General features: G+C 37.0%; 3 protein-coding genes and 1 long non-coding RNA gene across 9 annotated transcripts; 3 read left to right on the top strand and 1 right to left on the bottom strand.

Annotated features, from left to right (window-relative positions):
- The first annotated feature begins 17,517 nt into the window (after positions 1-17,517).
- Positions 17,518-71,265, top strand: TASOR (transcription activation suppressor). Of its 4 annotated transcripts, none has more exons than XM_012765614.3 (24): positions 17,518-18,089; positions 26,752-26,897; positions 28,303-28,395; positions 29,030-29,102; positions 29,870-29,961; positions 30,772-30,933; positions 32,892-33,016; positions 36,103-36,134; positions 37,190-37,295; positions 38,088-38,191; positions 38,274-38,377; positions 49,320-49,392; positions 49,480-49,551; positions 50,842-51,543; positions 55,061-55,449; positions 56,666-56,810; positions 58,086-58,145; positions 61,634-62,445; positions 65,068-65,190; positions 66,620-66,779; positions 67,227-67,335; positions 68,637-68,815; positions 69,017-69,181; positions 70,079-71,265. In XM_012765614.3, exons 1-24 carry the CDS (start codon positions 17,759-17,761, stop codon positions 70,609-70,611), a joined length of 4,890 nt encoding a protein of 1,629 aa, XP_012621068.1. In that variant the 5' UTR covers positions 17,518-17,758; the 3' UTR covers positions 70,612-71,265. The 4 variants fall into 4 exon arrangements, with proteins under 4 accessions (XP_012621068.1, XP_012621066.1, XP_075864856.1 ...); XM_012765612.3 differs by having other exon boundaries at positions 61,511-62,445; XM_076008741.1 differs by having other exon boundaries at positions 69,802-70,192.
- A 135-nt stretch (positions 71,266-71,400) lies between these two features.
- Positions 71,401-114,039, bottom strand: CCDC66 (coiled-coil domain containing 66). Its single transcript, XM_012765618.3, has 19 exons — positions 113,950-114,039; positions 112,198-112,262; positions 111,497-111,522; positions 102,717-103,164; positions 101,228-101,390; positions 100,944-101,047; positions 90,599-90,720; positions 90,030-90,131; positions 82,717-82,848; positions 82,069-82,319; positions 81,784-81,868; positions 80,290-80,451; positions 78,819-78,963; positions 77,902-78,042; positions 75,425-75,918; positions 74,806-74,846; positions 73,751-74,010; positions 73,360-73,487; positions 71,401-72,075 (listed from the first exon to the last, which is right to left on the bottom strand). Exons 1-19 carry the CDS (start codon positions 113,958-113,960, stop codon positions 71,989-71,991), a joined length of 2,967 nt encoding a protein of 988 aa, XP_012621072.2. The 5' UTR covers positions 113,961-114,039; the 3' UTR covers positions 71,401-71,988.
- On the top strand, positions 94,950-98,660 carry LOC105871962 (R3H domain-containing protein 1-like). 3 transcript variants are annotated; one of them, XM_076008770.1, is made up of 2 exons: positions 94,950-95,178; positions 95,376-98,660. In XM_076008770.1, the coding sequence occupies exons 1-2, from the start codon at positions 95,044-95,046 to the stop codon at positions 98,379-98,381; spliced, it is 3,141 nt and encodes a 1,046-aa protein (XP_075864885.1). In that variant the 5' UTR covers positions 94,950-95,043; the 3' UTR covers positions 98,382-98,660. The 3 variants fall into 3 exon arrangements, with proteins under 3 accessions (XP_075864885.1, XP_075864882.1, XP_075864873.1); XM_076008767.1 differs by having other exon boundaries at positions 95,059-96,291; positions 96,547-98,660; XM_076008758.1 differs by having other exon boundaries at positions 95,059-98,660.
- LOC105871955 (uncharacterized) lies at positions 113,584-114,294 on the top strand. Its single transcript, XR_001154393.3, has 2 exons — positions 113,584-113,764; positions 113,987-114,294. It is a non-coding gene; the product is annotated as an uncharacterized LOC105871955 (long non-coding RNA).
- The last annotated feature ends 24,648 nt before the right edge of the window (positions 114,295-138,942 follow it).

Here is a 138,942-nt window from a genome sequence, read left to right as displayed (position 1 = left end):
ATTTGTCCATTCACCTGTTGTTGCACTTATAACTAAAATTGCTATGAACGTTCATGTACAAGTCTTAGTGGAGACCTATATTTTCATTTCTCTTGGGTAAATACTCAGGGGTGCAATTGATGGGTTATATATTAAGTATACATTTAACTTTGTAAGAAACAACTTATTTTCCATATGGTTGTATTATTTTACATTCCCAAAAGGAAGTCTCAGTTACTCCACATCCCTGCAAACACTAGGTATTGTTCCTCTCACTTTCTCTCTTCGATTCACTATTCTGGTGGGCATGTAACCATATCCCACAGTGGTTTCAACTGTTTCCCTGACTACTAATGATGTTGAAGATTTTATTGCCCATCCTCATATCTGTTTTTGCCAGTGGCTCACGCCTGTAATCCTAGCACTCTGGGAGGCCGAGGCGGGTGGATTGCTCAAGGTCAAGAGTTCGAAACCAACCTGAGCAAGAGCAAGACCCCGTCTCTACTATAAATCGAAATAAATTAATTGGCCAACTAATATATATAGAAAAAATTAGCCGGGCATGGTGGCGCATGCCTGTAGTCCCAGCTACTCGGGAGGCTGAGGCAGGAGGATCACTTGAGCCCAGGAGTTTGAGGTTGCTGTGAGCCAGGCTGACGCCACGGCACTCACTCTAGCCTGGGCAACAAAGCGAGACTCTGTCTCAAAAAAAAATAAAAATAAAAAAATAAAAAATTTAAAAAAAGATCTGTTTTTGCCCATTTTGGTAGGGTTGTCTTATTGAATTTTGAGAGTTCTCTATAAATTCTGAATGCAATCCATTATCCAGTTTTTGCTTTGCAAATATTTTCTGCCATTCTGTGGCTTGTCTTTTCATTGTCTTAAGAACTTTCAAATAGAAGTTCTTTAAAAGTCCAGTCTAATTCATAATTTTATTTTCTTTTTATGCTTCATGATTTTTGTGTCTTGTGTAAGAAGTCTTTGCCTACTCCACGATGTTTGTGTATGGTATGTGGTAAAGGTCAAGGTCCATTTTTTTCCACATGGATGTGCATGGATATGCAGTTTCCAGAATCAGTTTCCAGAACCCACCTTCCTCGATAAACCACCATGAAAACCGAATGATCATATACGTGTGGATCTGTTTCTGGACTCTCTATTTTGTTTTGTTGCTCTACATATCCGTGCTTACCACAGTACTACACTGTCTTGGTTACTGTAGGTTTACAGCACTTCTTGAAACTAGGTTACGTTTTTCTGGTTTTTCATAATTGTTTTGGCTATTCTAAGTCCTCAGCTTTTTCCAAATAAATTTTAGAATAAGCTCATCAGTTTTTACAAAAATAGCCTACTGAAATTTTGACTGGTATTGCATTGATTGTATAGATCAATTTGGTGAGAACTGACATCTTAATGACATTATGTCTTTCAATCCATGGATATGCTATTTTTCTTTATCCATTTAAGTCTTTGTAGATGTCCTTTATCAGACTAAGTTCTCCCTCTGCTCCTAATTTGCTGAGGGTTTTTTTCCCTTTTTTAAAGTCATGAATGGATATTGAATTTTGTCAATTTTTAAAAATTAATTGAGATGATCCTGAGTTTTTTTATTTTGTTACTGTAATATGATGAATTATATTAACTTTCTAATGTTAAACCAACTTCGTTTGCATTCCTACTATATACCTATTTGGTGTTAGAGTATTCTTTTTAATAATTTTCAATATATTGAAACTTGTTTTATGTGCCATCATGTGAACTATCTTGGTGAATATTTCATGTACATTTGAAATGTATGTGTACTCTGCTGTTGTTTAGTAGGTTGTCAGTTAGGTGATGTTGGCTAATCGTGCTGTTTCAGTCTTTTATTATATCCCTATTGCTTTTCTGTCTACCTTTTATATCAGAGAAGCATTAAAATTTCCAGCAATAATTTTAGATTTGTCTATTGCTCCTTTCAATTCTATCAGTTTTTATGTATGTATTTTGAAAGTCTGTTATTGAGTGCAAACCCATTTAGGATTGTTATATCTTCTTGATGAATTTATCCCTTTACCATTATGAAATGTCCTTTCCTTGCCTCTGGTAATATTCCTCATTATAAAGTCTCTTTCTGATATTAACATAACCACTTCAGCTTTCTTTTGATTAGTAGTATATATGATATATCTTTTGTCATCTTATATCTTTTAATCTATCTTTGTCTTATATTTAGATAGGTTTCTTGCCCACAGTGTGTGTGCGTGTGTGTGTGTGTGTGTGTGTATATATGGGTCTTGCTTTTTTTAAAAATGTAGTCTGATAGTCTCTTTTAATTGAAAGTTGTATACTCTTTGTATTGAATATAATTAACAATATAATTTATTGTAAGTCTCCTATCTTATCATTTGTTTTCTGTCTTATTTGTTCTAAGTTCCTTTTTTCCTCTTTTCCCACCTTCGTTTAGACTAGGTATTTTTAATATTTTCTTTTCTTTTCCCTATTCTCTTTGGATTTTTTTGTTTAGTATTATTTAATTCATCACCACCTACCTTCAAATAATATTATACTAATTCGTGAATAATGTAGAATCTTATACCAATATACTTCCATTTCTTTTTCCCCCTTCTTTGTGGTATTGCTATTACACATTTGCCTCCTCATGTTATAAACCCCTCCATCCATGGCTATTATTTTTGCTTAACAGAGATGCTTATCTTTTAAAGAAATAAAGCAATGAGAAAATTTTGTTTGTGCACATATTTACTATTTCCAGTGCTCTTGCTTACTTATACAAAATATGGCCTATGTATAGAACTAAATTTGGTATCCATTTGGTATCTTTTTGTTTCAGCCTGAAGAACTTCCTTTCAATGTTTTTTTGTATTTGAGGTCTACTAGCAACAAATTCTCTTAGATTCATTCGAAAAATCTTTATTTTGTCTTAATTTTTTGAAGAATATTTTCACTGAATGTAGAATTCTAGTCTACAATATTTTTTTCTTTCAGTGCTTAAAAAATGTCATTGGATTGTCTTCTGGTTTGCATAGTTTCTAATGAGAAGCCTGTAGTAATTTTTATCTTTGCTCTTATGTATGTAATGTGTGTCTGGGGTTGAGAGTGTCTACCTTTAAGATTGTATCTTAATCATTGGTTTCCAGTGATTTGATTATAACATGCCTTGGTGTGGTTTGTGTGCATGGGTATGTTTATCTTATTTGGTGTTCAATTAATTTCTTAGATTACTGAGTTCATAATTTTCATAAAATTAGGAAAACTATAGGCCACTATTTCTTCAAATACTTTTTTGTACTACCTTTCCTTACAAGACTCCAGTTAAACATGTTAGACCACTCCATATTTTCCCACAGGTCACTGAGGCTCTCTTCATTTTTTTTTTCAATATTTTTAACATTTGTGCTCAGTTTTTTTATAGATTCTATTGCTAGGTCCTCAAGTTTAGTGATTTATATTTTAGCAGTATCTAAACTTATTAATGGTTCCAGAGAAACTATCATTTTCATTCTGATACTATATTTTTCATCTCTGGATATTCCACATGGTCCTCTTTTGTATTTTCATTTCTTTCCTCATTATGTTCATATTTTTGCTTGTGCATTTACATTGTTATAATAGCTATTTTAATATTCATATCTGCCATTTCTAGCATCCCTATTATTTCTATATCTGTTTTCATTGATTGATTTTTCTCTTGATTATAGGCCATTTTCTTTCTTCTTGGCCTGTCTAGAATATATTTTATAGGATCCTGGACATTGTGAATGTCTGAATTTTGTTGTTTTCCTTTAAAGAATATTAGGCTTTGTTCTGGCAGGCAGGCAAGTTAATTATAGATCAGTTTGACACTTTCAAGGCCTATGTTAATTTTTGCTATGGCAGGTGTAGATCAGCCTTTGGATTATTTAGGTTCACTGCTGAGCCATGATGCCCCTGAATATCTGTTGTGTGGTTCAGGTGATTACTGAGGACTTTGACTAATTGAAGTTCTCACTTCTCACCCAGAGTGAGCACTGAGTACTCTTCATTTTACAATTCCCAGTCTTTATTTGCCCAGCCTCATGAAGGTTTACCAAACACATGCATGGTCAAGGGGATCTCCTGTGCAGACTTCTGAATCTCTTTCCCTGCACAGCTCTCAATGATCGAGAACTTTACCTGGCAACTGCCAGCTGCCTTGGACTCCTCACGTCTCAACTCAGAGATATGACCAGGCTTCCCTTGTCTTCCACTCCCTGCACCCACAGCCTGGAAAATGCCTTCAGACAAAAATCTGGTGTGGTCCTGGGGCTTACCTTTTTGTTTCCTTTTTTCAGGGGTTACAATCCACATTTCCTGTTGTCTAATGTCCAAATACAGTTGTTTTATGTATTCTTGCTAGTTTTCTAGTTGTTTATAGGGGGAAGATGAATCTGATCTCTGTTATTCTGGTATGACTGGAAGCAGGAGCCTCAAAGTCATTTTTTTAAATTCCTGTTTTAAAACATAAGAACTATACATACAAACAATGGAATATTATTCAACCTTAAAAAGACAATAAGTCCTGACACATGCTACAACATGGACGAACGTTGAGGACATTATGCTAAGTGAAATAGGACAGTCATAAAAAGACAAACACTAAAGATGATTCCATTTATATGAAGTACTTAGAGTAGTCAAATTCATAGAAACAGAAAGTAGAGTGATGGTTGCCAGGTGCTGGTGGGAGAAAGAAATGGGAAGTTATTCTTAAATGAGTTTAGAGTTTTAGTTTTATAATAAGAAAAGAGGATTGGAGATTGGGTGTCCCGCAGTGTGAATATACTTAACACTACTAAATGTTTACTTAATAATGGTTGAGATGGTATAGTTTTTGTTATGTATATTTTAACCACAACTTTTCTTTAAAAAACTGCTAACACTTAGTGTTCCAGTTACTTTACATTACATTTAATCTGTACATAGTTACAAAACATTTTAAAAAAGAATCCTATTGTGCCTTAAACCACAATCCTTTGTCAGAGTTGGCAAACCCCCAGGGAGGCGACCCCAGTAAGATGTCCTGGCTCATCTTGGTTCTCTCTTGCCATTGTCCCAGGTCCTTTCTATCCAAGGGCCTTCACCAGCTTCAGAGCTCTGGGAAGAATTCTGTTCTGCCTAAATGTTAAGTACTGTGATTCCACAATTACTATAAGATTAATGTATGTGTTTATATGTATATAAGCACATATATGTTCACATCACTTTGCTGAAATATTTAAAAAAATATTGTTAGGCAATATAGAAATGTAGTTTTTTAAAAACTGCTTAGTGAAGTTTTGCTGCCCTCTGCTGAAATGTTTGTGTATCCCCCAAAGTTCTGGTTTTCAGCAAAAAACGTATGGTAAAGTGTTCAGTATGCACTCGCCCAGTGCTGGGTTCTGCTCTCGGGACCTGGTGTTTCAGAACATCTCCCTTTGAAGATACAGAGTGAACTTTACTGAGCTAGAACCATGCAAAGGAATGAAATGTCTGTTAGTGATGATGTGCACCTTCTCGGGATGGGCGGAGACCATCCCCACCCGAACTGAATCGGCAAGGGAAGTAGTGAAGGGGCTTCTAAGAGAAAGTGTTCCCTGCTACAAGCTGCCACTCTCAATAAGCAGTGACTGTGGGCCGAGCTTTACGGCAGACACCACACAGACTTTAACAAAGGCATTGGGGAGTAAGTGGAAGCGCCATCCGGCATGTAAACCCCAGAGTTCAGGGAGAGTAGAGCGCATGAAACAGACCCTTAAAACACCCTTGCAAAAATGTGCCAGGAAACTAGACTACCCTGGGTGGACTCACTCATCCTGGCTCTACTCAGAGTCAGATGTACCCCGGGGCCATCAGGATAGTCACCCTTTAAAATTCTCTACGGAAGGCCCCCACCCATAATTAGACTACTTAAGGGAAATACTAACCCAAATAGAAGAGGACACTCTACCAGCTCAACTTATTTCCTTATCCAAGGTTCTAAACAGAATTCATCACAAAGTTATAGAAAGAACACCCATAGCAATGGGGTACCCTGTCCACCCCTATCACCCAGGAGATTCTGTATGGGTTAAAGACTAAAAAAAGACGCAGCTTGAGCCCACCTGGACAAGCCCCTACACTATGGTTTTAACCACACCCACTGCTGTTAAGGTTGCAAGAATAACTCCACCACATCCGAATAAAGAGAGTATCATCTGAAGAGGACAGAGAAACCTGGATGGCAGAGCAGTATCCAAAAGACTCAATAAAAATCTGCCTCCAATGCAGTGACCTGATGACTACACCCGAGTCTGAATGACCAGACTGATTTCCTACATTCCTTTGGGCTTACCAGGACTGTTGGGCCTAATATTGGGCATTGGACTTTACTCTGTAGCCCACCAAGACTGGGGGGATGGGAAAAATTGTGTTTTGTGATATTGTACTAGACCATAGCAGGGCTCCTATTTCTAATTTGGATATTGCTATAAACAATCAACTTAATATGGGATACAGATTATTGATACAAGACGAGACTAAAATTTTAACATTGGTTTCCTTACTCACACACATAAACACTCAAAACCCATGTCCCCCTTCATGTAACAAATATGTGATGAGGATTGGTGACCTGGGAACAGGGCTGACCCCTGAGTTCCAGGCTCTAACCACAGTTCTTATGCCAGAATGTGCCAGTAGACTACAAAAATGTATCCATGAAAGAAAAAGATATTGAGTAGGGCTCTTAATAGAAAAAAATTGTGGGGGAAGACAAGGAGGCATGGCTTGTTGGATTTACGGAGCTGGGCTCCCGATAAAACAAGATACAAATCAAAACTTGGACACCCCAAAGGCCAATTTCCCCACCTTCCAAGACCCAGCCAAGTCCTGCCAAGAAATAGCCCAGATTTTTTTTTTTTTTTTAGACAGAGTCTCCCTCTGTTCCCCGGGCTAGAGTGCCATGGCATCAGCCTAGCTCATAGCAACCTCAAACTCCTGGGCTCAAGCAATCCTTCTGCCTCAGCCTCCCAAGTAGCTGGGACTATGCACCACCATGCCCAGCTAATTTTTTTTCTATATATTTTTAGTTGGCCAATTAATTTCTCTCTATTTTTAGTAGAGACAGGGTCTTGCTCTTGCTCAGGCTGGTTTCAAACTCCTGACCTTGAGCGAGTACTAGGATTACAGGTGTGAGTCACCCCGCCCAGCCTATCCCAGATTGTTAATAGCACACTTAAGGCATTACCTAATCAAACCCATTGTTGGATTTGCCTACCCCTTAAAAGGCAACTATACCTAGGGATTCCAATACTCACAGTTTAGAGAGCCCCAGTGCCAGAACCCAATAAAACTGTCCTAATTGGACCAGTAACAACCGGCATACGTCTGGTTAGATCATTTAATACCACTTTCCTGGTCAGCAAAATAGGGAGCAAGCCTGTAGGGGTCTCCCAGGTAATCTATGCAATAAAAACCGCACCCACAGCTCCAATATTCTCTGTCCTGGAGATGGCATGTTCTTCCTATGTGGTAAAACTTTGTATCTTTGTCTTCTGGACAGTTGGACCCAAATATTCCTGGTCCCAGATGTTTCAGTCTACAATAATGCCCAAATCGAATTGGTCTTACACCCTCCCCTAAATGTCCGGAAAAAATGCGCAGTCACTCTGCTCACCCCGCTCCTCACAGGAGCAGGCATTTTGGCGGGCATGGGAGCCGGATTTGGGGGATTAGGGACCTCGCTACACATTTACCAAAAACTATCCTGGGAACTGGCAGATGACATAGAAGGAATAGCAGACTCCATGGCTACCCTCCAGGGTCAACTAAACTCCTTAGCAGCAGTGACCCTTCAAACCGAAGAACTCTAGATCTCCTGGCCGCTGAAAAAGGGGGAGCCTGCAGTATTCCTGGGGGAGGAGTGCTGTTATTATGTCAGCCACTCAGGGATAGTAACAGAAAAAAGAACAAAGAGAAAGAGTCCAACACAAAAAACAAGAAAGCCAAAACTGGGGGTTAGGTCTCAGCTTGGGACAATGGTCTTCCTGGTTACTCCCTCTCGCTGGTCCCTCATAACCATTCTCCTTGTAAAATAGGGCCCTGTGTTACCAGCCAGATCATTAAGTCTATAGAAACAACAGTCACTCAAAGGGCCACAGCCCGCATCGTGGCCCTCCAAGAATACCATCCACTAAACAATTTAGGTGATGCCCGCTAATGCAGTGGCGATAGCACAGGGCATTTAGGGGCATCGAGAGGCAGTATGGAAGGGAGAACTTGTCCACTCCCCTCCTAATAATAGCACAACTGCAAAATAGCATGTTTAAGAAACTATAGAGCAACATTTGACTAACCTCAATCTTATGCAAACTTTATAACCTCAAACTTTGGAACCCCAATCTTAATGCAAGCTTCATAACCAACTGCTTCTGTAACCACCAGCTTCCTCCTAAAAAGCATATAAAAATCAGTATATTTTGACCCCAATTTGCTCAGAATTTGGTGGCGAGTCCCCTCTGAGCCCGCCAGCACAATAAAAGCCTGTTTTGCAGCACTCTCATGTGACTTCCGGTTTGTTTTCTGGTCCTGTTTGCTGTAACAGTTCAATAACTAATTGCTAACTAATTGAATGAGTTTAATAAACGGGTACCAGTAACATCAGTATAGTCAGCTCCAAATTATCTCAGAATGAGTGTGTGAGGCATTCTACTCATGAATTTCTTTGGTTATTGTAGACAGGCTGTGATCATAGCTGCTTGAGGCATTGAAACAGAATTTTATGTTATGTGTTCTTTGAAAAAAACATAAAACCGGCAATTGACTCCCCTTAGACACCTTTAGGTAAGAAATAGATATCTTAGTCTGTTCAGGCTGCTGTAATAGAATACCATAGCCTAAGACTTATAAACAATAAAAATTTATTTCTCACAGTTCTGGAAGCCAGGAAGTCCAAGACCAAATCCCTGGCAGATTCAGTGTCTGGTGAGGGCCTACCTCCTGGTTCATAGACAGCCGTCTTCTGGCTGTGTCCTCACATGACTGAAGAGGTGACAGAGCTCTCTTGGCTTGCTTTCATAAGGTCACTAGTCCCATTCATGAAGCTCTACCCTCATGACCCAATTACCTCCCAAAGGTTTTACTTCTTTACCTTCTTTTCTTTTTTAAATTTTTTTTTAACTCCTTCACTTTCTAATACCCATCATATTGGTGATTAATTTTTCACATATGAATTTGGGGTAGAACACAAAAATTCAGTCAATAGCAATAGAGAAGTGGAATTTTGCTTGAATAATTTCTGAAGCTTAAATATTTAAAATAAGCCAGGTGCGGTAGCTCATGCCTGTGATCCTAGCACTCTGGGAGGCCGAGACAGGTGGATTGTTTAAGCTCAGGAGTTCAAGACCAGCCTGAGCAAGAGTGAGACCCCATCTCTACTAAAATAAATAGGAAGAAATTAGCTGGACAACTAAAAATATATAGAAAAAATTAGCCAGGCATGGTGGCGCATGCCTGTAGTCCCAGCTACTCGGGAGGCTGAGGCAGAAGGATCCCCTGAGCCTAGGAGTTTGAGGTTGCTGTGAGCTAGGCTGACACCATTTATTTAAAATAAATTTATCTTGTGTGTAATTCTGTAAGAATCTAAGATCTAACACACTTATAGAAATAGTATCTTTGTACTTATCTAGTACCAAAAATTATAGAATAAATTTGACAGTATTAAATGTCTTACATTGCTCATCATATTTATAGGAAACTAAACAAAGGGCCACAGGACCTAGGGTAGCATATTTATTAGGAAAGCGAACGGCTCTTTAGCACTTAGGGAAGGAGGGCATCATGGTGAGTGTAACTAAAGTCTTTCACCGGAATGTGGGTAAGCATCTTCTAAAGGAATTATGGATTCATATTATTTTAATAATATTTTAATCAAAGAAATGTATATGAAATTTTATAATTAATATGTATTTTGAGGGGTTTTTTTTTGATAAGTAAAGCAAAACTGATTTTTTTGGAGCATTATTACCATATATTTTGCCTCCAGAGAAACTCAGATTCTCAAGAGAATGGACTAACCACCAGATGACACAAACCACAAGTAGAATTCCTCTGGATAAGGAACTGAATACCACATTTTCTTCAATTAGATAAATGTCTGGTGTTATGTTTCTATAATTTATGTAAATTGAAACCATAGACCTACCAATTACCCTATTTAAACTTGGCTGGTTCCCTAAAGACTTCTTAGAAGAAAACTTAAAATAATTAGTTGTCTATCTTTTCAGAGCCAGTGGAAAATACTAAAACTTGAGGTCATATTTTTTGTAAAGCCCTATTTTTGCAAATCTCTTTTAACCAGGAATATTTTAGATTAAATGAAAAATAACTGGGAAAAATGTTTTTTCATTTGGGAATATTATGGGGAAGGACATTTAAAATAAGGTATGTAAAGCCAAACAATAATCTAACCATCTACAAATCTGTAGAAGCCATTAGAAAAAAGTAAAAATGAAGAAACTCGTGTTTTTAAGGGAGTTGGTGGGAATTGTCCTATTCATTTGGAAAAATGAAAGGACAAAAGAGAGAAATGATACATGAGGAAATGACTTAAATGCATAGTGGTGTAACTTCACAATTTTTACTGCTTTCCCTTGAGAGTCTTTTTAAAAATTTTTTTTAAATTTATTTATTTGTTTTTTATTTTTTTTTGAGACAGAGTCTCACTCTGTTGCCTGGGCTACAGTGCCATGATGTCAGCCTAGCTCACAACAACCTCAAACTCCTGGGCTTAGGCAATCCTTCTGCCTCAGCCTCCCAAGTAGCTGGGACTACAGGCATGTGCCACCATGCCCGGCTAATTTTTTTCTATATATATTTTTAATTGTCCAGCTAATTTCTTTCTTTGCATTTTTAGTAGAGATGGGGGTCTCGCTCTTGCTCAGGCTGGTCTCAAACTCCTGAGCTAAAACAATCCTCCCACCTTGGCTTCCCAGAGTGCTAGGATTACAGGTGTGAGCCACCGTGCCTGGCCCCCCTTGAGAGTCTTGCTTAATAAATTAGACATCCCAGAGGCCTACAAGAAAATAGATAAAATTTGCTATAGTTGTAAGCACGTGTAATTGGAGTTAGGAGATGCAAATTTAAGTCTTGCTCCATTTCTCATTGGTGGTGTTTTCTTGAGCAAGGCAGTTAAGTCACCATTTCTTACTCTGTCAAATGTCAATGTTTCTTTGGAGGCTACTGTGAAGATTAAATGAAGCAATGCATATGAAAGCACCAAACAATAAACGCAGGGTCAGGATGGATCTGTTTCTTTACAGTTGTATCCTCAGAAGCCCAGCTTAGGTCCTGGTAGCAGGTAGGGACCCAGGAAATATTTGTTGAGTAAAGAAGTGAAGCATTTGGTAACTTATAAGGTGTTATTCAAATGTTCTTGCTGTATGTATTATTATTAATACTCCTTTTCCTCCAACTTATTCACTGTCTTTCAAATTAAGTGGTGAGATGGGCTATCCTCCTGAAAACAGGACATCCCAGACAACTTTCTTGTGCTATATTTTATTACATAAACACAAAATCAAAGAACATAAAATCATAAACATAAAATCATAAAATTTTTTTAATTTGAAAAAAATTTTTCATGCATTTACCAAGGTTTGCACTTTTGCCGTGTACCACTTCTTCTTGAGCATTTTTTTCTCTTTGTAAAACTTGGGTCCTTGGCACCAGTTTCCTTCCTACTTAGAGAACTCCACCAACCACAATGCAAAGTTAGTACAAACCTGGGTCATTCTTCAGGTGGAGATGGCAGTGATGCAAATGCTTTATAACTAGCTCTAGTGGGAGAGACAAATTTAGTTAAATAATCCCACAAATAAGGGAGCAATTACAGATTGATGAAAATGGGAGGAAAATGGTCTGAGTACAAGAAACAAAATTCTATGAGAGCACCAAAGAGGGGAGCCTAACCTGGAATAGTGAGGGGATCATCAGGGACATTCACATAAGGAAGTGAGGCTTAAGCCAAGGGAAGTGCAGGAGCTAACTGGACCTGAATAAGAGATGGCATAGGGAAGAAGAACACATCACACTGGTGAAACAGCACATGCTAAGGTTGATCATGTGGCCAGGGAGCTTTGCATGTGTGCCAGACAGAAGAAGCACCCAGGAGGAGCTTCGGGAAGATAAGTGGAGGATGGAAAGCAAGGCCAGGGCCACAATCAGCAGGGCTCTATGGACCACATGAAGAATTCTTATCTTTATCCCTTGAATAATGAGAACCCACAGAAAAAGTTTGGTTTTGTTTTTTGTTTAATTGAAGAATAACACCATACAATAGAAGGCATTACTCTTAAGCACACAGTTTAATAAATATTTATATATATGCACTGTCTTTGTAACTACCACCCAGATCAAGATACAGAACATTTCCATCACTCCAGAAAGTTCCTTCGTGTCCCCTTTGAGTCAATTACCACCAGCCCACCCCCCCCCACACAAGGGAGCCACTAATTCTGATTTTTATTACCATAGATTATTTTTGTCTGTCCTAGAATTGAATGTAAACAGAATCATACAGTACTTCTTATCTGTATCATGTCTGTGAGATTCAGCCATGGTATTTTATGTAATAAAATCTTAGAAGGGTTTGACTCAGAAATGATCAAAACTTAAACCTTAGAAACAGCTCTTGACTTCTGAGTGTGGTTGAGGTTTGTGATTCCAGAGTTGGTTGTGTAGTTGAAGGGATACTTGCAACTTGTTCACCCCTAACTACATTCTTATTTTCCACTGAGGCTCTCTTTTGTTGCTTCTCCTCATTGCATGGAAGTCTTTCTTCCAGACACCAACCAAGATTCAACTTCAACAAAGTTTCTTGCCAAACTAAAGGGTCTTTCTTATGCTTCCCTAGGACACATCCAAGAAATATTTGCTCAGTGAGTAACTGGACAAGCTCTTTGGGGAAAGAAGAATGACTCCAAGGAAGTAGAATTATTGTTTTAGCTCAAGTGCAATGGAAGGAACGACAATTTCACATTTTTTAATGCACCTGAATGGGCAAGGGAGTTTTAACTTTGTACTATTTTCTTCATCCATAAAATGAATTGAACTAATTAATCTCTAAGATCCTTAAAGTTCTATGAATTGAATCTGTTAGTGGTGGTTTGTTAACTGGTCTTTATTATTTTTCTCTACTGTTGCCTTTCAGTGGAAATGTTATAAAGAAAAAAAAAGCCTCCTAGCTGTGTGACCTTCAAGGCTCAAAGTACGTGTGAGCATTGAAAATAACATCTTTTACTTGAAAATATACGTGAGAAGTATAAAAGGATACAGAGTGAAAAAGCTCTCACTCCTCTGTCATCTGGTCCCTGTTCCCTTTCTACAGGCAAGTAATTCCACAGGCTAATTACATATGTGCCTTCCACAAAAGTTTTATGCAAATAGATGTATATATTAATATTTAACTGTATTTCCCTTTTTTTGGTACAAATTCTAACACACTCTTCATTCTCTTCATTCTATACCTTGCTTTGTCATTGTTATAACTCCTAGCACCTAATGAGCTTCTTTATCAGAAAAATGGGAATAATATGAGTACCTGCCTCATAAGGTTGTTGTGAAAATTCAATGAGTTAAAATATACAAAGCACTTAGAAAATGCCAGTAATATTATAACTTCTGTATTAGTTTTCTATTGCTGCATAACAAATTATCACAAACTTAGTGGCTTAAAACAATACAGTATCATCTCACAGTTTCTGTGGGTCAGAAGTTTGGGTATGACTTAGCTGGGGTCTGTCCTCAGTCTCACAATTTGAAGTCAGTGGTGTCAGCTGAGCTGCATTCTCACCTGGAGATTCTAGTAGGAAAGGATTTGCTTTCACACTCTCTCAAGCTGTTGGTAGCTATAGAATTCATGGCAGCTTGTTTGTTCAAAGCCAGCAACAGGAGAGAGATAGTCTCTGCTATTTGGAGTCTCTGACCTTAAGGAATGGGGGGAATGCCTAGCCCCCACCTTCAGATATAATGTACATATTATAAAACCCACTGTTTTAAAGTGTATAATTCAATGGTTTTTAGTATATTCAAAGAGTTGTACAATCATCATCACTAATTCCAGAACATTTTCATCACTCCAAAAAGAAACCCTGTACTTATTAGCAGCCAGTCCCCATTTTCCCCTTTCCTCTGCCCCTAGTAACCACCAATCTTCTTTCTATTTCCATGGAATTGCTTATTCTGGACTTTCATATGAACAGAATCATACACTATGTAGTCTTTGTGTCTAGCTTCTTTCACTTAGCATAATGTTTTCAAGGTTCGTTTGTGCTATAGCATGTATCAGTACTTCATTGCTTTTTATGGCTGACTAGTATTCCATTGTATGGATATACCCCATTGATACCTATTTAGGTTGTTTCCAATCCTTTGCCATTACAAATAACACTATACTGGATATCCTTGCATAAACATTTAGAATGTGGATGAGTACCTCTGTATTACAAATTTGTAGAAGTAGAATTGCTAGGTCAAAGGCTTATGCATCAGCAATATTTGATAGTTATTGCTGGATTATACATTCATATCCTGTTTTTTAAAGTAATGTTTGAGAAAGGGAGGTAAAAGGGCTTAGTGGAAGACTCACTGAGTTTTGAACTTGTTTTGCCACTAACAAGAGAGGTTAATGCGTCATGGTTATTAAAGACATGGGGCTTTGGAGGCAAACTGCCTGGATTAGAATCTTGGTTCTGCCACTCACACTCTAAATGACACTTAAAAAGTTAATTAACCATTCTGCCTCAGTTTCTTCATCTGTAAAACAGGGATAACATTAGTATCTTCGGTGGGGATAAATAAGACTATATATGTAACACTCTTAGAACAATGCTTGACACATAGAAAGTGCTCAGTAAATGTTAACTCTTCTTGCTAGCTTGCTATGTGATCTTGGGTCATTGTCTTTTCCTATCTTTAAAATGATGTATTGAAATTGATTAATTTTGTTTCCATGTTTTAAAAGGCAATTGTGGTCCCTAGATATTTAATTATATACTTTCATACTGATGACTAACATTCCTTGTTCTGCTGCTTTGCCCATTACTAGAGGTAGGAGACAAATAGGTCTTCTACTTTTAACCTTTGATAGCCCTTGCTTCAAAACCCATGTGCATCTGGGATAGCCCCACCCCCACATATATACTGGGTATCTATAAACATACACATATATAAACATACATGACTATCCTTTGTATCTGTCAGTTTTCTGAACTAATGGGATTTAACAAATTTATATGCCTTTTCTGTCCTTCATGTTGCTGACTCCCTGCCTAACCTTTAGATCTAAGCTTAGCTATCACCATGGATCCTAGTTTTAGATGTGTTACCCCACTGAATTGTAAATTTGCAGGAGATAACCATGTCCATTCGCTTGAGAATTACATCCTTAGCATGTAGCAGTGCCTTGCCCCCAATAAACAACTAAATAATATTTCTAATATTGAATGTTGGTAATGTTATCCAGCTGAACTTAAATTTTTTCTATCTGTAATAATTGAATATATATTTTAAACTATATTTTAGAGCTTCCCAATTTTTTTACACCTCATAAAACACAATAATGAATTCACATGAAAAAATATTTTTAAAAGTAAATATTGATTTGGAATGGAAAACAATTTTATCTTTACAATATTTAAGACTCAACCTCTATGGAGGACTAACGGTTCTCTCAGAGATTAGTTTTAGGTACTCTTCATCTAACCAACCCACAGTTGCCTTATACATAACCTAGGACTTTCCAAGTAAAGTTAGCTTTTGCTGAGTGGATGAGGAAACTCTTGTTAAGTGGTGGCACCAGCATGTAACTCGCTCCTACTTATGTTTTAATTTGATAAAAATGGACTTTTAGGGATGCCTTTAATGAACTAACAAAAAAGAAAGTTACCATTTGGGGACTGCAATATCTGAGTTTCTGATCTTCTGTAGCCCATTTTCTATCAAGTAAAGCCCCCTGTCCAATTTTAAAAGGTTACTTTTTTCTTAAAATAATGTATTTCCCTCTCAACCTAGCCCTCACTTTTTTATCATTTAAAAATATTTTACAATGTGTTTTTACCCCAACTACTTAGTAATAATTGATTTACACTCATTTGCCTGTAATTTACTGAGCTGACTCTAGTAAGTTGATCTATCCATGATTATCTTTTCCATGTCAACTGTTAAAACAAGGATAATGTTTATCACAGGGCATAGGAATCCAACTTTCCTCTTGTCTTTGGGAATGCTCTTTTAAGTAGCAGCCACCTGACAAAGCCTGAGGTTTTATTATAATTGTCCTTTGGTCAGTCAACTTCTTGGGACACAGCTAGAGTTTGGGAAAGGAGATCTGGGTCCCAGTCCCAATCCTGCTGCTTGGAGACCCTAAGCAAGACGTCAGCCCTCAGTTGCTTCGTCTATAAAATGAATAAAGTGCAGGACTGCAGTGAAGACTAGGTCTTCGAGAAGCAGTTAGTGCAGTGTGCTCAAGTACTTTCTGTGGGAGTTAAATATACCTGCCCTCAAATCTTGGTTTTAATTTGTCCACTATCTTGCAACAGTTATTTTAAATTGTGCAAAATATTATCTCCCTGTTTTCTGTTGTTGTGAGGATTAAATGCAGATAATGTATGTAAATCTTTGTCCAGTCCCTAGCATATGTAAAGCACCTCATAAATATTGACTGTGTTCACAATAACCCGTGATAATTTACAGAGTAGATTGAAACTACTACTGAAAAGGCCCTCCACTTAACTATCAAGTTGTTTTAGGGAGAGTGACCACATGCTGTGTATTTTAAAATGTGACTGGAAAAGTTTATTTTTTCTTTAATATACATTTGCTATAGGAAAACTGAAAAACAAAAACAGTACAAAAAGCCAACAACCTCCTCCCCTCAAATTCCCCAGAACCAAATCCTGTTGACAAAGGATCCCAGGTATTGAGTACTCTACTCGTTGGAGCCCTGCCACAGAGGTCAAATCCTTTAAAAGAGGGGGGCAGGTGGGAGTAATCTACTGTAAAAATACAAGATCCGGTGAGAATGACTGGCTGGTCCAAGGCTTTTGGCTCTTATCGCTCTTACTTCCTCATCTCCTCCCCAGGTCTTTGTAACTCGCAAACATTTGGCAAAACCGAGTCCCTCCCTAATCCACAGCTCCGAAGCCTGTGTTGGCTCAGACGAGATAACTCGCGCCCGCAGGGGGAGGGTCTTGCCCCGAAATGGGCGATGCCTGCGTTCCGGGAAGAGGCTAAACCCGACTTCTTCGCCTGCAGCTCTGGCCAAGTGCGGCCCAGAAACTTGCGGAACGACGCGGAGCCCGCACATTCCGCGGGCTGCGGCGTCGGCGTCGAGGTACTAGCCAGGCGTTGCGGTCGCCCCTTTTGGCGGGCTCGGACGCCCAGAGGCTCCGCCCCCCGGCGCGCTATATCCGCACCCGCGGAGGCGGGGGCCGCGCTCCTATTGGTGGAGTGGCTCGCGTTGGCCCCGCCCCCTCTCGGGCCCGACGCGAGCACGTTGAGTGGCGGGGTCAGGCTGAAGAACTGCCCGAGAGCGGAGCGGCTCCAGGGGCCGGGCGGCACGGTTGGGGCGCCCGCTACGGGGCCCCCAGGTGGCTGCTGGGTCGGGAGCGCTGCCCGCGGCCACGGGGGGAAGGGGGTGGGTGGGCAGAGAGCAGCTCGGCGGCAAGGCCGGCCTGCCGCCCCTTCCCCCCACGCCTGTCGACCTTGTGGGCAGAAGTTTCCCGGAGCTCCTCACGCCGGCGCGATGGCAACTGCTGCGGAGACTGAGGCCTCCCCGCCGACGGACGCGAGCTGGGAGAGTGGCGGCGTAGGAGACGACGCGGTGAAGCAGACGCTTCCGGAGCTTGAGTCTTCCCCACAAAATGGCGGCGGCGGCGTCCTCAGCATCGCGGAGCCCGCTGGCGGCGCCGGGCCTGAGGAGACCGCGGGGGCCGAGGCTGTCCAGAGCCTCAGCCACGAGCAGCCCCAGGACTCCTCTGAGGCGGGCGCGGCCGCTCTGCCCAGAGGCCCCGAAGAGCCCGAAAGGCCTGTTAGGAGGAGTTTTCAGATCCCCAGGAAGAGCAGAGAAAAGAAAGGTGGTGCCTCCCCTTTCCCGACCCCTCTTTCTCTCTCCCTCCATCTTTCATTAGACTCTCTCTGTCTCCTCTTCCCACACCCATCCGAGACACGTAAACACGCATGCAGCGCCAGCCGCCTCTCCCCTCACTGCCTCGGCCGCCCAGCTGCTGCGCTCGGTGCGAGAGGAAAGCGGTGGAACCACGCTCCCCTGCTCCCCTCTCCCCGTGGAAGTTGGAAGTAGCTCAGGTTTGAAGCTTGTCCGTAAGGCTGCAGCTCCCAGAGAGGAAAGATGGTGCTCGGCGCCCCTCCCTCCCAACCCCTGAAGGCAGAGAAGCTGATGTGTCCTCCTAAGGATGCTTCTGAGAAGTCTCACTGTGGAAATGGCCCGTGGCCATGGATTCTGGGGCTTTCTCCAAGGCCATTACGTTCTGAGGACCACAAGTGCTTCTCCCTGTGGAAATTCTTCGCTATATGTGTCTACTTGAAATTTGCTTGATGTCAGCGTCTTCCCTTATTTAGAAATCTCCATTAGTAGATGTGATCCATGCACACTGCTATTTTCCATCACACTTCATTTTCATGTAGATTTTTCCCTTGTTTTTGAAGTGTTAGATTAAATAGGTGTGTTTATCAAACCAAACTTAGGTGGTTTTTCTTGTATTTGAAAAGAATGGGAAGGTAGGTTCTTGGTGCAGTAATTTCCGTATGGAAAAAAATGAGAAGTTAGCTTATGCCCAGGAGTCATCAACTTGATCTTGGCAGATGGTAGAACTTCAGATTTTATTTAAAAAAAAAAAAGTCCAGCCTTAGATTTTGGAACCAATATGGGAACAACACTAATTACATTTACTTGTTTCAATCTTAATGCCATATTGTTACCAATATGGAGTCTGAATTTCTGATAGAGATCAAAATATCGTTGAGTTATTAGATTATTTTTTACTATCCAGTAAAAATATTCTGGATTCAAACAACTTAAAGTCAGTCTTTTTTACCCTACTGCATGGTTTAGTTTTTTATTATTTGCCTTGGAAAATAATAGGAATTTTTTTATTTGCAGAAAGTTTTTTTGTTGTAATGTGAATCTTAGTAAAGACTTAGAATCTTGGCTGAAGCTTTGTGTTTCCTCTTTCCATATGTATAACCAGCACCATTTGCACAAGTGGAATTGTTAGGGCCTTTGTATCAGTATGATACAAATAAAATTTGTTTCTATTTGGATGACAAAGCCAAGGAAGTAAATACTTGGTGTGAGAAGCCATGTTGACAAAGATGAAGTTAACCTTTGTCCAGTAACACGAATGCTTCTGAAAGTATCTTCTAAATGGGTTAATGTAATATTTTAGAGTTCAAAGAGACTTTTCAAAGGTTGTCAGTTCTTCTGGTGTATTTAGTTAAGATGTATGGCTGTAGTCTAGATGAGAAAAATTAGATGCCCCACCTTAATTGGTAGAAAATAACTTGGAAGTACATTCAGATGGGCTCTGGTTATGAGGTAGGAGGTTGAACATTTTTTCTTAACTTTTTTTCTTGATAAAAGATTTTTGAAGTCTATTTTGTTTTAGGTTTTAAGTGCCTAGGAGTAATGGACAGACCGCAGTATACCTTTACTTTTGTTAGGACAGAAAATTGGCCTAGAAACCCTTACACTTTGTTGGTAGTGTGGAAAGGCAGTGGGAATTGTGGGAAGGCATTGTGTTGCTGTGTTTTTTTAAATTGGTTAAACCAAATCCAGAGGATGCTGAAAATATACTTCAGTTGAACACACTAAAAGTGAAAATAATTGAGGAATTAGGAAATATAAACCCTAGCTGTTTTCCCCAGTCTGGTACTCCTTGGGGAAAATTTATTTTTTCCATTTTCACTGAGAGACAAAAGGTTGTGGGCAAGGGAAATACATCAGTGGACTTCTTTCATGTTAAGTGAAAATGAATAATTTTTAACTTGTCTAAGTATTTATGCACTGAGCAGACACTGTCTAATAGTGAAGTAGAAGTTTAAATAGAATGTATAAAAATTAAATAAGCAACTATTTTTACTACCATGAACTTTATCCTGTCCAAGCTGAGATAAGGTAGTGCTTGGCGGTAGAATTTAATAGAGAAATTCAGCTTTTTAAATTATTAAAAAAATTCTCATCTCAAACAGTGCAGGTGCTGCTAGTTTCACACTTCATCCCAACATCATCATCTCTTAGAAGCCTTGAAAGGTAAAGGTATCCATTTATAGGATTTGGCTAGGTATTATTAATTATGATCACCTGAGTATCAGATGATTTTCAGTGGTCTGCTTGAACTTTTCGGTATCAAAATTTCTATTTATTCATATGTTATTATGGCAGACCTTTGCTTGTGACTGTGCTTTTCGAGTCAAATTTAAGATTAGGATTTGAGTATTTTTTTTAATACCTCAAAAGTAAATACTATGTGACTATAACTTGTTGACTCAAAGTTCTTTTCTTAGTCTTGACAATAGTATGGCACCCAAAATACTGCCATTGTAATTGAATAGTAATGTTGGCAGACACATAACAGTGCTTAATAAGTTCTGGGCATTGTTCTTAGCACTTTACACATAGTGATTAAATCTCAACAATTTGATGTATTAGGTACTATGCTCATTTTATAGATGCAGAAACTGAACAATTGAGAAGTTGGGTAACTTGCTCGAGATCGCACAGCTAGTAAATGGTGGAGTTGGAATTTAAACCTAGATGTAGAGTATTTGTTACCACTGCTCAAACTCTAGAGCAAGGGTTTTTTTAAAAATTAATTTGGGAATTTAAGTTAATTGCTTTTGGTGTGTTGGTCTGACCCATTTGTGGGGGAAAAAACAAGAATAGCTTAAATATAGAAATTTAGAATAAATACAGAATTTAGTATGTCTATATCCTTGGTAATTTTGAGATTCAGAAGTTATGTTCACTATAAACATTAATCAGTCCTGACAGATTAAATAATTGACTAGAAGGATATACATTTTATCATTCATGATGTATATTGTATTATTGGTGGAGTTATTTTCTACAATATAAAGAGGCACTTTGGTTAAATTTAACCAAATTTTAGAATTGCATTTTGTTGGTAGATGTTTTACTTCTGCCTTGTTTTACTGTAAATCTAATAAGTCATCAAAAGTAATTAAAATTGGTAATTTGATATAATTTTCCCCTCAAATTCTTGAGAAATTGATTTCTAGAAAATGTTTTCTGAGTCCCCATTCTGCTCCAGTGGTGGTGTCATCATAGCTCACTGCAACTTCAAACTCCTGGTCTCAGGTGATCCTCTCACCTCAGCCTCCCAAGTAGGTGGTACTGTAGGTGCACACCACCATGCCCCAGCTAGTTTTTAATTTTTTTGTAGAGATGGGTGTGTCTCTATTGCTCAGGCTGGTTTCAAAACTGTACTTAAGTGATTATCCCACCTCAGCCTTCCAGAGTGCTAGCTTGAGCCCCCAGGCCCTGCCTGCCTATTGGTTATTATCTATAAGGCACAAGAGAGTCTCCAAAATTACTCTCCTCCACCAGTTTACATACTGGTTTAGTCCAGGAGAATTAATGGCTAATTCTGCCCTTCAGCCCCCATCTTTCCCCACAAAATTTGCAGTTGTCTTTTTGAAGCCGTTGGGGCCAAGTCTGATCTTTTTTTTTTTGAGACAGAGTCTCACTTTGTTGCCCAGGCTAGAGTGAGTGCCATGGTGTCAGCCTAGCTCACAGCAACCTCAAACTCCTGGACTCAAGCAATCCTGCTGCCTCAGCTTCCCGAGTAGCTGGGACTACAGGCATGCACCACCATGTCCGGCTAATTTTTTCTATATATATATTAGTTGGCCAATTAATTTCTTTCTATTTATGGTAGAGACAGGGTCTCGCTCTTGCTCAGGCTGGTTTCGAACTCCTGACCTTGAGCAATCTGCCCGCCTTGGCCTCCCAGAAAGCTAGGATTACAGGCGTGAGCCACCAAGCCAGCCCAAGTCTGATCTTAAAAGGAAATTTCCATGGTGTTTCATTAGTTGTAGATGGATGATTGGGTTCTAAGGACAGGTGGTCTCTGTACATAGAAGTACGCTTGATTTAGGTTTCACAGAGTGATGTTAAAAGATAAAAAAAAAAAAACTGGGAAGAACCCAGTCATCAACAAAAAACGTTAGGTAGGTGTGTATAAATTCTTGGTAATGAAGGTCACAATCTTTGATAGGTCACAATCTTTGACCTATCTTCCATCCAAAAAACATTAAGTTTCATATCTGTGCTGCTCTCTCAATCTCTGCCAGTATATTCATTCCTAATTCTACACTGTGTTCAACCTTGTTGATACAGAGACGAAACACCCATTCCCAAAGCGTTATTTTTGACTGAATAAAATTGGTTTTTAAAAAATAATTGTGAAGAACAAGTGGAGAGTTGTTGTATTATAGTCAATACCAGTAGACATCAGCTGTGAATTCATAGAGAATTGCAGATCCCCAGCCTATTCTTGCTAATAGTTATCTCTTCTTCCATGAATTGGTTACTTTAAATCAGACAAATTGTTTATTAATACTTCTTATCCGTTTGTTTTGATAACAGTGGTCCATTTTTTAAAAAGTTCAGCTCATTTATATATGCATATATAATTTTTTATATAGATACACTAAGAGGAAAATCTACATTAACACTAAATCGGTAAAACTAATTGAGGAAAATGTTTGATTAAGGAACGAAGCTGCTACTAGGTGCATTAAATCTATGCCAGCTGCTTGAATATAACCTTCACTTCTTGAATAAGTTTTCTATGCTATGAGTAATAAAAATATTTGATGATAGTATGGCTGGGGGTCAGGAGATTGCTAGTTCTAATTCTATGATACAATTAGTTTTGTTATCTGAATTACAAATCTCCAGTTGCCAAATCTCTGAATCTCTGTTCTTTAATCCCATAAATACACCTATAATCAGTTTTTCAATAAGGAAACCTTGTATGATCAGTAATCAACTCATTTTTCTGGCATACATTTGCTGGAAATCCATTAAATAAGCAAAATTATAACTTAACATATGAAAGAACTTTACTGCTGTTAACCTCTGTAAACCAAAAGATAATAGTTATGACTTTTGGCCCTGTTATTTCTGTAGGAAAATCAAAATTAGAAAAAATTAAGAAAAGTTCAGCTCATTTACATATGAGAGATTTGAGAGAAGACTCAAAAGGGTAGAAAGAGCAAAGTCATAGAAATCACATTCTTTGTTCTTACATAGCTAATTTCCTATGTATAAGTGTTCTGTATGATTTCCTGATCTGTAAAATGAGGAAATGTGTTTTTCCCACTCTTGGCATATTGGCGATTCTACCTCTAATACCCATAAACACATCTTTTGTTTTGCTTACAGTTCAGGACACAAGATACAGAATCAGGTTGAATTTTTTTCTGTAAATTAAAACAAAGTTTTTCATTATGAGTATATAATGTATATAGGAGTACATATGATATTTTGATACAGGTATACAATGTATAATGATTAAATCAGGTTCATTGGGTATCACCTTAAGTATCATTTCTTTGTATTAGGAACATTTCAATTCCTAATATTTTTTTTTATTTTGAAATATGCAGTAATTATGAACTATACTCACCCTATTGTGCTACTGAATACTAGGTCTTATTCTATCTAATTTTATTTTTGTACCCATTAAATATCCCCACTTTATCCCCCTTGCCCCACAACCCTTCCCAGCATCTGGTAACCATCATTCTACTCTATGCATGTAAAGCTTTTAGTACAGTATCTGAAAAGTAGTAATCACCCATTAATGGTTAGACTCAATAACTAGAATCCAGAGAACAGTATATACTGACTTCCCTGAGTGAAATAGATGATTCATATGTAAAGTGTTTTCTTTATATGGGTAGCCACATGGTTATTATTAATTGCCTCAAATAGTGACCCAGGATTGAGATTATGATTTATGTTTTCTTCAAAAGAAATGACAAGATAGCAATCGATTTGTATGCAATATTAAGAGACCTTTTATTAAGGGAATGTACATTTAGAACATGTACTTAATAAATTTTTAAACTGTCATTACCAGCATGTTGACTTGAAATGCTTAAAAATAGTTACAGGATTTTATTTTCATAGACATGAACATTAGGAAAAATCAGAAATAACTCTGGCTTAACTTGTGAAGCCACTGAGGTATTTGAAATACAAAATACCTAGAACACAAATATTTGTTGTTAGACCTAAAATCTCCCGATCTTTATTTTTATTTGCAAGAACTTTTTTCCTATTGGCTGTTTTCTTAAGTGCATTTGACATGACTCTAGGACATTGCTTTGGAATGAAATGGAAATGTTAAGTACTTTTTTGAGAATAATTTGAATAATTTTTATGCAGATTTGTGTGATTTGACTAATATTTTTACTTGTGATTAGATTAATGGAAGAAATAGTGTTAGGGCAGCTTAACTAAGGAAAATAATTTCTGGGCATGGTGATTAATGCCTGTAATATAACACTGTGGAAGGCCAAGGCAGGAGGATCGGAGAATCACTCTACCCAGGAATTTGAGACTTAAGTGAGCTATGATCATGCTCCTACACTCCAGCTTGAAAAAAAAAAACTTTAATGTAGGCTTGTAAAATTTTATGGATATTTGAAGCCATGTGATACTTTTTTTGGATATGTTTGTTTAGAAACAAAAAAATAATGTGTAAAAATCCAACTTTAAAAATCATACTTGTCCCACTGGGATATGAAAGTCTGTAAGACTTCCACATGCTGCTTTCCTTGCCAGATTTTTCACAACTTAATTGGAGACAATCATCACAAAGATAAAATGTTTTTATCCTACTACATTCTCTAAAAGATCTGAATCGAGACAACATAATTCCCTTACCCTCTTAGCTTTCATTTTGTTTTGTGTATTACTGAATTGTTGGACTTGTGGTTGGGTCTCAGTTTAAAATGAATCATGGTTTGGTAGTTTTAGAATTATTTATTTGTATTAATACTTAAAAAATATTGGACAAAGTTTCTCATTTTCTTATTCAACCTACTTGAGGCCAGCACTCACAGTTCTAGCTACTGAGATATGAGAAAGATGAGTAATGAACATGGCAGATATAGACCCTACTCTCATGGAGCTTACAATTAGTAGTTTATTGAGCATATTCAACTGCTACAAACTTGATTATAGGATACTTTTGTGTTTAGTAGTCTTCTATTTGAGTACTTTTTTTTTTTGAGCTTACTCCTACTCAGTATCTTTTTTATTGCATTACTGTAACCTTATTGACTTTATTTTTTAGTTTGCAATCCCAAAGTAGTGGTAAACATTTGTTTTATATACATTTTGTCATTGAAAACTACATGTTTACAGGCACTTCTGTAATATATACATGGTTGGATAAATGAATGGATGTATCATTTGGTATTTCCTTTAAAGCCTTATGCTCATGTATAAAAATGCAGTAAAAACCAGCTTATAAGTTTGCTGCCATCTATTTAAGAGTATGTACAGGTGGAACACAATTTAAATATTTTATGCATAAAGTAGAAATTTGAGGTTATGAGACCAGGTAATTCCAAAGAAGAAATTGGATATTTGACTTAAATCTTTTAAAAAGTGGCTCACGCCTGTAATCCTAGCATTCTGGGAGGCCGAGGCGGGAGGATCCTTTGAGCTCAGGAGTTCGAAACCAACCTGAGCAAGAGCAAGACCCCCATCTCTACTAAAAATAGAAATTAATTGGCCAACTAAAAATATATAGAAAAAATTAGCCAGGCATGGTGTTGCATGCCTGTAGTCCCAGCTACTCAGGAGGCTGAGGCAGGAGGATCGCTTGAGCCCAGGAGTTTGAGGTTGCTGTAAGCGAGGCTGATGCCACGGCACTCTAGCCCCGACAACAGAGTGAGATTCTGTCTCAAAAAAAAAAAAAAAATTAAGTGGTATGTAGAGTGGTTGAGAATGTGAGCTGCTTCCATGTATTGCCTCATATGTGGCATATAGGATACCTGGCGTTCTCCATTGATAGGTGAGGGAATAGAGCTACTTTTTGGTTAAGTAATTTATTGACCCAACATCTTCCACAAACCCAATAAATGCTAGGTCTGGTGTTTGTGCCCAGGTTTGACTCCAAAGCCCTGCATCTTTCCATGTTACTAAGTTGTCATAGTTTTTTACTTTTTATTGATTATACAAGAAGACATTTGGGTATAGCATATTCTATTACTTCCAACTTTAGTACTAAAAACATGATCTTTTTTTATGGATACTTAAGTGTCTTAAATGTTCTTATTCTTTCGTTTATGATGTAAGCATTTAGTTTGTGGAAATGCACAGTCCTAGACATAATACTTAGTTTAACATAGGAGTTCAGACAAGCCCAAGTTCTTAGGAGAGTCTGTAAGCAATTTAGGTTGCCTAATGTAGCATCCCTAATGTTTACAAAATTGCAGCCTCCTCCTCTGCCTGTGTAATTCCAGATCCTCATTGCTGAAGGAACTGGTAAATGTAGACAGCTGGTTTTAATTTTTTGTCAGAGAATTAATAAGTATCTATTTTGCATGTCACAAAATAGGATATCCTTGATGCCTTTTTTCACTTTATTTAAAGTTAGGTTAACAAACCCACAAAAATATAAGAAGCTACATTTAAGATGGAATAATCTTGAAATTAAAAAATGTTTTTTATTTTAGCACTTTTCCAGCCATTAACTCCAGGCTCTCGAGAATTTGAAGATGTTTTAAATATTCTCCATTCATCTTACCTTGAACCAACCTCAGTATCAAATTTTAACTACAAACGTGCTTGCTTGATACATAATGAGCTTTTGGAAAAGGAGGTATGTTTTCAATTTTACTTACTGTAAGATTGTTTTAAGAACCAGTTAACAGCCTTAGGGGGAAATCTTTTTCTTTAGAAATACAAAAGTTTTTAGGAAAACCAAATGATGAAGGGGAAAAAAAGTTTTAAATGACATCTTTTTTCCCCCAAAACATTGTTACTATGGCACTATGTTTATCTGCTATGTTAAATTCTTATTAAAGTGCAATTATGTAAAAAACTTCTTTTTCTGAAAATGCGAAACACAGGGATAGCTCACTATGAATAGTTTAATTGTAAATTCATAATAAGGCCTTTTGGTCTTGTAGTACTGTACATGTTAATTAAATGCTGAAATTGGAAGATAATTAGTGGGGTTAAATGTGTATTTCTTTAGGATATGCTTAATTTTTAAACAGTTATTGCTTGGTGGCTAGATTGTGTTAATATAATTAGTAAAGATTCTTATTTAAAAAGTGTGAATAAAGGGGGCAAGACAGTTGAGAATGTTAGTGAACTTAAGTTTCATGTACAAATTAGAATATTGTTTGAATTTTCATTTAGGAAAAGATAATACAAATGAGATGTTTAGAAATATTTGATGTGTATTGCTTTCTGTTGGACATGAAATACTATTAATTTCATATTTTTACAAGTTGGTTAACTGAGTGCTACCAAAATTTTTTAACTTCGAAAGGATTCCTAAGGGCATTAATGTTACTGGCTCCCAGGAAAAATTAAAAGTTTGATAGTTTGATGTGGTTTCAGGTATGATAGGGATTATTTGTTAATTTTATATGAAAATTTAGTCTGAAGATTGATTAATTATAATATTAATGAGCAGTAATGGCTTGAATACTGAATATAAAATGTTAGATATTTCATATTTTGAATGTATATCTATTTGTATCTAAATGTGACAGCCAGCAGTTTAGAGTACTTACAGTTTAGAGTACTTGTGTTACTTGTTTATCCTCTAAATATGTATGGAGTATATCTTACGTGCTTGGCATACAGAATATAGTTAAAAAGAAATGAAACATTTTTCTTTTTCCTAATTGAGTTTATTATCTAGAAGCTGGTCATTCAACAGATTTATTAAACCACCTACTAGATGCAGTATACCATATTAAGTAAAATGGGAGATGCAGAGACAACTAAAACATGAACTTATAATCTTTGGGAGAGTTGAAGTGTGGTAACATTTTAATAGAAATTTGTGTTCTAGTGTTCATCAATTTTAACACTAACTGCTTGTGTGCCTGTATTGTATGGGTAAAGAGCCAGTTAAAATGAGGGAAAAATTGAAGGACAGAAAGTACAGGGAGAGAAAAGATAGTTTCTACATTGGTAGGTTTGGGATTTCTTGAAAAAGATAATCACATGCTAAGCTAAGGAGTTGTTATAGATTTCATTTTATCTAGTTTACAGAAAAGCGAAGAGAACTGAAGTCTGATGGTCGTTTAGATAAGGAACTTTCAGAATCCTATGCATTTCTGATGGTTGATCGATATCAGGTAAGTTAACCTGTTTTATAAAAAACAATTTGAGGATATTCCATTGTAAGTTCCTGATTTTATAATTCAGTAATATAGTTGATAATTGTAAACATTTTTGTTGATATATAAATAGAAGAAATGATTCAGCAGGGCAAAGCATTTTATTGTTTTATAATTTTTTTTCAAATGTACTCATTTTTTTCTCTGACCAATCCTATTTTCTTCTCTTAGAACATGCTTGATAATTAATACTTTTCCTTTTATTAAAAAACTATCTTTTATATTGTTGATTACATGTACTTGGAATCATTTTTCCCCCTTTTAATTGAAGATGTTTAGGTAGAGTTATATTCTCTTTAAATATTATGCTGTTTCTAATTCTCCCCAAAAGAGAATGGTTCTACATGTCAGTGGCAGGAATTCAGAGTATCTGTCACACCTAGCATAAAGAAAAATGCATTCTGGATATGGTTATTTTGAGAATAAGTTGGTTTCATATCAATATTTAGTTATAAACTGGAATATATATGAAATTTCTATAATGTAGAATATATTATAGTTTATAAGCCTTCATTTAAAACAAGTTTGCAAATTGTCTTTCCATGTTTTTGATGTTATCATTGCAAGATGAAACAATGTTTTGTATATTTAGGTTCAAAGCATATGTGAAAAAGGATTACACGTGGGCCAGTCCAAAATAACAATTCTTGGCAGTCCTTCCATGGGTAATCTTTTTTCTTTTATATTAATATTTACCTACTATTAAGTTGCCATTTAAAAACATATTATCTCGTGTAATTTTGCTGTATCCTTATAATTAAATTCATGTGTGCTTGATCATATTCCCAGAAAAGGAGACTACTTTCAGGTTCTTAAATATCAGTTTTTTCTTTTGTTTCTGATTTTGCGTACTTCAAATTGATCAAAGATCACCTTTTTATAAGGTAGCCTATTCTAGTCTTAGTGATTTTGAGAAATGTAATTAGTTTCATGTTTTTTCTGATTTTATTTTTGCTTTGGTTAAAAATCAGCTTTCCTGGCCAGTTGCAGTCTCTCATGCCTGTAATCCTAGCACTCTGAGAGGCCAAGGTGGGAGGATCACTTGAGCCTCAGGAGTTTGAGACCAGCATGAGCAAGAGCGAGAGACCCCATCTTTATTAAAAATAGAAAAAAAAATAGCCAGTCAACTAAAAATAGAAACAAAAAATTAGCCGGGTGTGATGGCTCACACCTGTAGTCCCAGCCACTCAGGAGGTTGAGGCAAGAGGATCGCTTAAGTCCAGGAATTTGAGGTTGCTGTGAGCTAGGCTGACGCCAGGGCACTCATTCTAGCCTGGGCAACAAAGCTAGTATCTGTCTCAAAGAAAAAAAAAATCAGTTGTCTTTACATTTCTTTAAAAAGGTGTCTTTTATCTGTAGGTTAAATATTTCGATTTTTTTCTATTCGTGTCCTACTTATTCAAATTAAAACCCTTTAATTTTTTTAATTTAGGTATCTATCTTTCTAAGTATGCTGATTTATTACAAGCTAATCCTTTGGAAGCAGGAACAATGGGTGATGTTGTTATTTTTAAGATAATGAAGGTAATTTAAACTTTTATATTTCACATATCAAAGACAAAGTTTGATTTTAATTTTAGATGATACCAAGTCTTTATCTGTGCTTGCTCATGTTTGGTATATAAAGATACTTTTAAGAGTGGTTTATTTCCCAAGTTTGATTTAAGCTAACTGTATTTAAGAGTTTGTTTTTTCCCCCAAAGAATAGAGAGGGTAATATGTTGGTAATGTGATTTTTGTTAGTGAAGAGTATGGAGTAGAATTTCTATTTACTTGTTATTAAACAAATTCAAATGACTTTTTAAAAATAGTTTTTCTGGCCGGGCGCGGTGGCTCACGCCTGTAATCCTAGCTCTTGGGAGGCCGAGGCGGGCAGATTGCTCAAGGTCAGGAGTTCAAAACCAGCCTGAGCAAGAGCGAGACCCCGTCTCTACTATAAATAGAAAGAAATTAATTGGCCAACTGATATATATATAAAAAATTAGCCGGGCATGGTAGCGCATGCCTGTAGTCCCAGCTACTCGGGAGGCTGAGGCAGAAGGATCGCTCGAGCCCAGGAGTTTGAGGTTGCTGTGAGCTAGGCTGACGCCACAGCACTCACTCTAGCCTGGACAACAAAGCGAGACTCTGTCTCAAAAAAAAAAAAAAAAAAAGTTTTTCTTACTGCTTCAATGTTGGTAAAAAGTGTTGGGTGCTAACTTTATTACCAGATATTAAAGGGAAAAAAATGATTGGTATAGGTAATCTATATTCAGAAAAGTATTCTATAATATTAATGTCATATAGTCAATATTTAGGTTTAGATAGACACTTAAAAGGTTTTCTTTATTTTAGGGTAAAATAAAGAGTATATATGACCCCATGGGTGTAAAAAGTTTGGAATCCATGTCAAATAAAAGTGCTTTGGACCCCACGCCAAAGCATGAATGTCATGTGTCGAAGAATGTCAATAGAATTACATCACTTTTGGCTTATAGAGCCTATGAACTTACTCAGGTACGTGCCTAGATCCATTTTAATGTTATGACCTCATATCTATTTGTTATCAAATCCTTTAAAATATCCCCCTTTCACCTCCCTCTGCCACTACACCAGTCTAGACTCTGGTTTCTATTTACCACTTCCAGACTCCATGTCTATCACTGTTGTTTGTTCTGTGTTTCTGAGACGGCTCAGAAACACACAGTAACTCCTCAAGCCCACAGAGTAATAGTCAGACTCCTTAGCTCTTCCCGCCTGTAGACTGTAACTTCCAGCCTGATTATTGTATGATCACTGCTCTCAACACACCTCCTTCCTACCCAATAAAGTACTACTCATCTTTCAAGGTAAAGTTGAAGCTCCTTGAAATATCTTAATTCATTAACATTTTGTATTATTGATTTGATATTTTCTATTTTTATTAACATTTTTTAAGATGTAAACTTTTAATTTTTTAAAGCTTTATTCAGGTATAATTGATATATAGTAAATTACACATATTTATAAGCATAATATTTAAATTTTAGTGTTATTTTTTATATGAAGTTTGAATATAAAATAATGTTACTCTTTTTAATAAATAAAAATGCAGATCCAAATGGATTGTATATGAAAAGTAGTGATGTTAATCTCTGTGGAAATGTTCTTTCTTTAATTTTTATTTTATGTCAAATAAAATCGATTCTTGCTCCTTTCTTCTTGAAGAGTCAGTGGGGAAGGCCTGTTGTGGATTTTTAGCAAAAGTTGTATTCGCCAAAGTCGTCTGGAACTGACTGATTTGCTCACTTTCTGGACAGTAGTAGTACTGGTAGATGTGAGGTCTATTGGTTTATCCAGAAAGACTTATAAACTGGCTTTATGTTTCAAAAAAATTCCTAGGCATTTTTAGGGCAGCAGCAACATTATTGAAATCAGTGGAATGGACTTTGAAGGGTAATCTGCTTTATTTAGAAACTTAGGTACTCTTTTTATTTTATTTTTATTTTTAAAATAAAATAAAAAGAGGACTTTTTATTCCCAGGGGAATGGACTTTGAAGGGTAATCTGCTTTATTTAGAAACTTAGGTACTCTTTTTATTTTATTTTTATTTTTATTTTTTTGAGTTAGAGTCTCACTCTTTTACCTAGGCCAGAGCATAGTGGTATCATCATTGCTCACTGCAACCTCAAACTCTGGGGCTTGAGCAGTCCTCCTACCTCAGCCTCTCAAATAACTGGGACAGCAGGTGCATGCTACCATTGCCTGGCTAGTTCTTATATTTTTTGTAGAGATTGGGTCTTGTTGTGTTGCCCAGACTGGTCTCACACTCCTGGCCTCAAGCAATCCTGCCTGAGCCTTGCAAAGTGCTGGGATTTTAGGTGTGAGCCACTGTGCCCTCACTCTCTTAAAATGAAAATCACTAGTCTGCAAGTCACAAAACCCTAGCATAATGAATGAGGTGAAGAGGAAAACGGGGAAAGGCTGATGAATAATAGGAAGAAGATCAGTTGCCTTTGTCACCTATGTTTGTATTCTTTTCCTTTGCTGCTTTGTTTGTAGTTGGAGCTGGATGTGTTATTCATTTGAAATAAGCACAATGGTAGTTAGGTTTAGGTGAGATTGTGTTCTTACTATTTTACTTTTTGTATTAGTTGGCTATCCTGGGCTGACCTAGGCGCTTAAGCTCCATTTGTAATATTTTTATCAGGAAATCTGTTGGACGTTGCCAGTGGTCAACTCTTCAGAAGTAAACTTTTGGAATACCTAGTAGAACACTGGGATCTGCTACACATAGAAGCAGAATGTTTTATATCACAAAATGAATAGAAAGTGCAAATTATTTTAGTTAAATTGACAAGTGGAGTTTAAAGATGTTTTTGTCACAGGTGCTTAAATGACTTTATATTTCTCAGAAATCAGGCAGATAAATAAGGTTCTACTCTGTACTTCTTGCCTTCTTAAAGAAGTTAATTTTGCATTTTCTTATTTTTAGTATTATTTTTATGAGTATGGCTTTGATGAGTTAAGGCGAAGACCAAGACACGTTTGTCCGTATGCAGTTGTGTCTTTTATTTACAAAGATGATATACAAACTCTGAAGTTTGTAACTTCCTCGAGGTAAGACTCTTAAGAGTTTCAGACATCAACCAGAGTGATAGTGTATTACAGTCCTGTGCTGCTGAGTTAGGATGAACACTTTGTTTCCTTCCCATTTTTGTAAACTTCTCTTGAAATGAATTGGCTACTTAAAATGTTTATGATGATTTTTAAAAGGTCAATGTGAAGAACAGTTTACTATGTGGAAATATAAACTAAAATTTACTTAAACATCATCTAGTTAACCTCTTTTTCCTGGTATTGAAGGTTTATGTAGTTGACTAAATGGCAGTTTTTTAAAGTGAAATTTTGTGTATTATTAGGACATTAAATTTGAAATGTCCAATTTCAAATCAAAAGTTTATTATATCTCAAGCAGTATAAATAATCAAAGTATGCACCTAAACTATCGACACTAATTTGCCATCTTACTGGTAGCTTGCTTAAGCCAGCAGTGAAGAAGGCTGAAGAGCGAATGGCAATGAAATCATGAAAGACATTTTCCACAGCTTGTTGAGAATTGAATATTTTTCCTTGCAAGAAGTAGTCCAAAGCCTGGAAGAAGTGGTAGTCAGTTGGTGCAAGGTCTGGTGAACACAGTGAATGACAGAGAGTTTACAAGTCCAGCTTCTATAGTTTGAGCAGCGTTGTTTTTTGCAATATGTGGTCTTGTGAGAGGATTGGTCTGTCTCTATTAACCAATCTTGGCTGCTTAATCACAAGCATCCTCATCATTTCATCCAATTGTTTGCAGTAGACATCCGCTGTAATCAGTTGACCAGGTTTCATGAAACTATAGTGGATAATACCAGTGCCAGACCACCAAACAGACACCATTAGCTTGTTTTAAAGAATATTTGGTTTTGGACTGTGTTTTGGCACTTCATCTTTATCCAACCATTGTGTAAAACACTTGTGGTTGTCAAAAAGAATCCATTTTTCATCACACGTAACATGCTGTAAAAATTGTTCACCTTTATGTTGTTTTAACATGTATATTGTTTTAACATGCTGTAAAAATTGTTCACCTTTATGTTGTGACAGCAAAGAAAGGCAAGCTTCGAGATGATTTCTCTTCTGCTGCTTGATGCTCATTTAATTCATGCGGCACCCATCTATGCAGCGTCTTTACCTTGCCCATTTGTTTCAAATGGTCCAATATTATTGGAATAGTAATTTCAAACCTTGCTGCCGATTCATATATAGGTTGAGATGAATTTGCTTCCACTACAGCTTGGAGCTCATTATTATCCACCTTAGTCTCAGGTCACCCACGTGGCTTATTTTTAAGATTAAAATCACCAGAATGGACCTTCTCAAACCATTGATGTACTGTGCATTCATTAGCCACATCCTTCCCAAACACTTTGTTTATATTTCGAGCTGTCTGCTCCGCATTGGTTATACAATGGAACTCATTTGAAAATAATACAAAGTTTTGACTTTATTCATGGTTTCACAAAAATCGCTCTAAAAAAACAATTTGAAAGATACTCACAAGCCAAAATGTGCATTTGAAAGAATGAGGATGTGCCTTCACAATAAAAAAAACCAAGAAGTGTCAAAGTGAAATGTCAGAGATACCAACTGTCTGTCAAACCTAGTACTTAAGGAAGTTGGACATTCCATACTTAACCTAATAGCTCTCCTGGAAATGGAGAGCTTCTATAAAGGATGCCTCTGCCCCATCTCAGACCATTTAAATGAGATATTTAGTGGGCATCCTAGGCATTGGTAGTTTTTTAAAGCTTCCAGATGATTGAGTTTTAGCTAGTGTTCAGTACCCTGATGATTTCTTACAAGTGCCAATGTAAAATGACCAAATACAAAGCAATCCCTTGTGATTCCAGAAAATGTTTTAGTCAAATGGAGTAAATAAATTTATAGGGATGTATGTGAAATGGTCAAATGTCTACTAATATTTGAGTACCTGTACATATTTAAAGTCATCTATGATATGTATTAATTTAGAAATACTATTATAAAAAGCCACATAACACGAAATATTTATATACATTTTTAAGGTTGACCTCTCTATCAGTTTCCGAAATCAAATTGTCTTCTATTTAAGTTGTTTGAGATATCACACTTTTTTTTCTTTTTTATATTTTGCATGAAAGGAGAGATGATGTACTTTTTTGATGTCAGTGAATAGCCTGGAAACCATCTACAGCCATGTGTACCAAATTCACATAATATTAAGCCACATTATTTTCATATTTTTGTGGCTCTAAATTTATGATCCCCATGATGTATGTACATTTACTATCATGTTTTTCATAAGTGATCTTTAAAAGACATCTAGCACTTGTAATTATGCGGTCATATCCCCAGGAATAATGACTGTTAATTTTCTATGCCGCTTCTTTGGTTCCATCTGTTGACGTCCATATCATTTCAGATGAGGATTATTGAACATCCATCCTTGTACCTTGAATATACCATGATTGCCTTGTTTCATGGCTTCTACATTTGCTTTTCTCTCTCTTTCCCCAATTATCAGCATAATTTATTCCTGTACTTCCTGAAAGGTGATCTTATCACTGAGGCTCCCCTGATTTTTCTTTTTAACCCCTGTCTTTCTCTGTAGCACTTAAAACCAGGGTTACCTCTTAAACTATATACTTACTTTTTGATTATTCTGTCTTCTTCATTAGATTATAAATTCCATGAAGGCAGGGACTATGTTCTGTTTATCCCTGTAATCCTAGAATTGTACCTGATAAATAATAGGAGCTTAGTAAATATTTATTGAATGATAAATGAATATATTTAAATATATATTGAGGTATCTTCTATTCTTAGCACCAAAATAAAGTAATTGATAGAGACTTTAATGAACACTATTTCCTCTTGATTGATATTTTTGGAAGAAACAGCTCCCTTAAATTTGGACAAAGTAAGTACTTCAATTTTTCTCTAAGTGGACTTGGATTTATGAGACTTTATAATGAGTAATTCATTTGTTCTTTCTACTTTTAGGAAGGATTTAATTCTCTTGTGTAGTATGCCATTAAAAATAGCACTTACCAAGATCTTAAATGTTAATTTCCATGTTGTTACCAATTAGTAATGTTTTTCTTTTCCTTTTAAAAATTTATTTGTAGATCTAACAGCTTTAATGCAGATAGAAACATAGGTAAGATTCTTATATTTCTTTAGTTTTATACATTGAAAGAATAAGTACATATAGTAAAGGATTAATAAGTGTTTTATTTTTATAATGAATGAAAATCTGCAAAGTATGAAAAAGAATGAGGCCGTGTTATAATGTAGCATCAACATTTGATTTCCGAGCATTAAGATCTCCTTTAAGAAGCTGCTGCTAAGACCAAAGGGTTTTAGCACTTTAATTGGAAAAGGTATTAATAAAACATAAAACAAGTTTTATAACATAGCCTTTTAAAAATATTACATTCATCAGAGGTGTATAGTATTTAAAAGAGAATTAGAGGCCAGGTGCAGTGGCACATGCCTGTAATCCTAGCACTCAGGGAGGCCAAGGTGGGAGGATCATTTGAGCTCAGGAGTTTAAAACCAGCCTGAGCAAGAGCGAGACCCCGTCTCTACTAAAAATAGAAAGAAAGTAATTGGCCAACTGAAAATACATACAGAAAAAATTAGCCGGGCACGGTGGCACATGCCTATAGTCCCAGCTATTTGGGAGGCTGAGGCAGAAGGATTGCTTGAGCCCAGGAGTTTGAGGTTGCTGTGAGCTATGCTGAGGCCACGGCACTCTAGCCCAGGCAACAGAGTGAGACTCTGTCTCAAAAAAAAATTTTTTTTAATTAAAAAAAATATATTCACATTAATTATCTTTAAGATTCTCCATAATGAGAAGACAATGAATAGAAGATATGAGACATTGTAGACATTCATATAGCCAACTAGATCTCTGGGAGTTAGGGGGGAATAAAAGAGCAGTAATTATATTCTCTTTGTTCCTCAGTTTTCTGATAATGATGTTTAGACAGATAAATTTGTTACTCTTTGCAGCTAGAATGATTTTGTAGGGGAAAAGATATCTGAAACCAAAATCTTAGTATTTCATCTTCTATAAATGGAAATGTCAGTTTTGTTTGCTTTCTACTTAAACCTTGTTGCTAGATATTTTCCCTCTCATTTCCAGTAAATGTATATTTACTTCTGTAGGCTGCTGAGAGACTTAGCTGTGTTGTTATTCTTTTTATTTAGATAAATATAACTATACCTTGTGGAAAGGACAGCTTTTAAATAAAGGAAAGCTTCTGTGTTACATTTCTCTGAGGTCAGCCACTCGTGCATTTTTGCCTATCAAGCTGTAAGTATGTTAAAAGAGCAATTTGTGCTTGTTAATTCTGTCAGTTTTTTTAGCTTTTTACCCCTTTATTTCTTTTTCATATTTAAATTTGATATTGGTTCATAAGAACTTAAATATAAATTTTGATTTGTTTTTAAAAGGTTGATTTGATAACTTTAGAATTGGCGTTATGAATTAATTTGCAGTGTGAACACTATACTACTTTGTCTTAATTTGAGGATAGGTTAGTTATATACATTTATGCTATAAAATTTTTTCATAGTGATTTTAAATCTGAAAAATAATTTTTGAAAGTTTTGTCCTAATTAGATATATTTTTCATTCAGCAATTCAAATATGGTAAACTTAAAAATTACCAGTTCTTTGTTGGAAAGAGTTTTGATGTGGTAAGTTAACACATGCAGGCTGTTTTCAGTCCTATACAACGTGTGTTGGGATTGAAAGGTCTAAAATGACGCTTTGCTACCAACACAGTAAATATAGGCCTTTGTAAATATTTGAGGATGAACAGTTTATTCTTGAATTGTCTTTAATAAAATGACAGCCTTTTAACTTCTGGGTTAAGATGGAAGGTTGGTAATATTGCCAGGCTATCTACCTATTATACATCTGGACTTCCCATGTCAAATCCTCTTTAGAATAAGGTGAGATATTAATACACATATGCCCTTCTGTTTTCCATCAAGCACTCTTTTTGTGTGGATGATAACTAGAGTTATCTAGTTAACTAGAGATGATTGCTAGAGTTAAAAATACAGGTAAGGCAAATATAATTTTTCAATTTTCTTTCAGTCCTGAGAAATTAGATGTTGAAATAGTCATGAGTATTGATCATCTGAAACAGAAAATCCCTCCAGCACTGTTTTATAAGGAAACATACTTGGGTCCAAATGAAGGTAAAGTAATTTAATTTTACTAAAATATATAAGAAGCAAAAGCAGACTTCATTTAGATATTTACTATATTTTTTTTTGTCAGTTTTGAAGAATGGAATGTATTGCAGCCTTTATGAAGTTGTAGAAAAGGCAAGAATTGGAAATAACATGGAGAATTTACTGCAAAAACTAGAAAAAGAAAAACTTGTGAGTGAAAGGTTTTAAAGTGTTCCTCATTCTTCCTTATACATGTGCATATTAATATGTGATCATATTTCAATTCATTTTATTTTTGCCTCTGAACGAAACAGAAGGTATAACTTTTAGTTTAACAGTGTTTACTATGGCCTCTGGTACTTTTTTTTTGTTATCAGACCTTCAACAGACCAGTCGTCCCCATAAGTATCTTTATTGCACTTTCTGATTATGAGTGTGGTAGTCACCAAATATTTTTTGAGTATCATTTTCTTATGCAGGGTATATAGTTTAGTAAAGAATGAAAAGACTCTTGGCCAGGCATGGTGGCTTACTCCTGTAATGCTAGCACTCTGGGAGGCTGAGGCGGGAGAATCATTTGAGCTCAGGAGTTCGAGGTCATCCTGAGCAAGAATGAGACCCTGTCTCTAATGAAGAAAAAAAAAAAAAAAAAAAACAGAAAGAAATTAGCTGGACAACTAAAAATATGTATATAAAAAATTAGCCGGGCATGGTGGCGCATGCCTGTAGTCCCAGCTACTTGGGAGGCTGAGGCAGGAGGACTGCTTGAGCCCAGGAGTTTGAGGTTGCTGTGAGCTAGGCTGACGCCATGGCACTCACTCTAGCCTGGGCAACAGAGTGAGACTCTGTCTCAAAAAAAAAAAAAAAAAAAAAAGACTCTTGTTTTCCTGTATTATACAGACTGATGAATAGAGCTCTTCAGATAGATGTGGTTTGTTCCAGTAGAGACAGTGGCATATTTGAAGATCCAAAAAGAACAAGGAACTTGGTGAGGTTGAAGAGATAAAAGAACACTAGAGTAGTTGTGGGACAGTAGTAGGGATCTATGTCTTACAGTTTCATTCAGGCAGTGTTCAAATGTTTGGGAGTTTGGATTTGATTCTAAGAGCAGTAGGTTTTGAAGGATTTTAAAGGAAGTGGGATGGGGCTTTGAATGTATATGCAACAGAAGGTCTGTGTTTGAAAGTTTACCATGGTTACTCAATAGAGAATACATTGAAGGGAGGAGATAAGATAGGAAATTATTACATTAGTGGATGTTCGTGGATTGGATAAGAAAGGTAAGAATAATGATGTAAGAAGAGACTGATTAAGGAATATTAACAGGGTGGTATCCAGTTTAATAGATATTGAGTGTATCTAGTTTGGGTAGAGGGATTGGGTCAGAGATCAGATTGTGATGGGTTGAGGAGTGAATGGAAAATGAATATGTAATATCAGTATGCATGGTTTAGCTGAAGGATGGGAGGAGGTTGCAGAAGCTGTTCCAGGGTTACTTTTCTTTAAGCATGAGATAGATGAGATCATGTTTAAATGTTTGTGGGAATTCCAGTAGAGAGGGAAAGAACTTTTTGGCACCAGTGTTTTTCAGCAAATACAAGTTTTTCAGCAGTTGACTTTGTACTTCTCACTTTGTTGAGCCTCAATTTCCAGGTAGTCAAATGGAGATTTAATCAGTAGTTTTCAAAACTTGTGATTTCATTTTTAATGGTTACATAGAATTTCATTGTTTGTGCATATATGTGCTTAATCAGTCTCTTATTTGTAAATTGGACAGTTAGATTATGTACAGAACCTATAAGCAGAGTTATAAAACATGTAAGAATTTTTTATTTATAGGCTAGAATCCTTTGGGCAAGGTGTTTTGGAACTGTCTCTCTCACTATATATGAACATAATTTTTTATGACATTTTTATGACATTTTTTATGACATTTACATTTCTTGTGTTCTTCTGAAAGCCTTGACTATAATACAAGTATTCCTCATGATCAAAATATGTTTACTTTCTAAGTTCAGAAAGTGAACGTTTAGATAGTAGATTTGGATATGAAGAGATCCTGAGTTATTCAAACTGTTTGGTTGTTCTTGTGTTTCAGAGAGTATTTAGAGTTTGGACAATAAAGGGTTTATCGGAAAATCACAATTATCTGTTCAGTTCCTAAATAGAATAGCAACGATAGTGGCATTTTATTTTTACCTGACCAAGTATTATATTATGTTCATGAGGGACTGGGTCTTCCTATAATCAAGAAGTAAAGTAAAATCCTAGATCTTAAAGGGCATTGGCATCCAGAAGGATATACTACCTAAATCTAATGTACCTAATTATTTTGTGTGGCTACCTCTTTTCCAGCAAACCTCACTGGGAATTATCCTAATGATAGCTACTTTCTTCCAAGTTCTCATGATAGTGGGAGGTGCACTGGGGAACCTTGGGTTTTTAATAATTTTATCCGGAATATGCACACAAGGTGTTCTGGATCAGAAACAGATTGTGTTACTACTTCACAGTAAGTAATAAATGTATTGGCCCTAATTTACCCTAATCCTTACTCCCTACGGCAGTGTAACAAGAGTCAGGTTACTTGTCCTATGAGTAGCTGCATACTCCATAGGTAAAAGATAAAGACAAATGGTTTCTCTTTGCTTATACAGGGGAAGGAGGCAGCTGTTTCCTTTCCTTCCTGAAAGATGTCTCCTTGAAATGTAATGAATATTAATTCCAACCCTTTCGTATATAAATAAAATCTCTCTAGGAGCCAGTTAGCTCTCTTGGACCAAGAAACGTCTCCAAATTCCTGAGAACTCATTCCACTTTGAAATATAAATACCTAGGGAGATAGCTTTTTAGTCGTCTTAGCATCTCAGGACTTAACCTAAGAACTTATCTTTTACCTCTTGGCCTTCTTGCTCTACCCACTTGATGCTCTCAGGGTTATAAGAGAAGTTTTATTGTCCTTGTGGATCAGAGCAATTAACTAGAGAAATGGTTACAGATCTAATTCTTAAGTTATGTGAAGAGTAAAATATTTTGGGGGGGGGGATGAAAGCAAACGTTCTCTTTATTTCATACATTTCTGCATATTTAGAGGCTCAAGCTTTTTGCAGGAGCACTGAGAAATCCAGGGAAGTTTTATTTTCCTACAGGGAGATCATAAACTAAGTAAACGTATATTGATCTCATCTTTTTGCTTGTGGGAGGTTAATTCTTAAAGCTAACTTTAATATAAAAAAGCAGGAGAGAGAGAGACATATCCCTAAGTCTAAATATTGTCTCTACTGTGAACATTCTTCTATATATCTCCTGATGTACATGCATAAGATTTTCTCTAAATATATCTCTAGAAGTAGAATTTTTTTTTTTTGAGACGGGTTCTCACTCTGTTGCTTGGGCTAGAGTGCCATGGTGTCAGCCTAGCACAGCCTAGCAGCAACCTCAAACTCCTGGGCTCAAGCGATACTCCTACCTCAGCCTCCCAAATAGCTGGGACTACAGGCATGCGCCACCATGCCTGGCTAACTTTTTCTATACACATTTGGTTGTTCCTCTAATTTCTTTCTATTTTTAGTAGAGACGGGTCTTGCTCTTTCTCAGGCTGGTCTTGAACTCCTGACCTCAAGCAATCCTCCCGCCTCGGCCTCCCAGAGTGCTAGGATTACAGGCGTGAGCCACTGCGCCCGGCCTAGATGTAGAATTATTGAATCAATATATTCACATGACTGGCTTTACAAGAATATTGCCCTGTTGTTTTAAGTAGTTGCACCAATTTATACCCCGCAATAGCAATGAGTTCCTATTTATTCACATATTCACAAGTAATTGGTATTGTCAGACATAGGCAAAAATTGGCCACATCTGCTAGGTGTAAAATAGTATTGTGATTTTAGCTTGTATTTTCCTGAAATGTAAATTAAAAGTAAATTTATTTCTTGTAATGTTAGTGCTTGTTCATGTCTTTTGCCTATTTTTCCTTGGAGCATTGTGTTTTCTTACTATTAATAATTTGAGGGATTATATATATATATTCTGGATATTAATAGTTATGTGTGTTACGCATCTTTTTTATAATTTTTTGCTTCCCTTTTTACTTTATTCACTGTTTCTTGAAGAATACGTTTTCTTAACTTTAATTGTTGAATTTATCTGCTTGAATGGCATATACTGTTTGTGTCTTCTTTAGGAAATCTTTCCTTACCCCTAGGTTATGTAGATAATGGCCTAAATTTTCTTCTGAATATATTAATGATTTTGCCTTTGACACTCAAGTCTTTTTTATATGCAGTAAGTCCTTAAATAACATTGTTTCATTCAATGTCATATAACATTGATGAGAAAAAAAAATCAATTCCTAGCCAAGGCTATTCCTCATGTGGTGTTTGTTTGTTCTCCCCATGTATGTTAAAATTGGTTTCATTATACATTGTTTTGCTTAATCTGCAGTTTCCAGGAACCTATAGACAATGTTAAGTGAGGACTTATTAAATATAGTTTTGTTTTTTTGTTTTTGTGTGGTGTAATGTAGGGATCCGCCCTAATTTTTTTCCTGCAACATGTATAACAAATTGATTCCTTATTCAGAGTCATTTACTGAATAGTCCTTTCTTGACAATATCAATAAATAATATCAATATCAATAAACCTTGATATCAAGTAAGGCAAATTGCTGTTCTTTTTCTTGCATTTTTAGGAGTGTTTTGCTATTTGGGATTTAGCTTTTTTTAAAAAAAATTTTTTAAATCAGTTTGTCAGGTACCCTTCTCCTTCCTCCCCCAAGGAAAACCCCTATTAGGATTTTTTTTTTTAAGTGGAATGGCATTAAGTCAATCTACAGATCAAATCTGGGAGAATTAACCTATAATATTGTCTTATCCATGAACAAGATTATTTCTTTAGGGTATTTTTTTAATAGAGTTTTAGAGTTTTCTGGATACAAGTCTTGCTCATTTTTTGGTAGATTCATCTCCAGGAGTCTTGTATTTTCTGATGCTGTTGTAAATGATATTTTCCATTTCAGTACATTTTCTATATGTTGGATATATAGAAATGTAATTGATGTTTATATATTGATTTTATGTGAGATCAGTTGGAGATTTGAATAGTGCCCCCCCATTTTTATTTTATTTTATTTTATTTTTTTTACATTTTTGGGGGTTTCTGTGTAGAATTCATTATCTGGGAGGAACATTGATTTTGTTTGTTCCCTCTAGTCTTTACAGTAGTCCCCATTATCCTTGGTTTTGCTGTCTATAGTTTGTGTTACCTGTGGTCAACCTTGGTCTGAAAATGCTAAGTGGAAAATTCTAGAAATAATCCATAAGTTTTAAATTAGATTTTAGTAGTAGCCTCATGTTACATACAATGCCTACTTCATTCACTTCACTTCTTCTCATCACTTAGGCATTTTATCATGTGACATTATCACAAGCATGAATATAGTACAATATGATAGTTTGAAAGAGAGAGAAACCACATTTATATAACTTATTACAGTATATTATAGTTCTATATCTTACAGTATATTATAGTTCTATTTATTATTGTTAATCTCTTACTGTGCCTAATTTATAAGTTAAACTTTATTATAGGTATGTGTATATAGGACAAAAAAACCATAGCATATATAGGGTTTGGTACTATCTGCAGTTTGAGGCATCCACTGGGAGTACTGGAATGTATCCTCTGCACATAAGGGGGGATATAAGTTAAGTATATAAGTACCTGTATACTATTTCTTTTTCTGTTAAGATCTCTAGTACAATGTTGAGTAAAAGTGATGATTGTAGGCATTCTTGTCTTACTGATTTTAAAAAGGACACTTCTAACATTTCGCCATTAAGTAGGAAATCTGCAGTAGTTTTTTCATAGATACTTTTATGAGTTTTAATTTTTTTTTGTTTTTGGGGAAAGACTTTATCAAGATTATCACATGGTATATTAGTTAGTCAGGATTCTTAACAGAACCAGTGGGGGGAGTAGGGGTAAAAAGATATTTATTATAAGGAATTGGCTCACACAGTTTATGGAGGCTGAGGCCCTAAGATCTGCAGCCAGCAATCTGGAGACCCAGGAGAGCCAATGGTATAGTTTTTGTTTGAAGGCAGGAGACTCATGTTTCAGTTCAAGTGTGAAGGCAGGCAGGAGAAAGTCCCTGTTTTTAGGAGTAGAGTCTGCCATTTGTTGTAGGCAGGCCTTCAATTGATTGGATGAAGCCTACCTGCATTAGGGAGGATGGTCTGCTTTACTCAGTCTGTGAATTTAAATGTTAAATTCATCTAAAAATACCCCCACAGAAACCCCCAGAATAATGTTTGACCAAATATCTGGGCACCCCTTGGCCAAGTCAAGTTGACAGATAAAATTAACCATCACAAATGATATTTATCCTATACATTTAATAAAGTGAGTTGTATTTATAGTTTTTCAGTATTAAACTATCCCTGCATTGCTGTAGAACACCCCCTCCCCTTAAGCAAATTATTGAATTGGGCCTGTGAATGTTTTGTTTAGGAATTTTGTATCTGATGATAAGTGAGATCAGCCTGCAATTTTGCTTTCTCATATTATCTCTGTCTAGTATTTGTATGAAGGTTATACTAGCTTCTCAGTATGAGGTAGGTAGTGCTTCGTCTTTTCGCCAGAGATGGATATATAAATGATTATAATAACCTATTTGCATGTTGAGTAGGATTTAACTGCAAAACTGTTTTCTTTTGTAGATAGATGATTTTAAAGTATTGATTCCATTTTTTTAATAGTTAAAAAACATTTCGGGTTTTCTGTTTTATTCTTGGGTCACTTTCTGTATGTTATGCTTTTATTTATTTGTCTTTCAGGAATTTATTCTAAGCGTTCAGAATTTTGGGGATAGAATTATTTATACAGTCTCTTTTTAGTATCTACTGTTAGTACTTTTACATGTTATTTTCATTATGCTTTACTTTATTCGTCACTTTCATCAGAAGTTTGTCTATTTTATTAGTCTTAAAAAACAAATTTAAAAAAAAAACACCAAATTTTATTTTTGGCACTTTCTGTTGTATTTTTGTTTTACTATTTTATTTCTGCTGTTAGTTTTAACTTATACTTTTTTGAGATATATTTTGTTACTTCTAACTTAAGTCAGAAAAATGGCCAATGAATGCTCACTTCCAAGTACTGTTTTACTACTTAGTACAGTTCCAAGTACTGTTTTAGCACTGCACTACTTTGTGCAGTGGCGTCATGATAGCTCACTACAACCCCAAACTTCTGAGCTCAAGCAATCCTCTTGCCTCAGCCACCTGAGTAGGTGGGACTACAGGTGTGCGTACCACGCCCAGCTGATTTCTTCTATTTTAAGTAGAGATGGATCTCACTCTTGATCAGGCTGGTCTCGAACACCTGACCTCAAGTGACCTCCTGCCTTGGCCTCCTAGAATGCTGGGATTACAGGCATGAGCCACCACACCTTGCCCATTTTAGCCATTTAAAAGTGTACAATTCAATCGTTTTTCTTAGTAGATTCACACTGTTGTGCAACCATCACCACTGATTCCAAAACATTTTCATTACCCCAAAAAGAAACCATCCCCTTAAGCATTCATTCTGCATTCCTTCCTCCTCCCAGTCCCTGATAACCACTAATCAACTTCTGTCTCTCTGGATTTGTCTATTCTGGATATTTTATATAACTGGAATCATGTAATATGTGGCCTTTTGTGTCTGGCTTTCTTTTCACTGAGCATGATACTTTCAAGGTTCATCCATGTTGTAGCATGTGTCCCAACTTCATTCCTTTTTATGACTCAGTATTATTTTATTGTTTCAATAATACCACATTTTGTTCATTTATCAGTTGTTTTCACTTTTTGACCATTATAAATAATGCTGCTGTGAACATTTGTTTATAAGTTTTTATGCAAACATGTTTTCACATCTGCCAATTATTTTATTCCTTTAAACATTTCTTTTTTTTATGTATACCAATCTTTATTTCAAGTAACACATACTATCCACCTGGCTGGCATTTAAAATGAGAGAAATGTAGTTGCACATAAGTTGTACTAAATGATTTACTTTTAGGTAATATTAAAATTTTATAAAGTTTGTATTATAATTTAAATTGTATATGTATATGTGTATAGTAACAATTACGGAAATAATACATGAGGAAAACCATTGGCAAAATATATTAAATACATGTAACAATATATGTATTGTCTAAAGTTATATTCTTATAAGATTGGGGGAGTATTTTTATGACAAAAAAGAGAAAGTTAAGAAATTAAGCATTCAATTTAAGACATTATAAAGGAATAAATTATGGTATAAAATAATTAGTTAAAAGGACTAAATGTGAATGGAAAAAGGTGAAAGTAATAACTAATCCTTTAATAAGCTCTCAATATAGACCAACCTCTGGGAAATATAACCAAATGGAAAGTAAAATTTAGAAATCATATGTATTAATAGATTTAAAATATTTTAAAAATTACAGTAGAATATTCTATAAGGAATTTTAAATCTCGATTAAATTGGTATTTGAGGGGAAAAATTACAAGATGTAAACAAAGAAGCAATAATTGAGGAAGAAATTGAAAATTATTAAAAAATTACACTCCTACCTACATCCTAAACATTATAGGATTTCATTACTTTTTTCCCAGTTGTTTTTTTTAAAAAAGCAAAATAAGAATGGTTTTGTTTATCTAAACATTTCATAAGTATTTTATACTTTGCATCTGACAATTCCAGTTTGAAGCCTTTGGGTGTTTGAATCTGTTTTTTCTGCTGAATCTCACTACATCTTATTTTCTTCCAAACTTATTGATTTAAAAGGTTGTGAGCTCATTGTATGCTTTTTAATATATTTTTATACCATATTTCCTGTAATGATCTCTGAAAAGTCAATAGAATAATATAACAAAAATCCATAGGTTGGATTAATATTTTCTGAAGGGGAACAAAAGAGATATAATAGAGGCAGCAAGAGCACAGAGTTCCCAGGTTCTTTTCCTTTTTTCCTGAAGAATATGTTTCTTTGGGCTGAAGCCATACACATAACTGTCAGAGTCTACTTCAGTGATATTTCTGGGTGTAGATTGCCTGTACTCCAGGGGTTTCTGGAAACATTCAGGCTCCTTTAAAGTACAAGAGTCTTTAGGCTACTAAGTAGTGGGATTTATAAAACCTAGTATTTGGAGTGGGTGATAGATTAAAGGCATCTAATTGGTTTTCCTCAGTGAACACAAAGCATGAAAATCTTATTTGTGCTTCCCAACTTTTTGTTTTAACAAGCAGGAGTTGGGCAAAATATTAAAAGGGATATGATATATAAAATATTTTGGATAAAAAGTATTTGTATCTGAAACAAAAATTTTGCAGATATATTGTCCACTTGCAGACTACAAAGAGACATGCTGTGGCTATAAGTGGTAGCCATAAGGCCCACTTAAGTGTCATGCAGGGCCAATATTATGCATCACCTATCAGTATGATGTAACCCAGCCTGCAGATCAACCTTGGCCCAGGGATTTCCAGGAGACAGGGCCACCTCAGCACAGATGTAACTTTTAGAAACCATAAAACAAAGCTTACCTTTACAAGAACAGCTTAAACTCATATTAGGAAATAAGCACCCAGACTGAATACAGGCATAAGACAAAAGGAAGGTTCCCCAGACTTGAGAGTGGTCTTCAGATGGAGACCCTCCTGGTCAGTTGGTCATCTGACCTCCTGACTGTACCTCGCCCATGCCACCAGCCTGCTTCTGCTATCTGTCTCGTAAGAGCACTGCCAGAGTAAATTGCTTGAGCATCCGATTATATCAGACTCACTTTTGGCACAGATTAAAAGGAAGAAGTTGTCCCTGGGGGCTGGTCAACTAGGACCACCTGAAACCTCCAAACATACCACCATTTTACTTCTGAGTGTTCCAACATTTTTATTAAATGTGAATTAGTACAGAGTTACTTTTTGCCCTTTAAATTATTAGTTTTTACACAGACTTCGTTTACTGGAATTGTTTTAGGAATTGAGGTAGGACAAGTTTTCTTTCAGAGTTCAGTTATTTTGTGTTCAGTTGCTGTGCACAGTTTCTCAGTTACTCAAAAACATTGTGAACTATTGCAATAGCCCCTGAAATAAAGTTTGTTGCATTATATTGCTTTTTTCCAACTCCTGCACAGTGCTGTCAAGTCTCTGTTGTTGTTTTAAGGAAACAGTCCAGCTCAAAAGGGTACAGGACATTCTGACTAACCTGGCATTCTTGTCTTTTACAATCTTCCCTATGATCTTTCTTTCTAGACTTGTCCTATACGTTTATCCTAGTCTGTCCTCACTCCTTTGCCAGGCATAAGTACTGTGATGCTTGTAAACTATCATATCATAACCTGCCTGTTCATGATGTTGCCTCTACTGAAAAGTCCTTCCCACAATCTTAGGCTCTTGTCTGTATACCTATTCTTCAAAATCCACCTTCGATACACTTTCAGTGAACCTTTGTTGACCATCTTTAACTACCATAAACAAACTATCTTTTTTGCATTCCTGTTGCTTTGTAAATCTCTTAGGGAACTTTTTTGTCTTTTGTAATTATTGGAATTTCTTGTGTTACTCTGTACCCAGTTTATCAACTTTTCGTGATCAAGGACCTTGTGTTGCTTGTCTTTGAAGTTATCTCTGGCAGGACAAATTGCCTTACATATGAAAAATGTTCATTAAATATATGTGGAATTAGATTATGGTAACATATTTCATTTGAGATTAGCCTGAACTCTTCAAAGCATGTTTTATATCCAGCAATCCAGCACATTGCTTTGGTAATTTAATAACATGTCTTTGAATTGATGAGGAAAATATTTGAAGTCTTTAGTTTGGTCCTTGTATTTTAGTGTCAGGGAAAAATTAAGTTGGTTTCACAGTTAATTAGAGGAATTCTTTCAGTAACATTTTTTCATTAAAGTTAGGGAAACTAAGGAATTTTCATTTGATTAGAATCCCATTAATCAGTAATGAATTGGAGTTTTTAACTAATTCAGTAGCAATATTTTTCCTAAAAAGATGATTAATAACTTTTTTTTCTTTACAATTAGTAGAAAGTGCTGTGTGTCTGCCTTATCGTAAGTAATAGTAAAGCAGATACAACTTCTTCCTTCCCCCCAAAATGCAGGTTCTTGTTAAACCTTTGGGAGACCGAGGATTCCTTTTTCTTCTCTCTCCTTATCAGATGGTTTCTCCATATGGTAGGTGGTCTCTGTTTAATTTTTATAATTGTTTTTTAACTTTTTAGTTAAAACACATTGCTAATGAATTTGGCTTCTGTTTTTTAGAACATCAGACTGCCAAGTCTCGGGTCCTGCATGCTTTGTTTCTATTTCAAGAACCTAGATGCATAGTTACTTGTAAGTTCTTTGAATATCTAAATCTAGTTACTTATAGATACTATATTTATTGAAATTTTCCAGATAACTCACTAAACATTTTGGCTTTCTTACGTCATGTTTTGGGAAATACTGGGGGTATTAAGAGGTATTAGCAATATAAAACACAAGTTATATGACTTGATTTTTTTTTTTTTAACTATGAAAAATTATTTGGGTCTCACCAGTGCTTTCACTAATAAAGTTTGATTATAATTATTACCGTAGTATAGCTTAGTTTATGAGGGTTTTATATGATTTTTTTTAGCTTAGTTATTTTTACATTCAAATTTTAGTGATCACCAAGTTAAATGTTAGGCCATTCAAAATTAATAAGAATTTTTGGCACTAATGTAAGAGAAAATTTGTTATTCATTTTTTCTAAGAATGAACTTTTATATTAAGGTAAAGTTCCTACAAATGGGTTTCACCGTTGGATTAAGGATGAGTTTCTTTTTTTTTTTTTTTTTTTTTTTTTTTTTGAGACAGAGTCTCGCTTTGTTGCCCAGGCTAGAGTGAGTGCCGTGGCGTCAGCCTAGCTCACAGCAACCTCAAACTCCGGGGCTCAGCAATCCTACTGCCTCAGCCTCCCGAGTAGCTGGGACTACAGGCATGCGCCACCATGCCCGGCTAATTTTTATATATATATCAGTTGGCCAATTAATTTCTTTCTATTTATAGTAGAGACGGGGTCTCGCTCTTGCTCAGGCTGGTTTTGAACTCCTGACCTTGAGCAATCCGCCCGCCTCGGCCTCCCAAGAGCTAGGATTACAGGCGTGAGCCACAGCGCCCGGCCGAAGGATGAGTTTCTTAATTGTGGCTACTCAGTATCTGTGTGTTTGTTCATGTGAAGTTAAAGTTCCTACTTTAAAAGAGGAAGGAGTGACATTACTGTTATTTGTAGGACTGTTTTGCTTGGAGCCTCAGATCTTGCCCTCCCTCTTTATATCTCCTTACATTTTTCTTGCCATCATTTAAATTGCCTAGCAGCAATAGAAAATGATGATCTTCAATTGAGTGGGTATTTTTTCCTTTAAAAATATGTTCTGTTCTTTGATTTGTTTTAGTTTCTTATTGGCCCATTTTAGGCTCCTGGATTTGCAAGCATGCTATTCATATATTTGCAATGTTACATATATGTATTAGGGTACATACTCATTTGGTTCAACATTAATGTATAAATGTTGTTACACTTCTTTGGCAATACTTAGATCTATATTTGGTTAGTTTCTTGGATTGCTAACATGGTTTGCTTTTTTTGTTTATTTACAGCCCAAAAAGGTTCAACCAATGCAGCACCACAGGAGAGGCATGAGAGCATGCCAGATGTATTAAAAATAGCTCAGTTTTTACAATTTGCTTTGATTCAGTGTCGAAAGGAATTCAAAAATATAAACACTATAAATTTCCATTCTGTTGTTGAAAAGTATGTAAGTGAATTTTTTAAGCGAGGTTTTGGTTCAGGTAAACGAGAGTTTATTATGTTTCCATATGATTCACGATTAGATGATAGAAAATTCTTATACTCAGCTCCAAAAAATAAATCCCATATTGATAATTGTTTGCATACTTATATTTTTCGGCCTGAAATGTATCAGTTACCTATTTGTAAATTAAAAGAGCTATTTGAAGAAAATAGAAAACTTCAACAGTTTAGTCCACTTTCAGATTATGAAGGCCAAGAAGAAGAAATGAATGGTACAAAAATGAAATTTGGAAAACGAAATAACTCAAGGGGTGAAAGCATTATGTCTGGAAAGCAAAGGTCATCTCATTCTTTGGACTATGATAAGGATAGAGTTAAAGAATTGATTAATTTAATTCAGTGTAGGAAAAAGAATGTGGGTGGGGAGTCAGACACAGAAGATATGAGAAGCAAAACTGTCTTGAAGAGGAAGCTTGAAGATCTACCTGAAAATATGAGAAAGCTCGCCAAAACCAGTAATTTATCTGAAAATTGCCATCTGTATGAAGGTAAAATATCAGATTACTCTTATAATAACATCCAAAAATATATTAAAGTAGGTCTGTTCTTTCTTAGAGTACAGGGGCTTGCACATTGAAGTCTGATGGCTAAATCCAGCCTGTCCCCTGTTTTTATAAAGAAAGTTGTATTGGAATACAGCTATGCCCATTCATTTATGTGTATATAGCTGCTTTTATGCTAGTGGCAAAGTTGAGACAGAGACTGTATGGCCCACGAAGCCTAAAATATTTACTCTCTGGTCCTGTACAGGAAGCACTTGCCAACTCCTACCCTGGTACATCAGATTTTTGAATTGTTTGATTTAGGCTAATATGACAAAATAAAGTATGCTTGGCTAATATCTTATTAATTGGAGCTCTTGTCCTTTTATATTCCTTTATTTTTATAATTGGAGAAGTACTAATTAGAATATTGGGATCTTTTAGGATGGTGCTAAATGAAAGGAACCTTGTGAATTTGAAAATAAGATTTCTTAGATGCATATACATATTCTTTTTTACCCTAGGAATCCAAGAATATCTTTGGGCTTTTTTTTTTTCTTTGTTTTGTTTTAGTTGACAGAAAAAGTCAGAAATGCTTGTCTTAAGTGTGTTTGATTCAATATTGCAAGTAAGCTAAAGCATTTTTATCTAGATTTTTTTTTTTTTTTTGAGACAGATTCTTGCTCTGTTGCCCTGGCTAGAGTGCAGTGGCATCATCATAGCTCACTGCAACCTCAAACCCCTAGGCTCAAGTGATCCTCCTGCCTCAGCTTCCCAAGCAGCTGGGACTACAGGCACATGCCACCATGCCCAGCTAATTTTTCTATTTTTAGTAGAGATAGTGTCTCACACTTGCTCAGGCTGGTCTAGAACTCCCCACCTGAAGCAGTCTTCCTGCCTAGCCTTCCCAGAGTGCTAGGATTACTGGTATAAGCCAACATATGCCCAGTTTATCATCTAGATTTTTAAGGTCTTTTCATTGCTGGTCCATAAGCATGAAATAGGTTCTTTTGCATTCAGGTAACTTAGATGTAAAATCTGCATTTTATGCTGCTGCAGTTATTGATGATGGTAGATTTGAGTATTCCTACATTTCTTACTGAGCAATATTACTTGGCTCTTTTCAAATTCAGTGTGTCTCTGTCAGATCAATGTCTTTATTACATTTTGGTCTCTTAGTAATCTACATTTGTATCCACACTCTCCATTTATCTACTTTCCTTTACTACTTTTATTCTTGTGCTGTTCAGCACACTAGCCGTGTGTTAATTAAAATGAAAAGTACATTTCAATAGTGACATAACTGTATTAGACAGTATAGATAAAGAACATTTCCATCATTGCAGAAAGTTCTGTTTGACAGTGCTGTTCTCTGCAGTAACTGTCATGGTTTTTTCTTTACCTGACCTCTTTTTCTTTCCAGTGTTATCTTTGTCTATAATCTTATCTCCTTGGTAGCCTTCCTGGCTTATTACTTTCTTACACTCATTTTAGTATCATGTTCTTCTGAATATTGCTTTGCTGATATGCTTCCAGTCTCATCTTTTGTTCTTGCCTTTCAAGGCTTTGTTACAGACTGGCCACGTCCAGCCATGTTTCCCACTCTTCTCTGACATGCTCATCTCTCTCCCCCTACCTAGGTATGTCATGGTCAGTCCTTTTTTTGTCTTTTCCTGAAGCATCTTCCATTTCTATCAAGCCTTATATCTTTGCAGTTCAGGATTCTCCTCAGCTTTCTCTGGCCCTTCTGCTCCTTGATGGTCTTTTTCTCTTTTAGCTTATGCTGAAGTTGTGACCTGTGCTAAACCTGTTAGCACTTAACTTATACATACTATCTTACATTGTTGACCTGGGTCTTCAGAGTTTAAGTGCTCACTACGTGTGTTAGGTGCTTTAGATATATGAACTCATTTAGTTCTCAAGTGTTAGGCATTATTATCATTATTTTGCAGATGAGTAAATCATCTCAGATAAGTTAAATAACTTTACCTAAATATATAGTAAGTGGCAGAATCCGTGTTTGAACTCAGTTTTGACCAACTCCAAGGCATTGTTCCTAAATTGCTGGACTTCCTAGCATGGAGCACATAATAGGCAGCCAATAAATAAGATAATTAATTTTTGGTACTGTTTTAGTTGGTAATTCTATGTATGTGAAAAAATAATTTTGGATGAAAATCAGGCTTCATCTATAATTAAAATGGTGGGAAAGCCATGCTAATTGTCACAGACAAAAGGAGAAATGGGGCAGGGAAAAAAAGGGTATATAGATTAACTAGAACTGGTGAATGTCAGACTTGCATTTCTAGATATTTCTCACTTATTTCTTTTTAGTCGTTTTGCAAACTTTGTTTCTGAAAGTAGAGATTTGAAGGTTGGATTCTAGTTTATAAAATACCCTGATCTATAAAATACCCTGACCTTGATTTTTGGTGAACCCACTTGTTTTATAAGTGGTCAACTACCTAACCCCCACCCCACACATTTAACTTTAGCGTTAACTTTTTTGAGGGTTAGTTTATAAACAATGTATCAATTTTAAGTAGCACAGTTTGATGAGTTCTGACAGCTGTGTAACCACTACTCCAATATATAGAACATTTTTATCCCCAGAAGTTCCCTTGTGTTCCTTTGTAGTTAACTGACCCATTACTGACCTGCTTTTTGTTTTGCTCTATAATTTTATATAATTAGAATCATGTAGTATGTATTCCATTGTTTCTTTTATTTTGCTGTGGTACATTATCCCTTCCTCAATTAGAAATCCTAGGGTCTACTCAGGCTTCACCCAATCCCCACCCCTACCCTATCCAGTATTAAAGCACATGACTTTCTGAATGTCACTCCCTTTGAAAGTTTTTAAATATATTGGTTGTATACATTATCTAGATTTATACCTGATTGGAACCATGTCATAATGTTCTCTCTCATAGTGCTTTTTGTTCTTAGTGTAAGTTTTGCAGCGATTTCTTCAGGATGATTCTATGTCTCTAATATCCTAGCTTTATGATGAATTTAAGTAATCTAGTCATTCAAGATACCGCTTAGATTTTAAGAATGTCAGCCAGTGCCTTAAAGACAAAACATAATAGATATGGAGAAGATAGAAATCAAATTAAGTCTTTTTTTTTTTTTTTAAGTAGATTTAAGTGTAATTTGCATAGCCTCCCAAGAATTGGCAAAATAGCAAGTGCAAATGTTTCATCTGTTGTGAAGCATCTGGTTCACTTTGGGATTTTGGTAGTAGAGTTTAAGGTAACTGTAGTATGGTTATTAACATATTTCCTACATTTACAACCTGATACATGAGCTCATTTTTCTATTAATAGAATGCTTAAATGAAAAATAACTTTTAGAATTAATTATGTTTATAAAGTAAGGGATGGATATATTTGTAAAATCTAAGTCAGTTTGGTTGACTGTGCTGGGATAATGAATTTTTTAGGTAAATTTGACTTAAAAAATTTTTATGCTGGCTTTCAAAGTTAACTTCGAAAAATGACTTTTCTGTCTTTTTTCTTAGAGTCTCCACAACCTGTTGCTGACTTGAGGCGGCAGCAGCAGGATACCTGTGGCTCCGGCGTTGCTGACATCCATAGGCTCTTTAATTGGCTATCAGAAACACTAGCAAATGCACGCCATTCTGATGCATCCCTGACAGACACAGTCAACAAAGCCTTAGGATTGAGCACTGGTGATGCCTATGAAATGCTGAGGCAAAAATATGAGTATGAGTTGAACTCTACTCTAGAAAAGAAAGAATTTGAGCAGCCTACTTGTGTAAAAATTGAAAATGCACATTTTAAGGGTATTCAGAGCCCATTGCTAGAAGTTGATACAGCATCTTTAAAGTATCCTGTTGCTATTTCTACCAGTGACATGGGCACTGACCATAAGCTACATTTGAAAGAAGTAAGCATATCTTTTTTAGTTATCTTTGCTTTGGTGAGTGTATGTGTGAAAGAGATGATGTGCGCATGCTTCAGGGAGTGGTTTTTCCTTTCAAAAAATAAAATATACTTTTGAGTAAAGGTATCTTACTAGGATGGTACCTCTAAGTTATTCCTTGTTACAAAGAGATAAATGCCAAAGCAGTTGTTTTCCTTCCTGCTTATAGGCTTGATATATTGTCTAAAGTTTACCTGTTGTGATAAAGCTGAGGCTTGGGCAATCTATTTGTCAGAAAAAGCTTATTGGGAGTTATATCCATATTATTTCATTAAAAATTGAATCCTCACAGCATCAGCTCTCTGCTGGCAGTAACAGAGAACCCAAAAAGTAAGGCACATGAGACCAAATGCAGTTTACCAGTATAACGAACAAGGTTAGGTACTTAGGATTTCTCATGCAAATAGGAGTGGAAGATGAGTGGCTGTAAGGATTATCTCTGAAGTGAATCTCAGCCTGGCTTATTAGGACATCCAGTTTATGATATGTGCTTAGAATAGAGAACTGATTTCTAGTTGAGAAGTAGCCTTATGTCCCCCAAGAAGTGGTTGCATCACTGGGAACAATACTAGGGATGGTACCATATTCCTAAGGGCTTATTTTTAATTTATACTTTCCTTCATTTTGTTTTCTCTGCGATTGAATAAAAGTCATATGCATGTCTCCAGCCTTTCTTCTCCATATGGTTTTGGGGTATTTTAGGGGGAACATGATGATAGGAGTATTACATGGCAGGTATATACGGTAGGCACTGAGGAGCTGACTCGTATTGTTAATATTTCCTAATGTATTTAGTATTCTAATCTAGTCAATAGTGTGCACCAAACTTCGCACGCTAACTATTTTTGTAACTCAGGTTGTATTGGAACACAGGTATGCTTATTCATTTAGGTATTGCCTGTGGCTGCTTTTGTACTCTGGGGATAGAGTTGAATATCTGGCCTACAGAACCAAAAATATTTATTATTTGGCACTTTACCATTAAAATTTACCAAATCCTGCTCTAAATCAACATCAAATTATATTTTCATTTTGAGACTACAGTATTATGACATTACCCGTGTTGATTTTACTCATTTGTAATGTTTAGATTGAAGCATGTGAATTTTCTGTGAAAAAACATTTATTCTTGATGTTAAAATTGAAAAGAAAGCTATTAAATGTGTACTCTAATTTTTAGGATCCAAATTTAATTAGCATGAATAATTTTGAAGATTGCAGTTTGTGTCCCACTGTTCCCATTGAACATGGATTTCATAGACAACAGTCTAAGTCAAATAATGTTGAAGAGACTGAAATACATTGGAAACTGATTCCAATTACAGGTAAGAACAAATATACTAGGACTTAGGTTTGCTTCATTTTACTTAGAGACCAGTTTCCTGAAGAGTTTTTGTCTTTCCTAGATTCCACACTTGAGTCACTAGGTGCTTCATCTTACTTGGCTCTGATGTCTTCAGCATCTTATTTTGAGCAATATAATGCTCATCACTGAGTGTTGCTGTTCTTGGGTAGCATCAGCAAGTATCTGCAAAGCGGCCTATTAAAAACAGAGATTTAAGACAGACATACTCTCCCTGTGGAGTTTAGCATGCAGACTTCCAACTGAAAATTGTTAGCAGGAACTGAGTTTCTAGTAATATGAGGTAGCTACAGGGAGGAAATGATGATCTTTGGGCAACCAATTAAATGCTGTCTTCTCATCTTATTACAGTAAACTTCATCATGACAAGCTATCATCTAATAAGTAATCCTGTTAAGGTTCATTTATTAGAAAGAACTTTGATTTCTTAATGTTGGATTATCTTAAAGAAATTGGATCATTTTAGAGAATGGTGTGAAATTATCAAATGCAAATATCCTAAGAAAACTTAATGAACCATGAGGCAAGAATATAGCAAATGTTGTAAGATTATCATTTTTTGTAGTATTCTAATTTCTCTGCAAAGATATACATATATACACACATGAATACATACTCTTAATAATATTCCAAGTTCTTATTTATCTTTGTTAGCTAAATATTTTTGAAAATATTTCCAGGACACGTCTTTTCCATTTCCTATACCTTTATTTAACCTTTTGAAGGGAAAAAAACAACATTTTGCTAAAAAGTAGACTGGCTTAAGACTTAGAACTTGCTGAGACCTCCAAGGACTCTGAGAATAATTTCTAAAACTTTGTGTGTTTCTATGGGCTCCAGCACAATCCTCTACTTAGTTCCTACTAGAGAGGGCAAGGGGCCTGGAGGTGAAAGAGAGGGAACTGGGACTCCTTCATGAGCTGGAGACATTGAGTGGGAGGAACAAAATAGGGAAGTAGTTGATAACGGGATGATTATCCTAACCATTCTTAATTTAGACACCTTCATACTTGGTATTGAAGGCCACTTGAAAGCATAGCATCTAGGTGTTGATATTCCATCATTGCCTAAATAGAAAGGGAAGCAACTTCCCATTTCTGAATGACCCTTGAGGGTTATTTTAGGCAAAGGAAGGAATACTTGCATTTGTTACTATTTGGGGTTGTCTGAAAGGTACATAACAGGTATCACTGATATCTGAAGAGCGTCTACAAATCTAATGGATGCTTTCCCTCAGGAGGGAATGCAAGAAGCCCAGAAGACCAGCTGGGAAAACATGGTGAGAAACAAACACCAGGTGAGAAGGCTCGCTTTGCTTTTCCTCCCAATGTGCCCTTCTTCAGAATTGGTACTTGCATTTCTACTTCTCCATCAAGAAGGCATTAATTTAAATTCTGTTAATTTTAGAAAATTTGAATAATGCCATATTTATATTTAAATCATTAAAAAATGTGTTCAGAGAAGTCACTGAATATTCATGTAGATTGTTTTCTTAACCTATAGTGGATTATATCTGATAGGATGATTTGGAAGACCAGAATATTTTCTGAATCCATTTTTGTAGGCTATCCTATGAGAAGTTTCTTTTAAATTTAAAAAGTACCAGGAGGCTAAACCATTTATATTTTATGTACAATATTCCTAATCTTGAGTTTTTTAACCCATTTCTTCAAAATTGTAAAGCTAATTTCTGCAGATAGTTTATTTTTTTTTTTATTTTTGTTACTTATCAGTAAAATCTTCCAAGAATGCAGATAGTTTAAATAACAAACTTTTGGATTCCAGAAACATTTACAGATATTACTAGTTGTGGTAGGTGCCTAGTAGATGATCTCCTTTGTCTGAGCTTAGTCAATTCAGCTTCCTGCAGATAGTCCTAGGCATTGTTTTCTTGCCTAGAGTTTGGTGGTGGTCTTTTTTTATTGTTCCCATTTTGTTATAGCTTACTCTTTTAGAAATGTTAAGTGGGTTTTTTTTTTTTTTATTTGTGAGGAATCCTACCATTCTTAGTAGATCTTTATAGTGATTCCTTTGAGAATGAAAAATTTTCTTCAAGGAAATCTTTTCTCCTAGGAAAAGATGATTAAAAAAAAAGGAACAGATACAGGAAAGTGCACAAGTTTTTAGTGTCCAACTTGATGAAATTTTATATATATGTACACTTATGTGACTACTACCTAAATTAAGATGTAGAACATTTCTAGCACTCCAGAATATTTTTCTTCTGCATCCTGCCGGTTATTACTCTCCCTGTTCCCAACAAGTAACCACTAATCTGACTTCTTTTACCATGGATTGGTTTTGCCTGTTCTTCCACTTAAAATAAATGGAACCTACATATGTCATCTTTTATGTTTGGCTCTTTCACTCAACATTATGTGTCAGGGATTCATCCATGTTTTGTATCTAACGATAATTCTTTCTCATTAGGAATAGCACGTATTTTATATTTCAAAATGCTCTATCAACATCTTTATTCCTCTTATTTGAGATACCATCTTCATATTTTGTAAACAAAAATGTAGATATCTGAAGAATGCTGTCTTTAGAGAACTCATACTCCCCTTCACTTAAAAGTCAAAATACTGCAATGCTTTAATGACAGTAAAAAAAAAAAAATATTTATTTATTTATTTTTTTTTTGAGACAGAGTCTCATTTTGTTGCCCTGGCTAGAGTGAGTGCCATGGCGTCAGCCTAGCTCACAGCAACCTCAAATTCCTGGGCTCAAGCAATCCTTCTGCCTCAGCCTCCCAAGTAGCTGGGACTACAAGCATGTGCCACCACGCCTGGCTAATTTTTTCTATATCTATATTAGTTCGCCAATTAATTTCTTTCTATTTATAGTAGAGATGGGGTCTCGCTCTTGCTCAGGCTGGTTTCAAACTCCTGACCTTGAGCAATCCGCCCACCTCAGCCTCCCAGAGTGCTAGGATTACAGGCATGAGGCACCGTGCCCGGCCAAAAATGTTTTTTAAGACATTATTGGGGATATTGACATGTATGTATCTTTTAAATCATTTATTGATGAAGATTTTTCAAAATAATGAAGTCTAAAGTCATATAGGGAAATTTGTGCAAAAGAATTAGGTGGTGATTGTTTATATTTTTAAAAGGATTTGTTTGGTTTACGGTTTTTAATATGGAAAATTCTCCATGTGAATTTAAATTATATTTCAGCTTAATATGTCCGTTAGCTATTTTGGTCTGATGTTTAACTATAAATTTTGGGAGCAAGTATTTAAAATAATAAATAGCCAGATATAGTGGCACATTCCTACTATCCCAGCTACTTGGGAGGCTCAGGGAGGAGAATTGCTTGAGCCCAGGAGTTTGAGGCCAGCCTGGTCAACATAGACCTTGTCTCTAAAAATAAATAAATAAATAAATAAATAGTTTTAAAATTACAGGTAGTTCTCTCCCCAACCCATTTGTTTTATAAAATAACAATTCAAAAAAATTTTTTAATTTGAATATATCAGATATTTGACATGGTATATAAATCAAGAAGTATAAAAATACTTCAGAAAGTAAGTGTAGCCCCAGGCACTTAATTTTCCCCCCATACATCAGCCACGCCACGGTTACCAATTTTTTATGTACCCTGCTAGACTTTTTATATGTGTACTAAGCCCCATTTTAATGTTGTAGATTTAAGAAAGATATTTATTACATTAAGTATTCCTGACTTACCTTATGGAACTTGGATTTTCTAGTTTATTAGTTTCATACAGTTGTAACTCTTATCCTGGCACGTTGGATATTTTGCTCCCTTCTGACTTCCACCTACAGACCTGCTGTTGGTCTTTTTACTGTGTTGACAAGTAGCCTTTGCAGTAATTAATGAGTGCAGTAGTTAATGGAAATCACTGGGATTGGTAGAGAATGTTACAAGCTGACTCTACTGAGGCTGTTTTGAAAGGTTTGATGAGTGTAAGTAAAATCTTTAAAAATAAGTTTGAAAATTTTAGTAATTTTTTAAAAAGTAAAATTGTAAAATATGGTCTTCTAGGCAAAGATCATGATTTTTTTTCTTTTCCCCTTGTTTCTTAAAATGGAATTAGGGTACCTGTTTTGAAATGTAGTCTTAAAACAGTAAGTTTGAATTTAGGATTTGTGAGAAAAAAATGTGTGATTTCGTGGATTGAGCTAGTTGTCAAGAGTGAAAGGTCTCATTAAACTAACTAAACGACCTCTTTATTTCAAATGGGGTGTAGTTATCCTGATTTCTTTTGGAATTATTTCCCAACAAAAGGAAAATACTGGCTGGGCGTGGTAGTGCATAACTGTAGTCCCAGCTCCTCAGGAGGCTGAAGTGGAAAGATTACTTGAGCCTAGGAGTTTGAGGCTGCAGTGAGCTATGATTGTGCCATTACACTCCAGCTTGGGTGACAGAACAAGAGACCCTCTCTCTTAAAAACAAAACAAAACAACAAAAAAAAAACAAAGTTGTTACTCTGACTACTGAAATCCAAAGACCAGCCCATAAGCAGGACACATAGGAATTAGAGTTCAAACTAGAATTTGAGGTTTTTATTTTACCTTCCAATGCACAATTAGTTCTAAATATATATTGACCTTTTTCCCCCCTGATTTAATAGTTTGTATTTTCAGATATTATCTTTTTGGATTGCTCTTATAATAATGAACTCTTCCTGTATAGGTATGAAATCACCAGAAGAACAACTGGTGTGCCTGCCACCACAGGAGGCCTTTCCTAACGACCCCCGGGTAATAAGTAGACAGAGAAGTTCTGATTACCAGTTTCCATCCTCTCCATTTACAGACACATTAAAGGGCACCACTGAGGATGACGTGTTGACAGGTCAGGTGGTGAAAGTGGAAGAGCAGTGTGTGCCAGCAGCAGAGCCGCCTGCAGTGAGTGAAACTACAGAAAGGACAGTGTTAGGAGAGTACAATCTCTTTTCTAGGAAGATAGAAGAGATTCTGAAGCAAAAGAATGTTTCATATGTCAGTAGAATTTCCACACCTGTCTTTTCAACACAAGAGAAGATGAAACGGCTTTCTGAATTCATATATTCTAAGACTTCCAAAGCTGGTGTGCAGGAGTTTGTAGATGGCTTGCATGAGAAACTAAATACTATTATTATTAAAGCATCAGCCAAGGGTGGGAATTTGCCACCAGTCAGTCCTAATGATTCTGGTACTAAGATAGCATTGAATCCTCTGGAAAAGCATGTCATACCAGATTCCTCAAGTGATCTCAACAATAAACACCTCCTTGAGCCACTTTGTAGTGATGCTTTGAAAGACACCAATACTAATGAGCAGCATTCCTCTTCAACTTTGAGTTTAACTGCAGTAGAAATGAACCAGCCACATCATGCCACAGAGTTAATGGTGACTTCTGATCATACTGTACCTGGTGATATTGCCCGGGAACCAGTAGAAAAAGAAACAACAAAATCGCCCAGTGATGTAAACATTTCTGCCCAACCAGCTCTTTCAAATTTTATAAGCCAGTTAGAACCTGAAGTATTTAATAGTTTAGTTAAAATCATGAAAGATGTCCAGAAAAATACTGTGAAATTTTATATTCATGAAGAAGAAGAGAGTGTGCTCTGTAAAGAAATAAAGGTAACTAAACAAGAAGGTAATAGCAATGCTGTATAAACTTGTCTTGTTGGTCTGACCTCTATAAAATAGACATTTTTGTTTTTAGATGTTGACATATAGTTTCATAACTTTTTTTATATATATATATATATATTTTTTATTTCGGCATATTATGGGGGTACAGATTTTAAGGTTTCAATAAATGCCCATTTCCCCCCCTAGTTTCATAACTTAACTCAGAGTAAAATAAAAGACTAGTTAAGTTCAACTAAATTCAGAATCAGTGACCTAAATATCTTAGGATTTAGCATCTTATTTTATATTGTCATTTTAGAGTATTTGTATACATACTACAAATACTTTTAAATTGTAAATGTTTCTTAGTTGGGTTTTTAATGAAGGAAAGGGAAAAATACAGAGAGGTAAAGTAAGTTGCCTGTGTTTATCTCATATGGGGTTTTATCAATCAAACAGAAAAACAGAACTGTCCAAGGATGGCCTAATGATACACTTTTTCTTGATACCCTGGCCATGTCACAGCTCCCTACAACCCTTATTGATCAAAAAGCTTGATGATCCTGAAGAATTCCTTAATCATGAAAGATTCCTCATTATGAGGTATATTTTTTCTACCACAGGTATAGGTATTTGGCTTTAAAAAAAAAAAGGCACACATACATCTTTGAGTGCTTGTATAGATATATACCTGTTAAATATCTATGTCTATAAGTGGTAACATACTAGAACAGGTATTTCACAGGTATAATATTACTTAATCAGTACCTACTAAACTAGGATTTTTAATTCCTTAAGGGAATGCCTAGAGTTTTGAAATAAATACCTGCTCCCATTTATGGAATTTACTTACTATGACTAGAGTTTTTTCCTGTTTTGTTTGAGGAGGCAGAGAGAGACACTAAGTAAGTGGCTTATAGCCCAGAGTAGCTCAGAAACTCAGCACTACTAAGCCCTTTGTCAGTTTGAGGATCTCTGATGTCAGCACATTTTGTGGGTGTATCCAGTGAAGACCTGAAGAACATGGAAATGAAAGAGGAATCAGAGTATTCAGTTGTGCTTTCCTTGCTGATTCCTTGTGGTTTCTTGGGAAGATGAAATCAGACTTACTAGAAATTTCTTGGTTGTGTTTTTGCCTTGTATGATTGGATGTAGAGCTTCTCAACTTTTTCCAACTCCCAGCAGCATGATACCAAACACAGTATTCTATGGGGACATAGCTGCATGTTAGTGTGGGGCTAGATGAGAAAAGGTTAGGGACAGTTCCCAGTGGGCTTAGCGTAAGTTCACCTCCCTCCATGCCCCTCTACCTTCTTTTTGTTAATGAATTATACCTTACCTATGTGACATTTAAATAAGGGAATAGGAAAATCATTTCCTTATGAAGGATGCTTTTAATTCTTTCTGGCATAGAACAAATCATATTTCTGTCATCATATAGGAAAAAGACTTCTCTTTTATAAATCTGATAGGAAATCAGATTGTAACTTTAATTTTTAATCAATCTCCATTGGAAATTTTCCGACAGAAATATTAGAGTAAAAGACTATGAGTAGTGAAACTGATACAGTATTGTGTGACTTCAACTGTTTTACTTAAATTGAAACTTGCATTTAAAGCTTCTTAATGTGAAATTGTAAATGGACTAAAAATTGCCAACAGGCGTGTCAGACAGTAATTTACCTTTTGGTAAAGTATAAGCTGATCTGAGATCTACTCAGAAGCTTCAAAGCTTAGAGCAAAATCAGTGCAGAAGATGCTGCATTAGTTTAGGGATACACAAAAACATCCTCTGTAGGTATGACACTTTAGACAGCTCTTAAGAGCAGTAGACTCATCAGATAAGCTGGATTTTGATTATGGCTATCTGACCGGCTGTGATTAAGAATATTAATCTCCTGTATCTGTAAAATGAGGAATGTAACCTCCAGGATCCTGCAGTTTGCTTCAGGGTTCAGTATTCCACCAGCAAGCAAAGAGTGAAAGGAACTCTGCCTGGACTACTACTGTGTCCTGTGAAAGGTAGTGCCATGTCACCAGTGTGGGTGGAGGTGTTAGTTGGGAGAGTCTACTTTGCTTGAAGGGCAAAGCTGAACAGAAATGGCTAATTAGTTTGTGAATACCACTGTATGCACTGAAGCTCTATACAAATGCTTTTTGAGCTGTTTTGAGTTAAAGGAGCTACAGCGGTCTTAAAAGTGCTTTGTAACTCTGCAGGAGTGTCCTTCAGATGCCCCTTTCTAAGCAGACCCTTAGTTATTTGTGGCAGTACTATTGGAAAGGAAAGGAAAATTAGGGGCTAGGGTGGTTAAATGACTGAGCTCTGCGTGGCCCATAATAACTAAGGAAGCTGGGTTAAAAACTTGAGCTAATCTATTGTTCTTATGGTTCTTTCTGTTAGCCTACACTGGCATTTAGTTGGCTTTGATAGCACTGTAACATTTTGACTGTGAAGCTGACCTTTAGAAGAGCAAATTTGATGATGTGTGAGGTCTCCCAGAGTATAAGTTCATGGATAATAGTGTCCTAGTAGCAGTTAAGCTTATCAGTGTATCTTGCATTTTTGGTATTAAATTGGTGTTTACAAAAAAGCTTTTTAATGTTGATTTAGTTGTTTTTCTTTCACAGGAATATCTTACCAAATTAGGCAATACAGAATGCCATCCAGAACAGTTTTTGGAAAGAAGATCAAAATTAGATAAATTATTGATTATTATTCAAAATGAAGACATTGCAGGTTTCATTCACAAGGTAGACTTTTAAGTCAAATACTACTTACTTGGTTTTTAAAAACTCCCTTATTTTTAAATCTTAATGTGAGACTAAAGTTTTTAAAATAAGCTTTAAAGGAGATAAAATTTCAAGGACCCTTCCATGAATCAGCTTGTGAGATTCAAGTTTGTACCTCCACAAAATTTTAAATTGCTGCACATCACAGATCTTCACTACTACTCAAATAGTTAAGACTAATAAAAGTACTGAATCCTTGAATGCCAACAAGTCTGCTGACTTTTATATTGTTCTCCTCTTCATTTGTATGTCCCAGGCAACACTTTTTTGTGCCAAAGTAGTCCCCTTTTCTTTTAGATTTGGAGGTACTTGGCTCAGTCTTAATGAACCTTTCTCACAAGGTCCCATTGGTCTTTGAAGCCTTTGTTGATTCTGACTGTTGCAGTATAGGCTCTTGCCCTCATCTGATTTGACTGTACCTACAGATTACAGACAAGTTAGGATATTTGTCCATTTTGTGTTTTCTGATCTATTATAAGCTCCTTTTCCTTAGCGTTCTGTTCATGGTAGGTCCCAGTATATAAATATTGGTTTACATATTGAGAAATAATGTTGGGAATATTATTTTTAAGTGTGGCTTTCCAGAGGCAATGCATAGGTGAGTCATAATGCATTTTGTTAGACTTTTCCTATAGGTTACTTCACACTTTTTTTTTTTTTTTTTTGAGACAGAGTCTCACTTTGTTGCCCAGGCTAGAGTGAGTGCCGTGGCGGCGTCAGCCTAGCTCACAGCAACCTCAAACTCCTGGGCTCAAGCGATCCTGCTGCCTCAGCCTCCCGAGTAGCTGGGACTACAGGCATGCACCACCATGCCCGGCTAATTTTTTGTATATATATTAGTTGGCCAATTAATTTCTTTCTCTTTATAGTAGAGACGGGGTCTCGCCCTTGCTCAGGTTGGTTTCGAACTCCTGAACTCAAACAATCCGCCCGCCTCGGCCTCCCAGAGAGCTAGGATTACAGGCGTGAGCCACCGCGCCCGGCCTTTTTTTTTTTTTTTTGAGACAGAGTCTCACTTTGTTGCCCAGGCTAGAGTGAGTGCCATGGCGTCAGCCTGGCTCACAGCAACCTCAATCTCCGGGGCTCAGCGATCCTACCGCCTCAGCCTCCCGAGTAGCTGGGACTACAGGCATGCGCCACCATGCCCGGCTAATTTTTTCTATATATATTTTTAGTTGGTCAATTAATTTATTTCTATTTTTGGTAGAGACGGGGCCTCGCTCAGGCTGGTTTCGAACTCCTGACCTTGAGCAATCCGCCCGCCTCGGCCTCCCAAAGTGCTAGGATTACAGGCGTGAGCCACCACGCCCGGCGGTTACTTCACACTTAAGTCTATCATTTCATTCCTTTATCCTTCCTTATTTCTATTTTTATTTTGGTATTTACACAGGTACCTGGCTTGGTGACTTTAAAGAAGCTCCCCTGTGTTAGTTTTGCTGGTGTTGATAGCCTGGATGATGTTAAAAATCATACATATAATGAATTATTTGTATCTGGTGGTTTTATCGTGTCTGATGAATCAATTCTAAATCCAGAGGTTGTCACAATTGGTAAGATGATGCGTTCTTTTGAGCATGAAACTTCTCTCCTGACTCTTATACTTTTTAATGTATTGTCCACGTATTCTGCCATTCCCAGATAACTAGTACAGTTCAATCTTTTCCTGAGCATTTATTACCTCAGATTTCTTTCTGATTTTCTTAGTCTTTACAAATCATTTCCTCTAAATCTGGTGTTAAGTCTCTCTGCACCTGCTGCAGTTGGATCACCTCTGGTTTGTTATTGTCATCAACATTTTTTTTTAATGTGTAGAGGTTATGTTTGAGCTTTAGGAATATGTAGTTCTTATTCCCTTAGAAGAGAAAGAAATCAAAATAATACATAGGTGTATGTACGTAGGTGTTTCTACATAATATGAACAAGCACTTCTTCCATAATTCACTTGTGGAGTGACTGTTACTTATTGAATTAAAAATGAACTTCATTATCTCTAACAGAGAACCTTAAAAATTTTTTGACATTCCTTGAAGAACTTAGTACTCCAGAAGGAAAATGGCAATGGAAAGTCCACTGCAAATTTCAGAAAAAACTAAAGGAACTAGGCAGGTAAGATTTGGAAAATTAACAACATAATGGTTATTGATTTTTAACATTGTGCTCAATGGTAAAATGTTGTGATTTCTTTCTTTTCCCATATTTGTAGATTATGGAGATATCCTCAGTTTTCACAGATGTCTGTAGCCAGCCATAAGGGAGTATAGACACTGAATTATTCTAGCCTTTGTAAGAAGAAACAGTGTTCATGTTCAATTAGTTTTTTGAATTTTCTAGTTATATGTCTAGGTAAAATTGGTTTAATCTTTGCCACCTGCAGGTTTAGAATAGTCATCCTATGTAATGACTGGCTTTTTTTTTCTCTCTAAACTGAACTGTATATGCCAATTAGGTCAGGTCCTCTCCCAATTGAGGACTACTTTAAGTAGCTAATAAAGTTGCATTTTTGGACAAGGGTTAATCTTGACCTTATAAGGATTTATCATTAGGATATTCATTCATATAATTTCTACATACCTAGAAGTTACTTCTCAAAGTGACGTCCTTGGAGCACTAATAATCACTTGAGAGATTCCACAAATGACTAAACGTAATCAGATGAGTTTAGGACTCTACTAGTAGAGTCCATAAAATGTATTTACACATTAAAGGATCTGAGAAACTCTAGGTAAGAATTTTGTTTTACACTGTATCAATCAACATTTCCTAAATGTAGACTGTAAAACTTTTATTTCTTGAAATACCTATTAATATTCCATGGTATACTCTTCAGAAAATTCACTCTTAATTTTAAACTGTTAAGCCTTTTGTAGCAATTCACTTTTTTAAACTTGTTCATCTTGAAAGCCTGTAAAGTAAGCTTAGTCTTATTCAGAGAACAAACACTGAGACCCACAGGTATGACTTGTCCAAAGTTTTAGTAACCTTATCATCCTGACAACCACCATTGATTTCTTCAATTGTTGCCCTGCCTTGCAGTGTAGAAATAGCTCAGAGCCATGTATACTTTTTAAAGGAAAAATGTATACTTTTTTTGGTCCTGAGTCCTTCCTTCAAGTTACAAAGTTAGTAAAGTTAAAAGTAACTATAATTTATTATTTTGTAAGTATAATGATTGAGCATTTAGCCTAAGCTAAATAGCCGGCCCTCAGGCCTTGCACCAAGAAACCACTGGACTTAATGTGGTCACACAATGTTTGCTCATCCTCTCTCCTAAAAATCACCCCTGCATCAGGCAGCGGTTTAAAGCAGTGCAGTTGTCATTTGTAGCCTCAATTGAGAATTCCTAACAAAAATTTCCATACTAAATTTTACAAGTACAGACCCAGATACTGAACTGCTTAACTTCACAGATTGAATGCTAAAGCTCTAAGTCTGTTGACGCTTCTGAATGTCTATCAGAAGAAACATCTGGTTGAAATTTTGTCATACCACCACTGTGATTCACAAACTCGAAATGCTCCAGAATTGGATTGCCTTATCAGACTTCAGGCTCAGAACATACAGCAACGACACATAGTCTTTTTAACAGGTAAAGAGAGCACTCTTAAGCTTTCCACTATGAATATAGGAATGTGGATGAAAGGATTTTTGTGGGGCTGTGGTGGGTGTTGACTGTTAAGCTATGTTTCTGAAAATGTAGAAAAAGGATTTATGAGGGCTGGGGGGCAGGCATTGTCATTTACCCATGCATATTTTCAGTGCTTTATACATGAAAATTTTTCTTTTTAAGAGAAGAACATCAAGATGCTTTCCAGTTATACAGAGAATGGAATAGTGGTTGCAACTGCTGAAGACTTTATGCAAAACTTTAAAAGTCTTGTGGGCTATCACAACTCAATCACAGAAGAAAACGTTCCACTGCTTGGTGCTAATGAGACTCTTGAGTCGCAGTCAGGTAACTTTTCAGTAGTTTTCATTTTCTTTAGGGCCTAGAGAAAAAGAGGAACGGTTTTGCTGTTATGAAATAATGAAATGGCCTATTTTGAAGCCACTCACCTCAGTTTAAATAGCCTTAGGGAAAGTGTTTCAAGAGATTTATTGTTCTTAATACTTAACAAGCACAAGAGTTCCTCATTTATTATATAGTTTATAGTCAATACAAGTTTGTTAGTTACTATAGATTATGCATTTCTGTCTGTACTATAGACAGTACAGACTATGAAGCATGCATTCCCTCTTTGAGAGTATGAAAGCATTATTGGCTGCTGTTGTCAACAAAGGGGTCATTAAGAAAAAAGTAGAAAATCAGATATGGAGATTGGGCAACTAAATCTCCCCAAATATATAAGGCAATTTAATTACAAGATAGGGCTATCATAGCTTTAGTCTTTTCTGAGATGGCCTCTGCTGATTCTAGGTTTTATGTAAAATGAAAAATGTACTTTTGTTTTTGATGAAAAGCAGAGATGATCAAACATTTGATAGAGCTAGCCAGTTTAGTAATCCAGTGAAACTAGATGTCAAATTTTATTTCATATTTGTCTTGTCAAATACTGAATTACCGTATAACTTTAGATGCTGTTTTGACATTAACCCCTTTGGAGCTGGGAGTTGGGATTTCCCAACATTAAACGTGAACACATTTCGCAGAAGCTTTTAGCATCGGATTATCTGGACATTCACACCTAGTGTGAGTGTTGTGACTAAGTGAACTTGTGGCAGAAGACCAAGCTTTAAGGGATTGTGGACTTGCAGACCCTGACGCGTTATATTGTGTGAGTAGTGTATAATTTTCAAACTTAAACAAATTGTGTATTTCAATAGAGGAGGACTTTTTGTTTTTTAAATGTAGCTCTTTTAGAAAACGATGAAAAGGATGAAGAGGATATGTCTCTGGATTCAGGGGATGAAATCTCACAAATAGAAGTATACAGCAATTTTCATTCAGAAATATTGGCGAAAGAGACCAAAGGATCACGTGGAACAGATCAAAAAATGAATATTCAAATTGATTTACAATCGTCTCTTGACATGCAAAACAGTTTATTAGAAGATAAGACTTATCAAATTGATTCTGAAGAGAGAGCTCCTATTGATATAGTATGCTCTGAAGGAGAGAACAGCAATTCAACAGAACAAGATTCATATAGCAACTTTCAGGTTTATCACAGTCAATTAAATATGTCCCATCAGTTTAGTCATTTTAATGTTCTCACTCACCAGACATTTTTGGGGACACCATATGCCCTTTCATCAAGTCAGTCTCAAGAAAATGAAAATTACTTTTTATCTGCTTATACTCAAAGCTTGGATAGAGATAAGTCTCCATCTCCATTAAGTTGGGGAAAAAGTGATTCTTCCAGGCCATATTCAAAAGAGAAATAATTACAGTGACTTTTTTTAATAGGTTGTTGTGGACTTTTTCTGTTTCTTAAAAGTGAATTAACAATTTGTATTTCATTCTCTAAAAAAGGTTTCTTGTCCTTTCCCAAATGTTTTTTTTTCTCTTATTTAAATCATGATGGCCTGTAACAGTTGAAGCATCTAAAAATTGAAATAAATATATATATATTTTTAACATATATTGTACTTGAATTATCTCATGTTGGCACTTTTAAGTTTTACATTTGTATGTCACCTGTACTTGAGCTTCAAATTGAAGCCTGTTTTATATGTAAAACCATATGTTTGCAGAAGGATGGTAAAGAGCAATGGCTTTTTCTTCCTCTAATGTCAGATGGTACAGAACTACTTTTGCTGAAATGAATTGTTAACTATTGCATTTATTTTGATTTAAGCTTTTATATAGTGTTTTTACACAGGTATAAGCCAATGATATTAATAAATATTTACAGGATTTTGGCTCAATACCTCAAGATTTATCTAACAAAGCAGTTTCACTTAGATAATATAAACTATGTACATAGGACTTACTATCAAACAGCATTATTTTTTATCTTTAGGCTTAGCCATGTAAAAACTGCCTGTCACTAAAATTCTGGTAACTTTTTGAGAGTATTTGATAATTTTGAGTGCTTGTATGATCTCTGATTTAACCAAATTTATGTTCATAATTCAAAAGATAGGTTTCTGTTTATCAAAGGCAATGAACAAACTTAGATTTTAAATTGGTTGTCTTAGAAAAATAGAAGCATATTTCTGAGATGGTCGCAGTAGTAGTAATTAGCATTTTATTAAGCACGTTAGTGCTATACTTGAAATTATCCGGTGGAAATCTAACAACTGTCTCTCCTTACTAACCTGTTAATGCTTTTGAAAATTGCAGTTTCTATAATGTCATAAAAACAGGATTTAGAGAAAAAAATATTTCCACCAGAGCCTAAGATGAATTTTAGCAAAAAATTAGTTAGTCTACATATGTTGGTAAGTCAGACAGACCTCTGGTACCTCAAAAGTACTTCTGGTAGAACAAAATGCCTGAGTGGTATACTTCAATTAGTAAGTTCCATAAAAAGTATGGAAGAACATTAATAGGTCAGGAACTCCAGACTATAATAAGGTAAGTAGAAAGTGTTATTATAGGGCTTAAATACTCAGATTGTGACACAGGAGAAAAAAATTTTTTTTACTAAGCTTTTACAAAACATTATTTATTTTAGAAGTACAGCACTTTAATGTAGAAGTTTTTTAATGAGCATTTAAAAAATAAATCTAGGCTATTTAAAAAATACAGTCGAGCCATGAGCACATTTTATAATTTGGAAGACACAAATCAAATGTTAAGGATTTGGTTTTCTACATTTAAAACGAAGAACTAAAATTCTCTTCTTGATTTGCAGCTAAAGGCATGAAATTAGTTTCCAACTCCTTTTGCTTCTGGAGAAGGCCCTGAAATCACATTGATACGTTAGTAAGCTGTGCAAGCCAATTTGCAAAATGATTCCTATCTTACATTCCTGTCCTGTTCATCTAGAATTATATTTACTTGGAAAATATTACAGGATAAAATATCATATTCAATTTTTACTAAAAAAATTTTTCAGTAATTCTTACACTAGACATTTGGATACTGTGTAACTATTACATATTTGTAAGATTATATTTTTAGCATAAAAACCCATAGGGATGACTTCATAACTATGGTGATAAGATAAAATCCTCCCTTATCCCCATCCCCACATGCTCTTAAAATGGTTATCTTGATGGCACTTAGTGTCTAATAAAGGACCCTGCTGAAATAAGACTGGGTACTATATCGGTGGGGAAATGAACACACCACTTTTCCCTTCGCTTTTCTTTCCATTAAGCTAGAAATAAATTTATGTCAAATCTTTACTGTGTAAGTTAGTTACTGAAGTCTGAATTATTGTAAAAAACTAAGGATACTTTTTATTACTTTCTTAATAGCCCTGTTAATAGTTTGTCTTCACATGAGTAAATAGGCCAAAGTGGAATGATTTTCTAGCTCTATTATAGAGGGAAAGAATGTGTAAGCAATATCTGAACCAACATTGTGAAACACGAAAGGTGTTGGTAAATGACTGGATGTGGGAAAGAGTACTCTTATAACAGCACAACTTATTTTTCCCAAATACAGAGTATACAACAAATCAAAACTGCCTGTAGAATCAATTTTGCAAGAATTAAAGTCCAGGAGATGGGTTATAGCTTTGGAGCAAAGTTATAATGTTTACCTGTTGTCATATGAGACCAAGATAAATAAGAAGTCACAATTGGTCTGGGAGACAAAGTAGTCTGGTATGGTTATACATATAATTTCACACTGACTTATATTATTCTTTGGGACAGACGTCAATGTTCTGTTCTAAACACTGGCAACACATTTTTTAAAAAGCATGGGCTGCACTGCTGAGAATTTAAAGCAGAATTGTGAATTTTTGTCTTTGGTTTTAGGGCCTTATTGATCATGTTTTACCATTCAAATGTACGCATTTTTTACTCAATAAAATTGTCTTAATATTAGAACTGTCTCATGATGTCATACTGGAAAATATTATTCTCAAAGATGATAATGGGAAAGCAAACACAAGGAAAGTCCCATTTTTTTCCTTAAAAACTGGGCTGCAGTGAAGCCACATAAAATACTTAGCCATTCAATTCTCCCCTACAAAAAGAACAGTCACATATACACTTGGTGAAAAGGTTCCTTACCTGTCTCAGTTCTGAAAGTCCCTTAAGGATTGCTTGCTGTCGATCCCTGTTTCTCACCAAGTTAGGATTAAGAAGTGGATCCCTGACATGATCACAGTCAAATAACTGCTGCTGTTCTTGGTCACAGTCTGAAGCCAGATGAAAGTGACAACAGTCATTTACTAATGATATAGCCATATATTATAGTACTCTAAGGGTTTATTAATAAATTCATAACCCAGGAGAGTACTAAGCAAGATTTCAGAAATTATTTCCACCTCTCCAGGGGCAACCCTTAGTAAGGCTTTCCAGAACAAAGGGCAGAAATGGCTAATTTGGAAGTTAAATTTAGGGGTTGGGGGTTCACAGTGTTCTTTGATTTTTTACAGTAACAATACTTATATACACTTACCTTGTGAATTTTGGTACTGAGGATCCTGTGTTGAAGGCCTAGACAATGGTGCATCTGGATCAAGGTAATAGATCTCATTTGTTCGGACATAGGGAATAAAATGGGATGATTCAGAAATTCCCAGTGATAATTCTGTTTGATTATCTCCTAAGATTGGATTTTCTCTTTCAAAGCTACTGTTTTTTAGTGGTAAGTGTAAAGTATTAGTCTGAGTTTGTTGGGTTCTGTTTTTCCCTGCTGGAACTGGTGATGACTGAGATCTATTACAAAACAAAACAATTACAGACTGAGAAGATTTAATTCAAAAATACCTCCTTAATCACATTTTAATTTATTCTAAATATACCTATAACACCTCAAGGAAGTTCTACAATAACTCCATAAAATAGGGATTAATTTGTGTTTTCACTAGCACTAGCTAAGATATATGTACTCTAGTACAAAGAGGAATTAAATAACTAGATCCTGAGGATCAATGCTTGGCTGGGTTAATTTGAGCCTAATGCTTCTCCTTAGATAGTTCACCATAACATCATCTGAACTACACTTGCTTTTTAGAGCCCCATTCTGAGACAACTCTAAACCAGGTGGTTCATGCACAAAAGAATAAAAATTCTAATGATTCTACATCTTCCATTATTAACTCCTCACTGTCCTGTCAGTCATTTCTTCCCTCCCCACTCAATCCAAGCAAAATGCCTATTCACTATTGACATACCTGGAAAATCAAAACGGCTTAGCTAAGTCTGGAGATACTGGAAACTGTTGCCCACATTCCTGCCCAGGCTCAGTCTAACTTGGGACCAGTGAAAGTGCCACCCTATCTGTTAAACCTCTACCCCTCACCTAGAAGCCATTTCCTTTCCTATTGTTGTCTTCATATACATATGTGCCTAATATCACTTAGATTTTGAGCGTTGAAAAATTTTTTTTCAAGAGACAGGGTTCTTGTTGCCCATGCTGGAGTACAGTGGTGTGGTCATATCGAGGAGATGTTTCTGTCCCACACAGAAAATGGCAACTGGCTATGGAAATTAATCTGTTAAATAACATACCTTTCCTTGCTGCATGAATTAATTTTCAGAGGCTCTTCTTCCTAAAACATGGATAAATAAATGCAGAAAAGAATCAATAGCATTTCCACATGTCCCCACAAATATTTTTAGTGGTTACTTGTAAAAAAAAATCCGAGGGTAATATTTGAATAACAGTGCCCAACGGAACAGAGATTTATTATTTTTCCAGATAGACTAATCCAGTAATTACCAATCTCTCAAATTTCTTCTGAACTGTGTTTTAAATGGATATTTGAATAAAGAGTAGCATTCATACTACAGAAGTTGTTCAAGTGTAAACTTTTTCTGTACTACATAGTAAATATTCTAAGCTTTCTGAGCAATACAGTCTCTACTACCCAATTCTGTTGTAGCATGAAGCCAGCCATAGACAATGAGTGTGGCTGTGTTCCTGCTAAACTTTATTTACAAAAGCAGACAGCAGAGTGGATTTGCCCATAGCCTGTAATTTACTGACCCCTAATACAAACTAAAGCAAATTCCTGTTAATTCTTATGTAAACAGCCTTATCAAAACATATATGTGGGGAACACTGTTTTGAATCTGGAAACATCAATACCTACACTTAAACATATCTTTTAAGACAGAAGAGCTTTACCTTTTTGACTAGATGCCACCTGAACTTTGACTCAGTTTCTTGCTGAGATGAATGAAAATCTTCCGGTGACATGCCTCTATTTTGAGAGAGGTGCCCAGGATTATTTCTTTCTACCAACTGAAGCAGTTCCATCTGCCTTCTTACTTTTTTTTCTTCTCTCTGCTTTTGAAGCTGTTTAGGGTACTTTTCTGATGCTGGAATATACCTTTTGAGTGGCTTATTTATATTCCAGTCAGGCCTTTTATGGCATTTCTTCATGTGTTTTGTTTGTTTCTCTGTTCTTATGAACTGATTACACTGGTCATTATACCAACTGTTTTCTTTTTCTAAGTTAGCTCCTTTATCCTGACTTAGTTCTTGCTTGTTTTTCTTAGAGCTAAACTCTCCATTAAATTCTGCTGAAATCCCAGGAGATGAACAATTTATAATTTCCTTCCCTGTTAATGATCCATAGTGTGATTCTGCATTGGTGAATATTCCTGTATTTAAGTCATCTAAAAAAAAAAGTTTCAAATGATTCACTTAAAAGAATTGTACAACATAACAAGGCTTACCATTTTAACCAATAATTTTATTAGTTATTGCCTTCTAAGACTGCTTTGCTTTTCTTTAGTTTTCAAAACTAAAACTCTATGCCCATTAAAGAACAATTCCCCATTCCCCCTTCCCAGCTGCGAGCAACCACCACTCTATCTTCTGTTTCTATGAATTTTCTATTCTAGATACCTCACATAAATGGAGTCACATTTATCTTTTTGTGATTGGCTTACCTAGCATAATGTCCTCGAGGTTCATCCATGTTAAGGCATGTGTCAGAATTCCCTTCCTTTTTAAAGGCTGAACAGTATTTCATTGTGTATATATTTATATATACCACATTTTATTTATCCATTCATCTGACCATGAACACTGGTGGCCTCCACATTTTGGCTATTATAAACAAATGTTTCTGTGCATAACAGAGGTGTCCAAATATCTAGTTGAGGCCTTCCTTTCATTTTTTGAGACATATACCCAGAAGTAGAATTGGTAGATCATATGGTAATTCTATTTTTAATCTTTTGAGGACCTGCCATATTGTCTTTTATAGCAGCTGCATCAATTTACATTTCCACAAGCAGTGCACAAAGATTCCAATTTCACAAAAACCTCCATCTTAACCATTTTTAAGCATAAATTTCAGTGGCACCAAGCATACCCATAATGCCGCACAATCACTAACACCATCCAACATCATACCATGCAGCTAATTTGGCATTGTATTAGAGTCTAAAATTAATTGGCAGAATACAGTGCTGTTAGGAAAAGGATTTCCTTAAAACATTTTGGGTTTGACGCTACCCAACTCCAGAGTGGTTTAAGACAATATTATCTCCTAACTTATGGCCAACCAAATTGTTTTTTGTCTCTTTAAGTTTCCATGGAATGCCCAAGGACTAATACTGACAGGACAGTCCAATTGCAACTAGTTTAAAGAGTAAAAAGATTTCCTAGAAGTTATTTTAAAAAAAAAGATTTCCAAGACAGGTGGAGGGCTGAAAGGCTGAAGGGCCTCATGATCATAGAGACCTATGCTAATACCCAACATGGGTATTAATACTACTTATTTAAAAATTTAAAACCAACACATGAAAAGATGCTCAACATCATCAGTCACTGGGGAAATTCAAATCAAAACCACATCATAAGATACTTCACAACTACTAGAATATCAAGTATGGCGAGGATACCGAGAAATCAGAATCCTCATACACTGCTGGTAGGAATATAAAATGGTACAACTGCTTTGGAGAACTGTTTGGTAGTTCCTCAAAATGCTAACCATATTTATCATATGAATTAGCAATTCTACTCCTCTCTCTAGAGTACTAAAAACATACATGTCCATGCAAAAACTTGTGCGTGAACATAGCATATTCGTAATGGCCAAAAGGTAGAAATAACCCAAATGCCCATCAACTCATCAATGAATAAGCAAATGTGGTATATCCATACAATGGAATGTTCAGTGATTAAAAAGGTATGAAGTACTGATACATGCTACAACATATGAACCTTAAAACATTATGCTAAGTAACAGAAGCCAGGCACAAAAGATCACAAACAGTATGATTCCAACTACATGAAATGTCCAGAACAAGGAAATATTCAAAGACAGAAAGTGAACTGGAGATAGGGGAAATATATATAACATGACTGCTAAAAGGTTTCTTTTTAAAGTGATAAAAATGTTCTAAAATTGTGGTGATGGTTACATAACTCTGAACATACTAAAAAATACTGACCTGTACTTTTTTAAAGGACAAATTTATGGTATGTAACATCTCAAAAAAGCTGTTATCCCTTTATTTTCTAATTCACTCTTACTGAAAACCTCACATTTCTTTAATTTTTAAACTTTAAGTTGAACTTAATTTTAATTGCTTTATTTGTGACTTAATAAAGTAAATTTTAAATCACAATTTCTATACAAATACCTGTTTGTACACCAGTGTCCTTCTTAGGAGAAACTGCAGAATTGATACATATATTCAATTCACCACTGACTTCATCAGATGCATATCTTGAATTTGAAATGTTGTTAGTGGATGCATTATATTCCACAAGTATTGTATCAACTGACAATGAGAAATAAATTATCTGATAAAAATGACATTAAGGAATATTAATAGAAATTCTATATAGCAGCAACTGAAATAGTCACAAGACTTAATCAGAATCAACATGGTAATAAAAATTTAGAAGAGCTAACCTAAATTTTCTTACAAGAGGTTACCAACATTCTTATCCTTTCCTGAATTTAGGGAGATCACTTACAATTTTTTGCTTTATAAAAATGGGCACAAAAGTATACATTTTACCTATGTCACAAGGTAACTGTGAGCAACACATAAGATGTGAAAAGATATCAAAAAGTATAACCTTATTTCTACTTTTAAAGCAACTTTCCAAATAAACATTTCTAAAGTTATATTAAAGTCTAAAAAATTCCTTTAAAAATATTTAGTTAATACATGTATTAAACAAATAAAATAGATAATTATTGGCCTGGCGTGGTGGCTCACACCTGTAATCCTAGCACTGTGGGAGGTGGAGGCAGGAGGATTCCTTGAGCTCAGGAGTTTGAGACCAGCCCAAGAAAAAGGGAGACCCCATCTCTCCTAAAAACAGAAAAATTAGCCAGACATCATGGCGTGTGCCTGTAGTCCCAGCTACTAGGGAGGCTGAGGCAGGAGGATTGCTTGAGCCCAGGAGTTTGAGATTGCAGTGAGCTATGACGATGGCACTGCACTGTAGCCCGGGTGACAGAACAAGGCTATCTCCAAAAAAAAAGACAATTTAAAAAAATCATCTTCAAAAACTACTATCAATAAAATTTTGGTTAAGCACTTACCGCCAAGATTTTTAATCAATCTAGAAGTGTCATGTCCCTTTTGAGCCAATTCTCGGATTCTCTGTTCTTGTTTTTGTCTCTGTGCCAGTTCCTGTGCTCGCTGCATTGTCTGGAAAATCTCATTTGTCTTGAGAGTCATAATTTCCTATCAATAACATGTACATAGTTATTAAATACAATTAGTGAACACAGACTTCACTATTCTCTTAGCAAATATTTTCTAAGCTTCTCCTGTGTGTCAGGCACTAGGGGTAGAACAGTCAACAGGACAAAGTTCCTGCCCTTTTGAAGCTTACATTTTAACATCTTGTTCTACAGCTACATTAAATCACAAATATGAGAAATCTTTTTGTCCATTTCAAATTTATACTAATAAAGTTTTCAAAGTTTTAAAAACTGATGGTCAATTCTATCATAATTCTATTGAGTTTAAAAATAAATGTTTAAGGCAAAACACAAGGTTTACAGCCACTTCTTACAGTTCAAGCAAATGACAATACTCTGATTTCCTCATGTATATGGTTGCCACATGGGGTAACTGGCTCAGTCTATTCAACTCAAGGAAATTGGAACCCAGACCAGGTGTCCCTTTATCAACCAATTTTGTCCTTTTTTTTTTTTAAATAGAAATAGCCCATTTCTTTCTATTTTTTTTTTTTTCTTTAGTAGAGATGGGGTCTTGCTCTTGCTCAGGCTGGTCTTGAACTTCTGAACTCAAATGATCCTCCCACCTTGAACTCCCAGAGTGCTAGGATTACAGGTGTGAGCCACCATGCCCCGCCTATCAGCCAATTTTAGACTAAAGGCTACCAACTGAGAAAAGGCAAGAAAATGCAGAATCTGTGCTCTACTCTTTAAACTTTTAAATCTTTAGCAACGGAATGTCTTTGTCAGGTCAGCTCAAACATGGCACCTGACATCACTATACCAACTTGTCTGCACCACTTCATGTAGGGGTTCTCCAAGCCAACCAGATATCTACTCTTTGATTAAAGCCCATTTATCACACAGGAAACATCTAACACGACCACAAATCGTATCATGATTCCTCGCCAGTCACTCTGCAAATATATGCGCCTGTTCGCAAAGTGAAAGGCCAATCCTTTCTCTTAACTAGAAAAATTACGCTAATAATTGTTTAGAAATGAAGCATAGATAACCCCTAGTATCTAGGAGTAGATAAAAATCAAGCACAGGGGTAGCTTTTGCTTTGTGTTGTAATAATTCATCTTAACCTCATCCTTTAGCAGAAAGAAAAAGCCAAAGCAGTATAGCATTTGTGAGCTATATAACGTGAAATAAAACCTCAAGCTTCTCTCTTACTTTCCTTTCTTCACACAGAGGTTTAACGTTTCCACATATAGCTTCATAATTTCAAAATACATAGAAATGTTCAGCTTCTGGCTATTTTTCCTTTAAAAACATATACATTTTTATTCTAAAATGTTAAAGTTAGAATATAAATACCTACTTCCTTTTGCTTTTGCTTAAGTATGTCTTCTTCATACTGTTTCTGCATCTCTTCTCGTTCTCGTGCTAAGCGATGCTCCTCTTCTTGTTCTTCCTTCTTTCTTTGCTCTTCTTCCTGTTGCTTCTTTCTGCGTTTCTCTTCTACCTGAGCAGTGATAGCTTTCTAGTCATAAACAATCACATAAATCATTGTTAGAAATAAAAATCCATGAAGCATTTGTTTGGTGACTCTAGAATAAAGTAAGTTTTATCGGGCTCAGCACAGTGGCTCATGTCTGTAATCCCAGCACTTTCGGAGGCTAAAGGCCAGAGGATCACTTGAGGCCAGGAGTTTTAGACCAGCCCAGGCAACATAGTGAGACCCTGTCTCTAAAAAAAAAAAAAATTGAAATTAAAAAATAAAAATTTTTATCATGTCCGGGCACTGCAGCTCACACCTGTAATCCTAGCACCCTGCAAGGCAGGAAGATCACTTGAGGTCAGGAGTTCTAGACCAGCCTGAGCAAATAGAAAAATAAGTCAGGCACCATGGCACATGCCTGTAGTCCCAGCTACTCAGGAGGCTGAGGCAGAAGAATTGCTTCAGCCCAGCAGTGTGAGGTTGCAGTGAGAGCTATGATGACACCACTGCACTCTATCCCAGGCAACAAAGCAAGATCCTGTCTCAAAAAAAAAAAAAAAAAAAAAAAGAAAGTTATCAGTATACAGAAAGTGTTATATATATGAGTGAAGTGAAATGTCAAATATCTTATATATTTCTCCCATCTCCCACTTGTCCTGTATCAAGTTCTACATGCTTTTTCTTTCTCTCTCTTTTTTAACTTCCTATTTGAAACTTTAAATACATGCTTTTTCTTCAATCTCAGGAGGGCTGTTAGGAGAAATGATAAGAAAACAACTGAAGAAATAAGTTCAGTGCTTAGCATAGTGGCTGGTAAGTAACAACTGCTGTATGTCTGCTCACTGAACTGAGTAAGTGTAACATTGTGCCAAATTCATCAAATAACAAAGGTTTTAAAGAATTATTCAGATATTTAAGTCCCTTTAGTATTAGATTAAAACTAGAGTTTTAATCTTAGCCTTACTTTTATTAATCTGCTAGATTTCTTAATCATAATTCTACTTCAACCCCCTATAGCTTCCTTTCAAAGAACTATTAATAATTCTCATCCTGAACAGAACTCAGAAAAAAGAAGTTGATAAAAAAATATCCAACACTAACCTGAGACAGTACAAATTCATACAACTTATATATTAAAGACTTTCTCTATTAGAAGGCAGGTGGCTACAGCATGTGACATTGCCTAGTTCTCAGCACAAGCATAATTCTAATAGCACAATACAGATGGGGTAGGGATTAGATTCATGACAGTTATGACAGGACTGGATAGGACCTGTGCCGTAAGTTTACACCAGAATTTTCCATTCACTTAGGTATATGTTGGCCATAAGTATTACTTATTAAGGCAAATAACAATGTTTTACAATGCAATACCTGATGTTCTAACTGTTTTTGTCGACGTCTGTCTCGTTCCTCAATCTGAGCTGGGTCCAAGAGAGCAGTCATAGAACGGAGAAAGCTGGCAAGATACATACATTAGCTATTCAAAAACCCCAAAATGGTGGGTTCAACAAGCTAAATCATTTTTGCTTTGGATAAATCTACTAACCATTTCTATTTCAAAGAAAAATGCCATACCTGAAACCAATTAGACATAACAGTTCTATCAAAGCACAAAAACTTTCTTAAAAATCAGTAAATACGTAAGAATGAACTTACCTTGTTCTCTGATTGTTTGCCATAACCACATCCCTAACAGGTTTTGCTACATGTTCCTCCTCTGAAGGTTCAACCTGTCTTCCAGTTGTAGGTGTAAAAACACTGTTGGTATCAGCCAGCTCCTGAGTGTCAGAAGAGACGCAGAAGTACTCTGGTTGTTTGTGTGTTGATAGAGAGGACAGTTGAGACTGAGAACCAGTATAACCCTTTAATGAATCAAAATGCACTGCCCATCTGTCATGTTCCTCACCCTAATTAAGACAAATAAGAATTGCTAAGAATTTTTCCAGTTAGTCTCACATAAAATCCTAAATAACAAACATAATTTCTAAAAATCACTCAAAAGCAGAACAAGAATCATAAAAATTAACAAAATTATATTGTTTTGATTCCTTATGCATTTAGATAACTAGCTTGGGAAAAATGAGAAATTCAAAGAATCAGGAAATTTCTAAAAAGTTAGTTAAAAGAAGCAATGCAAAATCACATTAAATGCATTCAACAAAAACAGGTTCCCATGGGCAAATATGGAATAATTTGAATACTTTGGTCTTGTCAAGCTGTTTCAGAATACCTCTAGGTTAATATGGTTAAAGACTTTGAAATTATTATTTTTTTCTTTTATAAACATTAAACCTCATAAGTTACCTTTGAATATATAACTTTTTCCTCTATTTTTCTTTGCCGGTCATCTTCTATTTGCTTATTCAACTCTTCAATCCATTTTCTCTGCTGTTCTTGTTTCACAGTACTGAAAGGGTGCTTCAGCAGCACTGTTTCCTAAACAACAGTCATCAAAACCATCTAAAGTTCAGTTCTCTTTTTTTAACCACCTTAGATTTGTAAATCTTGCCAAAGTAATTTATACAGATTTAATCAAGTAAATGCGTTTATCTCTAAAAGGAGCAAAAATTTCAAACTAAGAATTAAGTAGGTACATTCTGATTCTCAGAATCATATTTTAAACAAATACTAACAGAGGGATATAAGAAGATATCTAAGTGTAAGGAAAGGAAATTTTCTAATGAAAATTAGAAATTCTCTAAAACATAAGATTTTAAAAATTACATTTAGATGTTAAAATTTTCAAAATTACATTTAGATGTTAAAAGAGTTACTGACAATTTAAAAATAGATGAATACTGTTTTACATTTGGCCTTGGAATATAACAAATATTGCCCTTGGAACAAGAATCAGGAAGCTATAGGAAGATGTGTGAGGGCCAAAAGCTTTCCCACTCAAATCATGTCTCTCTCTAGGATACCCTTCTTTTCTGATTCTGCTGCCACAGCTCTATCACAACTTATAGTGTTCCAATAAGAAAAATATACTGTGTCCAGAGTTAAGTCCTTGAATAAAAATAAAAACAGTAGCATAAAAGTTTGTCACTCTAATTTTTGAGCATTTAAATATGCTCGTAAAAAAGGGAAAGAATAAATTCTATTCAAATTGTCCTGAAATGCCAACAGCCAAGCAACAAACATTTCATTACATGAAATAACTGCAGGACATAATTAAAGAAAAATGGCTTAACGGAATACTACAGTGATAGTATACCTCGTAATGTTACTTTCTGCCCTTGCTTTTACCAGAAACCCTGGCAACACTCATAGTTTACAACCCATTGCTTTGATCAAAGGAAGTATTAAATATTTATACAAAAAGGAAAGATCCTAATGTCTCAGGTCCTCTTACATATTCTAAACAGATTAAAAACTATCATATTTAAGCCTAAAAAAACCACCTTAAAAAGAGCATAAGCATTATCTGGAGGTAAATGATTTTTCTACCTCTAGAAATTTATTTTAGAGGTCAAAATGGGAAAAGAAAAACAAGCATATGTAAACAGACCTTTTGAACTCTCTAGAAGAAATTCTCAACAAGGCACTCAATCGTTTTAGAATGCTGTAAATCTATTGAAGTCTGATGTAACCAGATCTGGTTCCACATTTTGGTGTAGTGGCATTGTAAATTATTCAGGGATTCAGGGATGCAAGACACACTGTAACAATGTTGTTTGACCATCTTCTAGCACTCTCTCCCATTAATTCCTCCATACAGTTTAGGAAAGAAGCCTTTTCCTAGGCTCACTGAGTTTTTCAACTTATCTCCTTATTATTGATCTGAGACTTCCCTTTCCCTACACAAAAACTACTTTTCTAAATACCCATTTTGAAAGCCTATTCTCAAGTTACAGCCTTAGGTGAAGGGTCTTTCAAAGGAACCCACTACCTTTTAACAATCTTCAAATTATTCTGTTAGATAGTGTTAGTCTCACTTCTCTCACTTCCAATGCAAATGCTATATGAATGACAGCTTGTAATTCAGAACTGAAAATTTTCAAATGGTCTACTATAGATGCTTCCATTTCATTTAGTTTTCCCCTCAAAGCAGTCTATAAAAATACCGCTCTAAGAAAGAACTCTCAGTGGTGACCACAGGCCAGAGCAGCCCTCTTGCCAGCTCATAATTCCCCAGTTGCGATACCATCTGCCTGCTCACCTTCTCCACCAGCCAGGCAGAAAAGGCACTCATGTAGATGGTGGGAAACCCAGGACACTGGGCTACAAAAAAGAACAGGATCTCCCAAGAGCAAGACCAGCAAACCAAAGAGCTGGAATCACTTTAAAAAGAAAATTCCTTTGAACCTAAAAGTTACTTTAAAAAGCCCCATAGAACCAGACAGCCCATATAGGTTTAGCACATGGTTCAAAATTCCAGTATTTAACATACTTATTTGCCTGCCCCATATACTTTTTGGAGTCACATCTATTAAAGCCTTTTGTCAATTTTAACATATTGGGTTGTTTTCTAATTACTTTTTTTTTTTTGAGACAGAGTCTCACTTTGTTGCCCAGGATAGAGTGAGTGCCGTGGCGTCACCCTAGCTCACAGCAACCTCAAACTCCTAAACTCAAGCAATCCTGCTGCCTCAGCCTTCCGAGTAGCTGGGACTACAGGCATGCACCACCATGCCCAGCTAATTTTTTCTATATATATTAGTTGGCCAATTAATTCTTTCTATTTGTAGTAGAGATGGGTCTCGCTCTGGCTCAGGCTGGTTTCGAACTCCTGACCTGGAGCAATCCTTCCGCCTAGGCCTCCCAGAGAGCTAGGATTACAAGTGTGAGCCATCCACCCAGCCTCCTCTAATTACTGAACGTTGAGAATTTTAAAAAATATATTCTGAACTTAAGTCCTTCATCAGATAGGTACTTAGTAAATTTTTCTCCCTCTGTTTTATAATCTTAACAGTAATCTTTAAAAAGTAGAACTTTTGACTAGGGTCATTCATCAATTGTTTTTTCTTTTATGAGTCATCCTTTCAGTGTTACACTAATAACGGAAAGGGGTAGCCTTGCTAAAATAACAGGAAAATATCTAAGGAGGGATACAAAGGTTACCCAGCTACTGCCATAAATCATCTCCATTTTTATAATTCCTAAATAAAAAGCCTGAATATCTGATTCTCTCTGCCAACACTTTTCCCCTTACTCCTTTTCATCGTGTTGGCCTTTTGCCCACCTCAGGAAAAGTAAAAAGTAAAATAAATGTCTTCTATCTAACCTTCGGAGAAATTTTTCTTAAACCCACATACACCAGCACTCCACTTGCAACAGAGATGGCCTGAAAAAATGGAAAAAATATTTTCTGGCCAGGCGCAGTGGCTCATGCCTGTAATCCTAGCACTCTGGGAGGCCAAGGCAGGAGAATCATTTGAGGTCAGGAGTTCGAGACCAGCCTGAGCAACAGAGAGACCCTGTCTCTACTATGAAAAAAAAAAAAAAAACAGAAACTAATTGGCCAAAAATATATAGAAAAAATTAGCTGGGCCACATGGTGGCTGGCGCATCCTTGTAGTCCCAGCTACTCAGGAGGCCCGAGGTATGAGGATTGCTTGAGCCCAGGAATTTGAGGTTGCTGTGAGCTAGGCTGATGCCATGGCACTCTAGCCTTTAAATCTGAGGTTAAGTCTTTTCATTCTGGAAAACTGATCTCAATTACTTTTTCAAATATTTTCTTCTTCGTTTTTTTCACTCTTCTTTGAGCTATTATCTATCTGAACGTTTCATTTTTTTATTCTCACATTGCCTTAAAATGTTTTTCCCTATTTATCGGGGACAGACTCCCTTTTCAAGACTTCTTCTAAATCTGGTCCTCCAAGTATTTATTCATTCCCTAAGTTATTGTGTTTCTAAATTCCACTATTTTATGTTTCACACCTAAACTTTTTTTTTTTTGAGACAGAGTCTCGCTTTGTTGCCCAGGGTAGAGTGAGTGCCGTGGCAACAGCCCAGCTCACAGCAACCTCAAACTCCTAAACTCAAGCAATCCTGCTGCCTCAACCTCCCGAGTAGCTGGGACTACAGGCATGCACCACCATGCCCGGCTAATTTTTCCACATATATATTAGCCAGCCAATTAATTTCTATTTATAGTAGAGACGGGGTCTCGCTCTTGCTCAGACTAGTTTCAAACTCCTGACCTTGAGCAATCCGCCCACCTGGGCCTCCCAAAGTGCTAGGATTACAGGCGCTCGTGAGCCAGCACGCCTAAACTTTCTGCTTAGTTTTCTTAATGCCATCTTGTTATTATTGGTAATACCTACCTATATTTCTTTTATTAAATTTATTAAGCTAAAATTATTAACTCATTTGTCCTAATATTTTTGTTTCTGATATCCTCTGTTATTTTTCCTTTGAAATAGTTGTGTTCGACCAATATTTTGTTATTTGAGTGAGTTTACTTTTCTGGCATTATCAGCCTTACTTGTCTAGCAATGAGCAGCATTCCTGAGTGGGTAGGGATGGTGGAAAGCAGACTAGCTCAAAGGTGGAAAGTTCCAGGCATTAGGTTAAACCATAATTACTCCCCACCCTTCAAAACAACTCCTTAGGTCAGAGCTTCACTCTTTGGGAACACTCCTTAGGTTGTTAGGTTGTAATGGTATTTCCACAGCCCTGCCACTTTGAGGCAGGAAGAGTGGGGTAGTTCCTACCTGATTTTTCCAGCTCTTCGCAAGAAGATTTAAGCAAGCACTGCCTAAGATTTTATTCTGGAGAACAGCTAGAACAATGATTTGAATAATAGCAAATGTAGGGTGAGGCATTATTTGTTTTAAGTCAATGGTACACATGGAGGAGGGAAAGCAGTTTAGCAAGAGTAGAACTCCATCAGTTTATTCCTATTTTATTCCTCAACAGATGCTGGGTTTGGGTTAACTTCTACTCCAGGCTACCTACTAACCTAAACGATGAAAAAAATCCCCCCTCAGTTTTTTCAGTAGCTTAGGGAGTAATATCAGCAGTTTACACTAGAACTTAAGTGTCTTGAGTTCATGGGATATTAGTATTTGACTCTGTAAAGCTTATTTGTTGTCAATATTTTCTGCTTGACTTTTATTTTTGGTTATGTTTTTCTTACAACATTATAGCAAATTCTGTGATGGAGCAAATGTTCCATTGACATTTGAGAATCTGAACTATATGTTTACATTAAATAAAATTACTGACACATTATATTGTCGAAATCCTCTGATAACACTATAACAAAACTATGCTATTTCTCCTAGTTCTGTTTGATTCATGAATCAATTCATAAATTTCACTGTTTTTACATCTTTATTACTGATTCTGCTTCTTTTTTTTTTTTTTTTTTTTTTTTTTTTTTTTTTTTTTGAGACAGAGTCTCGCTTTTGTTGCCCAGGCTAGAGTGAGTGCCGTGGCATCAGCCTAGCTCACAGCAACCTCAATCTCCTGGGCTCAAGCAATCCTCCTGCCTCAGCCTCCCGAGTAGCTGGGACTACAGGCATGCACCACCATGCCCGGCTAATTTTTTCTATATATATATTAGTTGGCCAATTAATTTCTTTCTATTTATAGTAGAGACGGGGGTCTCGCTCAGGCTCAGGCTGGTTTCAAACTCCTGACCTCGAGCAATCCGCCCGTCTCGGCCTCCCAGAGTGCTAGGATTACAGGCGTGAGCCACCGCGCCCGGCCTGATTCTGCTTCTTATAAAAATAAATTATTCTGTGACAACAGCTTTCTTTCCAGAAGTAATGTTTCCAAAATTACTATCACCAATTTTGCTTTTTATTTATTTAGATTTTGACCAGCTTACATTATCTATTTTTCTATTTAATTTACTACTATTTTTTTTAGAGAGAGGGGTCTCATTATGTTGCCCAGGCTGGCCTTGAACTTATGGGCGCAACCAAGCGATCCTCTCACCTTAGCCTCCTGAGTAGCTGAGACAACAGGCACATGCCACCACGACCAGCTACATAATCTATTTTTAATAATGTGTAATTTTACTGCAGATGTGTCTTCTTTTAAGCAAGTCTTTGGGGATTCTCATACCTCTGCGTTTTTGTTTTGTTTTGAGACAGACTCTCACTCTGTTGCCCCAGTTAGAGTGCCAGTGCCGTGGTGTCAGCCTAGCTCACAGCAACCACAAACTCCTGGGCTCAAGCGATCCTCCTGCCCAAGCCTCCTGAGTAGCTGGGACTACAGGCATGCACCACCATGCCCAGCTAATTTTTTCTATTTTTGGTAGAGACAGGGTCTTGCTCTTGCTCAGACTGGAAAACTGTATTTAAATAGTAAAAGAATGAGCAAATGATCATACTCTTGGTTTGTCTATCCCTAAATTTAGTGTGTTTCCCTTTCTAATCCTTCTCCCATCACCAACTTCCCACTTCTGACTCCCAAATTAGGATAACTTTATTGGTTTTTTTTTTTTTTTTTTTTTTTTGAGACAGAGTCTCGCTTTGTTGCCCAGGCTAGAGTGAGTGCCATGGCGTCAGCCTAGCTCACAGCAACCTCAAACTCCTGGGCTCAAGCAATCCTTCTGCCTCAGCCTCCCGGGTAGCTGGGACTACAGGCATGCGCCACCATGCCCGGCTAAGTTTTTTTATATATATATCAGTTGGCCAATTAATTTCTTTCTATTTATAGTAGAGACGGGGTCTCGCTCTTGCTCAGGCTGGTTTCGAACTCCTGACCTTGAGCAATCCGCCCGCCTCGGCCTCCCAAGAGCTAGGATTACAGGCGTGAGCCACAGCGCCCGGCCTGGTTTTTTGATTATAAAAAAATACATGCTATCATAAAAAGATATATACAAAATACTTTAAAATCTAAAAGTTGTCTCAAATGATTAATTCTTCATTTGTATTAATAATCATAGTATGGACTACCCCCAGGTAATAAATGACCTAAAAGAACGCACACATTGAGAAATAATCAATGATACACTAACATTTCAACCTAAAATTTGATAACTGGAAATAGTTAACATCTTTAGCATTAAGGATTTCTCAATCCTGACGTTGAAAAATAAATAAGCCAACAACTGATACTCACCAACTTCATGAAAAGTTATTTTTAGATGTGCTTTAAGTGGTGTCAGCATACATCAACTTCTAAACTTTACATACTTAAAATTATCACCCATATTCTAGATTTTTCCAAAATAACTTCTATCAAGATTAATTTATCATCTTTTCAGGCAAAGTGTTCTGGGGGTTACAAATACAATTCAGTTTTCATTTCTTTTATTGATGTAAAATTATCAACAGATAAAAGTGTCTGATGTAGATGAGTCAGCCCCAGGTGGAGCAAAACAGCCAGCCAAACAATCCAACTTGAAGGGGTTCTATAAGAAATCCACCTAAGTCAGCCACAGTGCTGAAAATTTCTACCATCAGAATCATCCCTTTAGGATACTGCATTCTTTTTAGAATACATTTGTTAAAATATCAATGTGCACAATGAAGAAGAGATAGTACATGTAAAAAAAATAGTAACTTTTTTAAATTTAAGGAGCATAATATACTCAGTAAAAATTAACTGGTAATTAAAAATAAAGAGGACTTAGATCCACCCCTTCAAGGGAAAGAGGTTATATAGAGGTCAAATATTAAAGAGATTAAACATTCAAAGCACTGACAATTAGGACTTACCTTTAAAATCTGACTAGCTCTAAGTAGTGACTGCCCATCAGCCTGGACCACCATAACCTGATGAGGAGATTGTGACCGAATGCTTGAAGAGCTAGCAGAAGTCTAAAAACAAACAAAACCAAGTGCATTTTATCTAAAATTAAACACAGATAAAATTTAATATCACAAACATACTACCAGGACACCAGGTATGTACTTATGTTTGATAAGCAAACACTTATATTTGACCAGATAACCTTGTGGTGGATACAATATACAACTCTACCACATGGTTAGTGGTAGAGTTTTATATTCATTTCAAAAATCACACAGTTCCTTTATGAGAGCTTAAAGGAAGTACTTGGGGCCTCTACAATCACCTAACACCACAGCAAGACAACTTATAGAATGCAAACAGAGACTAGTTGACATAATTAAATTCAAAATAACATTGTTTTCCATATAAAAAGGGCTTTATTAAAAAAAACAAGCTTTAAAAATAAGTTTTATTATATGAACATCGCTTCACATTTTTAAAATTGCAATTAAGATGTCTTATGTTCCATAAATACTGTTTTTGATACTCTTACCCTAGATTGGTCAAGAATTTGAAGTTTTTCCCATGTTATTTTATCACTTTCAGATTTTTTCCAAGGATCATTCCATTTTTCAGAAGCTTCTTTTTCTTTCTTCTTCAAAGCAACCTGTTCATCTGTAAATAATGTCCTTTTTAAAAAATTGTACAAAAACTGTAAAAAAGAGAATTATGTAAACAAATCATAACCTTCTTAATAAATGCAGATTCCAACACAGATCTAATCAAAACTGGTTTTTAGGGAGGAGATTAACTCACAAGGCAGAGAGAAATTTTTAGGGAAATAAAAGAAAAAATATAATCAGAACCAAACTTAGGAACAGCACAATGAATGTAAAAATGCTTATTTTATTACAATCATTAATAAGAAGCAATTTTATCAGAATAACTTATTTTATATTATGTTATTTATTCTTTAGTTCCACTTTCCTAAATGTTCAGTTATTACTAAAAGAATTAAAAGCTAGAACTCTAGATTCAGAGAACCCTGGGGACAAATTCAAGTTCAACCACTCCCTAGCTAAGTGACTATAAGCAAACTGCTGTTAACCTCTCTAAACCTGTTTCTTCTTCTGTAAAATGCGGATAGTAATAGTGCCTATTTCAGTATAGAGTCTGGCACAATGTAAACATGCAATAAATGTTAGCTATTATTTCTCATTTATTGCTGAAAAGTAAACAATATAAAACCCACAGTAAAAACTAAACCCCAGGCCGGGCGCTGTGGCTCACGCCTGTAATCCTAGCTCTTGGGAGGCCGAGGCGGGCGGATTGCTCAAGGTCAGGAGTTCAAAACCAGCCTGAGCAAGAGCGAGACCCGGTCTCTACTATAAATAGAAAGAAATTAATTGGCCAACTGATATATATATATATAAAAAAAAAAAATTAGCCGGGCATGGAGGCGCATGCCTGTAGTCCCAGCTACTCGGGAGGCTGAGGCAGAAGGATCACTCAAGCCCAGGAGTTTGAGGTTGCTGTGAGCTAGGCTGACGCCACGGCACTCACTCTAGCCTGGACAACAAAGCGAGACTCTGTCTCAAAAAAAAAAAAAAAAAACTAAACCCCAAATCAACAGTTCTTTAAATACAAAATTCAGAGATGTATAAATCTAAATTCCAAGAAAATTAATGGAAGCATGACTTAATGAGATATGCTTTGCTAACAGTATCAAGTTAAAAAAAAAAGTAAACTTTTTAAAGACAATAATTAAAGCATAAAATTTCAGTCATTCTCGAGTAGTTCCATTGTATTTCAGAAATTTGGTATTGTAGCTGGGTGTTAAATTTGTGTTGAAAGAAAATATTTAAAGCTGAAACTGTGATATAAACACACATCAGTCCTCCAAACCTTCTGATACTGCTACCGAAACTGTCCTTACAAACTAATAAAAAGGGCTGCAAGGCAAGAACTGTGGGAACTATCCTCTTGTTTACTTCTCTGTAACTGCTACTCTGGAGCCACAACAGCTGGTGGTCATAAAGATCCTTAGCTTTCTCCATAGATAATATTACCTAAACCTAGGGGTAGTTTCTGAGATATCTTCCAGGTCCCCAATTCCAGTAGACCAGCTGACCCACCCAGACCAGCAGGCTATACCAATGAACTGACTCAACTGATCTTGTGACCCGACACAAGGAACCCAGCTAATTAGCAGATTCAATTGCCTACACCAAACTGTCTTTAAAAATCCTGTCTCCCAAATTTTTGGGAGGCCGATTTGAGAAATTTCTCCCATTTCCTGCTTAGTGCTGTAAACTAAAATGCTCCCCCCCCCCCCACTAAATGGACCCCCTCATGGCCAAGGAATATCCTAAAGCAAAATTGTCAGCCAGGAGGAGGGAGGTCAGACATGCTTTATCATGCCCTCCTCCCTTCTTAGAGACTGTTTGTAACCCATTAACAGGCCTAAGGGTATGCAAGACAAACCTGCAAGTCCTCAATTTATGCAACAAATGGTGGCTTATCTCTGGTAAACATTTTATGTTAAAACATCTAAGCTCACACCTGTAATACTAGCACTCTGGGAGGCCGAGGCAGGTGGGGATTGCTCGAGGTCAGGAGTTTGAAACCAGCCTGAGCAAGAGTGAGACCGATAGAAAGAAACTAATTGGCCAACTAATATATAGAGAAAAAATTAGCCGGGCATGGTGGTGCATGCCTGTAGTCCCAGCTACTCGGGAGGCTGAGGCAGCAGGATTGCTTGAGCCCAGGAGTTTGAGGTTGCTGTGAGCTAGGCTGACACCACGGCACTCACTCTAGCCTGGGCAACAAAGCAAGACTCTGTCTCAAAAAAAAAACAAAAAAAAAACATTCCAAGCCTTTAGACAAAGCTTCATGTCTTTAAGCCAATTACAATCCAAAAAATCTTTAAACCCACCTATAACCTGTAAGCCCCCCTCTTTGAGATGGCCCACCTTTTTGGGCCATACCAATGTATGCCTCCCACATATTGATTGATGGCTTTACCTGGAATCCTTGTCTCTAAACTGTATAAAAAACAAACTGTAACCCAGCCACAACAAGTCCACTTGCCCAAGGCCTCTTGGCAGTGGCTCCAGGTCATGGTCCTCAAATTTGGCTCAGAATAAATCTCTTTAAAATTATTTTGCAGAGCTTGGGTTTTTTCCATTGATAGTGCTATGCAGAATAAACTCTTTCTCTACCATGAACCCTGCTGACTCAGTGTTTTGGCTTCCTCTTAGGCAGCAGGGCAAATGAACCTGGTTGGGAGGCAACACTAGCAAAAATTTACTTTCTTCATTCTTCTGTTACCTTGACTTCCTACATCAATTCATTCCCAACTTTTGCTGCTTGTCTATTTTTCTAAGTCACTCATGCCAGCAAGGTTAGTGATTGCCTCACAGGATTTCCTCGCTGAATGAGGATGAAGCTCATTTCATGCCTTTAGTATACCTAGTTCTAAGAAATGTAACTATGACGTCACCCATTTTGCAAACTGTGGTACCCGAACCCTAAACTGAATCTATGAAGTAACAGTTGTTTCTTAGTTATATAGTCCACAGGCTAAAATAATGCAATAAGCTTATTTCTGTCTAGAATACACTGACTGATTACCATACTGCTTATTCTTGATTAGAATGTTTGGTTATTTGAAAAAATGAAACCAATTTTTTAAATAAAACCATCTTTATACTGTGGGGGCGCCTCGATGGCCCTTCGGCAGCGTCTCAGTGGCACAACAAGAAAAGAGTTTTCCGCCCCCCTTCGTGTGAAGTAGGGTGAGGCAATTAGCGAACAGCACACATCTGTTTATACTCATACCTCCGGTTATCTCTTGGGTTGGGAAGAAAGGCAAAAGGGAGGTGGGATGCACAGGGATCGCGCAGAATTCAAAGAAAATTAATCACTTCAAAGGTCAGCTCATGGCCAGCGCGTAATTAGTTTGTGCCTTGCTAAGGCCCTTTGGGGGGGGGGATAAAAGGCACCCCGCAATTCAGGTCGGGGTCCTTGCCTGCGAGAGTGGCCACTGCGTTGGTGCTCTGGGGCTTGGACCCTGGCTAGCCAGAAAATAAACCTCCTCTTGTGTGATTGCATCCTCGATGTCTCTGCTTCTCTGTCCGGTGGGGCTGTGGAAGGTCGGTCCCTAACAATACTCACAGGATTTGTTTAATGGAAAAATATGAAAAAAGATTTTCAGGAAATGAGAAATAAGCTAAAAATCTTTGAGCTACAGGGGCTCCAGAATGATACTGGTGACAGAAATATTTTTGGTGCACACCACAGAGTACCAAATAAAAAGATATTCTAGATGTCAAATGTTATAAAACAAGACTTTGGGTAATAATCATACTAAAAGATATACAGTTGGCCCTCCACATCTGTGGGTTCCACATCTGCAGATTCAACCAATCACAGATCAGAAATATTTGGGAGAAAAAAATGAATGGTTGCATTTGTGAACTAAAATAAAATTTTAAGGCTCACCCCCCCACCCCCATCGGCTGACTGAACAAACCCCCCCCCCCCATGGCAAAAGGAATATCCTAAAACCAAACTGCCTGCCAGGAGGAGGCAAGTCAGATATGCCTCATCATGCCCCTCCCTTCTTGGAGACATCCTTTGTAACCCATTAACAGGCCTAAGGACATGCAAGACAAACCCCACAGGTCCTCAATTTACACAACAAATATATGTCCAGTGGATTATCTCTGATAAACAGCTCCTATGTTAAAACTTTCTAATCGAGGGGCGGGATTCTGCCAGCCGCGGCTGCTGCCGCTGGAGCCGGTGTCCGGGCTGGTGATGGGGTTAATTCCCTTTCGTAAGACTCTTACTTGCACCCACCCAGCCCCGCCGTCGTCGCCCCGCCATGCCGCGCTCAGCCGCCTCCTCCTCAGTAACGCGGGGCACTGAAAGTTATGATATATTTGATCCAAGACAGTCCATTCCAGTCCAGGAATCTACAGTGGTGACAAGGACATGGGACTCCTCCTGCCAGATTACAGATGGTACAATACAATTGACATCCTGGCTGACAACTGTGGAAAGGAACCTTGGATTATTTTATTTTATTTTTGTGGAACCCCACAAACCCAAATCCATAGGACACATCAGGCTTCATTCTAAAATAACCTTTGCTGATGAGGATGTCTGATACTGTTACTATAAAAGATGAAACTGAAACAATGAAGGATTTGGAGGCAGAAATGAAAGATACAACCGGAGTTGAAAATATTATCAAATCAGAAAACTATGGAAAGATTTTGGCAGAGAAGAATGACCGTTGTATTGACAACAATATTGATTTGCAGGAGAAAATTCAGATCCCATTAACACAATCATTTGAAAAAGAGGAGAAGCCCTCAAAAGATGAAGCGGAAAAAGAAAAAGCCAGTGATAAGTTGCCCAGAAAAATGTTATCAAGAGATTCCAGTCAAGAATACACTAATTCAACTGGCATAGATCTACATGAATTTTTAGTAAATACATTAAAAAACAATCCCAGGGACAGAATGATGCTGCTGAAATTGGAACAAGAAATTTTAGATTTCATTGGTAATAATGAGTCTCTACGTAAAAAATTCCCCCCAATGACATCATACCATAGGATGCTGTTACATAGAGTAGCTGCTTACTTTGGATTAGACCACAATGTTGATCAGAGTGGGAAGTCTGTCATAGTAAACAAAACTAGCAATACAAGAATACCTGATCAGAAATTTAATGAACATATTAAGGATGATAAAGGTGAAGACTTTCAGAAACGGTATATCCTCAAGAGAGATAACTCTAGCTTTGACAAAGATGACACCCAGATGAGAATACGTTTGAAAGATGACAGAAGAAGCAAATCTATAGAAGAAAGAGAAGAAGAGTACCAGAGAGCTAGAGACCGGATATTTTCCCAAGATTCCCTGTGTTCCCAAGAGAATTATATTATTGACAAAAGAATCCAAGATGAGGATGCTAGTAGTACCCAGCAGAGGCGCCAGATATTCAGAGTTAATAAAGATGCTTCAGGAAGATCAACAAATAGCCATCAAAGCAGCACTGAGAATAAGTTGAAGTATTCAGAACCACGACCCTGGAGCAGCACAGATTCAGACAGCTCTCTCCGAAACCTAAAACCTGCCGTAACCAAAGCCAGCAGCTTCAGTGGAATCTCAGTCCTGACAAGAGGTGATAGTTCTGGAAGCAGCAAAAGCATAGGCAGGCTTTCAAAAACAGGTTCTGAGTCTTCTGGTAGTGTAGGGTCATCTACAGGCTCTCTTTCTCACATCCAGCAGCCTCTTCCAGGTACAGCTCTCAGCCAGTCTTCTCATGGCGCACCTGTCGTCTATCCAACTGTCAGCACTCATAGTTCTCTTTCCTTTGATGGTGGCCTAAATGGGCAAGTTGCATCTCCTAGCACTAGCTTCTTTTTGCTTCCCTTGGAAGCGGCAGGCATACCACCTGGCAGTATTCTGATCAACCCACAAACAGGTCAGCCCTTCATAAACCCAGATGGGAGTCCAGTTGTGTATAATCCTCCTATGACTCAACAACCAGTTAGACCCCAAGTGCCTGGACCTCCACAGCCACCTCTGCCACCCCCACCAACTCAACAACCAGCAGCTAATCACATTTTCTCACAGGATAACCTTGGGTCTCAGTTTAGCCACATGAGTCTTGCCCGCCAGCCATCCACTGATGGTTCTGACCCTCACGCCACCATGTTCCAGTCCACTGTTGTTCTTCAGTCTCCACAGCAATCTGGTTTTATCATGACAGCAGCCCCTCCACCACATCCTCCGCCGCCGCCACCACCACCACCCCCTCCTCCTCCCCTACCACCTGGGCAGCCAGTCCCTACTGCTGGCTATTCTGCCTCTGGTCATCCTGTCAGCCAGCCTGTGCTCCAGCAGCAGGGATATATTCAGCAGCCATCACCACAGATGCCAGCCTGTTATTGCGCTCCAGGCCACTATCACTCCAATCAACCTCAGTATCGCCCAGTCCCTTCTGTCCATTACAATTCACATCTAAACCAACCACTGCCACAACCTGCACAGCAGACAGGTTATCAAGTTATGCCCAACCAGCAGCAAAACTACCAAGGAATAGTTGGAGTTCAGCAACCCCAGAGTCAGAACCTAGTCAGTGGCCAACCCAACAGCATTGGAAATCAGATTCAAGGAGTAGTCATCCCCTATCCCACAGTGCCATCATATCAGGTTTCACTGCCTCAAGGTTCTCAAGGAATTGCCCATCAGACTTATCAACAGCCTGTTATGTTCCCGAATCAGTCTAATCAAGGATCTATGCCCACAGCAGCAATGCCCGTTTACTATAGTGTCATTCCACCTGGCCAACAAAATAATTTAAGCTCTTCAGTCAGTTACTTGCAGCACCCAGGATCAGAACAAGTACAGTTTCCTCGGACTACTTCACCATGCAGTTCCCAACAGCTTCAAGGCCACCAGTGTGCAGCTGTGCCACCACCACCACCTGGTGGAGGAATGGTGATGATGCAGCTCAATGTACCAAACAATCCACAATCTCGTGCTCACTCACCCCCCCAGTGGAAACAAAACAAATATTACTGTGATCACCAGAGAGGACAGAAGTGTGTGGAATTTAGCAATGTAGACAATATTGTCCAGCACAGCTCTCAACTCAGTAGCCCCATTATCTCACCAGCTCAGTCGCCGGCACCAGTTCAGCTGTCTACCCTGAAAACTGGACGTCCCTCTGGACCACCACTTTCTATCATGCCCCAATTTTCTAGACCTTTTGTCCCTGGGCAAGGAGATACCAGGTATCCATTACTTGGGCAACCACTGCAGTACAACTCTCCTGCTGTTCTGCACGGACACATTCCAAACCAACAGAGTCAGCCTGGCAGCAGACATGGAAACCGAGGAAGAAGACAAGCTAAAAAAGCTGCATCCACGGACCTTGGAGCAGGAGAAGCAGTTGTTGGGAAGGTCTTGGAAATAACTGAACTACCAGATGGAATAACTCGCATGGAAGCCGAGAAGCTTTTTGGGGAACTCTTTAAAATTGGCGCCAAGATCCGGTGGCTCCGGGACCCCCAGTCCCAGCCCCAGCTGCGACGTCACCCCCTCTGCTGTGGCAGTGGGGACAACACTGTCAACCCTGAACGCTCCAAACCCAGTGACTTGGCCTCCACATACACCGTCTTAGCCACGTTCCCCTCCATTTCAGCTGCACAGAATGCACTGAAGAAGCAAATTAATTCAGTTAACAAGTTTAAGCTGAGAACAAGCAAGAAGCACTATGACTTTCAAATTTTGGAAAGGGCAAGTTCTCAGTAACAGAGCCACCTTTGGACCCTTCACCTCTGATTCCCCTGCCCTCTCCCATGATTGGCTTGATATTTGGAGCTTCTGTTAACATTATAGAGACTCCTAGGATGTGTGGTCATGGCGTTATAGCTTGCGAAGAAATGCCAGTGATCCAGCAAAGGGGCGGCGGGTGTGGGGAAGATACACATTTCACCCCACATGACTATAGGAATCACATCAGAATGATACAGAGTTAGCAGGTTTTTCTAAGGAAATGCTGTTCAAATGCCTCCTTTTGTAGTTATTTTGTTTTATATTTCTGAATTCTTGTATCAGATCCAAAGCTCTATTGTACAGCAAATTATCCTTCAAAATGGTTATAACCAGTTGCAACCTGTATTTCTTTTTGCAGCCAGCACAATGTGACCCAACTTAGAATTTGGGGGGAAAAGAATGCAGGGGTGGAATAACTAAGTCAAAACCATGTTTTATCTTCTTCTGGGAGTTAGAGGTGCTAAGGAGAGCCCACAAATAGAAGATTACTCTTCCCCTGAGTCTCTAAACACAGAAATAATTTCCAGAAAATACAGAACTCTTCCCCCACAGGGTTCTTTCCTTATACATTTAGGTAGTATGAACATTAAGTATAAAGTAAATTATGTTCTTAATGCCTCTTAATCAAACCACTTAGATTCAAAGGGGAAAAGGAATCATTTTAGGCAGGAAAATATTTCCTTTTTTTTTTTTTTTTTTTTTTAATGTGTCCCTCCAGTAACTAAATGCCACTTTATTTGCATTCTCCTCCTTGTGGATTTTTTGTCAGCTAAGGAAATGTGTTTGATGAGTGCTGGAAACTTCTTCAGTGGTTTACAATTTGTTTTCATTGTTTGCAGCGGATCACTGGACATCAAAGATTCATTGCACTTATGAACAAGGAACCTTTTTTTCAATCTCTGTGTAATTTGCAAGGCTGTACAATGTGTGCTGATGCAAGCCTTTTTCAGTTCAAAAGAATAAATGTTTACAAATATAAAAAAAAAAAACAAAAAAAAAAACTTTCTAATCCATTAGACAAAGCTTCATGTCTTTAACCAATTACAAGCCAGAGAATGTTTAAACACACCTATAACCTGTAAGCCCCTGCTTAGACATGGCCCACCTTTTCAGGCCAAACCAATGTATGCCTCCCACATATTGATTTATGACTTTACCTGTAACCCCTGTCTCTCTGAGATGTATAAAACCAAAGTGTATGTAACCCAGCCACACTGAGTCCACTTGCTCAAGGCTTCTTGAGCGTGGCTCCAGGTCCCGGTCCTCAAATTTGGCTCAGAGTAAATCTCTTCAAAATTGTTTTACAGAGTTAGGCTTTTTTACCATTGACACATTTATACTGAACATGTACAGATTCTGTCAATATTTCCTAAACAATACACTATAACTATTTACACAGTATTTACATTGTACTAGGTATTATAAATAATCTAGAGATGATTTAAAGTATATGTGAGGATGTATACAGTTTATAATAAGCAAATACTATACCATTTTATATAAGGGACTTGATTATCCATGCATTTTGGCATGGGGTGGGCTTGTCCTGGAACCAATCCCTCAGATATTGCAGGACCACTTTACTTTGAAGGAAACTAAAATGTTCCATCCCAAAATATACTTGTCATATTTTGAAATGCCTGTTCAGAGGGCCTGCAAACAGAAGTAGCCTTGCAGAGCTGCCTTTTGAAAGAGATTTCCTCTGCAGAGAAAATCTGCACTGATGCAGCCAGGCTCTCTCTGGGGGCCCTCCCTTGTCCAGATGTAGAAAAAGATTAACTGAGAGTCAGACACCTTCAAAGGTCAGAAAGAAACATTTACCATCTATTCTCTCTGAGGGCTGCTCCCTTTGATGTTTCATCTGCACAACAAAGACCACTTCTGCTAGCCAGGACTCTTCTTCTCGCCCTCCCACAACCTGTTTTGCCATGCTCCAAGCTTCTACTCTTTCAGCAAAATGAAAACAGTATAAAAGCATCAACCATCTAGCCATTTCTTTGAGTTTCATATTTTGCAAGACTCCCCTGCACATTAATAAATTTGTATAACTTTTCTCTTATTCATCTGCCTTTTGTCAGCGAACCTTCAAGAGGGCAAAAGGGAAGTTTTCCCTTAGCCCCTACAACTTCATCCTCAATATATAGTTTTTGTTTCGTTTTGTTTTTTTTGAGACAAGAGTCTCACTCTTTTGCCAGACTAGAGTGCCCTGGCTTCAGCCTAGCTCACAGCAACCTCAAACTCCTGAGCTTAAGCAATCCTTCTGCCTCAGCCTCCTGAGTAGCTGCGACTACAGGCATTCGCCACCATGTCCGGCTAATTTTTTCTATATATTTTTAGTTGTCCAGCCAATTTCTTTCTATTTTTAGTAGGGATGGGGTCTCATTCTTGCTCAGGCTGGTCTCAAACTCCTGTCCTCCAGCGATCCTCCTGCCTCAGCCTCCCAGAATGCTAGGATTACAGGCATGAGTCACCACGCCCAGCCCAATGCATAGCTCTTAAACTAACAGAATTAAAATAAAAAGTATAAAAATTACCTACCAAGCTCTTTCTTCCACTGGGCTTTTTTTGCTTCCAACAAAGTTCTATCATATTCCCTTTCCCCCAGAGTACTGAATATGTCACCTGGTTTCCATTCATTCTCTCTAAGGCAAAACACAAAAAATAACAGAAACCTTATCATTATGTTTCCACAGAGCTGACTTCATAAATACTAAGTAACAAGCTTTTAAAAAGCTCTAAGTCTTCTGAGTAAATACTTCACATGCAAGGAAAAATAAAATATTTCCAAGATGACCCCACAATAAGAGATATGAGTTACATACATGGCAATTTTCTGCTCACACTTAGATGTCTCCTGATTTTTCTTTAAGACAGATTTATTTTCATCTGGGACAGAAGAAACAGCCTCAGTTTTTTGGAGTAATCCCATATTGTTTTCGTCCTTTGGCTGATTAGGAATATTGTTTAAATGCAGACTATACTGGCCTAGGAGGTAAAATGCATCTTTTAAAATTAACACTAAATTATATCTATATAATACCATATTTTGGCATACTACTATACAGTTTTTAAAAATCTTATACATTACCTAATTTAACTCTCACAACAATCTTTGAGATAGTATTCTGTTTCCTTTCTGTCAAAAAAAGGGAAACTGAGGCCCAGCAGTTAAATGGCTTGCTCATGGCCATAGCCATACAACTTCTTACATCAAATAGGGAAGAAAATAAGCAACAGAAAAACAAACCTCTGTTTACTCTTGACAACATACTTTCACAAACAATATAAATTATAACATAAATCACAACCTAAAGGGGAATAAATGCTAACAGCTTAATAAGAACTCACTACCTGGCCGGGCGCTGTGGCTCACGCCTGTAATCCTAGCTCTTGGGAGGCCGAGGCGGGCGGATTGCTCAAGGTCAGGAGTTCAAAACCAGCCTGAGCAAGAGCGAGACCCCGTCTCTACTATAAATAGAAAGAAATCAATTGGCCAACTGATATATATATAAAAAATTAGCCGGGCATGGTGGCACATGCCTGTAGTCCCAGCTACCAGGGAGGCTGAGGCAGAAGGATCGCTCGAGCCCAGGAGTTTGAGGTTGCTGTGAGCTAGGCTGACACCACGGCACTCACTCTAGCCTGGGCAACAAAGCGAGACTCTGTCTCAAAAAAAAAAAAAAAAAAAAGAACTCACTACCTTAACTTTATATTTCTCATTTAGCTATGAAATCAATGGAAAACCACTGTCTTTATGTCCCAGCTATAATTTCTAAACCAAATGTTTTATAACACTCTACTGCTCTTTCCAAGTCTGTTTTACACTGGTCAAAAAAAATAGTACTACCAATCTTTAGCACAGATTAAGGGACAGGACAAGCAAATGCAGGGGCCAGAAGGGAAACTAAAATCAAATCTTCATACTAAGGTTCCCTTAATTTTCACTAGAAATACCACAGTGGATGTCTTCAGAACATTTCATATCATTATTTTAAATATAAGTAAAGCCTCTAACATTTTAAAGTAAATGCAATAGTTTTTTGTACTAACAACTTTAGAGTCCAAGAAACCAGGTTTCCTAAGGCTAGGTGCTATAAGAATAATATCCTGAGCATTAACCTTAAAATATGGCATATGATAACTAAATTTTACATATTAGGGAAAGTCTTCTAAAAGGCCAATTATTTTAAAAGCTTGTTACATATTATGTTAGAATTTAAAAGGCACAGTTACCTAAAACCCAATAAAAATGAAATTTTGAAATGTATATTGAGAAAATTAACATTCATTAAAACTTTATAATAATCTTACTTTTTTCCTCCTTCGTTCCATTGTCAGTCAGTGAAACAGATCGATTTCTTTGGTTTACCGTCAATAAAATCTGTTGTAGTTGGTCTTGTGTTAGACACACCAAACTGCTCTTCGTGTTTCCAGCTGTGATGTGTTGTTTCTGAGGCTTCCGTTTAGCTCCTAGAGATGTACTTACAGTGTTTCTCGTCTTTTGTATATGAGAGGTGGCAGGTGCAATCTCTCTCTGGATATGAAGACAGTCTTTACTTATGTACTGCTTACATAAATCCTTAGTGGATGAAAAAGTCATTCCATTTTTTTCACCTTTCGCCTGTGAAGTTTCTGAACCAACTGTCTTCTTCTGCAAAAGTTTTTCACTCTCGACACAAGTATTTTGTGTTGATTTTAGAATGTGTGCAGTTTGTTTCATTCTTAAAGGACGTTTTGCAATCCTAGTCTTACTTCCCATCTGTTAAAACACAAGAATATCTTATAACAGTCCATAAAAAAAATCAATTATCTTTATATCATCTATGATAAATCAGTCTTCTAACCTTTATTCCATTTTGCTATTTATTACATAATATGGCCATAAGAAATTAATGCTTAACATTTGTAAATCTTTACTTGAAAGCTTCTTCCAACAACTAGAAATTATTATTTTACTTCAGGATAATGAAGAATGCAGAATTTCTATTGTAGTTGTTACAAGACATCTCCATTCTACTTTGAATCTCATAGTCATTAAACCATCCAGGCTACCCATTTTATTGAAATGAATCAACAGACCATAGTAATATTCCTTGAATACCTTAGTTCATCGGTCACCATTCCTGTCTCTCACATAACTCCTAATTATTGTGTTTTCATATACACAGATAATTTTCCTAATATCTTGGCCTATCGTTCCCTCAAACTTTGTCCCTATACTGTTGTCCTCCAGGCTACCTCAGTTACTCCATGTCCCATAGTGACATCTTATACTTACCTTTTAATTATTCATAACTGCAACTCCTCCATAATCACAATTTCAAGCACTGGACAATGACCATTTTCCCCTAACTTACTCCCTCTCATATGCCAATTCCAACAATTAACTCTACTAGGATCTATAATCTGTCTATCATACCACCACCCTCTTGCTCTCATTCTTAACAATCTTAAATTCTACAATCAACCAAAATCATCACTCTTCCATTCTTAATTCCTTTGCTTTGCTCTCTGTCGTGCACACTTGGCAAATCCCGACTCCAGTAAAATCCAACTCTTCATCTGCTCCGTGCCTGCACTCATGGAGAAAAACAGCAGTCACGCTAACCAGATTCATTTTAAACTCATAAACAAGAACATCAGATGTGCTCTTAATGCTACCTTGCAGTCATACATTCCCAAGTTCATTTACTCTCTCATTCCTTTAGTAACTAATAGTTCAACCATCTCCTCTTTCCCAAAACCCCTAACACTTTCTCTCCCATCCTTTTCTCAGCTGAAGACCTTAATATTTCATGGAAAAGAAGCATTCAGAAGAAAACTAAATGCTTTACAAAGAAGCATTCAGCAGAAAACTTCAAGTTTCCACCACTAAATCTTTACCAGCATCTGCACCCATACAAACTACATGCCCTCTCATTACTTGTACACTTTCCTGTAACCGTCTCTCTTTTTCAAGGCTATCTCTAGCAATTTTTGCTTTCTATTGAATCATAAATTTTTTCTTTTCTGCTGGATCACATAATTTACATACAAATACACTATTATTTTACCATCTTAAAAAATTCTTCTTTTATTTTTTTACTTCAGAATATTACAGGGGTACAAATGTTTAGGTTACATATATTGCCTTTGCCCCCCCCCTCAGGGCTACAAGTATGCCTATCCCCCAAAGAGTGTACACCACACCCATTAGGTGTGAATATACCATCCCTTCCTCCCCTCCACACAGTATTTTACCATCTTAAAAAATTCTTGATCCCACTTTCTCCTTTAGTCTCCTATAATCCCATTCTAACTAGGCTTTCACCCTTTCGCTACCCCACCAAATTGCTCAATGTCACTAATAATTTCTACATTGCCAAACACAGTGACTGATTCTCAAATTCCTCATCTTATTTGACCTATGAGCTCAATCTGGCAGTTGATTACTCTTTCCATTTTGAAACACTTTCTCTACTTCTTGGACTCCACAGTACTAGTTCTTCTTTGACCTACTTCACTGCTCCTTCTCTGTTTTGCTGGCTCTTCCTATTCTCCCAGACCTCTTAAGGTTGAGTGCCAAGGAATCAGTCCTAGAATCTCATTTCTAAATTCCCTCATTACTTGCTATTTTCATTTACTCTTGTGGCTCTAAATATCATCCACGTTGATGACTCCCAAACTTTTGTGTCCAGGTGTTCTTTTCCCCTAACTTCAGGTTCCATCTGCCTATCCAACACTTCCACTGGGCTTCTCATAGACATTTCAAATTTAGCATGTCCAAAACTGAACTCCTGATCTCTCTCAAAATAACTTCCTTCCCTCACAATCTTTCCCATCTCAGTTGCTCATGCCAAAAATTTTGGAGTTATCCTTGACTCTTCTCTCATTATACCATATATAATCTGTCATCAAACATTGTTTTGCTCTATCTTCAAAACATATCCTGAATCTGACCACCCCTGAACATCCCTCTTGCTACCCTCTTTACTCCAAGTTTTGCCAGAATTACTGCAAAACCTTCTAACTGGTCTGTTTCTATCTTTGCTCCCCAATCTATTCTCAACACAGAAGCCATGGTGCTTACCTTAATGGTATGTCAGATCATGTCATGCTCCTGAAAAGCCTCCAATGATGTCCTATCTTACCTAGAGGATAAGTTGGACTTTTCACTATGTTCTACAAAGCTCTAATGATCTGTGAGCGCTTTCCCACCCCCCTATCTTTTGCCCCCATTATCTCTCTCACATCTGACTTTATTTTCTATCTCTTAGCCTCCAGCCACATGGGCTTCTTGGTTGTTCCTTGAACTCAGTAACCCTCTACCTGGGACATTCTGCCTTCATATTCTATTATACATTGCTTATTTACTCACCTCCTTCAAATCTTTGCTCAAATATCACCTGTGAAGCCTTCCCTAACCACCCTGTTTAAGATTGCATATTTCCTATTCTACCCTCACTCCCACCACCCTAGCACTCCCTCCTCCCAGAGCTGCTGTGCCCCTAAGGTAACAGTGATTCTTCCCTCTCCTTTATTTTTCTCCATAGCACTTTTTATCTTGCAATATTCTATATTTATTCATTTTGCTTTGTGTCTGGCCATCCCACACCTTCCTATTGTAAACTCCACTGGGCAGAGATTTTTGTCTGATTTACTCACTGCTGTATCCCCAGTACCTAGAACAGCAGAGTGGAACAGAGCAGGTGTTTTTGTTGAACATCCTCAACTATGCTATATCCAACAATGAATTCTTTATCTCTTGCCCCCAAGTTAGCTCCACTTTCTGAAATACCCCATTACTGGGGCACCGTTGTTCTAATCTCTCTAACCAGTAACCATGGAATCATCTTTCACTCCTTCTCTTTCTTCAGTGTCTTCTTTAGTTTATCAGCAAGGATTAGTCATTTCTTCCAATTATCTTTTTCTTACCATTCATATGACAACAAACCTAAATTCAAGTTTTTTTTTTGAGACAGAGTCTCGCTTTGTTGCCCAGGCTAGAGTGAGTGCCGTGGCATCAGCCTAGCTCACAGCAACCTCAAACTCCTGGGCTCAAGCAATCCTCCTGCCTCAGCCTCTCAAGTAGCTGGGACTACAGGCATGCGCCACCATGCCCAGCTAATTTTTTTTCTATATATATTAGTTGGCCAATTAATTTCTTTCTATTTATAGTAGAGACAGGATCTCGCTCTTGCTCAGGCTGGTTTCAAACTCCTGAACTCGAGCAATCTGCCCTCCTCGGCCTCCCAGAGTGCTAGAATTACAGGCATGAGCCACTGCGCCCGGCCTAAATTCAGGTTTTTATTACCACTACTAGATTACAGCCTACCTAACTCAGGGGAGCCTATCCTCCCTTTAATCCACTATAAAGTTCTGCAAACCCAATTAACCTATAACAATTGAACAATCATTCAATCAATACCAAGCGTTGCTTTGTATGTGCTCACCACTATGGGGAAAGTGTTGAGGATATAAAGACAAATAAGACAAGATCCTTGCTGTCAAAGAGTGGGTTAGATGCCATAATGACTTTTATCTGGCTTATCTCAGCCAAATTTTTATCTTTCAAGAAATTCCCAAGTATACAACCACACTGACCAATTACCAATCACATTTCAACCTACTTTTCAAACCATACCTGCAGCATCAGCCATGAGATCTCTTATTATCTTCTTCACCTCACTTACACCTTATTTATCCCTGGCTTTAGGGTTTTGACTATACAATATCTCAATCTAAAGTGCCTTTTTACCCTCCTATCCCTGTAGCTATTTTAGTATAACTAATTCTCTAAATGAGAGGTGGCAAACAAAAATACCTCCCATGAATTAGACTGCATGGGAACTGGGATGAACTGAAGAAGAGCACTTTTAGGAGATAGCCACCACTCAGAATTACCTTACATTGCCAAATAGGAATCTAAGCCTAAATGCTAGATCATCCACTATTTCAAGAGAACCAACACCAGATTTTACATTCAACTTTCCAATGTTTTGACACTGGCAATTCTCATTCTAGTTTTTGAAAACCCACTGTGTAGATCAAGCAAATTATCAGCAGACTGCACCTGGCTTACAAAGCTAAACTCTACTACCTCAGTTAGTCTCCAACTACCCCATCTCCTACTGATCTCGACTCATACAGGCTTTTTCTGCAGTAATAGTTGAGCATTTCAATTCCCTTATCAGTTTACTTCACTTAAGCTGCTAAGAAAGGCACTATGGCTTACGCCTATAATACCAGTGCTTTGGGAGGCTGAGGCAAGAGGATCACTTGAGCCCATGAGTTTGGGGGTACACAGAGCTATAATTGTACCAATGCACTCCCGCCAGAGCAAGACCCCCCGATCTCTTTAAAAAAAAAGCTAAAAAGTGCAGTACATTCCCCATTCCCTTAAATCTTGAAAGTCTCTCACTTCTGTCCCCTACTTTCCACTCTTCTAGCTACAAGTTCAGGGCATACAAGATTCTCTGGACACCATAATTGGCATTTAATTGGTCTCCCAGTTATGGTAACCCATCCTTCACAGAGCCGCCCAAAGCCCTTTCTTAAAAACACAAATTAGATCATATCTAGTCCCCTTTTCAAAAATCCTTAAGACTTACTATGTGCAAATCATTAAGTTCATAGTCCTTGAGTACACATTCAAACTTTTCATGATAGTACCTCCACTTTATGTTCCATGCTTCCCCCGAGGTACACACTATTCCCCAAATTCGACTTACGCTTTGTATCTAATCTTTTGCTCACTACTTTCTCTATACTTGGAATACACTTCACTACTTCTTTGATATCCCCCTCACCTTTAAAATTTATTTATTTATTTAATTATTTTTTTTTTGAGACAGAGTCTTGCTTTGTTGCCCAGGCTAGAGTGAGTGCCATGGCATCAGCCTAGCTCACAGCAACCTCAAACTCCTGGGCTCAAGCAATCCTACTGCCTCAGCCTCCCGAGTAGCTGGGACTACAGGCATGCGCCACCATGCCCGGCTAATTTTTTTCTGTATATATTAGTTGGCCAATTAATTTCTTTCTATTTATAGTAGAGATGGGGTCTCGCTCTTGCTCAGATTGGTTTCGAACTCCTGAACTCAAACGATCCGCCAGGCTCGGCCTCCCAGAGAGCTAGGATTACAGGCGTGAGCCACCGCACCCGGCCCTAAAATTCTAATTAAAATGTCATTCTTGCTTTTATCTCTTGGTTCTAAAATAAATATATAAATTAATAAAATAAAACGTCACCTCATTTATGAATTTTGTTCTGGTCTCCTGAAACCAGAAGGAGCTACTCTTTCCAATGTTTTCTCCTTTTTATAACTCTACTACAGCACTCATTTTATTTTATCTGTCCTATACTATTTACCTGACCATGATACCCCTACTTCTAGAAAACAGAGAGCTTAAAGCCAGAGAGGAACAATGAACGAAGGCAGCAAAAAATCACGAACCATGAAATAAAGATTCAATCATGTTCAGGTTACTAAATAAGAAAAAGCAACCTAGCTCAAATCATTTCCCAAGTGTTTACTGGATTAGATGAAAATTAATAGATCAAACAGAGCCTTCATGTCATAAAACACTTTCATATACCATGTTGTTCTTTTTATCTAGTTTTAATTTTACCAATATCATAAAGATATTATATTATAATATCTTTATTTTACCAATATCATAAAGACATTATGATATCTTTACCGATATCATAAAGACAATGTTCAATGCATTTGTTTAATAATGGCTGACTTCACAATTTATATGGGATCCCAGGATTCCAATGCCAGAAGGAATCAAAGTAACATTTTTAAATATAAAATGTGCTACCTGGCACTAATATTGCATACACCCTTTCGTATGTCACTAATTCTCACATGAAGAAATATCCATAAAAAATGTTTAATGTTTTATATTTCAACTAATATTTGAGACTATTTTAAGAGTTTTAAAATCCATTATTTCTATAAATTACTTACAATCCTGAATCATTTGTATTTCTTTCATTTCTCTTCCTATAAGCCTAAGAAATTAGACTGGTAACCATCTTTATTTCATTTCAGCAGATTAAAGAAAAATATGCAGGAGATTTCAATAGACTTTATAAAAAAGATCACACACATGTGAAACTTGATGAAAATAAGATATAGTTTGGCTATGTTTAAAGAACACACCGTGGAGATGACAATAATTCAACCAGTGGGGAATAGAGAAAATACAAAAACTGTAGGTGGTGCAGTCACTCAGAAGCTTACCCCAGGAAAAGGAAAAAAGAAAAGCACTACGTAGAGAGTGCTTCATAAATAACTTATAGAAAATAAGTTATTTATTCATATATAACTTATAGAAAGTTCATAAATAACTTATAGAAAATAACTTATAAAAAAGTTCATAAATAACTTATAGAAAACAGAAGTCAACATATAACTGCAGAAATGTGGGATTTGAGACATTAAAAAACAGTTAAAACAAAGAACTACTGATTTTGGTGTTTTATCTTCTGTGAAGAGCAAAAAAGGAAGGAGGAAGATCTCTGCAACCTCTATAAATATAGGAAGAGGAACTCCTTGAAAACAATCAATATAGGAAGGCTTAGGTGCATCACTTTTTTTTTTTTTTTTTTTTGGAGTCCCAACTGCAATAGGGATGAACACAATTTAAAACAGTAAACAATTTAAGATTAACATCAACAGAGAACATATTAGTTACTGTGGAAAAAAAATCCTAGGATAAAGTACCCCTGGAGAGTTGACAGAATTTTGTAATGCAAAGTCCAAGAGTAATACACAAAAGTTTAAGACTAGTAACTTGTTCATTATAGGCCTATAAAGGGATTTCCAGATGTTCTGAGTTGGTTAAAAAGACAGTGAAATGTCTTCACAAAAGTGGCTACTACAGCAAATCCATTACAGATATCAACAGGAAGAGGGAACATGTGAAAGAGAATAAAGGCCTGCAGAAGATAGAAATCAACCATTTAGCTTTTCATCTAAAAGCTTGAAAAAGGGCACTATATTCATTAATGTGTTTCAAATAACAGCATTCAGTTGTAATATTTTAATAGGAAAAGGCTAAGAAATAATATACAATCTGTATTCTGTGAATAAGGGAGCACTTAAGGTATATAACTATATATAAACAGAGGAATAATTCTTATAAGTAGCTTGTAGAATTGCTCTGATCATCATCACCCATTTATTGAGTGACATTCTGGGTGCTCAGACAACTTCTCCACCCTCATTAGAGCTGAAAGAAATAACAAAGCCATCAAAGGCTCAGAGTTGAAGGGGAAAGTGATACATCATCCAAACTAGGTTCTATCCACAGACAAAGACTTTAAGATACTGCAATGATGAATAGAAAAAGGGGCTATGGAAAGTTATGGAAGAGGAGAGGAGAAATTCCTGCCAATGTTAATCTACAAACTGAAAAAGAAATAGGGAATAAGAAAAATACCAGTATCAAAAATTTATTATCTGTAAAGTGGGTATAAAAAAAGAAAAAAAAATTATAGTAATGTACTTTGTAGAAAAAGACACAATGGATTCCTGACAAAGAAAAATTAATTTAAATGGAAAAGTACCTTTAAGCTCAAGGGCCATCTTTTAAAGGAGAGCGGCTAAATGCATGTTAGAATTTATGAATCAAACTTACCTTTTGGTGGGGGCAAACGGAACTTGAATATGAAAAGAAAAAATATTTTTGCACTAATGTCTAAGTATCTATTTTTAAAGATCTCTGGAGCTGCACTGTCCAATAGCTATTAAATTTAAACATTAAATGAAATTAGAAAGTCAATTCTTTAGTTATACTAGCCACATTTCATGCGCTCAGTAACTACACAAGGTTAGTGGCTACCATATTGATTTTAGAACATTTCCATCAACCCAGAAAGCTTTACTGGACAGCACTGATCTAGAGAAAAGGGTTCTATACAGCTTTTTAAACTGAAAATTATGATTCCATTTCTGTGAAAGGACCAGCCTGATAGCAAGAAAACAGTAACTTCTCACCATCATTCCAAACCCCTTAGAACACTTTTTATTTTCTAACCACTGTAAAGAAAACTGCATTTTACATTTGAAAATAGGTCAGGTCAAAGTCATTTGGCTTACCTTCACAGAAATTTTTGATTTATGGTCTACAAAAGAAAAAAGAAATTACTAAACTATCAACCAAAAACATACTAAGGCAGTCATGAAAGTAAATTTTAATTAGTATTCATTTTAAGATGTTAAGATAGCAATATTATCCCAAAAAGCATTAAGTTTAGATCCTGGCTGAGTGTTTTAACTTTTACACTGTGGTTCAGCTATTTATTTCTATTTCATTTTTGTTTATTTTGATTATCTTTCCAAGGTAAAACTATAAACAGATCAGGAAAAAAATAAAATGAAGATGACTACCAAAGTATACTCAGTTTTAAAATTAATACTGAAAACTACTAGCATTTCACTGTAGTCTTACTATAAATTTTCTCAAATAACAGCCTTTCAAAAAACACGACATAAATTGAACCTATAATATTTATCAGGCAATAAGGATATTTGCTATATGCAAATATAATGAACAGATATACTTCACATAAAATATACTGGAACATTAAATGTTACGAATCTGAATACTGACAATAAGCAATGATTAATCTGATTTTCCTTTGGCTAAAAGTAAATTTTAAGAAGTTTGAGGAAACAAATGTTTTCAAAGTATCATTTAAATATCACTCTATTACAAGCAAAAAGTCTGTTAAGCTAATATAAATTTTATGTATGAATTTTTTAAGTTAACTTTTTGGATTTCCAGTAACACAGCATACCATATGGAGACAATATTAGCTTGGTTTTTCCATCCAGTAATTCAGTTTCAAGCTTTAAACCATCTCTGCAATATAAAAAAAAAGTTGTCACTTTTAACAAACTAACATTTTAAATAGCCAAAAATGTTCATCTGAACCTTGAAAGCAAATCTATTCCTTTGAATTTATAAAGTAATCTCGTACATATCAAACTAGTCTTTTAAATAAAAATGTTTTTCAATCCAAGCTAAAACTAATACCTACAGGGAGAAAATTATTCTTGAAACCTTTCAATAATACAAGAATTTGTTCATCTTTAACTTGCAAGTTCATTTTTGTTATTGGTAAGCAATAAATTATTTCAGTTATTATATCATCATTTAACTCTAGCCTAGAAAAAATAATGCTGTTACCAAAACCCCTCAGCTAAGTTAAAGAAGCAAGACATAACTAACCACTATTTATTAGTTTCATAACGAATTCATGACTAATATAGTCTATGGAGTGCTAGAGCATCTTAAAATGACTATAATGCCACCAAGGTTATTAACTGCTTGAGCGGAGTTCCAAATTTTGAATATTTTCAATACATATTCACATTCAGTGACACATTTGCTACCACCACAACTATAAATCTACAATAAACTTGAGTTACTATGATGCTTAATGTGTGCATGTCAAGAGCAAGGGCATAAAGTAACACTACAACTGCCAACAAAACTTGAACGTCTATTAGGGTTCTAAATAAAATCTATGCCAAAACAAAAATGGCAGTCGATACAGTAATTCACTGTCTTACAAAGAGGAAATAAAAAAGGCGGGCATGGGTATGTCAATACACCTTAACGGGGACAACATCAAGTCCAAGATATAAAATTACATCCAGCAGTGCAGTCCATGGAGACAGGTTGGAAATGGTCTGATTAAGAAAGCGAAATCTTCAGTGTTGCTTAGGAGAAATCAAATTGCCTTAATTATTAAAGGTAAAACACTGGAAAGAATAGGTTTTAAGGGTTTCTCTGTTGCAAGGTTGTGAACAGTTTATGCTTACGTTCGTGAAACTTTACCAAAAACACAAAAGACCTTGAATAAAACTGCAAAATATCGCTGTTATGCATTGCACTGTAAAATCCTAAGGGCCAGACTATCTTATTTCTATAAACTCAGATTCTAAAACATTTTTTACTAAATGATGCGCAGTTAAGTCTGAGTTTAGTGGCTTTTCATCTTCTTAAAATAACAGAGTGACGAAGACCACTTCATCAGAGTGATGAAGACCACGCAACAGTCCTTTTTACTTATTCAACCACTAGTTAACGAGCGTTACAGGTGCGAGGCACCGGTAACACACCGACTCCTCGGGAAGCCTGTGTTCATCCGCGCGCTCCACATTCCGCAAGTCTTCCAAGTCGGGGCGGCGAAGAACCAGGGCCTGCGCCAGGATTCCTTCCCCGGAAGCCGCTAAGCTTCTCTGCCCTCACCGTTTCTCTCCTTTCCTCCACGCCTCTCTTCCCTCCCCATGCTGAGGTAGATAAGAAGACGGGAAGGGGTTCGCACACAGTTTCAACGAGAGTTACGAAGTGAAAAGGTGAGGTCTGCGGGGTCTATGAGGGCCGCCCCTTCCCCTCGCCCCTCTCTCTCTCCCTCAGGGAACTGGGCTCTGCCCCTCGGGGTGGAGAGGGTACAGAAGGTTCCCCGCGAAAATCTCTAATGTCCAACTCAGAATCACCACCCCCACCTCCACTGACGACCATCTCCCTCGCGCCAGCTTACCCCAAGTTCATGGCCTGACCGCCCACTCTCTCCACAGGACGCTCAAGCCCCTGTGTACCACGGTTGCCGACCGCCGCTCAACAAGCACTACACCGATTGGATACAGGGATGCTGGCGAGCGGAGGATGGGCCAATCAGGATGGGGCGTACTTGCGGGTGCGCTTAGCCGGGGCGGGGCTCCAGGGGATTCGGTCTGACCCAGCTGAGGAATCTATTAAAAACAATTTGGTGTGGAGGCCTGCGCTCCTTGCAGTTGTATCCTCCAAAGTGGCACAAGGAACCCTAGGAGAAATGAAACTTTACCAGAAAACAAAAGACCTTGAATAAAACTGCAAAGTATCTGTGTTACGCGCTGCAGTGTAAAATCCTTAAGGGCCAGACTCAGGTGAAGGTGGCAAAAATAAGGAGAAACAAAAAGCATAAATGTTTTAAGGAAATGAACATTTTCTATAGTTTATATTTGGAAGAGACTTATTTTAGTACAAAAAAAGTTGGGGGAGGTGGGATATCTAGGGCAGATACTGGAATGTCTTGTTTTTTTGCTGTGACCCCTGCGTTATCCCTAGCACATTGTAGCTCTTTTTAAATAGCAGCAATGACAAGTGCTTGATAAATTTAGCTGTTACTGTGCCAGACATGAAACTAAGCCCTCATGTCTATTATTTAAGCCTTACATTATCTCTGAGGCACAGAGAGGCCAAGCGACTTGCCCCAAAGTCACTGACCACCGAGTAGTTTAAAGCCACAGCCCATGTTCCTCTCCAGAGTTATATGAGTGCGACTGACTCCTAAAGATCCTTCAAGTCTCGATTTAAACGTCACTTCTGCACGAACCCCTTTGGATCAGGGCAGGTAATGCATTTAAGATCCTGTGCCTGAGTGAGCTTTAAAGGAGCAGACAGTTGGCATCTTGCACATTTCTGTTGCCATAGCACCTGACACTGCACGGTGTAGACAGCAAATATTTGTAAAGTGAATGAACAGCAAAAATTAAAACCAACAACAGCTATTAAATTTGACTGAATGATATTTCGTGATGAGGATTTCATGATGAGGATGCCCCTAAATTATAATGTAGTTGCTAAAAGTTCACAATTTTTTCATGTATTTAAAACTATAGTTGATGAAAAAAAATGAGGAATATTGAATTCTCATGGTACATTCAGGGAAAACTCAAAGAGATCTTTCTATATTCATTTTTATACCTGACCTGTGTTGGATATACTTAAATGAACATTTGTTGACTTACTTGACTGAAGAAGCAGATATATACATTTGATCTCATGGTGCTGTTATTTTAAAGGGATACTTTTTTCTTCTGCATGGGGGGAAAAGGCTAAAAGGATTTAAACCAGCATATTAATAGGAGTATTTTGGGGGGAGGTAGAGTGGTTTGACTTTTTTTTTAAATGGTTAACCAGGTTTTTATTGAAAAATGAAGATTCTAGAATATTATAGTAATTTCAATAGCAACATGTCATAAAATAAATTCTAGTGCATGCATAAAATGATTTTAAAATAAAAATTCTTATATGTAGAGTTTATTATTACAGCATGCCTCATTTACTAATTATTTTTAGAAAAGTTCCCAGAAATTCACAAAAGAAAGACTGTTGCATCCAAGTGACATTACAATGCAGCTATCTCATCTTCAACATGTTTCTAAACACCATTGTGACAATATTCTATTATTTATATTTATTACTTATAAATGTAAATTCATCCAGAAAGAAATTGAGACTGATTACCATTATAATGTATTTAATGTACCATTAAAATCTATTACATATTAGGAGACTCAAGAGCAGAAAAGTTAATGATTTGATTTTCAGAAATTTTTAGAAATTAAAACATAATAACAGGATTTCTGTTATAATAATAACAGGATTTCTTTCTCTGACATATAATGCCTAAAATAATTTCTAAAATAAAAAAGTTGTGAAATTCCATTTCTGTTACTTTATTGTAATTCAGAAAATTTGCTTGCTTAGAAAATTATTGACTATAGCACATTGTTAAAACCATAGTAAAAAGTGTACTTTTCACTTCAAGCACCATTGTTAAAGTCTGTACATTTTAATCTTAGAGTGGTTTGACTTTTAAAATGTTACTTTTGTTTCTAACTTTTATTATTATGAAAATGTTTAAACATACAAAAAAATGACAAAATAGTGCAATGAACATCTACATGCCCTCTACCTAGATTTGACAATTGTTAATATTTTACTGCATCTGCTTTCTCTCCCTCTCCCTTTCTACACATGTGTGGGTGCCAGGACATGCACACACACGCGCACACACATACACATTTGCAAGTAAGTTACAGACATTACAACACTTTACCCCTAAACATTATAGCGTGCATCTCCTAAGAATAAATATTTTCCTATGTAACCACAGCACCGTTATTACACCTAACAATTAACAATTTCTTAGAACATCTAATATCCCATTCCTATTTAATTTCCCCCACTTGTCTTAAGAATATCTTCTAGGCTTTTTATTTCAAAAGCAATAGCCAACCAAGAATTGCACATTACATTTGGTTGTTATGTATCTTTACACTCTCTCTCTTTTCAGAAAAATAACAATGTATTAATTATTAAATGCTTGACAAATATTTAAATGTTTTACTATTTATTGTTGTAATATATGTAACAAAATTTGCTGTTTTAACCATTTCAAGTATACAGTTCAGTGGCACAATGTTGTGCAACATTACCATGATATATTTCCAAAACTTTTTCAATACCCCAAACAAAAATTCCTGTCCCCTTAAGCAATAACTACTCATTCCTTCCTCCCTGATCCTACTAACCTCTAATCTCATTTCTGTCTCTATGAATTTGCCTATTCTAAATATTTCATATCATATAAGTGTAATCATACAATATTTATCCTTTTGTATCTGGCTTCTCTCACTTAGCATAATGTTTTCAAGGTTCATCCATGTTTTAGTATGTATCAGAACATATCTTTTTATGATTGACTAATATCTCATTGTATGTATAAGCCACAATTTGTTTATCCATTCATAGATAGACATTTGAGTTGTTTATAAATTTTGATTATTGTGAATAATGCTGTAGTGAATACTGGCATACAAATATCTGTTTGAATCCCTGTTTTCAGTTCTTTTGGTATATATCTAGGAGTGAAATTACTGGGTCAAATGGTAATTCTAGCATTAACGTTCTGAGAAGCTGACAAACCATTTCCATAGCAGTTGTACCATTTTACATTCCAGGGTTCTAATTTCTCCCCATTCTCAACACTTTTTTTAAAATTATAGGTTCTTTAGTTCTGATCATTTCTGGGTTTTTTTGTGTGTGTTTTTTTGTTTTTTGTTTTTTGCTTTGTTTTTTTCAGGCGGAGGACTAGAACTTAAAGTGGCCTACTTCATCATTTTGCTAATGCCACCTTTCTTTACTCCTTTTAAAACATAGAACAGTCACCCCACTTGTTTTAAATGATACCGACTTTTTGTCTCCCATCCAAGTACTAACCAGGCCTAATCCTGCTTAGTTTCTGAGATCAGATAAGATCAGGCACTTTCAGAGTGGTGTGGCTATAGATAGTACTGACTTTTTGAAAAGATTTTTTGAAAAGCCACTGTATTGTAGAATGGTCTCCAATCTGGATATGACTGACTGTTTCCTCATGGTGGTGTTTACCTTATTCCTCTATCCTCTATGTTTCCTGGAATATTCAAGTTAAAACATTTTGGTAATACTTTGAGGTGATGTTGTTTGGTTCATAGTGTATCACGTCAGATTGTCCTACTATTCGTGTGGCCAAATTTGATCACATTGAGGAAATGTTCATTCCCTCAAACCTCCTGTTGAAATTTGATCCCAGTGTTGAAGTTGGGGCCTCATGGGAAGTGTTTGGGTCATGAGGGTGGACCCCTCACATATAGATTAATGCCCTCCCTGGGGTGGGAGTATGCATGAGTGAGTTCTTGCTCTATTAGTTCCTGAGAGAGCTGGTTATGAAAAAGAGAATGATACCTCCCTTCTCTCTCTTGCTTCATCTCTCTCCCTATGATCTCTGCACACACTGGTTCCCCTTCATCTTTTACCAGTGGTGGAAGCAGCCTGAAGCTTTCACCAGTTGCACAATCTTCCAGTCCAAAGAATTATAGCCAAATAAGTTTTTCTTTATAAATTATCCAATCTCAGATATTCCTTTATAGCAACTGCAAAACAGACAAAGACATTGCCCCATCTCTCTATTGTAATGGTCCATTTTCCCCTTTGCAATTAGTAAATAATCTGAGACTGATACTTTGGCACTATGCAAATATCTTGTTCCCTAACAATATTTCACCTAATAGTGAGGGGTGATTTGTATTTTGTTTTCTGCATTTTCAATAAGGCATGTCTTACATGTTTTTATACCCTCTTCACACCACTCTTCTCTGCCTACCTGTTCACCAGGTACAAGAAACTATTAACAGTACAAAACTCTTCCATCTTCCAAGCATACTGTGAGATAAGAATCAAAGATCAAGTTCCCAGGTGTAGCATCCCTTAATAGCACATCCTCCTTTCTGATCTGCCAGAGGTACATTCCCCAAGAACAAGAGAGGTTAGTATAATGCTGTGAATCTTGGTTATTCAAGGGTACATGAAGGTGGAGAAATTATAAGCATACCTTTCATTTATATGCAGCATGGTTTCCGCAGATCGCCCTGCCTTGTAATACAGAGAGTGTCACATTGACAGTAATTTTGCCCTAACTTGCTCCTGGGTGATCTCAGCCCAAGCTAAGTGTCTCCAAAGTACTTACAGGTCCACCAGTAGTGTAATCCTTGAGGTATTCAAGCTGCAGGTCACCTGTGGGGAAGGAAAAATGCATTCTGTTTGTGTTCTATTCTGTTTCAGTGCATAGCATAGTTTTTTAAAGCTTTGGATTCAGATCTCACCTCTGTTGCTGACTAGCTGTGTGATTTTGGAAAGTTAGTAACTTTCTCTGCTTCATTTTCTTCACTGATGCAATAGGAATGAAAAATAGGACTCTACCTCATAGGGTTCTTGTAAGGAATAAGTGAGTCTAATACATGCAAAGTGCTTAGAAGTGGTGCCGACATATAAGTGCCATGTATGGAAGTAATTAATATTGTTACCAAACAAGCACTGTTTGAGCCCAATGACTTACAGAGTTTTAGATCTCTCAATTTTTTCCCTTTTAAAAAAAATTAAGGTAAAAATTACATACAATAAAATGCACAGATCTTAAGAGCACAACTTGAACAGTTGTGGTAAACATATATACACATTTAACCACAACTCAAATCAAGATATAGATCTTTTCAGTTACCCCAGAAAGTTTTCTTGTACCCCCTTCTATCATCCCCCCCACCCCCCGTTTCTATAAGCGAATCACTGTTCTAATTTCTATTACCATAGATTGGTTTAGCCTGTTCTAAAACTTCCCATAAATGGCATCATGCACGTAGGCTTTTAAGTCTGGCCTCTTTCACTTAGCATAAACATTGTGGGTTCACCATGCTGGGAGAGTATAGGGTTTCATTCGTTTTTATTTCTATGTAGTGTTCCACTGTGTGAATATATAACAATATATTTGTTGAATATTTGAATCATTTGTAATTTGGGGTTATTATTTTAAAACAAGAAAAAAAGGTGCTCTATAAACCCTTGTACAAGTCTCTTTGTGGATATGAATTTTCATTTCTTATGGGTAAGGACCTAAGAAAGAAATTGCTGAGTCCTACAGCAGATACTTTTAAATTTGTTTAAGTAACTACCAGACTGTTTTACAAAAAGAGCGTACCATTTCACACTCACAATGTATGAGGATAAGTGTTCTAGTAGCTTCACAATTCACCAACATTTGGTATTCCTGAGCTTTTAGTGTTAGCCATCCTAGTGAATGTGAAATGGTATATCATTGTGGTTTTAATCTGTATAACTAATAAGTAGATTTTGAGCACCTTCGCTCGATTTTTATGGAGTGTGCATGCAAAGTCCTCACTATTGAGATCTTTCTTCTCCTTAGGACCTTGTAGGAGGCTCTGGTAAATTCATTTATGGCAGGCCCACCCAACCAATTTATCAGACATACTTAGACATTTATGACCAGCAGCATGTGGCAGTATACCACTCAGGCTGAATTTACATTAGAATAGTAAATTGTATGTATGATATATATCAAGCATCTGTAGTTGGCCCAGTGTCATTTTGAATAATGGTGAAAACCACTGGCTTCAGATCTATGTCTAACTGTGAGACCTGCTGCTGTCAGGACAGCCGAGATTCCTTTTTCACAGTCAATGCCTAAGGACTCTGACATTGACTTTTTTCGGTTTCTTTCTAGATGTACTTTGGCAGACTTATTTAGACAGTATGCAAAAAATAAATAAATAAATAAATAAAACCCTGCTTTGGAAAGCTGCATTCTAAGCATGTTCATTAATTTCTGCAGCTTTGCTTAAAACTATTAAAAATGCTTTTTCAGAAATACATGACCAAAAGAAAAAAAAAAAAAAGAAATACATGACCAAGAAGGCCATCCTCCATTTGTGGAGTTTACTTATGCTCCTTATACATCGTTGCTATCTAGCAGTGTTTTGATCTCAATTGTGAGTGCAGCTCCAAAGAATAAGTTCACTAGCAGTCTTCTTTGTCTCCAGAACCAGATGATATAATACAAACCAAAGGACCATGACATTAGACAAAAGCAAAATTAAATTACGGAAGTTGTATGGGTGTGAAGGGATGAAGGTCTTAATTGGACAATTCTGAGAAACACCACTTATCAGAAATACCAAAAGAGCGGTGGAGGAAGAGTAAGAAAATCACTACTGAAGTAAGTCAATTAACCCTCTCTGATCTCAGAATCTTCATATAAAAGAAAGAGTAGACAAGAGCTGTCTAAGGTCCCTTTGAGTTCATAAATGGATGATTGTAAATTATCCTCAATCTCTCTCCATGCTCACTGCCTGCACCTACTTAGCACCACACTCATTTCTCCCTGGGGGTATTCCAATAACCTTCTAACTGGTCTACACTCTGTAGCCAGAATGATTTCTAAAATGTGAATCTGCATAACTCACTCTGCTGCTTAAAATCTCTCAATAGAGTAGAACTTCCTCAAGTTGTTAAAGAATATCTACATAAAACCCCTACAGCTAATATCACACTTAACAGTGAAAATTTTGAAGCTTTCTCACTAGGATCAGGTACAAGGCAAGAATGTCCCTTCTCACCACCGCTTTTCAACATAAGACTGGAAGTCTGAGCTAATCCTAGAACTTAGCCTTACTCCGATTTACGACCAAAAAAAAAAAAAAAATAAAAGGAAATAAAAGAAAAGGTATATAGATTTGGAAGGAAGAAATAAAACTTTGTTCACAAATGACATAATCCTCTATATAGAAAACCTGATAGAAAACAACAAAAAACCCCTGGAATTGATAAGTGATTATAGCAGTGCTGCAGGATGCAAGGTTAAAACACAGAAGTCAATTGCTTTCCTCTATACCAGTAATGAACAAAAGGAAATGGAAATTAAGAACACAATATCACTTATTTATGTTAATACCCCAACAAATGAAATGCTTAGATATAAATCTAACAAAATATGCATCACATCTATACGAGGAAAATTTCAAAACTCTGATGAAAGAAATCAAAGAACTAAATAAATGGAAAGATATTCTATGTTCATAGATCGGAAGACTCAATGTTGTCAAGATGTCGGTTTTTCCCAAATTAATTTATAGATTTAATGTATTCCCAATCAAAATCTCAGTAAATTCTTTTGTGGATATTGACAAACTGCTTCTAAAATTTATATGGAAAGACAAAAGATCCAGAATAGCCAACACAACATTAAAGAAGTACAAAGTTAGAAGACTGACACTACCTGACTGCAAGACTTACTATAAAGCTACAGTAATCAAGACAGTCTAGTATTAGCAAACGAATGGACAAATAGATTAGTGGAATAGAAAGCCCAAAAATAGACCCACATGAATATAGTCAACTAACTTTATGGAAAACATAGGAGAAAATCTAGATGACTTTGAGTTTGGTGATAACTTGTTAAATGCAACAACAAAGGCATGATCTATGAAAGAAATAATTGATAAGCCAGACTTTATTAAAATTAAAATTTTCTGCTCTGTGAAAGACACTAACAAGAGAATGAAAAGATAAGCCACAGTCTGGGAGAAAATGTTTGCCAAAGACATACAGATAAAGGACTGTTATCCAAAATAGACAAAGAGATCTTAAAACAAAACAATAAGAACACAAACAACCTGACTAAAAAATGAGCCAGGCTGGGTACAGGGGCTCATGCCTATAATCTTAGCGCTTTGGGAGGCTGAGGTGAGAGGATTGCTTGAGCTCAGGAGTTTCAGGCCAGCCTGAGCAACATACAGAGATCCCATCTTTAAAAAAAAAAAAAAAAAAAAAAAAAAAAACAGAAAAATTAGCTGAGCATGGTGGCATATACCTGTAGTCCCAGCTACTTGAGAGCCTTAACAAACACATCACCAAAGAAGATGTTACTAAATACAAGCCGGGCTCGGGGTGGCTCACGCTGTGATCCTAGCACTCTGGGAGGCCAAGGCGGGAGGATTGCTCAAGGTCAGGAGTTTGAAACCAGCCTGAGCAAGAGCAAGACCCTGTCTCTACTAAAATAGAAAGAAATTACTTGGACAACTAAAAATATATAGAAAAAATTAGCCGAACATGGTGGCACATGCCTGTAGTCCCAGCTACTTGGGAGGCTGAGGCAGAAGGATCACTTGAGCCCAGGAGTTTGAGGTTGCTGTGAGCTAGGCTGATGCCATGGCACTCTAGCCCAGGCAACACAGTGAGACTTTGTCTCAAAAAAAAAAAAAAATGTTACTAAATACAGATGATGAATAAGCATATGCAAAGATGCTCTACATCATATGTCATTAGGAAAATACTTTTTTTTTTTTTTTTTAAGAGACAGGGTCTCACTCTGTCATCCAGGCTGGAGTATAGTGGCACCATCATAGATCACTAACTCACTGCAACCTCCAACTTCTGGCTCAAGCAATCCTCCCACCTCAGCCTGCAGAGTAGTTGAGACTACAGGTTTGCCACCACCATGGCTGGCTAATTTTTAAATTCTTTGTAGAAACAAGGGTCTCACTATGTTATCTAGGCTGGTCTCAAACTCCTGGCCTCAAGCATTCCTCCTGCCTTGGCTTCCCAAAGTGTTGAGATTACAGGCGTGAGCCACTGTGCCCAGCCAGAAATGCAAATGCAGACAACAATGAAATATCACTACACACCTACTAGAATCGTCAAAATCCAGAACATTTATTAACACCAAATGCTAATGAGGAAGCAATTGCATTTATTGTAAAATGGTACAGACACTTTGGAAGACAGTTTGGAGGTTTCTTACAAAACTAGACATACTCTTACCATGTGACTCAACAATTGCACTCCTTGATATTTACCCAAACAAGGTGAAACTTATGTCCACAAGAAAACCTTCACGTGGATATTTATAGCAGCTTTATTCATAATTGTCAAAACTTGAAAGCAACCAAGATGTCCTTCAGTAGGTGAATGGATAAACTATGGCACATCCACAGAATGAAATATTCAGCAATAACAAAAAATGAGCTGTCCAGCCAAGCGAAGTATTGTGTGCCTGTAGTACCAACTATTCAGGAGGCTGAGGCAAGAGGATCATTTGAGCCCAGGAATTGGAGTCTGCAGTGAACTATGATTACGCCACAGCCCTTCAGCCTGGGTGGCAGAGGTAGACCTTGTCTCAATAAAATAAACAAACAAACAAACAAAAAAGCCCCCAAAAAACCAGAGCTGTCAATCCATGAAAAGAGATGGAGAAAATGTAAATGCAAATTACTAAGTGAAAGAAGCCAATCTGAAAAGTTTACATACTGGAGGAGTCTAACTATATGACATTCTGGAAAAGGCAGAACTATGAACACAGTAAAGACATCAGTGGTTTCCAGGGGTTGGTGGGGAGGGATGGATAGTTAAGAGGAGCACAGAGGATGTTTAGGGCAGCGAAACTACTCTTTATGATACTGTAATGTCATTACACATTTCTCCAAACCCATAGAATGTAGAATGCCAAGAGTGATCCCTAATGTAAACTATGGACTCTGGGTGATAATGTCTCATGTCATTGTAGCTTCATCAGATGTAAGAAATGTATCACTCTGGTGGGATATGTTGATAATGGGAGAGGCTGTGAGTATGTGGGGGTGTGTTTAGGGCATATATGAAAATCGCTGTATCTTCCTCTCAATTTTGTTGTGAACCTAAAACTGCTTTAAAAAAAGAAATTCTATTAAAAAAAAACCTCTCAATAATTAAACAACTCTATGGCCCTTGATAAAAAAGTCCAAAGGGCTTAAGATGCTCATGAACCCCATCTTGACTTTTCAGATTTCACCTCTCACCACTGCCCCTAACACACTGATCTCCTTTCACTTCTTCAAATGTAGCCAATGTGTCCCAAGAATTGTTTTAGCACAAGCAATAAAGCAATAACCAAAACAGACAAAATCCCTGCCTTCCTGGAGCTATTTCTGTCTGCTGAAATGCTGTTCTCATGGTGCACCTTCACCTCAGTGACTTGTTCCAAGGGTCCTCCTGGGAGGCTCTCTTCCTGCCGATTCTCTCCCTCTCTGGGTTGGACCTCCCTCCAGGTGCACTCTGTATTTCCCTCCCCAGAGCATTTGTTATCCAGTGTGACTCTCTCTGAATCCTTACTAGGTCACAGTCTCTACAAGAGCAGGGACATGCTGCCCTTGTTCATCATTTTCCCCCAAAGCCTGACACATGGAAAACTCTAAAGTATCTGTTGGAAAGAAGATACATTAAAGTCACCACAAACCAATGACTGTCTGTTAGAAAAGGAATTATATAACATGGAAAAAATGCTACTTCTGAACCAGTAGGGGGGCAAACAGAAGTTCGTAATTTATATATTATCTTAGACATACCAAAGAAAAGAATACCATGATTGGTACAAGACTTAGCAGCAACCAAGAAGAAGTTAGTTGGGCAGCTCTGACCCTTAAATTTGGTGAAAATCCTCTTGGGAATAGAGCTCTCTACACTAACTCCCCGGGATGAAGTGTTGCCCACTTGGAGACTTCCTCACTGGTCAATCTTAATAAAGCACCTGGAAGTAAAAGGTGAACACATTTCCCTATGTGGAAAATGAAGTGTACCACCAATGCATTGTGTTAATGACAGGTCATATATGTGGAAGCACATTGCAATAGGCAAAGTAATGATGCCCCCCAAATGTCCACATCTTAATCCCCAGAACCTGTGAATATGTGACTTTCCATGGCAAAGGGGAATTAAGGTTGCAGATGGAAGAAGATTGCTAATCAGCTCACCTTAAAATAGGGAGATTATCCTGGATGATCCAGATGGACTCAATGGAATCACGAAGGTACTTAAAAGTGGAAGAGGGAAGTAGAAGGTGGCCAGAGAAAGAGATCTGACAATGGAAACAGGGTCAAAGAGATGCCATGTTGTTGGCTTTGAAGACGGAGGAAGGTGGCGCATGCTGAGGAATGCAGGTGGCCTCTAGAAGCTAAAACAGAAAGGAAATGGGTTTTCCCCTAGAACCTTCAGAAGGGATGTAGCCCTGCCAACACCTTGATTTGAGCCCAGCGAGTTCCATGTCCGTCTTCTGACCTACAGAACTACAAGATAATAAATTTTGTGCCCTTTTAAACCAATACGTTTGTGGTAGTTTGTTCAGGAAGCAGTCAAAGTAATATTAATGTATATGCTGTCACGCGGCGTGTACCATGTTGGTGAGCAACGGACTGCAAGTGCACAGCGGCTGGAGCAGCAGGCCACACCACATAGCCTTGGTGCGGAGCAGATTGCACCGTCTAGGTGTATAAGTTCATTCCATGATGCGCACACAACAAAATCACCTAAGAGGCATTATCAGAATGTATCCCCATTGTTAAGGAACACTTATATACTTGTTCCACGAAGCACCTCTCTGTTCCACTATAGCACCCAACAAGAGTTGAGCCCCCAGATCTAATTAATATCTATAGTGATGAACAAATTATGGAATTTGCTTTTGAGCTTTGAATGGCTTGGAGTTTCCTTGCTTTCCTTGTCTCTGATTTCTCCCACAACCCCCCCAGCCACTCCCCACCCCCACCCCCACACATACCAGCACATGCAAGAAAACCTGACTCAGAAAGATGTGGCCTGCTACCAATATGTCTAAGATCGCTCTTTAGCACTACTATCTAATGAGATGGTTTTCTCTGGGCTCCTTTAACCTACACCCCAAAGGCTTCTTTCAGTGCTGTCTTCTGTTTTCTTTCTAGTCTGCCTGATATGCATTTAAACCAGTTTATTCTTGCATAAAAGTGATGAAGGGGCCGGGCGCTGTGGCTCACGCCTGTAATCCTAGCTCTTGGGAGGCCGAGGCGGGCGGATTGCTCAAGGTCAGGAGTTCGAAACCAGCCTGAGCAAGAGCGAGACCCCGTCTCTACTATAAACAGAAAGAAATTAATTGGCCAACTGATATATATATATATATATAAAAATTAGCCAGGCATAGTGGCACATGCCTGTAGTCCCAGCTACTCGGGAGGCTGAGGCAGAAGGATCACTCGAGCCCAGGAGTTTGAGATTGCTGTGAGCTAGGCTGACGCCACGGCACTCACTCTAGCCTGGACAACAAAGTGAGACTCTGTCTCAAAAAAAAAAAAAAAAAAGTGATGAAGGAATGGGGAACAGTATTAACAATATATCTGTTAGTATCCAATAGTATGATGTCTCCAGCTCGATATCTTAGCTTCTGCGATGGTCTCTATTGGGTTTCTTATCAGAAGGACACTTACAGGATAAGACCAAAAGAAAGAGGCTTCAGTTACAGTCAGCAAGAGAGGTCACGTGCTGGGGAAATTGTGTTACGAGCGTCTTTACCGTTCGTAGAGTGGTATACTGCAGCATCTCATTCCTGACTCTCTCCAGTTTTGTCTTCTAGCACCCATGGCCCCTGCTCTTCTTTTAGACCCTACTTTTGACTTCTCAACCTCTCTCTTTCTAACTTGCTGATACAAGTTGAAATAAATAACTGTAAGCATATGTTTTCCCTTGCACTCATTTTTCAAAAAGCAAAGTTATACAGGCTTTTCATATGTACATTTTACATTCTTTAAGCCCAGTTTTTGTGGCTGATTCTAAACCTAATCTTGACACAGCAGATGGCAATGTAGGTCCAGCTTCATATACAATAATGACATATGGGCATGTCCACAGATGAAATTTATTTTAGCTGAATAATTGTGGTTTTAAATGGTTAACATAGAAAATATAAAATTATAGAAAATCATAACTGTCTTCTGGAAGATTTAGAGATGTATTTTCTAATCGTATTAAGCTCATTTTAAAAAATACTTTCTTAATAAAGCAAAAGTTAATTCTTAAGCAGAAATAGGAATCATCACCTCTAAAGAGATTCTCACAAGATTTGAGTGATTGTACAAACTAGTACTTGAAGTTTGACTTTTGCAAATTAACCCCCTTATATAAAATTACTTAAGCATCTTCATGTTTGGTTACTGTAGTGTAATGTTACATTTTTTTTAATTATTTTTTTTATTTTGGCATATTATGGGGCTACAGATTTTAAGGTTTCAATAAATGCCCATTTCCCCCCCTCCCCCCAAAAGTCTGAGTCTCCATCATGACCATCCCCCAGATGGTGCACATCTCACTCACTATGTATGTATATACCCGCCCCCCTCCCCCCTGTAATGTTACATTTTTGACAAGAGTTTAAAAAAGTAAAATCTGTCTGACGTGGTGGTTCACACTTGTATCCCAGCACTTTGGGAGGTCAAAATGAGATGATTGCTTGAGGCCAGGAGTTCGAGACCAGCCTGGGCAACATAGTGAGACCCCTGTCTCTACAAAATAAAATAATGTTTCTAGGGCAGTTTAAAAAAAATTGAACACAAAGAGAGTTAAATTTAAATTGATTTTTACTTAAAGACTGCAGGTATGAGATTTTTTCCAGTACATTTTCCTCTGTTTTCCTAAATTCCTTTGAATCTGTTGCTTTCCTTGCATTACCAAGAGCTAGAGTAGTACAGCAAAATGGAGAAGAGTACAGGCTCTGATCAAATAGACCCGGGTTTAAATTCCTGCTTTGTTGCTATCTTTGCTGTGTGCTCTGAGGAAAGTTAATTGGCCTCTTTGAGTCTCAGTTTCTTTCTGTATAAAATGAGGATAGGGATAATATTAGAATTTGGCATTTAGGGTTTTTGGAGGGCTAAATGTAAAAATGTGTTCACTGGATTACAAAAGATGCTTGTTTTTAAGGATTACCAGGCTCCAATCTCATTGTTCTTCTCTCATATGTATTCTTTCTCTCTCTCTGCCCTGCTACAGAATATGTGAAAACATCTGTCCCCAGACATCTTTCTTTCCCAGCATTTGGAACAAAGTGTCTCCAATATGCTGCCCAACGTGAGGCCTTGATTTTTTTCTTTCCTTTTTCTCATTCCTTTTTCCCATTTTGAAATCCACTTCTCTCTCATTTTGCTCACCAGTAGTCCTCTTCCTTGACGCCTAATTTCTGAAGAAATTAGTGATGGAACTTGTGTACGCCGTCCCCACTGGGGACTCAGCATCTTCCCTTCAGGTCCACCCACGTCCACCCTAACGTTCCCTGGAAAAGGCTCAAGAGAACTGAGAACTCCTCGCTTCAACTAGGAGATTCACCAGATGGGCTTTTCTCCCAATGTTAGAAATACTTGGCCAGGCACAGTGGCTCACGCCTGTAATCCTAGCACTCTGGGAGGCAGAGGTGGGTGAATTGCTCAAGGTCAGGAGTTCGAAGCCAACCTGAGCAAGACCCCGTCTCTACCAAAAATAAAAATTAATTGACCAACTAAAAATATATATACAAAAAATTAGCCAGGCATGGTGGTGCATGCCTGTAGTCCCAGCTACTTGGGAGGCTGAGGCAGCAGGATTGCTTGAGCCCAGGAGTTTGAGGTTGCTGTGAGCCAGGCTGACACCACGGCATTCACTCTAGCCTGGGCAAGAAAGTGAGACTCTGTCTCAAAAAAAAAAAAAAAAGAAAGAAAGAAAGAAATACTTGAAAATGGTCCACTTTAGAAAGAGACTTGAAAGCATTAATATTAAATTGTAGACTTTTCAATCTGTTGGTGATGAACAAATTATGGAATTTGCCACAATTTAATTTTGTATTTTATTTTGTGCCTTTTGAAGGAAATGTCTATATTTTGAAAATTTGTTAGTTTTTCTAAATCACAGCACGAATTATAACTTTGTTTCTACAGAGGATTGCTGAATATAAGCAAAAATTTTAATCATGATACACTTGAACACAGACAACAAAACATCCAATTGATTGTTTCACTAGTAATATATTAAATAAACTCCCATTTATTGAGTGCTTACTATGTGTTAGGCATAGTACTAAGCACTTTAAAAGCATTGTCTCAATTTACTCTTAAGCAAATAAAAGCCCAACTGTAGATACTAGTATTTTCTCCATATTACAGATGATAAAACTGAGGCTTAATCAAAATAACTTGATTAAGATCATACCGTGAGGACAGGTACAGTCAGATTAGTCTGCTGCTGAAGTCTAATCTCAATGTCACTATTCTATGGTATCTAGTCAGTACAGGGCAAATGTTCCTGATGAAATTGACCAGTTAGATGCTGAGTCAAACCCCCAGGTTTATCTTTCTAAAACTAGTTTTCAGTTGTCAAGGAGCTTATTTATATAAGAATTTATTAGGCATTTATCATATGAAAGTTATCCTTCATTTCTCCTTTTCCCTTTCTATCTCCAAGAAATTCATCTACAAATCCTATTGACTTTACCTTGTACATGTGTTTCAAGTGGATCTAGTTCTCTGCATTTTCTCCTGCCCCTCCCTATTCCAAGCTAATGTTATATCTGTTGCTTGCATGACTGTAACGGCTTTCTAACTGGACTCTCTTCTTCTGTCTGGTAAATATGCTGTCCTTTCATATGGTTATTAACTATCTCTTTCATCTCCACATAAGCTCCATGAGGACTATACCTTATTCAAAGCTGTATATTCGGGACATAGAACATTGCTTGGCACAGGGTAAAGTGCTCAGTAAATATCTATTGGTCAGATGAATTGAGCACTGGGTGTATAAAGGTGAAGAAAGTAAATCTTTACCATTGTGAAATGTACTATGTATTAGCAGAAAGAGACACATAAGCAAATATATATAAAGCAGTGTGATAAGTGCTATAAAAGGGGCAAACACAAGATTCAGTTCCTGGTGGTGCAAAAGACAGGAGGAGCCATTCTCCTTGGTGGAGAGGGAAATGTCTGGAGAAACATGTACAGATAAGCATATGCTTACAAAGATCTTCTAGGTTAAAGACAAGTTTACCAGATGGATGAGGAGAAAGAACATTCTAGGCAGTGAGTACAAAAAAAGCAAAGTAGGGAACTTTAAAGTGCTGGGTAGTGGGCTGGAGAGGAGGACCATAACCATCTTGGCATGGTTAGAGTCAGTGGCACATGTGGGAGAAAGGCAGGGGTGAAGGTAGAGGAATGGAAGGGGCCTCAACACCAAGGTGTGAAGTAGGCCACACTAAGCAGCTCACAGTTTATTCTGTAAATAACGGGGGTGCCATAAAAAGGTTTGAAGCAGGAGAATAACAATAGCTCAGTATTTTAAGAAAAAAACCTCAGTGAAGTGAGAACAGATTGCAAAAGTTTAAGACAAAGTGGTTGGTTGGTTAAGATTCTACTGCAAGATTTTCTCTTCTGGTCAAGATGAAGTAACGGAACTAAATTTACCCTTCCACCTGAAAGAACAATAATAACAAATAATAATAACAAACATAAAATTATGGTTTTCAACAGACTGACATCAGGCAACAAGGGACAGAGAGCCTTGTGAAGGAGGGCACATGAAGGACATAGGAGGCCTATGATTGCCCCAGTTTACTACCCCAGAGGGCTTCCAGACTGTGTTGCAGGGAAGGAAAACCAGTGGTCTCCCTGAGTGAGGACACAGAGCTGAGAGTCTGGGGACACTGAGACAGCTGAGCTCACAGAAGAGAGTTCCAGAGAGGAGAGAGCTGCACAGAGAAGGGAAGCCTGGAGATAGCAGAGGCTCCCTTCAGCTCGCAGCAAAGTGCCAACCAGCATGTGTGTGGGGCCAGGAAAAGACCCACTCAAAAGGGTTAGAGAAAACAGTAGCTGGCACTCATGCAGGGCCAGGAACCATACCTCTCGCCACCAGCCAAACTGGAAAAACTCATCATTCATGGCCTTGGGTAGCTTAATCAGGAAGATTTTTGCCTCAGTAGTGTAAGTGCTCAATACTTGTCTCTAGACAGAGCACTGCTCCAGATCAGCCTAACAAACCGTAAAAGCTATGCCTGAAAGAATTAAACTGTTTCCAAGTAACTTCATCCCAGAATAAATCTCAAGAAGATATACAGGAATGCAAAATTACCCAACACCGACAAGGTAAAATTTATACCTTTATACCTGGCCCATCATAAGAAGAATAATCAATCAGTTGAAACTGACTGAGAACTCACAGAGATGTTGGAATTAGCAGAGAATGACATTAAAATAGTTATTATAACTGTATTGCATATATTTAAAAAGTTAAGTAGAGACACAGAAGATATTTAAAAAGATCCAGATTGAACTTCTAAAGATGAAAAATATAATGTCTGAGATTAAAAATATACTTGATGGGATTAACAATATTTTATAATAATTATACCTCAGCAAAGCTGTTTTTTAAAAAAGGTTCCACTGCATTTGTCCAGGGAGAGGTGGGGCCTTAACAAATAAGGAGTATATTGAGGTAGAACTTTGAGGATTTTCTGACAATTGGGTAAGGGTGTGAGGCAGAAAAAGAGAGGGAGGATGGGTGTTATATGTCAAGAACAAAGAATAAGAATGGAAAGACGTGAACGGGAGGTAGAAAAACAATTTTTGCAAGCTTATTGATTTTAATGTGCTCCATGATGTATCTCTTAGGAACTCCATATTTAAGGGTTGGGTAAAAAAAGAGGAAGTTATCAAAGCTAGTGAGAATGTGTAGTCCTGGAAGTAGAGGAAGAACCAGGTAAAGGAGGCTTCATAGGAGCCAAGGCAGCCCCAAATTTCAAGGAGGGAATGGTTGGCATGACCAGTGCTACAGAGATCCAGCAGGACCAAAATTGAGAAGCAACCAAGTGGCCCTTGGACCTGGCAGGTAAGAGTCACTGGTAATCTCAGATACTGATGGAAAGGACTCTATCTACAGGGTGTCCCCAAAGTCTCCATACAAAGGAAAAATTTTGTAATGAATATTTTGTAAATAAAGGTACATTTAGCTATAATTTCCCATTTCTCCTATGCATAGTGAATTTTGGGACACCCTGTATTTCGCTTACTACTGTATACCTAGCACATATCCCACAGTTTATTGAAAAGAGTAGGTGTTCAAAACCATTTGGTGAGTGGATAGATGAGTTCAACAGAGTTGGATATGTAAGGTGCCCTGTGCCTGGCAAAGCCACTTTGTGATCTCAACAAGGGCAGATTTAGCGGGAACCAAAGGGTGGACACTAGAGTACCATGCATGCAGTGAAGATTGGAAAGTGGAAGGAAGAAGGTCACAGGAAGATGCAAGATGAAGAGATTTTTATTTTAAGGGGAAGTGGGGATTTGATATTGAGAAATTTGAAAAACATTGAGGAAGAAAAATATAGTGTTTAAGGACATGTCCTCTGGAGTCGGGTTGTTCAGGTCAAATCTTATTTACTGACCATGTTCAAGGTAATTAGCTTCCCTGAGCCTCATTCCCCTCCCCCATGTGTAACGGTAGTCTCTTCCTCAGAGGGTTGTTGTCAGTATCAAACGCAGTATTTGGAACTGTCCCTGGCCAAGCAAATGCTAGCTGTGACCACCGAGAGGGCAGACCACAAGAGACACACAGACGGTGGGTTGCCTCGTCTCAGGGACAGCTGTGAAAAACAGACGACGGGGATGGAGGCAGGTAAATTTGAGAGAAATGAAGAGTTCCTGGAACTGGAGTTTTATGTGCAAAAGGCACCGCACATCGTAGCTCAGAGACAGAAAATGAAGGAGGGTTCTGAGAAGGCGTGCTGGAGAGGGACTAGAAGGGCAGCTGGAACCAACACAAAACCACAGGTTGAAGCAATCATTTCATTTGCATATTTGTGTTGGTTAAATGCAGAACATTCCTTTGCTACAATTCTGAAACGGATTGCATTAATCCTTAGTCTTGAGAAGTACTACAACATAGAAGTCTTTACATCTGATTAGGGTAAAAGAGATCAGAAAATGTAACAGTTGGGGTTCCTTGGCTGTGAGCCAAAGAAACTAACTCTGGCTAATTTAAACAAAAACAAAAAAATATTGGAGTAGTTTATAGGATTTAAAGGAAATTTGAAGAACCAGGTCTCAATGGCTGCTCCATGGCCCAGGGGAACCCTGGCAGCCCATCTCCTTAGGGCCTCAGGCCTTCAGGCTGATGGTCTCACCTCCACCTCCAAGCCTGTGTAATCCCCTTAAGCAAGGGTCCTCAAACTTTTTAACCAGGGGGCCAGTTCACCGTCCCTCAGACCGTTGGAGGCCGTTGGAGAGTGCGGCACACATTCCACACATGCGCACTGCGGCCGGGGCAAGTCTGCTGCTAAGCAGGACAGGCTGCGGTGGCAAAAACACCCGGTGGGCTGGATAATTATCCTCCGGCCGCATGTGGCCTGCAGGCTATAGTTTGAGGATGCCTGCCCTTAAGATTCAAATTCTTGGGAGAGGACAAGCCTGATTGGCCTCCCTTGAGGCACACGGTTACAATCAGTTGCCTTCCGAGTGTGTGACTTGGCAATCACTCTTCAGTAAAGTGGGTGGGACTGGGAGAGGAATGGTTCCACGAAAATAATCTAGCATGGTGTTTTTCTTTCCCTCCTTTCTTTCTTCAATGAATGCGTCATACATCTGCTCAATGCTAGGCACTCTGCTAGGAGAAAGTGACACAATCAATAACCTGCAAACCCAGACTCAGACATCGCTCCCCTTGCGAGTAGGACTGTGGGAGATTGATATTAATTCAACATTTAACTTAATGATTATACAATTACAAATCAAAGAATTACTCTGAAGGAAATGAATGTCTCCAGGAGAGTACATAATAAAGGAGTCTGGTCTGACCTAGGGATCAGGGCAAATACTTCCTGTGGGAAGAGATGCCTGAACTGAGATCTGAGGGCTGGGTGAAGAGCTTAGCAAATAAAGCAAACAGCATGTGCAAACGGCCTGTGGCTGGAGGGAGCATTCGTTATATCCTATGTTGAATATAAATTTTGCAGTAAAAATTAAGTCAAATTTTATCAAACTGTAGCATTCTATGGTATGATAATAAGGATCATGTTATATGACTTGTAATAAGGAAAAAACATAATTCAAAGCTAGTTTAAGAATTTTATTTTAAATAGACTATTCTCTATGGAGAATAATTATATGTAATTTACATGAACTATACAAGAGTCAAGGTGGATATTTTCATATTTCTATGTATAATCATTAATTAAATATGACACCTTAAAATTTATCTACTAAATAGAATTAAATGTTTACCATAGACATAATTTCACTGGAGCTTTAAAAATTCTAGCAATATATTATTAACTGTAAGATAAAATACTCAGAGTCTCACTCTGTTGCCCGGGCTAGAATGCCGTGGCATCAACCCAGCTCACAGCAACCTCAAACTCCTGGACTCAAGCAATCTTCCTGCCTCAGTCTCCCGAGTAACTTGGACTACAGGCACACGCCACCATGCCTAGCTAATTTTTTCTGTATATTTTTAGTTGTTCAATTAATTTCTTTCTATTATTAGTAAAGATGGGGTCTCGCTCTTGCTCAGGCTGGTTTCGAACTCCTGACCTTGAGCCATCCTCCTGCCTCGGCCTCCCAGAGTGCTAGGATTACAGGCATGAGCCACTGCATTCGGCCCATATATATTTTAGTAGCAGCTTGTCAAGTTCTTTGATTGGAATTGCATTGAATCTACAGGTCAGTTTAGAAGAACTGAAATCTTTATGATACAGAGTCTGCCTATCCATGAACAGGGCATATCTCCTCATTTAAGTCTTTTTAAAAATGTTTTTTTTTTAAATTTTACAATTTTCTTCATACTGTCTTGAACATCTTTTGCTAGATTTAATTTAAAGTACCTCACAGTTTTTGACTTTGCAAATGGTATCTGTAAAGTTGCTTTTGCTTCTGTAAATAGTATCTCTTTTTAAAAGCAATATTGGATGCTTCATACTCTTATATCTGTTTTTAATTTTGTAAGTTATGTCTTAGAACTATTAATTTCAGTAATTTGTCAGTAGATTCTTTTGGCTTTTCTACGTAAAGCATTGTATCACTTTCAAATAAAAAGCTTGTTTTATTTTTCTGTCCAATCTTAGTAATTTTAATTTCTTTTCATATCTTACTCTGCTGGCTAGGATTTCTGATATAATGCTAAGTAGGAGTGGTAGTAGTGGGCAGACTTGTCACATTCTTGTTTTTTTTTTTTTCAAATTTTTTTTTATTGTTCCAGTCGAAAAAAGAGGAATGCCTCAATATGTAAACAGTTTCCCTAACACAGCGAGTTCTTTTTTTTTCCTTTTATTTCATTATATTATGGGGGTACAAATATTGTTAGAGTTACATGGCCTGTATCAAGAAATCCCAAAACAACAAATGCTGGCGAGGATGCGGAGAGACAGGAACACTCTTACACTGCTGCTGGGACTGCAAATTAGTGCAACCTTTGTGGAAAAGAATTTGGAGATACCTCAAATAGCTAGAAATAGAAATACCATTCGACCCAGCAATAGCACTGTTGGGCATCTACCCAAAAGAGCATAAAACATTCTATTATAAAGACATCTGCACCCGAATGTTTATGGCAGCACAATTCACTATTGCACAGTCATGGAAACTACCCAAGTGCCCATCAATTCATGAGCACATTCTTGTTTTTAACAGGAATGTTCCATATTTCACCATTATGAAAGGCATTTGCTGTAGATATTTTGTAGTCATCCCTTGGCAGTTTAAGGAAGCTCACTTTTGTTCTGAAGTTGATCAGTATTTTTGTGGTGCATGTTAATTTTATCAAATACTTTTTCTGAACCTATTGGGTTTATCATTTGATTTTTTTCTCCTTCAATCAATAAATGTCAGTAAGCACACTCACAAATTTTTCTAATATTAAACTTACATTTCTTAGCTAGACCTACCTTGGTCATGATGTATAGTTTATAATTGAGTTTAACAATATTTTGTTTATAATTGTTATTTTTGTGTGCATGAGGATAATAGGCCTGGAATTTTCTTTTATTGTATACTCCTTGTTTTGATATCAAGGTCATTACGTTTATAAAATGACTTGGGACTTATTCCTTCTTTTTTTATTCCCTGGATGAGTTTGTGTAAGATTGGAATTATTAGTTCATTGCAAATGATATCATGTGTACCTTTATCTTACTTATATATAACCTTCAAAGTTAGGTGTAGAAGCAGAGACATATGGGGACTGACATTTGCAAAGCTGAATAATAAATCAGGAATAAAATAATTAGGGTTAACAACGCACCCTCCTACAGTATTCACAACATGTAACTAACAAGAGAGAAAAGGACAAGCAATTACGAGCTGTGAGAATCTTCTTTAAATCTAATGCTCCCTTGGTGAGCATTTATGCAGATAGGAAAGACAGAAATGAAAAGCTTTGAACTTCCATTGGAAGAGCGTGCGTGACTCCTTATTCACAGAGGCAAATCGAAGCCGCTCGCCACCTTTCTCCAGCAGACGTCCAGCTGCTCCGGCGCGCTGTCAGACAGCACAGACGGATCTGCACCGTCATGCCTCGCGGTGTTGTGCTGCCGCGGCGCCTGCCCAATTCTCCAGCCCCCTTCATTCCGCGCATCTCCTTTACAAAAGGAGTGCTGACTGAGTTCAAACAAATTCATGCAAAAAAAAATGTGTGCATCGAAGGAGAAACCAAATTAGACTCTGCTGAGTCCCTTGCTTCCTAAACCCCACCTCCAGACTCTTTTCTTAGCTGATGGAAAGAGCGACTTGCTTGATGGCATATACATACATTTCACTGCTCTTTCTAAACACATTCAATAATTCTTGAAATAAGACTAAGCTGAAAAAGTAAAGACTTCATAAAAATTAATTGAGAAGTTTTCTGTCACAAATTGATCTCTTACATAGTTGTATCACTCTCCATTTGTTGTGCCGGATAACATTATTAATCATTTCACCTTGTGTTAATGTTGCATTTCATATATGAGAACTAATGTTATTATGTATTACTTTTAAGTCTTTCCAGTGAAAGAGATGAGTATCATTCCCGTTTTACAAAGGGGAATACCTCAGAATACCCATGTAGTTCCCAATGGGAATAAGATGTAGGTCTTCTAATATCCATCTAGTTAAATCTATAATACACCATGTACTTAAAAGGGTATTTTAAATTATTGAGAATTTCATTAGGAATACTTTATTGATAACTAGGCTTTGCCTAGAAAAAGAAAAAAAATTAGACCCTGGGAAAGCAAAAGCATCTTTATGCTATTTAAAATCTTTCTTTCTTTTTTTTTCTCTTGGCCACAGAAACAAAATGAGAAAAACATCACAAAACTGCCTGTCTTTGCCAATAGTAAAGGTTGAATCTACTTTAATAATGCACTATTATTTGAAACTTTTATAATATGTTGGGTTAGTTTAGAAACTGCTTGATGTGGGCTAAATTGTGTTTCTCCAAAATTCGTATAGTGAAGCCCCTAACCTCCAGTTCCTCAGAATGTGACTACATTTGGAGATAGGACTTTTAAAGAAGTGATTAGGTTAAAATGAGGCCATCAGGGTGGGCCCTAACCCAATCTGACTGGTGCCCTTAAAAGATGAGGAAATCTGGAACCAAGAAAAGGTACTTTTCTCTGTATTTTCCGGAGAGGAGAGGACACAACAAAAGGTGGCCATCTGCAAGCCAAAGAGAGATGATTGAGGAGAAACCAAAATGCCACACCCTTGACATTGGACTTCTAGTCTCCAGAATGGTAAGAAAATTAATTTCCGGTGTTTAAGCCCATGCAGTCTTTAGTGTTTTGTTATGGCAGTGCTAGAGAACCGTCACATTGCCCTAAAAGCATTGGACTCAAGGAGGAGGAATGATCAGTCATCAATGAGGAGCATCCATAGGCTCCTTTGGGGACTTAAATCGCAAATTGGGGCTTTCAAACAAGAGTCTTCCCATAAACTAAAAAACAAAGATTGGCATATAGCTATAAATACTCAAAGAATCATTTCACAGATAGCATCCTTTATTTTGGAAAAATGGCTCCAAATAAGCTGCTCATTACCAAGCACTCTACTGAACCACACATTATGCAAAAGCATGGCAAGGATTCAGCATCATTTGCAAATTAACAATGAGTTATAAACAGCTCTATATTCTTTTTCTGGGCCTTTCTCCAAAGGAATTATTTAATTTGGAATTCATGTTTGTATTCAAATAAATGTTTGATAAAGTGTTTTTTTGAGACAGCAAATTCACAGGAAAAATATATTTTAGGTGCTATATTTTTAATTTTTAATAATGTATTGAGGTGAGACCCACATAACATAAATTTAACCAGTTTAAAGCAAATAATTCAGTGGCATTAATTACCTTCCCATTGTTGTGCAACTGCCAGCTCTATCTAGGAACAAAACATTTCTGCTGATATCGCTCCAAAGTAAAACCTCTCAATGTATCATTTCTGGTGTCCCAGGACAAGACAACCTCCTTGGAGCTGGTGAGAAACATAACAGGATTAGTAGTGTCAGATGTTTTTCTCTTTAAAATAGCTGACATGGGATGCAGGTTCCAATTTTGGTTTAGCCAG

The sequence above is a fragment of the Microcebus murinus genome, chromosome 1 (genome assembly GCF_040939455.1).
Source record: "Microcebus murinus isolate Inina chromosome 1, M.murinus_Inina_mat1.0, whole genome shotgun sequence".
Taxonomy (NCBI): domain Eukaryota; kingdom Metazoa; phylum Chordata; class Mammalia; order Primates; family Cheirogaleidae; genus Microcebus; species Microcebus murinus.
The sequence above is the reverse complement of the archived record's forward strand: the minus strand, read 5'-3'. Positions and strand labels throughout refer to the sequence as shown.

Coding starts and splice junctions, on each gene's coding strand:
- TASOR (XM_012765612.3), top strand. CDS start 17,759: ATGGCAACTGCTGCGGAGACTGAGGCCTCCCCGCCGACGGACGCGAGC. Junction 28,396..29,029: donor TGATGGTTGATCGATATCAG/GTAAGTTAACCT, acceptor TTGTATATTTAG/GTTCAAAGCATATGTGAAAA. Junction 38,192..38,273: donor ATACTTGGGTCCAAATGAAG/GTAAAGTAATTT, acceptor TTTTTTTGTCAG/TTTTGAAGAATGGAATGTAT.
- CCDC66 (XM_012765618.3), bottom strand. Junction 80,452..81,783: donor AAAAACAGTTAGAACATCAG/GTATTGCATTGT, acceptor GTTTATGACTAG/AAAGCTATCACTGCTCAGGT. Junction 75,919..77,901: donor GGACACTGGTGTACAAACAG/GTATTTGTATAG, acceptor TTTTTTTTTTAG/ATGACTTAAATACAGGAATA.
- LOC105871962 (XM_076008758.1), top strand. CDS start 95,205: ATGAGGATGTCTGATACTGTTACTATAAAAGATGAAACTGAAACAATG.